The sequence below is a fragment of the Pararge aegeria genome, chromosome 8, assembly GCF_905163445.1.
Source record: "Pararge aegeria chromosome 8, ilParAegt1.1, whole genome shotgun sequence".
In the NCBI taxonomy this organism is placed as follows: Eukaryota; Metazoa; Arthropoda; class Insecta; order Lepidoptera; family Nymphalidae; genus Pararge; species Pararge aegeria.
In genome coordinates this window covers 5,233,438-5,356,981 of record NC_053187.1, presented here as the reverse complement: position 1 = coordinate 5,356,981, position 123,544 = coordinate 5,233,438, and the positions used below count along the sequence as shown (strand labels likewise).

General features: G+C 35.8%; 5 protein-coding genes, 1 long non-coding RNA gene and 1 other non-coding gene across 11 annotated transcripts; 4 read left to right on the top strand and 3 right to left on the bottom strand.

Annotated features, from left to right (window-relative positions):
• Positions 1-4,239: 4,239 nt before the first annotated feature.
• On the top strand, positions 4,240-16,498 carry LOC120625925 (27 kDa hemolymph protein-like). Its single transcript, XM_039893195.1, has 7 exons — positions 4,240-4,357; positions 12,083-12,192; positions 12,965-13,077; positions 13,648-13,811; positions 14,221-14,339; positions 15,580-15,711; positions 16,394-16,498. Exons 1-7 carry the CDS (start codon positions 4,318-4,320, stop codon positions 16,400-16,402), a joined length of 687 nt encoding a protein of 228 aa, XP_039749129.1. The 5' UTR covers positions 4,240-4,317; the 3' UTR covers positions 16,403-16,498.
• A 1,047-nt stretch (positions 16,499-17,545) lies between these two features.
• LOC120625696 (27 kDa glycoprotein-like) lies at positions 17,546-43,242 on the bottom strand. Its single transcript, XM_039892832.1, has 7 exons — positions 43,052-43,242; positions 42,600-42,775; positions 26,592-26,704; positions 26,233-26,396; positions 24,207-24,349; positions 23,209-23,349; positions 17,546-20,111 (listed from the first exon to the last, which is right to left on the bottom strand). The coding sequence occupies exons 1-7, from the start codon at positions 43,086-43,088 to the stop codon at positions 20,010-20,012; spliced, it is 876 nt and encodes a 291-aa protein (XP_039748766.1). The 5' UTR covers positions 43,089-43,242; the 3' UTR covers positions 17,546-20,009.
• Positions 43,243-52,333: 9,091 nt separating this feature from the next.
• Positions 52,334-53,178, bottom strand: LOC120625865. The gene has a single exon (XM_039893115.1). The coding sequence runs from the start codon at positions 53,124-53,126 to the stop codon at positions 52,473-52,475; it is 654 nt and encodes a 217-aa protein (XP_039749049.1). The 5' UTR covers positions 53,127-53,178; the 3' UTR covers positions 52,334-52,472.
• A 2,778-nt stretch (positions 53,179-55,956) lies between these two features.
• LOC120625819 lies at positions 55,957-57,046 on the top strand. The gene is made up of 2 exons (XR_005658827.1): positions 55,957-56,163; positions 56,780-57,046. It is a non-coding gene; the product is annotated as an uncharacterized LOC120625819 (long non-coding RNA).
• A 1,396-nt stretch (positions 57,047-58,442) lies between these two features.
• On the bottom strand, positions 58,443-119,343 carry LOC120625746 (calcyphosin-like protein). Of its 5 annotated transcripts, none has more exons than XM_039892927.1 (8): positions 119,281-119,343; positions 68,652-68,747; positions 64,002-64,155; positions 63,427-63,523; positions 63,043-63,123; positions 61,280-61,404; positions 60,407-60,491; positions 58,443-59,540 (listed from the first exon to the last, which is right to left on the bottom strand). In XM_039892927.1, exons 1-8 carry the CDS (start codon positions 119,321-119,323, stop codon positions 59,439-59,441), a joined length of 783 nt encoding a protein of 260 aa, XP_039748861.1. In that variant the 5' UTR covers positions 119,324-119,343; the 3' UTR covers positions 58,443-59,438. The 5 variants fall into 5 exon arrangements, with proteins under 5 accessions (XP_039748861.1, XP_039748862.1, XP_039748864.1 ...); XM_039892928.1 differs by lacking the exon at positions 119,281-119,343 and adding an exon at positions 77,072-77,224; XM_039892930.1 differs by lacking the exon at positions 119,281-119,343 and adding an exon at positions 75,067-75,172.
• Positions 77,593-78,520, top strand: LOC120625747 (18S rRNA aminocarboxypropyltransferase). Its single transcript, XM_039892932.1, has one exon. It carries the CDS (start codon positions 77,749-77,751, stop codon positions 78,469-78,471), a length of 723 nt encoding a protein of 240 aa, XP_039748866.1. The 5' UTR covers positions 77,593-77,748; the 3' UTR covers positions 78,472-78,520.
• Positions 104,046-104,159, top strand: LOC120626118. Its single transcript, XR_005658836.1, has one exon. It is a non-coding gene; the product is annotated as a U5 spliceosomal RNA (small nuclear RNA).
• Positions 119,344-123,544: the final 4,201 nt, after the last annotated feature.

Genomic DNA, 123,544 nt, shown 5'->3' with positions numbered 1-123,544 from the left:
TACTTGTTCGATATTGCTAGTTAAGCGACGATTTGACAAACTAAATCGGCAAACGTGATATTTACAATATAGGTACGGTGTGAATGCGCCTTTAAGAGGAAAAATTACATGGAAATTATTGTAAACATTCGCAAATGACTTCCACGGATAATGATTAAAACCGATCCCCGTAATCGTCCATATTATTATTACTCACTGTATAAACATTTAGAATAACATTTCGAGAGTGACTTCACTTATGTACCTACTACTATGCTTTGAATATTTAAAAAGGTCCAAAATATTGCGAGTACTTGAAAGAAAATTGCTATATGCCTGTTATGTACTTTAGACGCTTTTAACTAACTGTCATTTAGTTACGCAATTTACTTATATGATGAAACGCAAACTTGCTGAAACTAGTTTGTTAAATAAGTACTTGGAAATTTCTAAATGTTTAGAGTTTAGAGCCATTTTAGTTATCGCTCTAGGCAGATTACTCTGTTATATTATTATATTTACAATATTTTTTATTATACCTATAGTATAGGACTTGATGTACCTACTTCGTTGAAATAACTTGGAAATTAAATGACGAATTATCCTCAATTGGGTTCACCAAATGTGTAAAATAAAAATAATACCTAACTATTAAAAAGTACAGTTTTACTTATTAAAGTTCCAAAAATGTGTTAATAGGAATAGATAGTTTAATATTTAAATCATATTATAGGTAAAACTAACGATCTATACAATAAATATCAAAGGATGTTTTATCCTGCTTGTTTAAAATAATTCAGTTACCTACTCGAGTGGCTAGAATTTCACGAACCGCGTCTCCATAATACTAGATGTGTTAAATTCCACCAAGAAAACTCTTTGGAAAATATCGGACTCGCTTAGTGTATGTGGAGAAAATGGAGTAATTATCTATTCATGATTTATGAATTAAACTATCTCTACCTAATTACTGCAGGACATCGAAAAATGACTATAAGGGTACTTTTTGGGTACTTTTTATAATGGGAGCTGTTCTATATATATACAGCAATTGATATTTCAAGTTACGTCAAATCGTCATGTGGAAATTAGCACTTATCTCTGAACCAGATGTATACGTCGGAACCTGTTTTTCCCACATCCCTTTATATTGCTTTGAAACATCGTTTATCAGAGAGAGAAATATTCCGGAATATTCGCCGAATTCTAAGAGTGATAGCACTTGCAAGCGGTGTCTAGCAGGTGGGTAGGTCTGGTTCAATCGTTTTGTAAGAAAGCATTGAACTAACGACGCCACGCAGCGCAGGTATAACCTCTTATAGCTCTTTCATAGTATAGAAGTAAAAGTTTAATCTTTGCTCTTCTCGGATAAATAATTGTAGATCGCGATAATATTTAACAAGAGCTACGCGTTAGCTGCCGTCGAGGACAATCGATGTCAACAAAGCCTTATTGACTTCGTGTGAATTCGGTGAGGGGCGCTAAGTTGCGCTGGAAGTTCACTTTATAACACTAAATATATGTCCTTCGCATACTATATCGACCCGACTTAAATTAAGGCACGGAAAAGTGAGCATGACTTCATACGGCATTCAGTAGTCGTAAGAAAAACTGGTGTAATCAGTATAGTCGTCGACGAGTGGACCACGATTTGCTCACTCGTCGTGCACTTCTAACCATTTTGCTTTGACTTTGACTTTATTTTTACGTGTTAGACGATCGTTAGCTGTCGCGACTAATCATAATAACCATAATACAACCGAATTTAACGACCGGTCATTAATTGTTTGTTTGTATTTAGACAGCACTTCGGGAATAAATTGGTCGCATTATAGAGGTTGTCCACTCGTTGACGACTCGTGGTCGGTTTGGTGACTGTTTGACGGTAAATCGTAGGTAAGATTTGAATCATATCGGTGTTGATTCGATACATGAGCGAAGGCCTTATTGACTGGCTAAGTTGTTACCGAGGATAATGTAAAATACTATGTACCTATCATATTTATTGCAGTATAGTTAGTTATACAAAAACAACATGTAGCATTTCATCAATTTTATTATTGGATGTTCAAAATAAAAACATTACACTCATTTTGTTTGTGTTATTTCTTTTTCTCTTCTGAATAAGTGGTTACGTGGAAATCTGCGTAAAAAAGTTAATCAATAAAAAAACGGAACAATTTAAAGTTTTTATTTACCACATACCTAGCAAGTCTGTGAAAATTAGATATAAACTCAACATGGAATAAATAAGATAAAATACCAACTTTCTTCTTATTCACACATTTTTATATATATATTTGTGCAATGAGGGGACGCCTGTCCTTGCCAGACGGGTGGTCAGTCCTGTGAAAGGACCATTCCACCCTATTCCTAATGTTTGTGACACAAGTTTACCTGGTGTCCCGACAGCATCCCCCCCTGACACCTACCAGTCCCTATAGGTGAACCTAAAAATCAAATCTTTGGAGAGGTTTTCTAGGGCTTCTTCAAATATTGGATAGAAGCATCCTGAGGATGCTCCGGTTTCGGGGTGTAACGTGCGTAGCAATGCGTCGGCAATGTACCCTACATTGCCGAAGATCTGTTTGGTGTGGAGTATAAATATTGAAATTATAAATTACACCATAAAGAGGACTTCTTCACTTCTATCTATTCTATCCTTAACTTGTAGTTACATTACATCTTACCAGCGCGTACATGGTACTCAGCTATGAAGTAAAAGCTCACCACACTCTGGACAGGATGGATCTACTACAATTATCATTATTGTTAGGGATTTAGGATATATGCATCGGCTCAAAACATTTTTTTATAGGAATTGTTGATGGATGCATGGTTAAGAACACTAAATCGCTAGGTCCAAAGCAAAGCAACCTGTGTTGCCTTACCTCACAGCGATGTACCTACATGAGGTCGGGAATCATTAATCCCCCCGGGACGAGCTACAAGCGTTGTATAAGGGAGGTGCGTTCCTATGAGATTCCGGAGCCTCCCAAAATGTACTGAGGCTGGCTACCGAGGGGGTTTTAGTGGGAAGAAATCCCCACATAACCCGAATTCTCCAGCAGAGCATCGGGTATCTTTTAAGATACGGCGATCGGCGATACGTCGGTAGGGCGGTAAGTTACTATCCACGGACGAAGCTAAAAAGGATATTAAAATCAAAGTCAAAGTCAAATATTTCTTTATTCAAATAGGCACATAGATGGCACTTTCGATGCTTACATTACATGTAAAATATGACATAGGAGTGAGTTGATGGCGATAAATAAATTCGTCAACTTAAAACTAAAGCTACGGGTTCCGGACGCGCCCTGGTGTAAGAAGAAGCCCACAACAAACTTAGCCGGTTGTTATTTTTTTTTTGTTATTACCATCTCACATTGTCATTTAAAAACTATTAAAGAAGTAACCTGGTTAGAGCAATAATTTACACCCAAGACTTTTCTATAAGCTTACGTTTATTAGAGAATTTAATTTCTAATCTTAACCAAAGGAAGTGGGATGGGGGGTTTTAAGGTTAGACATTAAACCCTCCATTCCCGCTTTCTTCGAGAGAGTAGACATACGTGCTCAACAGTGTGACGCTAATAAGCTGAAGATGATGAACATTTGAGTAAGTATAACAAAAATGATAAAGTTATTTTGTTCGCTTACTATCAGCGAGAACAGCCGGTATTTATCGGATTATAAAAACAACTGGATGTATACTGGGTTTTTACATACATTTCCGAGCGACACGTTTGTTTGTCAATTAATTCAATCTTGAATCAATTATTCCTGTTGATGTCGAGCAAGATGATACGAGGCATAAATAAAGCTTAATAATTTTAAAATTAATAATCATTAAAATTATCAAAAATAATTATCACGTATTCTCTTAATTTCACTATAAGACTAATAATTCGAGCATCGGTGTTAAGTGAACCGTCGCGTTGCTTCGTTGGCAAAGCACAAGACCCCAATTGCCAGAGATCTCTCCGGTTCAAAGTCCGAATATAGAATTTAAAAGTCGAAAATAAGAGTTTTACGTATCTCGACAGAATATTTGAAAGATAATAACTCGTTTTATCGATATTGCAATTTTAGTGTGCATTGTATGAGTAAAAAATACCGTCGAATTAAGAGTAGCAGAGCTTAAAGCTACCTTAACAAAGATCGATCGTTTGAAAACGCCTTCTACGATTACCGAATATGTGTGGAGGCTCCCTTGGGTACTTACGAGTGTATTGTGCACTTTAAATAGTCTTGGGACACATGTAGAGCTTCAGTTTGCGGTGGTTATCACAGCAGGAAGACGTGGTTTCGGTCTTTAGGATAGCAAAAAAAAAGAAAATGTTCTGGAAAGCAATTCTTATCACAACCCTCGCAATTGGTAAGTTCTTATTAATTTTACTTGATTATTATTTAATTACCTATATGTTTAATGATGAAAAAAAATCTTGTATGTTTGTATGTAATGGATAAACTGAAAAACTACTTGATCGATATTAAACGTATTTTGCCCATAGGTAGCTACATTCTCAGCGAGTAACATAGACTATACTTATTGCTTAAAAGTAATAATAAGATTACAGCTTGAACTAATTGTATTTGTAAATTTGGCCAAAACAAAAATGCATTTGGAAGCTAATCATTGACTGAAAAAATTGTAAAACATACGAAAATACTATTAGCACCATATGTAGTACAAAATTAAATAAGTACTGTCGACTATTATAAAAGACAAAAACACATAAATTTTATGTCGAGTATAATTCAAAAATTAAAAGGTGCTTTACTGCAATCGCTTTTATTAAGCATACAATTTTATTCTTTACAATTAAGTTATTGCATTATCAAAGCCTTGCCTATATTTTAGGTAAACCTTGTTCTTAAAGCATGTTATTTGTATTTGTATGCATACTTTCGGAGATATTGAAAAGAAATAAAATAAGTTTGTGTTATTTTATCAGTTCGTTTTGACTTTCGAACTCGTGATTTGTCCTAGGGGTCACTGGGGTCAAGTGGCAAGTTTACGTCTATGAGTAAACGGTTCTTAAACTATGCTTTTATAATTTAATAACATTACGTTCACCCCTAAGGGTCGTTAACTAAGGTTATCGCTGGTGAAACTGTCGGGAGTCGCTACTTTTACATTACTTAGTAGGTACATGTTGTTTAACTACTGCATTTGATTGAAATAACACAAAAAAATCTCACTCTTTAATTAAACAAAGCTGTTTCTTTATTTTATTGTTCAACATAGAGAACACACAAAATTAATATTAATAACTTAAAAAAAGTCTCAAACCATACGTGACATCATCATATCAACCTATTACCGGCACACTACAGTGGCCTCCCAGCCAAAATCCTTGGCCACGCTGGCCAAGTCTCTCGTTTCTTTTCGATTGCCTTTGAAATATCATAGAGGACTCCGAGGCATCCAGTTTCCTCTCGATGTTTTTTCTTCCGTTAAAGCAATCGATATTTAATTGCTTAAATCGCACTAACATTACTTAGAATAGTTTTAGCTGCGTGCCAGGGTTCGAAATCGGACGACGCAATGACCACTTCCCAGGGTTTATTAACCGAGCCATAATGAATAATATATAATATTTGTCTTTAGTTACAAATATTGTTTTATATATACCTATTATATATATTTAATTAAGTATTGATATATTTATTTTATGGGTATATGTGCACCACCAAACTTTTTTCTGTATTTGTTTTCTTCGCCATTGGTTGCCTGGAAGAAATCGCTAAGAAGCGATAAGGCCGCCGAATTGTATACGTTGTTTTGTTATACTTTTCTTTTTTTATGTACTTTTTGTGGTGTGCATTCATTCATTCATTCTTTCAAAAATTAGTTTTCACATTGCAATCACAAACCTAGAACACATATCATGGCAAGATTTATTCTATTCTACATCTATTACAACTTTACATGGATGACATACAAGATCCTTACCCCACGTAACATTCTCACTGACATACTTATTACAGAATAGAATTCTTTAAGGTTGCTCTTACGTATTTACATTTTTTTCTCTATTCTTTCCCATAGGGAAAAGGCAAAGGTATTTCACCTCAAAGCCAGCTCATATTTAATATTATAAGTGTTTTTGATCTTGTCAGAAAAATTCGCTGTGAGTTTATTGATATCACCGTCACTGCCATATTTGATATTAGGTCAGAGATAGTAACATTATTATATGAAGGTAGATTAAAAGTTGGCAAGTAGGTAATAAAAATGTCTTAGGTTCTCTGTTGTCTTATGTACTTTATGAGTTAATTTGCAACAATTCCTCATAAAATAATATGTCAGACATTTAAATTTTTGATACACACTTAAGACATACGTAGTTAGGGAAAAATGTTCTTTTGATTAAGAATTGAATTATATCGGTTTCATAGGTTCATATAATATGTCACTGTGAGACAATCGAACATACAGACAAACAGACGGACGGACAGCGTATAACTATATGAAATAGATATATCATGTATAGTGGTGGTATCCACTAAGCCATAAGAGCTACAGCATCCGTTTTGGGGTGATTTGTGCGTTTTAAATTTATTGAAATTTAAAATATTATCTCTGGCTTTTACGTTGAAGGTAAACTACACGACTCCATGACCTCCTCATTCTGAGAGGTGACCCGTGGCCTGTAGTAAATTTAGTGTTCCGGTGCGATGTCGCGTAGAAGCCGATTAAGGGTTTAATCCCCAAACAGGTTAGACCGTTTCCATCTTAGACTGCATCATCACTTACCCCGAGGTGGTATTGCAGTCAAGAGCTAACTTAAAGTGGAACAAAGAAAAATGTGTATCAAAGCGTGCACTGGTACTAGCACTGAGAGCTTTCTTTCTAACAATTGTTGACCCTAAATGGTAGGACCTCGTGATCAACAGTTGAGGCAGTTACTTGCAATAGGGCCAATAAAATTGGTCTTAGTAACACCCAATAAAATTATTCTTGGTAACCGTTTGTTAAAAAACGTAACATCATCGTGCTGAGTCCTGCTAGAGCAGCGTGTTGGTTTGGTGCTCAATATCCCATTTTTCCACCAATCCGCACTGGGCCAGGATGGTGGAATAGGGCATTAACCCCTTCTCATTGTAGGAGGAGACCCGTGCTCTGTAGTGGGCCGGTAATGGGTTGATGTGATGATCACATTATTCCGAACAGTGCGTGTGATGTACTTTGGGCTTCATAAGAAGATTCAGTGTCAATGAGCGGCCGAGAGCTATACTAGCAGAATCTCTATAGCTCTATGATCAAATCAAAAATGAGGAGATCCGTAGAAGATTAAGGGTTACCGAAATAGCACAACGAGTCACGAAGCTGAAGTGGCACACACAGCTCGGGGTCCTAAGGTGCTTCAGCACCAATAAACGCAGTATTGGTCGTCCCCTAACTACGTGGAGAACCGACATCAAACGCTGGAGCAAGCTGCCCAGGTCTGAGGATTATGGATCTCCTTACAAAAGAACTATGTCTAGCAGTGAAGGCCCATCGGTTGAAGTAATGATGATGATCATATGACAGAAGGTCTGCACCCGCCTGTGTCCATAATAGGAATATGATTGAGATAATGATCAGATGTTTTATGCGAAATGCGATGTTAGTTCAAAATTCAAAAAAATCAAAATTCATTTATTTTAAGTAGGCCTAATATAAGCACTTTTGAAACGTCAAGCATGCCGATTTGTAGTGCCTATACCACCGCTCCGGAAGGCAGATTCTACCGAGAAGAAGCCGGCAAGAAACTGAGCAGTTGCTCTTTTCCAACATCGTTTTACAACTTAACAATCTTTTTAATAAATCACTCACACAAGATAGAACTTGTGTGAGTGATTTATTTTAATACACCTATACTATATTTAACACAGCATATTATGTGCCTACTCTTTAAATTAATTTTCCTAAAGGAAACGAATACATAACACTAGTCATTATACATTGCTTATTAGTCACTAAATATATTCCTTCTCATTATTAATTCTTATCAGCGAACTTGTTTACTGAATTTATTTTTTATCAGTCACTAGCGGTCCCCCACGACTCTGGCCGCGAATGCGTCCATCTTAAATAGTCAAACTAAATACACACTTTCTAAATCGTTAACTCATTTTTTGCTTCATCCGAGCTATTTCTTTACTATGAGATTATTGTAAGACTTTTTAATGTAATTCGTACTCGTACGTAGGACTTACTCGTATGTTCCCGCAACACAGGCAGCAGGACATGACAACAGATCTCAAAACTTAAAAATATAATATTATTTTCACTTACTTATATTCCCAAAACTTTCATTTGAAATTTTTAAATTTAGAGAATACTTAGTTGTAGTAGTAGTAGGAGATTTACTATTTTTTTTTAGTAATGTAATTGTAAAACATTGTAAGACCTTTTTTTTAATTATTTCAACTTTGGTTTTTGTAGCTTTTACGTAAACTTTTATATCTGCTTGAAGCTTTTTTTATATCTGCTTGAGTCAAACATTTAAAAGCATTTCACGAGAAAGAGGAGGCTTGTGACCAAAAGTAAGGCTGAATTAGACAGAAGGTTTGATGATAATAGTTACTTTAAAATAATTAATTATCGGTACCTGTCAAAGAATATCCAATTGCTTTAAATAATTAAAAGGTCACTTAGGAGTCGAATTTTAATAATGTTTCTCACTTCCATGACTTTAAATAAAACGGTGATAGTAAGAAATTCTTAACAAGGTACAGTGTTATTTGTTATGCATATCCATACTAATGTTATAAATGCAAAAGTGTATCTGTTTGTTTATTTGTGGGTTGGACCGATTTAAACCGTTTATTTTCCTGGGATAAGAGGTAGCCTATGTTACTCCCCGACCTTTCAACTAACTCTGTGCCACTAATCAAGTTGATAGGTTAGTTAGGGAGCTAAGTAAGGACAAACATTTAGCATTTACAATATTACTTAGTAAGATTTCTCTTAAGTACTCATCTTCGAGTTATCCGTCAAAGCTGTGAGTTTAGATCTCGTGACTAACGAGTTATGAGATATGCATCAGTATATTGAAGAGGTCCCCTCTTCCTGTGCAACGGATCGGGCGATTTACCAATTCACCTCGTCAAAACGACAGCATAATGCTCTCGGAATTACTAAACAGGACTACTTTACGACTATTTCCTTGACCCTTTGTCCGTTCACACATTTATTTAGGGTTCGTACCCAAAGGATCGCAAACTGGCGAACCGTCCTCTGTAACCTCTGCTTTCTTTAAGGTTTTTAAAATGTAGACCCCTGTCTACAGTTTAAAAACCTTAAAGAAAGCCAGTTGAAAGGATAAGGGTCTACAGTTTAAACATAAAGAGAACCATTTGGTATGAACATTTTACTATGAACTCTATTACGGAATTCCTATACAACATACTTACATAAAAAATAGCATTTTTTAATTACTATTTTTATCAAACGCGCTTTTCTTCTTTTTTATTTATTCGTCTGCAATCAGACCTGGTGTTTGGTGATGATGCAGTCTAAGAAGTTAGCGGGCCAAACTGCCAAGGAGTATGCTATTTGCTAAAATACTACTAATTTGCTATTCTTTTGCAAAAACTTTTCGCGGAAATTAAGCTTAATTGTCATAATATATCATGGAATTCCGCAAAGTGACGCCTGCCTCTATCCAATAGCATGGCAGTTGGATTAAACCCATATCCCAGTTTCTACACGACGTCGTACCGGACTACTTTACGCTAAATCGCTTACAGACACGTCTTTGTCGGTAGGGTGGTGGCCGACAGTAATAATCTCTGGCATAATTTCGCAAGAATCAAAGAGCCAGCTGTCATTGATCACTAAAAAATATTTATATAAGCCATCATTAGTAGCTTAATATCTCACGACTTGTCACTGAACTCACCAGTCATAGAAGAGAGGAGTATAGGACTTGAACTCACAACGCCAATGCGGTTTTATGTTCAGGGAATATTAACTAATATTAATCGTATTAAGTATTAAATTCTAACTAACTTTTTTCTGTCACATTGGCTATAAGGACTTATCATTCTCAAGGAGATATCATTGAATGGAGTTTAAATACAATCCATGAAAACAAAGGTTATCTTTAAGTTCATTGAACTTATGGCACCCGTCTACGGTTGAGAGTTCTAATAATAGTAGAGCTTTGTGTGACAGAGTGACAGAGCTCATTAGCTGAATAAGTGGTGCCACCGTACCTAGCTACCGCCACAGCATTGCTGTTATCCTCTCTTAATGGCAGGGTTACCGGTGTAATTTTACTCGATGTTTAATACCTACTTATTAGGTTGATTTACACAGGGCGGCAATCTGTAGGACGTGTTCCTCGAATGCCCTGCGAAGTGGAGCTGTTTAAATGCAATTGGTTACCATCACAAGGGTCCGTCATCTATAAGGTTCTATGAAACACAAAAGATTACCGAAACTCGCCTACCAAACGCCCTTATATACCCGCCCTTATATATTAATTTATTTATTTAATGGACAATCAACAGGTTATATTTAACTCTTATAAAACGAAACATGAAAAAACATATAAATGTAATATTGTAGACCCACTTAGAGACTGCCACAACTTGCGAATAGAAAACTAGATTGTCAGATGTTATATAATTCGCTATACACGTTAAACTTTCGACGCAGTTTAACAAGAGAAACAAGCAAACTGTTAAAGTGATAGTCGATCCGTAATCAATAAACGTGGATGTTGGTATTTGATAAGTATTAATTACTGAGGTTATGAGGTTAAAATATTCTTTTGTTTATATTTAATGTGATAAGGCATTGTTGCCACAATGAATTACTGATAAAATTGACTAGGTATTTAGTACCTAACTCTGAGTTAGGTATATCATAACTTTGTTAACCAAGTAACTATTTTAATTATTTAATATTTATTATCTGGTGGAAGTTTACGGCCGTGACTTGTTACCATCCTAATGACAAGCATGTGACGCAAAGCGATTTAGCGTTCCGGTACGATACCGCGTAGTGATATTAAACCGATTAGTGATATTATATTAGTGCTGTATTCCTAAAAGGTTTGCCCGTTACCATATTAGACTGCATCATTACAGATTGAACTCAAGGGCTAAATTGTAGGGGTAGAGGAATATTATTAAATAAGAAGGCATATGAATAGCGCAGGTAGTACAGTTATTAATAACTTAAACAAGTAAATAACATCGTTGTCATCATCGTCAACACATAACCGGCCTACTATACGGCACAGATGAGATCGTAGCATGAGAAAGAAGGGTTGAGGCCGTAGCCCACCTGGCTAGCCAAGTACGGATTGGTAGAATTCGCTTTTGAGAGAATTCTGGCGAACTCTTAGGCATGCATCTTTCTCTTGCTGTTTTTCCTTCACCGTTAAAGAGGCTGATATTTAATTGTTCCAGAGCGGGAGGACGGAAAAAAAACTTAACCACTTGTCAGTTGTGTAGTACAAAAATTAAGTATACATATACAACACGTGACATTGCCTGAACTGTATTTCATAGCAACCGTGTTCTTGAAAATGGAAAAAATAGAATCAATTTTTTTTTTTTTTAAATCATGACTTCCCGGTAGAGGGCTGCGAATTGAGTAGGCAAGATAATATCATAGCTTTTCGTCTTCGCTCCGGACACATTCCACTGAACAGATTTGTGTTTATGCTCAGAAAGACTCCTTCAGTGACTGAAGACTTTTATCGGGATAAAAAGTAGCCTATATATTGACCCGGAATATCAGCTACCACTATACCAAATTTTATTTGAATCCGTTCAGTAGTTTTCACGTGATGCCCGAACAGACAGACAGACAGACAAAAATTAAATAAAAATCTGTTTTGGACTCAGTATCGATTATAAAGCATCCCCCGGTCAAAATTTACAAAATATATTAAATGTACAGAAATCTTCCAGTTTTATTATAAGCATAGATATTCAAAATTCCTAACTCTTATTAGACTGCCCATGATTTTTTCGCTTGCGGGAGAAATCCTTTGAAGCAAAATCTATTAGCTTTATTCCGACGTTATACCACGTTTTTTGATAAGGCCCTCAGGTTATTTTTTCATCGTTGTCATTCAATTATTTCTTTCAGGTGCACTCGCTGAGTTCCAAATCAATGAAACCCAGAGAAATCAAATGAAAGAATATATCACAGCATACTGCAAGAAGAATGGAGCCGAAGACAAAGTAGACGAAGTAATGGTGTGTATAAATCTTTAATAATTATTAAAATTATTTATATATTTTTAAATTAAATCTGATACATTTATTTATTATTTTAAATAATTGTGCCTTTTGGAGTAGAGACTTTGGGACCGTGGGGTCCGGAGGCACGAGTCTACCGGTGATCCTAGAGCGGGTAGTTACCTTGGCCAACGAATTAGTTTGGCCATCCAAAGGGGCAATGCTGCCAGCATCTTAGGAACTGTACCTCGCTGCGGTGGTTTCGCAGACGTTTTAGATTTTATTTAGTTTTAAATAGTTTATTTTAGGTTATATTATAAAACAATTATTTTAAATTAATTAATATATTTAATTTTCATTCAATTATATTTATTTTTAATTCAATTAAATTGATTTCAATTTAATTTTGCATTAACTAGCATAGTTTCCAATGAAAACATTGTACAGCATTAAATGGGCCAGTGCCATAATTTTTTTAATTCCCATGTACATACTATATAATTAGATACTTCCTATGTAGATCTATGACTTTAATAAATAATAGGAACCAGTTACTCCATCAGTTATCTTCATCTTTTAAGAGGCAATATAAATTTATTTTGGCAATATTGGCTTCTGAATATAAAGTCATTTATATTGCAATATTCATAATTATTCTTTGATATATGAAATAAATTACTTATTTTTCTCATAAAACGAATACAACCGTGAACTAGATCACATGAAAACACACACACAGAATTGAAGTCTGTTCGTTTTTCTAAATCCTAATTGTATCCTTATTTTCCAGACCTCAATTACGAACTTCTCGGAATGCGTGATGGGTATCTTCAATGTTGAAACTTTGAAGACAGAGATTGAGAATGCTAAGCCCAATGGTGCTCTTGATGAAGTGTTCAAGAAGTAAGTTTATTTTAAACTTAAAAGTAACATAATGGGATTAGTTTTAGGTGCGTTTGAAACTAGAAACACAATCTAGATTTTTTTTAAATAAAGATGCATTTTATATAAATAGTAGATCGAAACTGCCATGTTTTCCACTAGATGGCGCTACAATCGCTACGTGACTAATGAAAAATGCATATACTAATTTCGGCATCGACGGTAGGAGAGCCGTATCTTAATTGGTTAAAGTGCTCAGGCCGCGATTGCCAGAGTTAAAATCCAGTGGGTTCCGAAAAATAATATTTTTTTTAATCCCGTGGAAGCGTTTACTCTATGTTTTACCGGGACGAGAAGTCTCCTAGGCCCATCTCCAGGACGAACCTTACGTTTAAAAAAAATGCAAATTTAATCAAAATCGGCGAAGGAGTCATAACGAACGATGTTGCATTTATAATTTTACAATGGAAAGTAATATGGATTAGATATGTCTTAACATAAAATAAATATTTGCTTATGCTTTCGAAAGGCGAAATCGGCCCTTAGTTACATTACTTATTAATTCTACTCATGCTGAATATTTGTTTGAAGGTACTGCGCTAAATCTCCGCAGCTGAAGACTTGTATCCACTCCATGACGAGTGGAGTAGCCCCCTGTCTGGACAGCAACATCCGCGACGAAATAGGATTCGCCGACAATGCTACTGATCGCCTGATCGATTTCGTATGCAACAGAGACGGTGAAATGATCGCTTGTGAGTATAAAGTTAAGGAGATTAAGAGCATGACCGGATTTGAATACAGACTCATCATTATGTCAACCAATGGACGTCCACTGATGGGCATAGGTCTTGGAAGTTCCAAATATCACGATTTTGTGCCGCTTAAGTCCAGCGGCTCTCTGCGACACGCTTGATGAAATCCGTCTTCCTCATGCGGGGCTTACCAACACTGCGTTTACCTGTGCCATCGTTCAAATTTCCATTGGTTCTCTGAGCTATGTGCCTGCCCTCTGTGTACTGTGTATGTGTTACATACTAAAAAACCTTGATAGTACATGAAAAATTCCAACAGTTTCTACAATTGTCGTGTTTTATAATAAGCAGTTTTCAAGAAAGTCGTAATAAATTACACCTATTTGTAAACTGTTGCCCTTTATTCCAGTGTTCATCGCCAAAGGTGGACCTGAGTGCTTCCAAGAGAAATTCAACGACATTCGTGAGTGCGCGTCAAAAATAAAGGACATTAAGAACGTCGATGAAGCCAAGAAACTCACTCTTAACGTATGTACATAGTCATTCTATTCTATAGGTATAACTATAAAGCAAAAATGCAAATATACAATTAGCTTTGTGGTGACAGCAATATCATAATACAGTTTTTACCACCCTGTACGCTTGCTATAGTTTTGCTCCTCAGTGGCAAGATGTAAATAATTTATAAAAATATGCAATGAATTTGCAACGGCAGCTGCCAAACTTTGCTTTTTGTTAAGAGAATCAGTTATGACTCTGGTTTCTGGAAGAAAGGGTCTAGCAACCTCTCTTCCTCACGTCTCACGTTGCGGATAGTATTAAAACTTAAAAATTCTTTAATTAAGGCTTCTGCGTCCGCGGAGTACCTTAATGTCAAAGATCATTCGTCGATCGTTTTGACGGCCGAGTGGCGCAGTGGGCAGCAACCCTGCTTTCTGAGCCCAAGGTCGTGGGTTCGATTCCCACAACTGGAAAGTATTTGTGTGATGAACATGAATGTTTTTCAGTGTCTGGGTGTTTATCTGTATATTATAAGTATTTATGTGTATTATATTCATAAAAAAATATTCATCAGCTGTCTCAGTACCCATAACACAAGCTACGCTTACTTTGGGGCTAGATGGCGATGTGTGTCGTAGTATATTTATTCATTTATTTATTTATTTATTATTCGATGCGGTATAATGTCAAAGTCAATAGCAAAGCAATAAAGGTAAACGTTAGCACGCACCCTTCTTCATGAAGGGCGCGTGACAAAGCAAGTCTTCAAGAGCCTCTGGGTGTCATCCGAGGCGACTAAGGGGATAAATATAACGAACGGCCAGCACAGTCCTCCGTTCTACTACTACGAGTACAATCTACTGCGATCATCAACCCGTCTGCCTATACCCTGCCAGGGTGGTGATTATGGGCAAACGTTGCTGTTGGGAGCGAACTTTAGCTCAGCAGTAGACCGTTTTAGGCTGTTATTGATGGATACATAAAAAATCTTCGTATGATTGACTGGTGCTTTAATAAAATCACGTAGATTTGGGGCTTGCTATCTTAAAAGCTTTAAACTTTTAAATATACCCGGAAATCAAATCCGGTTATTTCACGCCCTTGTGGTTCATTATGATTTATTTGCTCACCAACCCGCATGGGCCACAGGCCTCGTATCTTCTTTAAGAGACGAGGCCTGTGTCCAGCAGGTTGGCGTTAAAAAGCTGCTGATGATGATGATGATAATTTATGTAGGGTAGGTTTAACCAGAAAAACCGTATTTCAGGAGCAATGCGCCAAGTACGATGAGTTTTCAACGTGTGTTGTGAACGTGCTAGAAACATGCTCCACACCAACGCCCGGCAACATGGCAGAGTCACTATTCCGATTCTTACGCCGCAGCACTCCTTGTCCTAAGGTATTACCTTTTGATGTTACATGTTCCACTTTTATAAAGCCCCTGTTGGGTTAATAATTTGAGTGTCGTTGGCTTCCTATTAGTGTAATAAATTATTGTAGAGCTATATTTTTTTTGACGCATTTATCTCAGAAACGATATTTTCTTGCAATATAGGTAATTAAAGAACGTTGCAATTAATTTAATGATTAATGTGACCTATAGAATGCCCAATGTCTTATTCACTGTGGTGTAATGAAGTCCCCACCACGCCTACAATAGGCCAGCTCCGCTTTGCTTGCGCACCATTACTCTCAATGAGTATACAAAGAGTTGTATCATTATTCTGCTCTTCAGGTTTAATGATATTTATTTTCAAAATTCACAATTCCACTTAACATAAATAAATGGTTAATTTTATATAGTTTGTGTGACACAGAACTAGCAGATTAAACTAATAACAGCTAAAAGTAGGTGAATAACGGTGACTCGTTTGTAAAAAAAATAAACAATGCTTCTAATCTTATTTTAAATGAATTAAAAATAACATTTTGGCTCCACGGATCACGATGTTCTTAATTTGATTAACGGATTAGAACTCATGATAAGGAACTCTTGATCCAAGACAACTACGCGTCCAGTAAGTCAATAACCTGCATAACAATACAGCAACTTATTAATGTTAATTTTCCTTCTTTTCCAGACCGACTGATACACGCAACATGATCATAGGTACTTGAAGATGATTTGGTTTTAGTGTCATTTATTAACTTTATATATCGCAAATAAAAGTTAATTATATATTAAATTTTTTTTTTTTGCTTTACCTTTGCCTAATTTTTTAACAAAGAAACTACAGGTTTTCAGTGTGCAAATTTATATGTCGTATATGGAAAATTAAAAGCGATCAGCTGTGTGGGTCCTATCGTCAATACTCGTGCAGCGGTGCGACTATGCGTTACTTTCGTAAAAAAGTATTATAAACAATTGAGATTTATATTTATTATTTTAATCCATTACTTATATTTAGGGTCGCAGCAGGGTGCAGAATAAAAAGATGTTAAGACTAATATACATTTATTAGTCTAGAATTACATTAAAAATTATTTTTAAGGATTTTATTCTAACCTCAAAATGCGAGTTCATTTGCCCATAATTGCTCGTTTTTCAAGCACAGGCTTTCGGTGCACCATAAGGCGAATAGAAAATAAACTGGTGAGTTTGCGAAGGTTAGGTGAGATAACCCATAAAATAGGACGATTTTTTTTTTTTTATTGTTACTTATTTTTTTTTTATTTAAATTTATCTCTTTATATTTTAATAACTGGATAACCTTTCAATAAAGATTATTATTATTATTATTATAAAAGGCAGCTATCATTCTTGTTTGGCGTTGGTTCAACGTGGCGTTGCACCACCATCTTGTAGTTATTTCATAAATTATTTGTTAGGACCTATTCAATTTGGTTCCATGTTCACCTTTCTACCATCAAACTGCAAGGCATTGAATCCGTACCGTTGCGTAGTAGATATGCCATAGGCTCGTACAGAGCGTTTTGCTTCCTCGTTCCTATTTCACACCGCAAAGATCTGGAATTCCTTCCAGGTTGCGTCTTCGCCGTTACCTTTAGTAAGAGTTCCTTAAAACCAAGAGTAAGCAGGCATCTCCTAGGAAAGCGCGCTCCATCACTTATCACCGAGTGTGATTGCGGCCAAGAGATAGTCTATAAATTAAAAAAAAAGTTGGTCTGGTACTACTGAATATTGATATTTTCGTGATCGATATATTCGGACAAGAGTCCACTCCAGATACGATTAAAGACTATAAAGGTTAAATTAAATAAAAGACCACATATAATTTTTACCCATTTTATAAAGCAACATACAACATTAAGATAACAAACTAAACACTACACCGACTATGCAGTACACTCACTACGTTTACGGGCATTCACCAAAGTCATATAAAAATTAACACATTACCAAACCGATATGAAAGGTCCGAAATATAAAAATAAACTAGCTGTTTTTCTTTTGGGAATGTATACGGTGGAATCATGTTATACCGTGAACGGCCTGTGTCTACCGTTTTGTATGAACCAATTGATTTAATAAACTACACTGGATCAGGCCCGTGTCACGTCCCATCTGAGCATATAACTACAGTTTACCGTCCGCGACAGCAATTTCCTTGAGTTCTCTATACGCGACACGCTACTGACCCGAGTAAAAAAATTAGACCATTCACCTAGCCCATGCACAGTGTAACGTGAATCATGCCAAAGGCATTTAAAAAATGTTGTATTAATTTTTATAATCACTTTTGTGTTATATTAATTTTTATAATCACAATTTTTGCTTATAATCCCTGCCACGCAAAAAAACTGTCATGAGATTAAATTTTTGACTGCTTGTGGCAAGTTTGGTAAAAGTACATCATAAAAACTCGCTGTGTATTTTTCCTCACGTAAACTGCTCGGAAAATGCTCTGAGCATGGCGACCCATTAAACTCAGATCTATCAATCAATCGGTAGTGGATGCGAGTGTTATTTTAAAAAAAAACTTTGAAAAATAATATTGTTACGGACATCACTACTGTAATATTTATTATACGTATAATGTAGAAATTCAATTTAAAAAATACAGATTTAAAGAATTATAAATTCATCTCGTGACATGGCAGCGCAAACATAAATATTACATAATTTAACTTATAATCAATAATATCAACAGGCCGACTCTTCATTTATTTCGTAATATTACAGCCATTATTACTTAGGGCGCACGCACACAAGTAAACTTTAGTCTCCGCGATAGTTCCATCGATTATCTACGCTCAGAAATATAATTAGAAATCAATAATGTAATTATAGAAATGTCAATAACTCATAGTGACAATTCGGAGGTAATCAAAATTTTTGAAACTGTTTCAGCTAATGACATATAAAAAATGACATAATATCACAGTTATAACAAAAGAAATTGCAATAAAAGCAATGCAATAACCACAAGTTTGATGCTAGGGGGGTACGCGCCTAGTTTATATTTCACAACCCATTATGGTTAGGCCGACCGCTCTACAACTACACTCTTATTTCTCGTAAGAAGCACTTAATTGTTACTGCAGACATTTGCTCGGACTACCTTCTCGTCGCTTAGTCTGTAGACTCTGTAGGTAATATGAAAATCGAGTGCTAAAACAACTAGATCGATCACACACGCGTCTTTATGTTACGATGAAACTACAGCAACTCGGCGATCGTGAGCGGAACCAATACAAAATCGGGGACAACAATTAGTAACTAAGGCGCCTACTGTCGCCTTAGTACTACTACTATCAATATGCGGCCAGCCTTAGATTTACGAAAATAGGAGCCAGCCTCAACTAAAATTAAGCTTACAATTAAATCTGTACAAAGTAATATAAAAACTTGATCCAAGAAGCGCCTATGATCTAACACTTTTATGAAAAAATATAGCTTTAAAATGCAATACTTATTCTAATTCGGATGGAAGCGAAGATTTGGCTAGACATTGGCAATATTATAATATAATAGTTCAAGAGATGACCGAAAAATTTATGAATAATATACAGGCTGTGTATCATTTAAAAATTCAAAACCTACATAAAAACAGACATACTTTTTATAATATAAGTAAGGAAGTATGGGTTTCAGGTGAAAAGAAGTTTACTACCCGTGATTTCTGCAACATCTCAAGTTACAACATTATTTAAAAATAGCTGCATTATTTTAAAATTATTAACATTTTGCCAGGCAATATTTGCTGTGTTAAAAATCAAAATTTTAAACAAATATTTAAAAATCAGCATTTGTATACTGTAAGTTAATTACTTTAGCTGCAAAATTTATTGAAAAAACGTCACAAAATGCATTTAATGCGTAGCAACGATTTAAATGTCATAGCGCATCATGGCGCAGGTTCTTTCGGTCATCTCTTGGTTACATATTTTATATGATACAACTATCACGGATATGTAATCATCACACTCTATGAACTACTAATATAATATCATATTGTACGCAAACGCTATATTTGGTTTTGAATGTAATATAGCTAAAATATTAGATATATATTCGTATTAATGCTGCTGCACGGAAATCTATAAGTTAAACCGAACTTTTTTAAACCTGTCAATTTTTCGTTCAGTTTTAGTTTAAAGTTAACACAGATTTGTGTACACCAAAAGCAGCACCATTATAGATAATTCTTCGTTTACGAAGTGGCAACCTCAGAACAATTAATACAATCGAGACTAAAATACCAGGGAATCATAGCTTAGTAGGCATCTCGAGGCTTACATAAGTAAAGCGAGAGCGATTGCTGTCATCGCAAGCGATTTCGCAACCAGGCCGCTAGCAGAGTTTGGTTCTTTTGTGGCGTTGGTCTCTTCGGCAGTCTGAAATAAAAAATAATACTTATTTAAAAAAGGAACTAAACACCAGGTTGATGTTATGGGGTCCGATTTTAGCGTTTGTGTAATTGTTTTGTGAAAAGTCTTATATACCAGTTGAGCAAACGTCAAAATCGGCGCAAGTTATTTTACATGGACGGCCAAACTAAAACTATTTTAACTCTCCAGACAAATCTGGGAGATAGCGCCGCTCTTTCTATTTATATATCTGTATTCAGTTCAAGGCATTTATTTTAGTTTTAAATTTGGAAACTTATGTTTTACACTAAAAAGTAACGAAAAATTTGGAAATAAACGAAATTGTAATCCTTTTCTCATGTAACTTTCTTTTTAACTTCAAAACTACTGTTTTGTTTTTCAAAATTCTTACTGAGGTATTTCTGTATCAGTGGGACACCTACGCAACAATCAATTATAGTTCCTACACTTCGCCGGTTTGGAACAAATAGGTTTACAATTGATGCTTGATGGATTGCATTTACAACATTGCATATGTATTGTAAAGATACTATATTCAATTTCATGCGTGGAAAATTTATTAAATTTGCTGCTTATTCTAGCCATCAAATTCGCTTACGCAATAACGCTTCAGTAAATTGTGAGGAGTTGGTAAATAATTAAACTTCTGATAAATATAACTTGACATATGCCAAGTATTTTTACTAAATTTGACGGCCGATTGGCGCAGTGGGCAGCGACCATGCTTTCTGAGTCCAAGGCCGTGGGTTCGATTCCCACAACTTATCCGTGCCGTTATCTTAGTAACCATAACACAAGCTACGCTTACTTTGGGACTAGATGGCGGTGTGTGTATTGTCGTAGTATATTTATATTTATTATATTGTTTTATTAAATTGATTATCATTTTTATAAATGTTCTAATAATTATTATTTAATTCATTCAATCGTTTTCAAATGTAATTTAAAATTATGTTTATGACTTTTGTCTTCGTGAGTATTTTGATATGGGTGCATTAGCGAAACGTTAAAAAATATAATTTAATAAGCTTTTCTATATTGCATGCTCATTAAGATTGTTATGCACTTATTGTTATTTTTATGCACCAAATATTCGCATGCTTTACAGTAGAATGCATACAATATTGTATTGCATTAAGCTCGTATACAGAGAATAAATTTCAATTAATTTTAAAGAATTCCTTACAAATAAATTTTCCTAGTTCTGATACATTTAATATTTGAGCTTTCAGCTTATCCGAATCACAGATCGTAAAAAAGCAGGTGACATGATATAAATACTAGAAACGTGTAATGCATTGCCAGTGCTGCAAAATGCATTTTTTACAAATAATTATATAATGTGCGATCAGCTTAATAACTTTACAGCATTCACAGTACAGTTCCGATGTCTACACTCATCATAAACACTTTTATATGAAAAAGCGTAACTAAAAGCTCTACATCGATTAAAACTTACGCTATTCTCGTTTCGCATATTCGCTTCTTCCTCTTCCTAACAGAAATTACAAAATTAGATTACATAACTGAACTTTATGATCCAGTCGTTAATTATCATTCGACGACCTCTTTGAGTGGGAGGTCCAGGGTTCGATTCCCGGTCGGGGCAATATAAACTTTATAATTTCTGAATTTTCTCTTGTCTGGTCCGGTGGGAGGCTTCGGCCGTGGCTAGTTACTACCCTAACGACAAAGACGTGCCGCTAAGAGATTTAGCGTTCCTAATCCGTAATTCTGTTACGTTGTATACTATAACACACTGTTAATATGAGTAAGTATAAATCACTGTAGTCTTTATTTCTCAAGATAATGGACTTAAAAAGCAGGTTTGAATATATCTAGTGACCTTGACTTACGTATTCTTATTGGAAGTGCATTGGACAGTTCAGTAGCTTGAACAGTGCACGAATATATGCAAAACTTTGTTTTATTGGACGGCATGCACAAGGTCAACGTACGACCAGAACATAAATCACACTGCACTCAAAGAAATCTAAAGTTCTCTTTTGGGTAAACAGGTGTTTTGGGTACACACAGTACAGAAGCAAAAGTACATGCAGGTTTTGGGGACGGCGAATTGTTTTGTTCTTCAAGGGAGTGGCGAGGGGATCAGAGGACAAATTTGTCACACAACTAACGACAGGCTGAGAAGAGTGAGAAAAACAAAAACCCAGAGAAGGCGGCATGCCGGTTAGCGTGCGCCTACCTGAAGGATTCGGTAGGGACCAGGCCACCGACGATGGGACCCGCTATGCAGTCCCAACCATGGCGAGAGTGCGGTGAAGTGAATCCCGCACTCTCACTTATGGTTCTATCGCGGGAGACACAGAGTTTTTAGTGGTTGCAAGTCTCACATAACTACTCCGTTTCCCCTAACGTAGCGGTATGCAAAAAAAAAGGGGACCAGAGCACGGAAGAGATGGACAGGCCAAACTGCGATCAAATGACGAAGATTTACGAGAAAGGTAATCCGTCAGGGAGAAGTAAATCTATTTTTCAAATAAAATGAAAATGAAAATACACTTTATTGTACACAGAACCTAACAGAATGAAATTATAAACAAAAAAAACACTAAATATAACACCCAATGGGCTATCAGGCGACCTAGCAAAGGAAAGGGAGAAATATAAAAACTTACGACTATAGGGTTAGGTTAAACACAACAAGAAATAGTATAATATAAACAAAAAACAAATGTAACCAAATCAAAAAATACCAATCATTATATGATGCAAAGTTTAAAAGCCTAAAAAAAAAAAATTACTCAGAGGTAAAAACAAAAACGAAAAACAAATTAGGGTGGCATAAAATGCTTTTAAAGAAGTCAGTAGAAATAGGGTTAGGTTGTAGACAAGAAAAAAATATTATAATAAACACAAATAACAAACGTAACCAAATTAAATATACCAATCATTATATGTTGCAATGTATAAGCCTACAACATAAAGGAAAATTACTCAGAGGTATAAAAAAAACAAAATCGAAATCGAAAAACAAATTAGGGTGGCATAAAATGCTTTTTAAGAAGTCTTTAGAAAATGGGTAATGACGAGGAGAGTTCCATAGCTGAAAAGGATTTAGAAAAGAAAGAAGCCAACTCACGGGTATATCCTTGCAGGGCGTGGCCTTGCGCGCAAACTTGAACAGTGACTCCACGATGTTCGCCGAGGTCGGCGCCGAACACTTCTCGAGGGCTGCCACTACACACACTTGCAAGTCCTCCAGTTGATTGCACTCCTTCTCCTGAAAAGAGAATTACTCGAGTGAAAAACCGATATGCTTAGCGATGCATGCTTAGAGAAACTGACTTATAATTTTTATTTAGTAAATAAAAACATGTATTTTATTAATTTATAAAATGCATAAAAACATTTTTAGACCCGCCAGGACCGCTTTGACAATTTAGCTATGGCTCTCCAACTACAGTTGCCAGATCTCCAGCTATGATTGCCAGAGAGTCGCAGGTTCAAATTCAGTCGGTTCCGAAAATATTTAAATATACATTTTAAATTTATAAAATTGATATTTCCTCCAAGTGTAAGTAAAAACACTATAAAAACTGTAAAAAAGCAATTTGTCATCTCTTGTTTCAAAGTGTGTCTTTATGGCCTCTGCCAATCGCGTGATAAATATACAAAAAAAAAAAACATCATACCTAACCTAAGTTCAAATTGATAACCTGCTCCTATTTTTTAAGTCTGTTAAAAACATCGCTTATTTTCTGTTTAGTTAGAGATGTAACGAACAAAAATTTAATCACATAATGTCTCAACTTACAGTCTTCAGGTTGCAGGACGTGTTCCTTACACGCCATGCGAATATCATAAAGAAAAAAAAGACGACCGAATGGCGCAGTAGGCAGCGACCCTGCTTTCTGAGTCCGAGGCCGTGAGTTCGATTCCCATAGCTGGAAAATGTTTGTATGATGAATACGAATGTTTTTTAGTGTCTGGATGTTTCTATGTATTTATGTATTGTATTCATGAAAATATTCAAGTCATCTTAGTACCCATAACACAAGCTACGCTTATGATGGGGCTAGATGGCGATGTGTGTATTGTCATAGTATATTTATTTATTTATAAAAAAAAAAAACTTACTTCGAACTTGATGGTGGGTATATTGTCTAAGCTCATGTTATTGGTGTTGAAGCTCATCTCTGTACCCAGAGTGCTGTTGAGGCATTTTTCAATCTCCGGTTGCTTCTCCTTAATGCACTCTGGTCCGTGCTCAGAGATGAACACTGAAACAAGTAAATTTAAAAAAAACGACTGTCGGGATTCAGAGCACGGGCAAGAGACAATTATATCCCCGGGGAAAGGATACAAATTTATCTTCTCCCACAGCTTTATCAACTCTCAGAGCACTGGCGCACAAGTGGAAATGATCCATATAACATATGTGTAGATATATAGACGGGGGTAAACTTCTCCTATTCCATGTTCCAGTGATTTAGCAGGTAAATCACTGGAACATCGAATAGGAGAAGTTAAAGGGATAAATAAACGTGTCCACCTGCAAGTTCGGCAAAATGAGAAGTTTACTTATTATTTACCCCCTTAATTATACACGTCACCGAACCGGAGCATCCTCGGGAGATGTTGGCTTTTGGTGTGGAGTAGAAAGTGTTAAGCTTAAATTTCATAATAAATCATGCAATTCTGCAAAGTAACGCCTACTTCTATCCAATATGTAATTTTAGTATTTTGTCCAAAAATATTATGCTGTTCTTCAAGAGTTCCAACCCTACATAAGCCAACATTGATTATTTCTAAATATAATATATATATATATGTGTTAATTCTTCTCTTTATTTCTAAATATAATTAGTTAACTCAATAAAGTTAGAGATAATATTTTTATTGCTTAAAACGCACATAACTTAGAAAAGCTAGTTACCGCACTTACTGACCACTACACCACTGTAACTAGCCTTGGACGAAGCTTTCCACCAGACCAGACCAGGTCTCTAATAGATTGACGCCAATGTGGTGTTGGTGTGACGCAGTAATAGTGAACAGTACAACCGTACTGTCCCAAATAAAACAGCCCTACAAGCAAATGAGGTTTTGCTGACTGCTCTATTTTCATGGCGTCCTAGTACATCCAACCCAAAAACAGATCAGTCCAAGCAAGTTTTGTCTTATATCTATCACAAGTCATTGATTTCATAATATGTATCGGTTATATGGCATTAAACGCTACGTTTCGTACGTTCGAATCGAGTCGAATACGTTATACTAGGAATTCAGAGCAAGTAATCTGTCAGTTAAAAAACCCTATATCTTTGTTACTTTAGTCGTAAAAATGTAATAGGCCCGTTTTGACATTTGTGCAAGATCATAGAATGTAACTTGGAAAGAGACTGAAAGAAACAATAAAATAAAAATCAAACATACGGTGTTTTAAAAAATACGTGAATTTTTTTTGGGACGCTAAATAATATGAAAGAATATATCGCGAGTATTCTTTTTGCGCTTACTTTATAGTAGCATGCAATTTATAATTGTTGCGAAACGTTCCGAAAACAGTTACGTTCTCAGTCCTTTTTTTTTATACTAGAGCTGTAACCATTTTTTTACTGAATATCGAAAATAAATTTTGTGAAGTAATCTTTACTGCAAAGAATGAGCTTGGTTCTCAAAATGGGTTCTAAATAAAGAGTCTGAGTTGATGTATCTGACCAAACGGCACATGACTGAAGCGTCCCCGCGCGCACTGCGCAGTTTTTCGTTCCTCATCTTGTAAAGTTGTCTGTGCGCTCGTTTAAGTTTGATATATATTGTTTACTATTACGTTAACTAAAGCTCTTCTATTTTGGACATTAATTTAAACATAGTGATTTGACTCGATTTTTGTGTTTGTTGTTATATAGCACTAACTCTGTTTCAACATGTTGAAAAGTGGATGTATAATCAACAGCCAGTCACGCGTATTGGTTGTGAAGTTAAAGGATACTTTGAACGAACGAACACTTACATAATAATATCAATCAAGTACTGATACAAACTTGAATTGATTTATCGTGAGTATCGAGTCCCAAGTCTTATGGTTCCATAACTAGTTACGACGCGATGACACATGTCAAAACGGGCCTGTTACTTTTTTACGACTATAATAACTTACGCGCAATTCTGTCTCCCTCCTTGAAGCACACAAACTCAGCCAGCTGTTCGGAAATATTGTAGATAGTCTTCAGGTGTTTCTGCTCGTCGACAGAGAAGCACGGCTTGACAGTATCGGTTATGTTCTTGAAGCAGTTCTTGAATTGTGGCGTTTTCTGGCAGTACCTGAAATTAAAAATAATTGACTCTATTAAAAAAAAACTGCCGTTGGTCTAGTGGTTAGCATCCTCATCCTCGGTTTGATTCTTGATTCGGGGTTGGTCTATTCTGTTCAAATTAACATATTATACGGAATATTGATGCAAAAGCATCATCAAGCCCGGACAAGTAATATTGTGCGAACTTTACGTTTTTACTTACTTCTTAAATACTTCGTCAACTTGGCCAGTGGGTTTTGCGTCCTCAATCTCCTGTTGAAGTTTCTCAGTATCTACCAGGGACTCAAGACAGTCATTGAACTGCGTTAAAGCTTTCTGAAATTCAAACATAAACGACGGTGAGAAACTTAATTAAAAGACCAGACATTTATTCAGATCCAATAATAATGTTTCATTCCAGCACTGAACTGGTATCAAAATATCTTTAAAAAAAACCCGAAGAATTCCAGCAAATGATTGTAGGTACTGCTAGAACGGAATGCGAACGCTGTTCAGAACAATATTCCAGAAGCATTCAAGCGCTCATAGTAGTATTGCTTTTTATGACACAGCTCGTCTGGGGTAGTCATTCAAATGACAATTCGCCCCATCGTCCTTCGTACAAGAGTGCAAAACAACATATCTAGTCCATACCTACTAATGTTACACTTAATTTTTTTTATTTTACTACAAATTAGCCCTTGACTGTAATTTCACCTGATAGTAAGTGATGCAGTCTAAGATGGTAGCGAGCTAACCTGTTATAGAGTATGGTAGTCATACCCCTAATCGGTTTTTACGTGACATCGCACCGGAACACTAAATCACTTAGCGGACTCCCACCAGACGAGATCAGAGAAAATTCTAAAATTATAAATTCCCAAATTTCCCCCGCCGAAATCGAAGCTGGGACCTCCTACTTAAATTCACAGCGCTCACAGTTGCGCTAGGGAGGTCGACCAAAATAAATTTAATGTATATTAAATGCGATCTTCTTGTTACGGTGATTGCAAAGTGTGAGATTTTCTATCTACGCTGATCTTGTCATTCTGTTTGTTACCATGTTCGAACTGCTTCACCACTACACCGATCTTGGCGAAATTTTGCATAAAGATAGCTTGCTTCCTGGATAACGTAGGATAGTATATAATAATAATAGTTTTATAGTTCCTTACAACCGTTTACATATATTTAAATTCGAAATACAGTAAGCTGTTTAGATTAGTAATGTTACTTAAAACTGCTGGTTCAATATTTGTCGTAAGGACCGCCTCCATGAGTAACCCCCCACTTCTTCCAAGTAATATCGATTTTGCATGTCGTGGGTTAAATGCAAGGCGTAAACCTCCCTTTGCGTGGGCTAGATGGAAGACAAGGTATTTGGCAAATAACTTTTTATCTCGTGCGTGCAATGCTTTCAACAGCAACTATTGTGAGACGGACATTTTTCATGTCAAAATTGGCACCTTTTAGGAAATTTATTATGGCAAAATAAGTATTATAAGCTTCTAAGTTTTTGTTTTTGTGTGACAACCGCTCGTCTGTGACTCTTTGTATATGTCCTCAGTGGCGTGCACTTCATACGTGCACCAAAGCACTGCCTATCCTAAAATTGATATCAAGGAGAATTTTGGCACTTTTCATGTAATTGACCTGTTGAAAGCATACCCTGGTAAGTAATCCGGTGCAAACCAATGTATGTCCTGCCCATTTTCATTTCGAAACGAGTACACGTTTAATGGCATCAGTGCCTTTGTTTTCTTCCTAATAAAGACATTTCTCACACTATACCTCATTTTTATATTCAATAATAAAATAAGACAGGACATCTTTATCCTAAAACTATACATTTTTTAAACCGAGAAAAAACGCGGGCCAATTCGCTGTCTGTAACAGCTTGTTGTTTATAATTAAACCGCGGAAAGAACTTGAACTCGCAAAATGACTCGTATTCACAACGACGCAAAAATAATTAACATAAAACTGGTATTTTTTTTAGCAAACATGGCCTCTCAACCGCAACGATGTTTTCCGACTGCTATGGCCTTATAATTGAAGGTTAGGTACTTGTTCGATTCCAGCGCTGACAATTTTACAATTATTAACTTCCAAACTAACGCTTGTATGGTTGCATATTTCGGTCGCGACTTGTTACCACAACGTTGACAGAACCATATCGCCAAGTTTCTAAAGATAGGTTTTGTAAAATACTTATGGCTTACTATCCCATAAGAGTCCACTGCTGAAATAAAGGACTCTCCAACCCGGGAGGGTTTGTCAGTAATTACCACTCTGGGCGAGTAGTTGATCGCAGCAGAGAGTAGTAGTAGTACAGAGGCCGCTGCTACCCGTTCTCCGTATATATTCCCTTAGATTTTTTTTTTTATTTTTTTTTATTAACTATTGGCCAATTGACGACAGTCATGCCCGTTGCAAAGCAATGATGAGATCTAGGTTGGAGCACGCTTGCCCACTCTCGCCATGAAGGTACCACCGCGGTCAAATTATATGTGGCAGGAAACACTGGTGCCGGGAGGGCGTTCCACATCCTAGCGGTACGGGTCAGAAACGTGGATATAAAACGTTTCGTGCGTGTTGATGGAATATCAACCACATCAGGATGCCACCGCTCACAGTGTCTCGCTGTTTTTCGGTGGAACGGGGAACGAGGAACAAGATTGTGAAGTTCCTGAGCACACTCACCGAAGTATATCCGGTAAAAAACCGATAAACAGGCAACATTGCGTCGGAGCTGAAGACTATACAGTTTCGCCTGCGTTATCGATTTGTCGCCTATAATAATTCTCCTGGCGAGACGATCCATCGAATCTAAAGCTTCGAGCTGGTACCTACTTCGCAACACACAGGCGCGCGCCTGGCAAGACACCCGCCGGTGTTGGAAACTGGTTTCTGATCTGCCGTATCCACGCGGCATAATTTACCATACCATCGCTTAATATAGTGTAAGTATTTGTATAATGACAGTTTAATTAAAAAAGAAACTGATTAATAACGCTTTTAGCAATTGTGGCAAGCTCTCTGCAGTTTGAAAGGCTCTATAATTCCTCTACCTAACACGCATAACTCTATATTAAATAGTGTTGCCCAAATTCAGTCTTGGTCTTGCAGTCTTGGTCTTGTTCTTGCGTTTTTGCAAGACCAAGACCAAGAACAAGACCGCGTATTTTTAGCAAGACCAAGACCAAGACTGACCGTGCAAGACTTGAGCAAGAACAAGACATAGCCTGCAAGACTCTTGCGTCTTGCAGCTAGGACTTAGCGCTATTTCACGGAGTAGTTAGGTGTAATAGGTAGGTAGGTACGCTTAGGAATTCTATGAGACGCAAAAAACTATATCAAAGAATATGAAAAACTGGACCTATGCGCATTACGACTAATACCATAAACATAGCGAATAAAAAAATATCTATTAAAATCAAACTGAGTGCATGCATAGCTATGTTTTAACCATCGGCACTTTGATAATGCGGCATCAAAGGTTTTGTACTTACTTCTCAAAAAAATTTGCCGCTTTTCGGAAGTACATGGTTATGATACACGCGCCGGCGGCTTCTTTTGAAATCTAAAACAATCGTTGCCGCCGCGCCGAAATCATAACATTTGACACTATTCATGCAAAATAATTTCGAATTTTAAGAGTACCTACAGGTGTTCCAAAGAATAAATAAGTTTCAGAGTGCTTAGAATGAAAATGAATACATTATACTGATCACGCAAGTAGTATTATGATTAGGATAAAATGGTGAGGATAGGTAGTAGATGTCATAATAATTCATTCTAGTAAGTAATTATAATATTGATTACTTATATGGTTTTAAACTAATTACTTAGGTACTATTATTGTACATTTATTCATTATATTTCTTAAGTTTTTACAAGTTGTTTTAGCAAATGTAAGCTTATAAATCATAAATGTTTATTAAGAAACAGTTACTTCCATGGAAAACGACATATAGGTCAGTTGATTTTTCGAATTTCTTATCAAATCTTCAGTTATTTATTAATCTGCTTGATCTTTACTATGGCTATGTTAATTCAAGCTCACAATGTTCCAATTCTAGTACGTTTTTCTAAGATTTAAAGTAAACTTTAATAAATAGTAATAGACTAATAGGTAATTGCAAGACTTGCAAGACTCTTGCTGCAAGACCAAGACCAAGACCAAGACTGGGAGCGCAAGACCAGGTGTATTGGCGCAAGACCAAGACCAAGACTGGCTAAGTCTCGTCTTGTTCTTGCATTTCGGCAACACTAATATTAAAGGGGCATCAAAAATAAATTTTCGTGAGAATTTTGATAATCCGAACAGTACATTTCGAGATATAACGTAAAATGGAAAAACTGTTTTGAGCATCCAGGTGATCGCAGACAATTGACGGATTTATGAGAACCTTATTCAATAACTTATCTCGTGGCAACCTGCTATCTTCTATTCGTTTTCTCTATAACCGTTTAAATAAAATAAAACTTATTACCTACTGTTTAAATGAAATAAACTTATTACATTCTATTTTCAATCTAGGCAAAAAAGTTGCGGACAACGCAAATTACGCTGTAAGATTATGCATTTTGTACGAATTCAAAAGTATACAATATATTTAATACATATCGATGCTTTTGTATGAAGACTACCGGTTGTCGGCGTTTGGAACTCTCGTATAGCTAGCATGATGTTAACGCAACGGAAAATCACCGCCACCACCTTACTACAATGGAAATATACTAATTACACTAGTGTTCCTATATTTATGTTGGTAGTAGGTACCGCCTTAAACGCGTCTAGCATATTAATATAAAAGAGGTCCGTTTTATACTTATAAAGTAATAAGATCGATAATTGCCTTAATAAATTACGTAAGATAGTCGGTTTATTGGGGAAGTGTATAAGTAACGGCACGCTAAGGTGAAATCGCTAATAGATATCTTAACCATCGGAATACTGTTTAAATATAAATGTTTAGCGTGCGTATTGTATTTGTGTCCACGAAATCGTAAAGTATCGGCCTAATTTATTATATTATTATTACATCTTTGCGTATAAGATTATTTTACGCATTCTTATTTTGATAAGTTACCACGGGAACGGGAATTAATATCAGACGAGACAAAAGCGAAGTGTTGTAAAACCATCTTGTTTATGTATTCTTCTTAACAAACTACTACATTTTGAGCGAATAACACACGGTTATGCAAAACCAAGTTAAGCAAATTTTACATTCAAATGTGCTTCAGTATAGTACTAAGTAGTAATGCGCTACGCATACGAACAAGTAATAATTTACGTACATTATAATCGATAACAACGATAATAAAAGGTAATTAGTTGGTGATTGGTGATTTGATTATTATTTATGTATTGACTCGTACTGCTATCACAATGTATATTGAAGATCCGCAATTGTTAATTTTGTCGCACACTTCCGCTAGACCCGCACGCAAGATCTACGACGCGCAGGAGCCGCGAGACATGGAAGAGCCGCAGGGAACTTAAGTGCAGCAAGAACCGCTAGACCCTTACACAAGTCTTCAATAGGCACACAAGTCTTCAATAGGCACACAAGTCCTACGATAGGCGCAGGAGCCGTATAGAAAATGCGAAGAATCGCAGCAGGGAACCGCTAGTCTCATTCAAGTCTTTAAGAGTCACAAAAGTGCTACGAGTGTTGGAGGAGCCGTATAGGAAATGCAAGAGCAGTGGCGTGCACGTCATACATGCACAAAAGCACTGCATACCCTAACATTGATATATAACTCGTAAAGGAGGAGCAGTTGTGCCGTTTTGTGCAATTTTCCTTGTGTATGCATACCCTGGTAAGAAACCCAGTGCACGCCACTGTGCAAGAGCCATAGTATGGAACGGCTAGACCCTCACACAAGTCTCCAAGAGGCACGGAGCTCTGAGGAAGCTGCCCGAGAGCCGCAAGCGGCGCAGTTCCAGCCAGAACCGATAGCCGCAAAAGGCGATTCGCAAAGGCGTTCATACGCTGAAGGAAACAGAAATTCACTTAAGGCGCATGATCCGCAAAAAATGCAAGAGACGCAGAATAATTTATATATATAAATACCGCCTTAATTTAATTCAGTTAATATAAATAATATCTTTCCATACATGACCGCTTTTGATATGCGGAAGGGCTTATTATATACAGCGTGTTCATATGTTAAGTAAAGCGCAAACGAAACGAAAGAATCCTTGTCAACGAAACCTTGAGAATGAGATTGCGTATCTTATTAGTACTGGTTAGACCATACGAATATGACTAGAAATTGGTAGACATATTTATCCCACGATAACACACGCATCGCCATCTAGCCCCAAAGCAAGCGTAGCATTGTGGATACTAAAATGACTGATGAATATTTGTTATGAACAATATCCATAAATACTTATAATATACAGATAAACACCCATACATTGAGAAACACTCACTTGGACTCAGAAAGCAGGGTTGCTGCCCAAAATTCGTTGTTTTACAATTTGTACATTGCCTACTCTAAAAATCAGCCTGTATGTAGGCTACCGACACAAATAGTTATACTCTCGACTCTGTTCCCTCTTCCGTATCAGTGCCATATCATTGAGAGCGTCAATTAATTTTGAACTTTGACTCGTTACATACATACCTATTCGTATAAATATAGATGTATAAAACACTATTCCAATTTCCTGTCTTTTCGACCGAGTGAAACATGGAAATGAATTTTACTTGAAACTGTCGGGATTCATCTCAGCTCTAACAAAATACCTACTTTTGATCAAACGATGAGGCTCAATGTTTTTTTTATTATACAGATAAATTGAAATTTATCATATATGTTAAGTTATTCTTAAGCCTTACGAGTTCTTGTTTACTGTAAAATAAGTAAAAAGTTTCCGTGACCGGATTCTTCTTTTCCTGGACTTGTCTCGGTTGACCTGAACGACGGTGTGCGTGTGTGTATGCGTGTGTCAAGCCACGTTCAACGGATGTAGAACGTGGCTTGACACACACACACTCACACACGCACTCACACACGCACTTATACACGCACTCATGCACGCGTACACACACGCACACATACACGCGCACACACACTCACACACACGCACACACACACAAGCACGAACGCGCGCGCGCGCGCTCACACGCCATTTCAAGTAATTGGGCAAAAACAGTGTTACACTGACACTTAACAGTCTTTTACTGAATACTTTTGCGTAACCTTTCCGAGGGTTATGTTATATTGTGTGATTTCGTAAACAATGCATATTTACGCGATAGCAGCGCGAATCGCGGTTGATTTGCTGTAATTTTCTGAAGAGTTCCGTTATCTGTCTCCGAAACTCTTCATCAAGCATATACGAAACTTAAATGGGCCGCCGTTTCGGAATAAACCTCTTTCGAATAAAAATTTTGCAAATCCGTCTATAAATGACGAAGTTATGCCCGAAAATACATATAAAAAACATCCGAATTGATAACCTTGTCCTTTTTGAAAGAAATTACTGTACTGTATTAAAATATTACTGCTATTATTATATATTATAAATGGCCCAAGATCGCTAAAAAATTACCATTCAATTGTTGTTTAAAGTTGGATTAAAATAAACCTTTGAAACGGTAAAACGTTTTTCCTTTCGATGCAAAGGTCAAAGTTCGGGGCAAATCACTGGTACGAGTAAATATGTGGGTATAATATATTCATTCTAACAGAGTCACATACTCAATGTTATTCTTTAATCATTAATATCAATTGAGTATCCGTAGTACCGGAAGCAGTGATAGCCTAGTAGTTAAACCTTCGGTCTCCGTTCGGGGGGACGGAGTTCGATACCCAGCGCGCACTTCTAACTTTTCGGGGCCATGACCGACTTTTAATTTAAGCAGTTCAAATATAACTAGCTTAACAGTGAGGGAGAATCATCGTAAGGAAACCTGCATGCCTGAGTTCTCCATAATGATTTTAAAGGTGCGAACAGTGGCGTGCACTTCGTACATTCACAAAAGCACTGCCTACCCTAAAATTGATATATTACTCATATAGTAAGAGGATTTTTATCAATTTTGGCATTTTCGGCATACCCTGGTAAGAAGCCCAGTGATAGCCATTGTGCGTGAAGTCAACCAAACCGCACCTCTCCAGCGAGGTGGATTATGGCTCAAACCCTTCTCATTCTGAGAGAAGACCCGTGCCCTGCATAGACCCTGCCCGTTACCGTATGGTTTGATAATGATAACGATCAGCTTCAATGTTAAACTATTTACCTTATTACAGACATTGGTGCCAATTCTGTTAGTTAAAAAATCTAAACTAACCGAAACTAATTTGACAGATCTAAAAAAAGTAGGTACTACTAATGCCCGTTTTCACTAACGACGATCAAGGGGGATTCCTAGACATACATCAACCGTCCACCAATAGTTATCACCGTTTCGTAATCATTAGGTATTCGATTTAGGCGTTACCTAGGTTTAGTGAAAAAGGGCATAAATCATGATTCCATTCGACGCTCCAAGTCCCTTGCGATTTTTAAAAGTCGTGTAAGGAGGCACTATTTGTCAATATAAATATGTTAATACTATATGTGTATGTATGTGTATTTATGTATATATATAAGTATGTCTATTATTACATTTATTAATTTCCAGTAATACCTCTCACTTAATTGTTTGACACACGTTCAAGACTCAAGACACCATAAAGAAGTTGATGACTACATTATGTTTATAGGTACGTACTCTTTCGCGTTATGCGAGGCATTTTAGCGCGAAATTTGAAATTCGCGTTACAGTGTAACCGCGCATAACGGGGTCGCGGAAAGCGGGGTATTACTTTAATTATTTATGTATTTTTTTAGTGTGTAAATCTTTCTATATGTATAAAATTGCGATTTACCGTCTCTCATTGCCTTATTCCATTAGTTAAGGTAGCCTGGAAGAGATCACTTTAGTGATAAAACCGCCTTTTGCACATAATTTATGTTAAAGTTAGTGTTCCTGTGTGCGTTTCCTTTGTTATGCAATAAAGCTGTTAAAAAAAATGATTTATAGGTATAAAGAACTGAAAGGCTTCTCGGTAGGAGGTCGCTTTAGCTATTGCACCGTCTTTGCATGACACTATTTTCCTGTGACCTGGGCCGTGCAGTGACGTCAGATTAGATTACAGTTATCGCCACACCTTTACCCGAGGGTCAAAGGGAAAGCAACCAGCACCGACCAGCAGCGCCAACCATCCCGTTGGGAGAGGCATTGGCTGTAATAATAGCCTACTATCGCCGATATGTGCAATAAAGTATTTTAAATACAGAACATTTTAAAGCATACAGGCCTATACAAAGATATTTTACGTAACTAGACAAGGGACGCTTTGGCAAGCTTCCAAATGCCTTTTCACCGGAAATCTCAAAGCCTCTGTCTGTATTACCTACCTATGCAGTGGCACACAAAAACCACTCTTAAGTTAGGCATAACTTTTAAAAACAAGATAAAAGTTCTAAAACTAAAACTGCTTCTGATAGTGTGCGATCCATTTTGTTTTTATATGCGTTTGTAATACTCTCTAAGTAATTGCGAAAGAACGAAAGAAATATAGTAGTTTCTCGAAAAGGCGGTTAGCCGCTTCAGACCATTTAGCAGTTGACAGTAATTATTACTTCTAATGTTCTAAACGTTTATCATAAAAAGGGAAAAAGATTGTGAGCCAGCAACATTCCGCGGGTGTGGAGTGAGGCTGTTTTTGGACACAATGCAATACATGCAATAATGGCTGAATGAGGGTTCTGTATGTACTTAATTCTGTGGTCGGCAACTAGGAATTCTAAGAGCAACTTTGAAGTCCCAATAATTGTCCCAGGACTTCCCGTTGTATTATTTCTTGCATTTACTAATAGTCTCTAACTCCAGCCTACAGGCATGATAGAGTAGCTTACAAGCACGTCGTAGGAATAGCCCCAAACAATCTAAAAACGCGTAAGTTTAATTTATTTCCAGAACAATGCTAATTCAAATAAAAGAATCAATGATAGTTTATTCGTAATAACTCTGCAAGTAAATCTTCATGAAACGTCAGAAAAATTATAATTATTCCATCTCTTACTACGTATAAATGAGTTTGATAGATGGATATTTGATGCTCAATTACGCCGAAACGACTCAACGCATTTGGATCAAATTTGAAACAGAGATAGATTATAATGTGGAATAGCACATTGGCTACTTTTTGTCACCTAAACTTATATTTTGGGATAAATTTGTGTTTGCGTTTCACAAAGAATCGACATGATTTTTTACTAGCTTAGTAGTAGCATTAGGGGCTGAAATAAAGGTGGACGAAGTCGCGGGCAACATCTAGCTGAAGATGCAATATCTCCGACTATTAAATCGCGTTTCCATTACGCAAGTACTTCCGGCAGGTAACAATGTCGTCACATTTGCGTGCTAGTAACTTGCATTAGAAAAAAGGTTGCCTGAGCTTCCAACTCGCAAGGTTATTTACAACAACTGTTTTCGTCAGATAATCTTGGTCGACCTCCCTGCCGCAGTGATCAATGCTGTTGTCTTATAAATGGGAGGTCGAAGATTCGATTTCCCGCGGGGCAATTTGAAATTTTATATAATTTCTGAATTTTGTCTTGTCTGGTGGCAGCCTTCGTCCGTGACTAATTATCACTCTACCGACAAAGACATATTGTGAAGCTATTTAGCATATTTACTATTTTACGTACAGAATGGGTATGCTTTTAATAAACCTCTAAATGGTTAGCCCGCTACCATTGTAGACTGCATTAACAAATTTTTATTTAAGTAATGAAATATTTTTGTACATGTATACAATATGCACCACCTACCTTTTTTCTGTATTTGTTTTCTTCGCCATTGGTTACCTGGAAGAAATCGCTATGAAGCGATAAGGCCGCCTAATTGTATACACTGTTATGCTTTTCTTTTTTTATGTAGTTTTTGTGGTGTGCAATAAAAGATTCATTCATTCATTCATTCATATAAAACCACGCGAAATTGGATCAAGGGCTAACTTCCAGGAAAAAAATAAAGGTATCTTGCGTTCCATTGTTCACTTTTCTCGCACAAGCTGATTTTCAGTTTGCCAGTGTTATATGAATCAAGTCTCAGATAATTTGTTTTAAGGTTATATGTATCGAACCATAAATTTCTATAAAATGCCACCAAAAACGACGCCAAAAAAGATTTTCGTTATTTTAATTGTATTACTTCTCTTTTTTTACATGTCTCACAACAATGGATTTTTTTCTAACATTTATGTTATTACTTATCCAAACAAATTAGGAAATTATATCCAAGCGATTAATTGACTAGGTTATCTTTTCCCAGTTGCGATATAATAATCTTATCAAATCCCTGATGTTAAAGAAATACCGGTTATCGGTGACTTACTTCGTAAATGAATTAATAAAAGTCCTTCGAAATGGAAAAAAAAGTCAATGATTGGTTAATATTTTTTTAATTTTATTTATTTATTTATTGCTTTCATATATACATAATATATAAAACACAATACTGTAAGGAGGTAGATAGTTTAATATTTATTGATAGTTATTCGTTTTAATTATCTTTTGTCTTTGTAAACGAGTGTTAATCTAAAATATTTTCTAATGACAATGTGAGATGGTGATAACAAAAAGAACACCCGGCTAAGTTTGTTGTGGGCTTCTTCTTAGACCAGGGCGCGATTGGAACCTCGTAGCTTTAGTTTTAAGTTTACGATTGTAGTTATCGCCATCACTACTCAATGCTATGTACACATCTTGTATATAGTAACGCATCAAAAGCGCCATCTATGTGCCTATTTGAATAAAGAAATATTTGACTTTGACTTTGGCATAAGATCAAGTTAGGTAGGTTGTCTTATAGAGAAAAAGATAAACCGCCGAATCCAACTCGGATAGGTAACTTTCGGGAAACTTCATTACATCTTTTCGTCTAAAATACCTCAGTGATAATTATTTTATAATAGTTGCTTATGTTTAACCATTACAAAAGGTATATTATGTATAGAAATAAACATGAAATAACGACTATATTTGGGATAACTATATTTGGGAACCACCTACCTACTTTAGGAACAGCAACATCATGTTATGAAGTATTATTACACCTAATGATGGTATCAAGTTCATATCTATCTTATGAGATGGTATGACACATTGCAATGCATACGGAATTTCCTGTGACGTCGAGACGTTAAGCGAGATGCTTAACGTCTCAATCAGATGAACAAGATGGACAAGACGCTAATAAACAGCTACATAATTCAGAAATAAATTAAAAAAAAAAAAACAAAATAATTCAATTTATACCTTATCAAAAAGCAATTTTTACTATAAACTTCACGTTTAATGATATCGGCCTGGAATGTGTCGACTCGGTCACCCTACTCTGAACCGACATAGATTGTAACTTAAATTGGAAACCTCACATTCAAAAAATTAAAACGAAACTGTCTCGATTCACATACGCACTGAGAGAGCTAAGAAGTTCAATATACTAAGAAATGACACCATCAGCCTACTTCGCATACGCAAATGCCTGACTATGCTATGGTATCTTATTGTATGGATATAGAACCGAAAAATGCGTTCGTATTATAAAAAATATTCAAAACACGTAAAACGGTGCGAATTATTTTAGATCATTGAAATTAGCGACCCTGCCCAGCAAACGTGCAAATTTGTAACATAACATACCTACTGAGTATTAAAAAAAAACTCACGGCAGAGTACATTGAGGTGCAAGCGTAAACCCAACTTGGTACTAGTACCCAATCTAAAGAAAAATTCCGCGACATATAAAAAAAAAGTAAATATGTATTATAATTTTTACAATATCGTTAAAACATTACCTACTGAAAGCTAATTAAAAAAATTAACTACTTTCCAAACCAACAGAAAAAAGATTACCTATATTTAACACTGCGATCCTTCGGATATAATTTCCTTAGGATCTTTAGGATTAAGTGTTTTAGTCAGAGTCATTGAAGTCCCTTACTTTGTTTTGTCTTTTATAAGTTTTAAAATGAGGAGATATAAATATATTGGTGTAAAAATAAATATATGGGTTTTGGAGCTAAACGGTTAGATTCGTTGATTCGTTTAATAGGTACAATGTGCGAAAGTGTCTTTTTATTTGTTTGTTATATTAAACTCAATCATTGCAACGTTCTTGATAAAATTTAGCACATACATCTTAGGTATAATGCTTGTATCCTGGAGATGGACATGCGATACTTTTTGTCCTGGTAAAAATAGCATTATATCCGGGGAACAGCTAATTCTGATTTAACGATTTAGAAAGTGTAATTAAAACGGCTTTAATACCGTGCTTTATATACACTGCACTTCGTACGCGGATCGCATATGTTGGTAGGTACCTACTTATGCACACACAGAAAACTTAATGGTGCAAACAAAAGAATAATGATGTCAGCAAAAACAAAGGACGTTTCATTTTACGTCTATACCTATAATTTTGTTTTTGTAACATGTTAGGGGTCGACTGCTTCATTTTGACCTGCTATTTGTGGCATTTAAGACTTTAGTGCACAATCGCAGTGGAACACCAGTGGCGCTCTAACAAAATGATTTACAGCTCTTAATAAGTATCTATCCTCCCTCACCGTGCAGGTGCATAAAATATTTTCTCCACGGGAAAAGGACAAAATGATTATAACTGGAATGGATTAAACGGTGGCCCCCCTGCACGGTTCTTCATCATCATCATCATCATCATCATCATGTCAACCAATCGACGTCCACGGCTGGACATAGGTCTTTTGTAGGGAGTTCTACAATACACGGTCCTGGGCCGCTTGCCTCCAGCGGCTCCCAGCGACACGCCTGATGTCATCTGTCAACCTCGTTGGGGGCCGACCTACGCGTCGTTTACCGGTGCGGTGGTGCATGGTTGCACGGGTAGAAAGAAAATCTAAATAATAAAATTATTTGGATTTTCTTTCTACCCGTGTATTCCTTCCGCCGGTTACCGTCCTTTTGCAGGTGGACAAGTAGAATTGTGGTGAAATTTGAAATTTAAAAATAGAGACCAGAAAATAATAGGTAATTCAATGTCCCAAATATAAAATCACAACTTCAACAATATTAAAGTAATTCTTTAAGCAATGGCAGTAAATTCCTAGATCTGATTATATGGTCACCTAGAAAAGAGCCAAGGCAGTGGAAGTTCAATACTATCATCAATGGATATTGCAACTGGGAATACTTGCTTATCATATGAGGAAAAAACTATTTGCCAATATGAGGTTTTGATAACATTTGTATATTACCAGAGTGCCTAGGTATATAGTTTAGTATATATATGGATAAAGTTTTATCATTCAATTTATTAACCAATTACTTGCATTTTAATATGATTTTCCTCAAATAAAACTCAATAATTTTCCTCAGACAAAACCTCAGATTGATTACATTAATTTAATTGTGTTTATTTAATTGTAACACAGAGTGTGCTATAACTTCATTATAAGTCATGAGAATTATCATCTGTGGTCCTTATTTAAGAACATGTATGTGTGATGTGGAATGAAGCCAACATTTACAACTATTTTAAGTGTGTAATTGTAAGAAATAGTTTTTTTTTGAATCCGAGTATAGGTATTATATTAGAGATCAGGTCTTCATTCAGATAGATGAGCAACATAAGATGAAGCGGGCTTGTCTAGTTGCTATAATATTATAGTTGGTATTTGAAACAAAACCAGAATGTCTTACGAGTGTGTATTAAACACAATTAAGCAAACTCTTCTCATAAAGCATAGCAACAAACTGATATGAATTTTGAATTTATACTTTCCAAAGCATATGTTAAATTCATATTCATTATCACCACTGAAACAGAATGCTGGTATGAAAACTTATCACATCAATTGCACATACCTATTACCTACCAAGATAAGGTTGAATATAGCACAGAAATTGTGGTTAACAATATACAAACATTAACAGTAACATCCACAACTAATTAATCACTTAATGGGATCCTAATTATTTAAATAACTAATTTTGACAAAAATAAATTATAATTAATATGGTTGTTTCCTTAACAAAATTAGAATAGTTCAGGATGTACTGTATAAAACAAGTTTTTCTTCAATCAAGATAGTATTGAGTTTGTTGTGTTGACAATATTTCAATCATTTTTAACCTTCACATGATGGCCTTGTAATAAACACAAAAAATAAACCTGATTTTAAATATTATTACATAGTTTATCTAGACACACTACCCCTAACAATTACAGGTATATTTTTCAGTATTTATGAACTAAGGTCTGTGACTTGTCCAGCAAAAGAAAAAACATAGGAGTAGTCCTTTCTGAGAAATTGACATTTGAAAAGACACTATCAATCTTTGTTCATGAATTGAATCACAAATTCACAAATTCTTTATGCAGGATGGAACCAGCCATGATTGGCTGTTAGTTAATATGTCAGCATTATGGGTAGCAAACTAAATGCAGGCACACTTCATAACCCACTCCCACAGAGGCTATGTTTTCATTTTTGAGCAGTAGAGTTATGCTTCTCTGTTTGTGTCATTCGCTGCTTGTGCCCCTTTTAAAGGTTTTTTTAGTAGATAGAAGCTACTAGGATTGTATGAGTTATGTGGATAAATACTCCCGCAGGAGCAACAGCCCAGAATATGATGGTGAAAAATAGAATAAGAAAAGAACTACTATTCATTGTTTAAATTAGTTACTATGTACAAGCATCCAACTCATGTTATACCAAACATTTTCTATGCTTATACAGTGCAATTATGCTGCTCATTCCAAGGGATAATGATAAGATAAACATTAACTTTTAATATTATAGATAGATGAATGTGTTTACTTCATTTGCTTGCGTGATTATTAGTCTCTTCCAGGAAGTTATTAAGAGATTAATTTATTTTAATTGGAAAAACCACATTCTACAGAGCAGTCAAGCATAGCAACCCTAAGTTTAACCACAAACATTACCTTAACTCTACATAGTCATTATGGCATTCAAGAAAGTCATGTAAAATAAACATACAGTAATAATTATTGTACAATCACTTGTTACTCTGAACCAAACATGTGAAACTATAGTAACCTTTGAACATGTTTGAGTAATATGGCACTTTTTTGAATAAGATGCAAAGGTATTTCTATTTCACTGTAATAATCCAGACTTCAAAAAGTACAATTTCACTCACCTCAGCTTTATTATAAGCTTCAGGTCCAGCATTTTCCTCACATTTCTTCTTGAACACTGATATAGTTTTGTTCTTTATTTCTGTGATCTGTGTCTCGTCAACCTTCCCTTGTAGTTCAGGAGGCAATTTGTTTAATGCATCTGATAATGAGTTTTCTGTTTGGGCCGACACCATACCTATAAAATTTAATTATCGTCACTTAATAAGAGGGCAGACTCCTAGCTTATGCTGTTTATCTACCTAACTATTAACAACGTAAATCCAAAACCTACTCGTGCAAACTATACTTATTTTCAAAGTTAATTTTTAAACGTAAGTTTAAAATTACTAAGAATCTTAACAATTAAATAAGCAACAACTATTATTTAATGCAATATATTATCTATTAATTAAATTAACATATCTCAACCATATATGATTATAAACATAAGTAAAAATACATCAAGCCTTACCAATGAACATAAAGAATATTATATTCTTGGAATCCATTTTAATAGTAAAAAATTCAACAATTATTATAAAAAGGTAGGTAGGTTCCGAGCGTTCAAAGTTCTAGCGGATCTTGTACTAAAAATCAGTGAAGAAATAATAGTAGGTATTACAAAACAAAACCGGTTTTGTCATTTGTAGCACAGACCACCGACCATTAACTGACGTCTGACACGGACCTTCAGCACCATAGATAATACATATACATATTGGACACTTTTTAGAATTTATCTATCAAAATCAAACCTCTAATTTTACTATGAATAGAGGTCAGAGATCCATGTATTACCAAAACCCTACCGGAGTTTCTCCAACTTAACTTGACGCACGAGTGATTGGTATAGGTTCTTTTCTCTTCCTAAAGTTGCCAACTTATAAAAAAATTCATCCGTTGCTATTTCTACGATTCTCGCATTTTAGTTAGAGAATTTGAATAGTTTCATCTAAGAGTTAGAAAGGGCTAACAAACTATTCTACAAATTGACATATTTTGTAGAAAAGAAAAGGCCAAGTATAACAAATTTATTTTTACTTATTCAAAAGTTCGTTTTCGAAATGCCACCATAACCACAATGTATAAACATAGAGCGATACGTTACGTTCAAAAAAATCTCGTCTAGTCTCGTCATACTTACTTTTACATATAAACATACTTTTATATATAATGCAACATTAATAAATAATTATGGATGGAACTGTATGATATGGGTTTAAACACATATGTTGGTTTTAATACCTAATTATCAACAGTTGCATATGATACTTTAATACACCCATAATATGAATACTCTATAAAAAATTGTGAAACAATCAGCTTACTGCTAACATTTGAACCGTCAGTCCTAGTAACCTAATATCATCTATTACTGGATTATGTACAAATAAACAAAGTATTTATTGTAGTAGTAATTAACATTTTGTAAAGTGCAATTAAGTTATAAAATTCACTTCAATATGTTCTTTAAAAATTAAAAAAAATAAAATTTCTTTCATTATTGTTTATTTGTATTCAGTAATACTCTTATCTTGTATTTTTAAATATTGTCAATAACAAACTAAAATACTTAGTTTTTTTTTAGATAAAATTCCACAAAACAGTATAAATAAAGACAACGATAAAGGAAATCGTTTAACAAACTCTAAGCATGTTTGCCAATGTCGAATATGTGATAAGAAGAGTGAGGCAATGAAGTTTCTGAAACTCGTTAGTGGTATCATACATTCAGAAAGAGGAAAAAAGCCAATAAAGGTGAAAATATCATGTAACTGCAAAATCTAGGATAAACAAGATCAAAGCACGAACACTGAAAGTAAAATAGGAAAGATAATGGCAAACAATTAAATATAGTAACTAAGCATGGACAAATTTTTTGCAATGTAGCAAAAAATTATATGCAAGTGTGATAATGAGGATAATATTAATAGACGTTATCCCCAAAAATATTCCCAAAAAAATACAACAACAACAGAAAATAGTGAACAAGGAAGCAAAAGGTGTAAAAATGTGTATTGGTGATTATGTTTTTCAAAATACACCTGAAATTGAAATTTTAAATTGTAATTGTAAATGTAAATATGATATTACTGTTCTAAGAACTGTAAATAATGTAAATCAAAGAGGAGATCCCATATTAGTTCTTAACGTTGATAAACAGAATATGTTTATTCTAAATGCAGAAGAACCGAAAAAAAAAATTGAATCTTTTGGAAGATTAAATTCAAGGCGTTACTGTATCTGCCCGTCTAATCGAGTTGTATGTGAAAATGGACCTTGTGAAGAAGCGCTGACAAAGAAACTGATTAAGTTTGATTGTAACTGTAAAATTAGTAGAACCGGAATAGAACGCATTGATGCAAAAAGAATTTTTAAGCGCATGACAAACAAAAAGGTAGTATTTTAATAATTAATCAATTTAGTAAAGCGGAAAGTGAATAAATATCGGCTAGTAATAGGACAATATGGCAAGCTACATAAGTATTGTCAAAAAAGTTGAGACTTATGTATAATCTTGCACTCCTACTTAGGGAATGGATAATGCCTGATTTCGAAATTTTACCAGCTCTCTTGAATTAATTTTAACAGAGACTATCTTCAGATAATCTTTCACTCACTTCTAAAATTAATTCACGAGATCTTTACACGCGATCACACTGTTTGTTCAGTTAAGTTAACAACTTAGAAATCATTTTTCAGTTGTAAGTGAAGCAGTTATAATCTACTACTGAAACGGCAAATGTAAAATCTGATAGTATAAAATCAGCATAAAGTGACACTTGACTTTCAGACCTTGTAACGAAATTATATTTACAGATATTGTTAGCAAGTCTTTAAAAAACAAATCTTAAAGTTTATTTGCCAAGATGGGACGAGCAACGACGCTCGTTTTCATGCATACTTTGCATGATATTAGAATGAATAATCACAATTTGATTATAGAAGTTGCCTTTAATTTCACCTTGCCTTTTTAACTTAGGTAAATCTAAAAAAATATCGTTCCGATACCATGCACTTAAAATGCACACTGCGATACAAACATGATAATCAACACATTGAATACGGAAACACTATATTAGATTCTAATTGTTTTATTCATATTTTAACATTAGCACTTTCGACAAATTTCTGTTATTAAAATAAAAGGACAACATAAACCAAATATACACATCATTTGAACGCACTGACTTAAAATACAACAACTTTTCAAAATGTTTTTATGGGTTTCACGGAATAGTGGTTTTTTTGTAGGTGTATTTAGAAACAAAAGATCGTTGCAATTAAAATCGTTATGTTCAGTATGCTTTTTATTGTTTCCACTTTTATATGTACATTTAGATTCACTGCAGCAATACTTTTTAATTTTTTTACAAAGGCATTGGAACGCACAATACATGTATTCTCTCCAGGTTCCTTTCCACGCCGATTTGCATTTAGGAGGGAGTCTCGAACAATGAGGTTCTGTGCAACCGTGCAAAGATTTCTTACGTGTACATAATAGTTCGATATGTTTATTTTCATTCAGTTTGCAAGACGGTAAAGTTTTACTCGTGTAACATTGTTTACGAAAGTTTGTAGAGCATGCCCCACAACAAACTAATTTTTTCATGGTTGTTTGTGCATCGTAATTTTTATATTTAATTGGACCGGTTGGAGAGCATATTATATTTCTTGTATTGTTTAAATCTTTAGCACTGTTATTTTCACACTTTTCTTTAGTGGAAATGATTTTAGGACTTAAACATGTGGAATACTGCTTATACCTGGGTTTAGAACTTCTCACGCATTTATTAATATTTTTATTTTTACATTCATCGGAATATTTTTCTTTCTTTACAACAGCAATTCTTATTGCGTCTTTACGAATATTGCAATTCTTGAATTTAAATACCTGTAAAAATGTATCCGAATGTAATCTCATTCTGACATGTTTTTTTGTTTTCTTTCTATATTTCTTTTTATGGGTCGAACTTTCAAGAGTTCCAGCATCTCTTTTGCTACCACTGTCGGTATATTTGCCTTTACAGTGTATTACATTACTTTTTCGTTTAGGACGATGCCGCAGTGTAAAGTTACAATGAAGCCAACGCTTTCTCTTACCCTCTACATTTTTCTGAACATTTTTATCAACATCATCTATTTGTTTAATGTCTTTACAGATTGTAGGTAAGTTACTGGATTCAATTTTCCCAGAATGTATACATTTACAGTTATTATCTGATTTTAAATACTTTCTAGAATTTTTTTGGAAATGATTGACACCCACCTGGCGTAGATTTACATCTCCGCAGGCTTCAGATACGTCGGTATTTATGCATCTACACTCATTTTGTAGTTTTGAACATTCATTTGTTGTTTCATTATGTCTTCGATTTTTTTTAACATTATTAACAAAAACTTTTTTTCCAATACTTTTTCGGGTTCTACATAATTTACAAGTTTCGATCATTCCGTCATTTAAACATTTACAATCATTAAGATATTTGAAATATTCATTTGTATTTTTTTTTACATTCTTGCTTTTAAGCCCGCTTCTTATCGGATTAAGATTCGAACCTCTATAGCCGTTAGCTACTTTCTTAAATTGCAAGCCCACCACCTTTTGGCATATAGAATCACAATGCGTTTTTAATCTTTCATTACATCCTAAAAATTGTTTCTTTGTTAAGTTTTTAGAGGTTGAAGATATTTCATTAGATTCAATTATTTTGGCATTTTTGCATTTACAATCATTACGTAGTTTTAAACATTTTATATTTGCTTTAGTATCAGTACAATTTTTCAGTTCGGGTTTGCTAAAATCTTGTTTTTGTTCGGATACTTTACTTGATTCATTTATTGCATTATTTGTGTATTCACAGTCGATATGCGATTTAAACCAGTGATTTGCATTTATTTTTAAAAAGTTGTCGAGAGCTTTTTGGTGATTTAAATTTTCACAGTCGTTGAATATTTTAGTGGATTGGAACGGTTTGACATTTATGCATCTACAATCGTCTTGTAGTTTTGAACATTCTTTGGTATATGCTTTATTATCTTTCCGATTTTTCTTAATATGATTTCCAAAAACTTTTAGTTTAATATTTTTACAAATTCTAGATCTTTTGCTAGATTTAATTACTTCATCATTTATTCGATTACAATCATCAAGTGATTTAAAGCATTTATAACTATTATTTTTTAGAGTATTGGCAACCTTCTGTTGATTAAAATCGTTGCAGGTATCGGTAATTTTAGTATGTTTAATGAATGCCTCATCGTTTGTACATCTACAAACATCATGTAATTTTAAACATTTGTTAGAATTAGCTAAATTTTTCTTTACATTTTTTCCAGAAAATAGTGTTTGTTTAAAATCTTTACTGAGTGTAGGTATTAAATTTGATTTTATTATCTTGGCATTCATACATTCACAATCAAAATGTGATGTCAAGCAGTCATAAGAATTTATTCTTACATTGTTGCTTTGAACTTTGGGTTCATTTATATCTCCACAGGCTTTGCACGCATTTGCACTACATTCAAATGAATCAGCTTTTCTACATTTATAATCGTCATGTTGCCATTCCTCGGTATTTGCTTTATTATGTTTTAAATTTTTCTCAACAAGATTGCCAATAAATTGTTTTTCTTTGATTGTCTCGGCAGCATTAGGTGGTAAAGCACGTCGCCTTTTATCATAAATATTAATAAGAGTTTTTGATACTTGCTCACACTGATGAACTTGTTTTTTATTACTCTTTGCTCTCTCAATATTCCATTCCATTGTCTGGCAATTTGTCTCATTATAAGAAACATCATTCTCCATTTTTAAAAATGTTTCATTTATCATTCTCAAATAATCGCTTTGTTGAGTACATTTGTCTTTAACTTTAGTAAGAGCATCAATGTATTTTGATTTTACAACATGAATTTTATCGCAAATCAAAGATTTCTTGTTACAATCACTAATTGGTCTATTATCACCAGATCTGCATAATTTGGAAGCTAGATATTCTATAAGTTGTAAACAGGAGTTTAGTAAGTTTTTTTGCATTTCGTCTTCAATTTCAGGAAAAATAATAACAGGACAATTAATGCATTTATGTATTTCATTTCTTTTACTGTTTTGTTGAATATCTTGATTTTCCCTGATAGATGGTTTACAATACACGACGTCTTTTCTTAAGGATATGCTTGAATAATTCTGATTTGTATTGATACTTTCGCAATTTGAATGAAGAACTAAATAGTCTTTTAAAATCGGTATTTCTGATTTTAACTCAGTAAGAATGCCACCCTTTGCAATTAATGTATTTTTTTTTGACAAACTTAGATTTTTAGTAAAAATATCGGCTTTTCTTTTCGATTTTACTGATTTTAATGACATTCGCCGAAAATTAATCCTCTTCCAAAGTCTTTCTCTCCAAATCTTTTTTCCGGTTAGGCACATATTTTTATCTTTTTCAGTACTCTCATTGTCACCACTACCATAATGTTTTACATTGACGATATTTTTACGCTCGCCAAGTGTACACACGCTTTGTTCGTTTATCGCTGATTTTGGCAAAATTGAGTCATTTGCTTTTGTTAGGTCTAGTACGTAATTAGATTTTTTTTATTTTAGTATTAACATAGCTCGAATCGTTAAAAATGTTATTACCTTGCGCTTCATGTCTTTCACTTGAACTTCGCTCATCCTTCTGGAGGCTATGTTGGTCTATTCTATTGGATTTTTTATGATTTTCCTTTCGGTTATGTTCGGATTTATTTCTTATTTCAGCGCCATTCAGCAGCTGTTTAAAATAATAAACAGGCATAATAACATGCCTTTTCATTTTCTTTGAATTTCCCTTTTTCATCATAACAAATTGATCAATTGTTAATAAAAAAATATGTCTTATTTATTTTTTATTTAATAATAGCTGTACAATAGCATTATATTGTACGATTGCATGCTTTTCAGTGTTTTTCTTATGCTGATTCCGAAGGCTTAAGATAATAATTAAAATCTTCAGAAGTAGTCTTCATTTCATAAATTTTACCCGAAGGCTGAGTTATGATTTTTTACTTGACCTTATTAATAGATCTTTTCACAATGTTCAATTGTGTAAAAACGAAAAATAAATTCATCACAATATTCCTTAAAATGTTTGTTTCATTAATAAATTATATATGTCGTTTTACGGAAGTCTGAAGTGGAAATAATTTGCATTACAGCATTTGATATATAGTTAACTATTTTGCAAATGAGTAAATAATTAAAAAAAACCTTAGGTATTCAAAACAATAATACAGATGCAGGACCTACTACATAATAATACTTAATGACAACTGACAATAAATAATGTCAATAAATTATGTAAACAGAAAAGTGCAATAATGACCAAAAAGATTTAATAGGCTTGACGGCGCGTCAAAGTTTAGAGTGAATCCGGCCGTGACGGCGCGTCAAAGTTTAGAGTGAATACGGCCTGTCAAAGTCACTCTAGCGGAGCGTCGCGTTTATGGTAGCGGGGAAAAGGATCGCCATCTTGTTTTTCTCGAGAGGCGGGAATAACCAGCGCGCCGTTTTTGCGACGAACCGCTGTTTGTTGACTTAAACAAATTATTTTATGATAGTCTTTATTGAAATACTGATAATTAGTAATATAGATTGAAATAATTATTATTGTGATATAATACATACTAGAGGAATATAATAATTTTGTGTTTGTACTGACTTGTGTTGTTATTTTAAAAGAAGAGTTGTTAATTTACAATAAGTTAAGAAATGAGTTGAGAAGAAGGCCCTTCTGCGCTTTTAGGCTATTCTATAAATGTTATCCCTAACGGCGTGAGATTACAAATACTGCCTTTTAGTTTTTTTTATACAAGTGAAAATGGGTTATTCCGATAGTAACATATTAAATTAATGGGTTATGCACTCATATTAGTAGATCCATTGCACCCTAGCACTAAGTAGTATTACACTTTTCTTCGTGTTTTTCCTATTGTGTTGTGTTGAAATAAAGTTTTTCTATTCTATTCTGTTCTATCCTTCATCTGAGGTTATGCAAATCCAATGAGCTGTCTTATTACTATGAGAAATCAGGTCAGGTAGATATGTAGTTATTTTAATAAAACGTTTTCCTTGTCTTTTATTTTTGTTTTATTTCAAACTAATACATAGCTCGATCCCATAAAAATACTCATGATTTTTACCATTTATCTTTGGTATATAAATTCTTTAACAAAATTTTATTACACTTTCTTAAAGTACCCATACTTTTTGCTATACGTTCACATAATTTTTACTAATATATTATGCCACGCTCATAACAAAAATAAATGCCAAAATTGTATCAAGAAATAGCCATAGTCACATGTGACTCCTGATTATTAATAATATGTACCTTATTTAGTGCCTTAGTTTTCTGTAGTCATGGAAAAAAGCGGAACAAACATATTGACCATTCATCTTAACTTGAAGTGTGAAGTTGTTGGCAGAATAAAAATTAGAGGCTAAATATTTTTTTGGATTTATTTTAAACTGAAATGGCAACCAATCCTAATCTAGCTTATAAACAAGTTGGCAATTAGAAGATAAGAAAGCAATAATGCACTGAATAGTCAGTTCAACGGACTATATTTATAAGATGCCTTCTAAAAATATGTAGAACATATCAATTTCTGTGACATTCAATAATCTGTGACATTGTGATTCCTTAGATGTATGGAGGGTAGAGGTAAGGAGAGTCATCTTATATGGGAGAAAAGTTGAAAAAGTGTCCAGTTGTTGCGCTAAATAACAGTTCAAAAATCCTCCACAATGGCGCTGGTGGATGCACAGGGTATGGTATGAATGTAGCAATCGTAGATGAATTGAAGTATGCCGAGTTAAAAAATTTAATGTTATTATCGACTAAAGTAGTTAATTATTGAGAATTTCAACAACTTACGTTGCACAAAATATTGTGGTAAATATAACCTTACTTCCTCGTATCTCCATACTTCCTTGTTTATTTTTCAAGCCTACTCTAACAATATTTATATTTGGCGCTTCTTTTAAGAGTTACCCTGATGCAAATGTGGCGCCATCCTAATTTAATACATTTTGACGACACTTTTTCATATACACAGATGACTCTCCTTACCTCTACCCTCCATACTTAGATGATTTCAGACAGGGAGCCTAGTAATATCAGCATGTGGTCTTGATTTTTGGTATCCCTGGCCTCGTAACTGGCATTAACAAATGATGTTTTTCTTGGACTGAGAAATTGAGGGACCAAGCAGATGGTCCACCTGATGGTCAATGGAAACCCATCAATACGGGGAAAAATAAGTACTTCCCTGGATAAGCTCGGTCACTAATATTCTGATACTGCTATTGTGGTTTAAAGCTCTTCTAATAATAATGAAAATAAACATGTAGTGGGCATAAGAATACCAGTCTCGAGTTTCAATTTTTTAATAATTGCTTTTCTGCATGATCCCTCCAATAAATCTTCACCGGGTGAAAATGGAATTACTTGGACTATATAATTTGTATGAAAAAAAAGTATATTCCAAATCGTTTAAGATATGACTAAGTTACATTAAAAACAACCGAATAGTATATAATATCCTCCTCCATTGTTTATGAATAAGTTATACCCTGGCTAAGGCACCATTTTTTCTCGTAAAAATACGTAAGCCGCTTTTTGCATATCGCTTAAAAATGTTCTTTATTTAAAAAAAATGTAAAAAATGTAAACCTTTTAAAAATTTACCTATAGCCAAGTTAAAGGCAAGCTAAAATACTCAACTAAACAGTAAGTAAACAATCATACCAAAAAAAAATACAACCGATTTGAGAACCTCCTCGTTATTTGAAGTCGATAAAAAATGTATCGCGTGCGGTTCCAGCTCTTCTATAATATATGTGGTTAGCCTGCTGAAGGCACTCCTGTACTAATAACTGTTTCTGAGGAATTGTCTATTACAGACAACTTTGCATACGTTTTATTGGTATAGCCCAAGGTAATACTATCTGCTGAATCTCCAGTACTTCCGCTGGTCTGCTCAGTTACATCCAGATACGTCGAGATGTAGAGCTCAGTCCATTCGTCATCTTGAAGAAACCGTAGATTGGGTTTGGACACATCGGTATAATCGGTATCGTTTCTCGAACATTCGGTGATATCGCCTGGCGTTGGAACGAATGTGTAAACTATCGGTCTCGCTTTATCATAGCCGAGGCTGAAGAAAATTTTGTCGAGGATTCCAGTAGCTCGGAATATGAAGAACATTATAATGATAGCGACAGCGGACAACAGGCAGTCGCAAGCTCCACCTCTGTTCACAGGACAAGCGCCACCACCGCCACACATAAAGCATTTCAGCCTAGCTGTCACAAGGAAGATTAGGCATATCGGTATAAGCGACAGCAGTTGCAGCATAAACGATATGAAATTGTACAGCGTCTGCAGTATCATGCGAATGAGGTTCTCCAACATTAGTATGGTGGTCATGAACACGCGTACTAACATCTGTACACTGCATATCACAGTTTGGAGCAACGAGTGCACCGTGCGACACATGTTGGACTTCAGTTTTTTCAGTTCTGGTCTAAGACGTCGTGTGATGGGTTTCCTTCTGGCGGATTAACCTAAAAAATACCTTTCTTTATAATCACACTTAGTAAAGGTTTGTCACATTTGACTGCGCAGTATTGCTATTGTCAACTTTAATAGTTTAGATAATTACAAACTAGATTTAGAAATTAAAGTCGTAAGTAATTAACCTCCTCAGTATTCGTGCAAAACCGCATTACTTATTTCCCATTCCTTATTAGTTTAGCCGGTGGAGATTTATTTATCTTATTACAATATATGTCATGTTAATCATTAAAATACATGTACAAAAAAGTGGTTTGCGCTGTGGTCTTATAAGGGAGCTTCCGGTTTCGATCCCGGGCAATTCGGGAATTCATTATTTTCGATTTTTTTCTGGTCTGAGCTGGTGGGAGGCTCTTAGGCTGTGGCTAGTTACCACCCTACCGACAAAGACATGCCGCGAAGTGATAAGTGTTCCGGTACAATGTCGCGTAGAAACCGATTAGGGGAAGAGCTTATAACTGCCACGACCCTAACAAGTTAGCCCGCTAGCATCTTTAGGCTGCATCGTCAGTTGAGAGAGATTGCAGTCGAGAGATAACTTGCAGTGGAATAAAAAAAAAATTAGGGTAAGACCAGAAGAGATGAATGGATATTATGAAGAGGTAAAGGAGTGGATACTGAGTTGAATTTAGATAAGGGTTTGTTGGTGTTATGTTAATGATATACTTACTTACTGGTATTTTTTAATTGATAGGTAAAATCTCACGGGGATTAAATCATGTAATAGAAATTAGAACTAAGTTTATACAATTAAAATAGGTACAATAATAAGTTTAAAACATATTAAAATTTAAAAAAAACATTAAGATCTAAATAAAGATAAACTAAAAATGACAAATTATTTTTGATGTTGACAGAATAAGGTTAAGCCAAAAGCCGAAAATTCTAAAAGAGGTTCTGATATCTCAAGAGAGATTATGTTAGAAATCTTTTTTCGTGGTCAAGAGTTTCTGAATAAGTGTAGATGTAGATATTGTTTTGCAGGCGCGATATATTTCACTTCCTTAACACTTAAGTACTTTAGGTTTAATGGCATAAACTCTTACCGCGCCATGTTTATAATATGTAAAACAATATCTTCTGTCCATTCATTGTTGCGCACATACAAAACGGGCATTGTAAGAGCGAGTAGAGGTAACTTAAGTCCGTTGTAAAGGCAACGTCTGTATTTCGTTCTAAGGTACGTTTTAGTTTATTACAAGCAATAAGATATTTAAGGCACAGAATTAACCTTTAACTGTGGACAATGGAGTCACAGTTTATTTCTGATTTCTTAGAATAACTTATATCCTACCATCCCCCGTGGACGTGTCTCAGTACCAAAGACCAGACCAAACGTTTAGTAAAGGCTGAGGTGGCCATGTCCAATGTCATAAACAAACATCGGTCAGGCCGTGCTTGTATTACAAAAAATAAGCGTCCTTGATTAAAGGTTAAGAACCTACAGAACCCACATTCAGCCAATATATTGCATGCAGTGCATTGTGTCCAAACCCAGTGAAAACGCACCGCGCACGTTTCACTTCACACCCGCGGAATTTTGCTAGCTCACCAATTTTCCCATTTTACCCATTTTATGGTAAACCTTTAGAACATTAAAGGTAAAATAATTACTGTCAACTGCGAAATGAAGTGACCAACCGCCGCGCCTGCTCGAAAAATGTTACTAAAGAGGAGTGGTTTATGATGCTTCAATATTAGTCGTGTACACGGTTTCTGTATGTTCTTAAGTCTGTGGTTTAAGGAATCCATTTCGCAGAACCTATATTTGTGCATGTAAGAGTTGCTTCACAGAAACTTGCCTGTAATTGCAGTGAAACTGACGTTGACTAAACGCTGTGTTCGAGATCTGAACAATGCTTTTACGACGACGGTTTCTTAGAACGGTATTCCATTGTGGGATTTTGTTTATTAAGTAAGTAGGTACTACTCACATTCAATATACTATTGAAGTTTATTTACTAAATCTTTTCATAGTGGGCGGTTTCATTATAAAAAACATGCTTACAAAATAAAATAGTTTTTCTAGTTATGTGCGTTTTAAGGAACTAAAATATCACTTGCTTCAACGGTGAAAGAAAACATCCTAAGGAAACCTGCATGCCTGAGAGTTCTACATAATGTTCTCAAAGGTAAGTGGAGTCCACCAATCCACACTGGGCCAGCGTGGTTGACTACGGACTTAGCCCCTTCTTATTGAGTGAGGAGACCCGTGCCCTGTAGTGGGCCGGTAATGGTTTGATATGATGATGATGACTGCCTTTGGTAGGGCAGTTATCCAACTATTATTTTAACGAACTAAAATAGTAGGTAGGTACTCGGAAAACTATTGTTCCATTACTGGACTAAAAGTGTTGTCCAACTTTTTTTGTTGGACCACAGACATTGCTGATTGAAAGAAATTTTTTTAAGTGTTCGACTTCGAGAACACCGTAAGTAGTGATCATTAAAATATTTACACAGCAAACCAATTATCTAAACCTTTATTAATGGTCTCCTAAACATTGGCTTATAACAAAAGACAGAAAATTTTATATTATAAAAAGAAATACTTAACAATGTTGGGAAATATTTTAATAGTTTTTGGTGGTCATTTTATTTTGAAGTTGTTTCATTTATACTTTAGTAACTAAGGTAATCATGAAATCATAAACCTATTTCTTTTTTATGTTAATGTTTGACGAATAATAACAGAAGCAAAATGCTTAGGTTTGTGTAAAGCTTCTCCAATCATTCTTTTCTTGAGCTTGTAACACTCCGGCTACGACCCTTCCCCCGCGCAACTCGCGCACTCCCGCGCAGAGGGGAGTACGAGTGTGCATAAGTAATCGCGATTCACGGCTGAGGTGGACGCGTTAATTATAATCTTCCTACCAAATACATACAAATTGAACTTGATAATAATTAGTTCGTGTGAAGTCTTGTGCCCTTAGTATAGTGCTAAATAACCCCGGATTGGGTAAGTGTTGTAAGATCTAAGATTAAGTTAAGTTAATATCTAGAATTTTCCATGCTACAAACGAACATAACAATATAATGCTTACCTTCACTTGCCTACTGTTCGCCTTTAGTCTTTTGTTATTTGTCAACATTATAATATTAAACTCTTGTTTAATAAGTAATTCAGTTAATAGTAATTAGATTATAGTTATTGAGTCATTATACGTAACCAAAAGGGTGTACTGTGTTCTCCGCTAAATTGCTAATTGAAATTACGCTGCCTTATGCTAAAGTAACCCTTCTGATTACCACAGCCTAGTATAATAAAATGTAAGCACTGATTATCTAAAATATATAATAATTAATAAATGCCTAATTGAGTAGTTCGGTATTTGTTAATAGAACAACATTCCTACAACTGTGTAATTTATAATCAATGTACCTACATATCAATCATTGTATTAACCTAAAACGAATTGTTCGATATTCCTGTTTATTTTGCCTGGACTGCCTCATCTAGATCTTTGCTTGACACTTGCTATGCTTGAGATTGTCACATCAATAGTCAGTAGCGATGTTGCAGTCGAGTTGCAAAATCAGACAATTAGTGAAATGTCTGGTTCTGTGGATTTCAGGGTTTTTCCCACCTACTGCTGCGGAATAATACTTCGGCTGTCTTGTTGGTCCTCTACGTTCCATCTACTCTCCGCAACAGTGCAAGTTAAGTGATGTTAAGTGCCGGATACGGGAATCCTCTACTCTCCGCAACAGTGCAAGTTAAGTGGTGTTAAGTGCCGGATACGGGAATCCTATGAGTGTGCGAGAACCCACCTAAATTCTTATATATTAAGTAAATGGTAGAAATCCTGTTGTGCCAATAAATAATCTGTAATACTATCTAGCTTACGTGTTTCATTAAATAAACTAAAGTGTAACAAGCTGTTAATTAATATTCCTTCGTAGGCTAACTCTGTGTGTAAGTTTCAGAAAACACAACACTCAGTGATGAGACGAATCTATTCACGCCTTAGTGTAGCCGAGGTACGCAAACATTTGGTCAAGAACACCCGTCGATTTAAACACGAAGAAAATTAAGATTAAGCTTCCAGTAGACATCATACATTCACATAATCCACATCTATTAACCGGGCAATAGCCGCAACCGCTCCCACTGCAAAGCAGACATCTCAACTTCGCGGTAATTATAAACACCATGCAAATAGGTATAATCGAACATATCTGGAATATGAACGATATGAAATTATATATGATCTGCAGTATCATTTTTATGAGGTTTTCAGCCATCAGTAAAATGGTCATAACGACTCTTACAAACATTTGGGCAACGCATATTATTGATTGTAAAAGCATGTCCACGACTTGACAAATTGCGTCATTAAAGATTCCTTTTACAAAATTACTAAGAAAGTATTAGTTGCGATTTTGTTGCAAAATATAATTATTAGGTTCCAGTACGATGTCAAACTGAGTTACTTGGTAAAATATCAAGTTATATAATCAGTACACTTGGAGACATTTACATCAGCATGACATGACGTGGAATATCACAGATTAATGATTTGATTACAGAGGTGTGCATAGACACCAAACATCTATCAGAAAGTTATTGATTTAATATTGTTACTATCGTTAAACCAAAGCAGAAAGCATAGATGAATGGCTATCCCATTTTTAACTTCCAAGCTTAAAAAAAGCAAGAGGTGAAGAAGACTTTTGAGCTCAGGTATCTGAGAGTAAATAAACCAAAGCAACCATTTCACTGGCCTCTATTAAAGTACTATTTATATATAAAAGAAAATTTATTTATATATAAATTTCATTGTTTTTTATTGACCCCAGGGTTATCTGACGGGCTGATTTGTGAATCTATACCCTCCAGGGTGCCACCCAAACGCATACCGAAAAATTAATTCAAATCTGTCTAGACAGAGAAGTAACTGTCTACGTGTCCAGCCGTCTAGGAGTTCAGTGACATACACACGCACACAAGAAATATATATATATATAAAAAAAAAAAAATCTATTATCAATGAAAAAATGAAATTTATATTAATTTTTATATGTATTTTTTAAATTATAATTTCTATAATCCTTACTCTTAATTTGATAAAACATCTTTAGACATATTCAACTTATTAGGACTAACTGAGAAGAGTAGGGTAAAGATCCCCTCCTAGGCAATCGGAAGATTCGTTTTATTTTAACTTCAAGTCTCCAAAAGGTAGTTCAAAAATAGGAAAATATAGGGTACTAATAAAAAATATACAGAGACGTTAACATATTTATTTAAATGCAAATATCATCTAGAATTTAGTAAATAAAATAATTATTAATTCTAATAACAACATTAAACAAGAAAGCAGTGCGCTTTTAAACAACACAACATTGTTTTGTCTCTACCACTCGTTCAGTGCATATTATGTGTGAAAGCAAGACAAATAAGAAATGGCCATAACTCTTACACAGCACTTTAAAACATTATTTATTCTTCTCGTAAGCTTGAAACGATTTTAGTGTTTTTTTTTTGTTTTCTTCACTTGAACGTAGTTGGAGCGTAGCCGCTAAAATCGTATATTGTGAAAGAAAAAGTAAATAAGTAATAATCAGCAAGTGAGATAATGGGCCACAAGTCTTTGATTTTTATTGAGTTTCTTCCGTTTTTCCTCCGAAAGACTGTTCTAGGTCGGTACTTACGTACTGTTTTGTGTATTCTCATATACATTGATGCTGTTACAATTGCGGGTCAGTGGTTTATTAATCTAAAAAAGTAGTAATGAAAGAAAAAATAAATTGAAAAAAACGCTTATTATAAATTTGAAACTAAATAAAAATTCCCCTGGTGTACTCCCACCAGGTAAGCATGTATTTTGTGTGCCGATTTAATAAAAAATATATTAAAAGAAAAAAAATACTCTGCAATTATTTAAAAAAATGCATTGCCGATCAGAACATGCTGCTGCAAACCAACTTCTTTGACTATTTGTTGCACATATTTTAATGATAGCTTTTTAATTAGTACTTTTTGCAATTCATAAACCACCGAGTTTTCAACCTATTCGATTGCCTGAGAGTTTACACGATTTGTATGAAATCATAACAGTGCCATCTAGTTGCAATACTGGAAAACCATGTCGTCAATAGATGCCGTTTTAGTCGGTAATAAAAATTGAGACAAAATTTCTTAGACTTTGGGCCCTTAGCTTATAAGACCATAATGTCTGAAAGAGCTGTGCTGGAGTACGGACGCATTGGAGAGTGTTGACTTTTATAAAGTTACAGCTTGTAGGCCTGACGCATCATCAGGTCGAAATAGCAGTCGTTGTCGATAGACACGCTTATACCACTGTAGTAGTTCATGAATTCTTCCAATGTTATCTGTAAAGAAAAAATTGAGGCATTTAAAATATATTATTTGAAAAACTATATAATAAAGACTATGACAAGACACCAGAAAATATCTTTGCGCCAGCTGAGTCTCAATAAGAGACTTAAGTATATCGCAAATTCACAAGCAAAAAACACATCCACCGACACAATGTCAATGAATTAAAAACTATTCATATATTTATTAAATAAGAATTATAATTAATAGCGCATTTGTAAAGGTGCTTATGATTTAATAAAATATCTGGCACATATCAAGTTATATTTAAAGTTCAGTTGTTCACATACTTTATAATATTACTGTAACATAAATGTATCACGTCATCATATAAAAAATTATGTTGTCATATCAAGTGATGGACGTTCACAGCTTCGATGAAAGCACTACCGATCCAGCTTGGAGAAGCGTGATGGGTCGACGACCTAATCTCTCCCCCATGGAAGGGGAGGTCTTTATCCAGAAGGGCATTCATTGTCTGATTATAGTTGCTGCGTAAATGAGGGTTGAATGTAATATTGTATGTAATAATGTAATAAAACACATCTTTCTACCATCTGCCTTCTGCGCATCCTTAGTTATTTTGAACATATCACAAGACGCGGAAACGAGAGTATTGAAAAGTTGATAGTGGTTATAAATGTAGAAGGCAAACATCCCCGTGGCAGGTTTCCAACGCGGTGGTCAGATCAACTAAGAGAAACTGGTGCCCGGACCTTCTATAAGACAATACAAATGACCAAAGGCAGGCCGCGATGGAGAGAGATCAAATATGACAAGATTACTCGCCATACCAGTGATCACGATCCTCAGTCATGAGGGACAGACCAAAGAGAGAGAATGTAATAAAATTCCTTACTTTTCCATCTACTACGCCCTCAGTTTCAAAGTTGGCAAGGAATCTCTTCAAGATCACGTCTGCCGTTTCCTCGCCACTCATGTATCTGAAAGAGAAAACTCGAAACTTAAGCAGGGTTTTTATTTTGCTTTGTGATGATACAGTCTACGATGGTAGCTGGCTTACCTGTTAGGGGTATGGCATATACCACGTGTAACAGATTTAACAAATAATATTAAAGGATGCCTAAGTATGTTTAATAAGGAATCACCCTGTAAATATATTAAATCAATAGAAGCATACTTATTTTTCCATACAAACTAATTCAACACATTCCAAATATTTACTTATGGCAACCCTATTGAATATAAAAGACCGACACGAGCATAGTACCTACGCTACGCGACGCGTACCTAATAAAGTGACAAGAGTCACATGATGTTAATTTTGCATGTGATGTCAGGGCTGTATCTGATTTCATTCGGTAAAAACTATGGCAGTGGCTTACTCAAAACTATTAGGTTTTCGGTCTCACAGATAAGTGCGATGCAGGATTTATGTGGCGCCATCTAGTTCGGTAATGTGGAGACCGCTACAACCGTATTCGAGTGCCAAGTGTGAGATTATCTTCCTACGTTTACTTAATCGATTGCGTGAAAGTTTACTACGATTTTTATGGTATCGAAAGAGCGCTATCTAGTGACAGTACGGTTTCCCAATATTGGCACCAGATGGCGTTTATTCGATGCAATAAAAATTTAGTAAACTTTCACGAAAACGAATAAGTAAACGTATTTAGAAAATCTGACACTGGGCACTCTAATCTGCCGTCGCCACCCGCTTGAAAAGTTATATTTTGTCAAGTCTGTCTGTCTGTCTGGCTACAGAACTCACCTAGGGTACGCCGTGGCTGCGTAAACTTTTCGGACATCTTCAATACTGATAGCGCCATCCCCAGTTTTGTCCAGCTTCTTGAAGGCCTGTTCCACTATAGCTCGACGGGAGTCAGACATCGGTGGCTGTAAGGACCGCAGTTAGTTTAGGTAAAGTCCGATTTAAACGTAACGTCGTCACTGAAGCTGCGAGTGTAGCTTTGCGCAGGCTAGACAGATGACTATCTGTCTAGCCTGCGCCATCATCATTATGACAAATTTTTCAAAAAAATATCTTTTTTTTTGCAGAAATTAAAGGTTCGGTAGACATAATTGCATATATTTTTTTTATATTTCTTGCGAATCAGTCTATCTTAGTACCCATAACACAAGCTACGCTTACTTTGGGGCTAGATGGCGATGTGTGTATAATCGTATTATATATTAATACTTTCTATCCGGAAAATTAATGCTTCCCAAGCGATTTGCGAAAAACTGAATTTCAAGTCGATGAGCTATAACTGACGAAATGATGACCTATGGCTCTGAAACATGGTCGTTAACTATGGGCCTCATAAGAAGGCTTAGAGTCACTCAGCGGGCGATGGAGAGAGCTATGCTCGGAGTATCTCTACGCGATCGAATCAGAAATGTGGAGATTCGTAGAAGAACCAAAGTTACCGACATAGCTCAACGAGTCGCGAAGCTTAAGTGGCAATGGGCCGGGCACATAGTTCGGAGAAAGGATGGACGTTGGGGTCCCAAGGTGCTGGAATGGCAGCCCCGTACTGGTAAGCGCAGCGTTGGTCGACCCCCAACGAGGTGGACAGACGACATTAAGCGCGTCGCAGGTAGCCGTTGGATCCAAGCGGCTCAGAATCGTGGAACTTGGAACTCCCTACAAAAGACCTATGTCCAGCAGTGGACGTCTATCGGTTGATGTGATGATGATGATGATGATGAGCTATAACTAAAGCTATAGTTTGCCGTAGCTCGAGCTCGAAATTAGATTGAAAAAATAAAATGCAATTAACAAAAATAGATTTTCAGACTTATGCTATGATTTATTTTCAGCGCAGGTAACACCGCGAGGCGTTTATAATACTAATTTTAAATAAAACCCAGTACACAACTTTTCGAAATCTACAATAAGATGTTTTATTTTATAACAGTTTTATTTCAACTACTTTCACTACGTGTTTTTGTCATATACGCCATAATGGATTTATACTGACGTCAGGCCACAATTGTATGTCACGCAAATCCTACGGATGCAATAGCCATGCGTAGATGGGTAAAACAGATTAAAAGACGACCTTCGCGGTATTACCGCGCTGCATTCCGACTAAATGGATCGAAGCTCCTATGTTGGTGTCATATTGGATTTGTCTTTGTCATATAGCCTAAGACAAGCGGAACGCTTTGTTACAACAAACCGTATTTTGGTGTCATAATCGTCATATTGGATTCGTAGTGACGTCACAACCTATCACGGAACGCTTATCCGCAACAATAACATAGTTTAGTAAAGGAAAAATAGTCGACCTAATTCCGCTTGGCACTCGGACGGTTCGTAACCCTTACTTAAGCCTTAAACCGCGTCCACACGTTACGTTTTCGTGAAACATGCCTATTATTATTAATACTAAAAACTGTTTGTTTATCAATACTTAACATGAAATGCCCAGATATTAAACGGTTCCCGCAGGATTAAAAAAATAACACCAAAGCAGACACAAGCAAAGTCGCGGTCAACAGCTAGCTTTTTTTTAATGTTTCACTTACTCGAATCTGCCTTAAGAATTCATCGAGACTAATCGATCCACTTTTGTCGGTGTCGAATTTGTCAAACAATTCGTCTGCATCCTGAAAAAGACAAAGTTAAGGCACCAATAAATTTTTATGTGTATGTTTGGTTGTTTTATCCGCGAATACCACGCTTACCATATTAAAACATGAGATAGACTCGTTACGATGCCGCGTAGGAACCGATTAGTGGCATATATTATAACTCCAATACCCCTCTATCATGTTAGCTCGCTACTATCTTCATGGGCCTTTTTATCCCCAATAAATAAATTGTAAATAATGTAAAATGAAAATAGAAATTAATAAAAACATTGATAAATAAAATTTCATAATGTCTCAAAGTTAATAAACATTTCTTACCTCTTGGGGAAGCTCTAAGCCAGTCTCTTTGATGCCATTTAGGAACTCTTCTTTGTTCAGCTGTTTGCTGCCATCATCATCCATCCTTCGGAACACCCTGTGTGAAAACACATTACGTAATAAGTATATAATCATATCAAATCAGGAATTAGGAGATCCGTACAATGAAAAGAGTTCCAAACCTAACAGCACCTGCAGCTGAAGTGGCAATGGGTGGGGCACTTAGCTCCGATGGACGTTAGAGTCCCAATGTGCTGGAATTGCGACCTTGCACCGGTAAATGCAGCGTTGGTAGACGCCTAAGGAGTTGGACGGACGACATTAAGCTAGTCGCAGGGAACCGCTGGACCCAAGCGGCACAAGATCGCGGTATTTAGAACTCCCTAAAAAAGACCTATGTCCCGCCGTGGCTGTCCGTTGGTTGATATAATGTTGTTGATGAAACATAACCAGTATATATTTGGTGGTGTAAAGTTGACAGCTGTGAAGTTTTCCTGCATGACTTTCCACTTACGCGGGACGAGATAGATGGTAGACGGTGGAAGTAAAAATAATTTTACAACTGATAAACTGACCTTCCAAGTCCGACGATGCCTGACGCACCGCGCGACAAGCATAGGAGACGCAGTTTCTCGAGCGGATCGGTGGTAGAGTTGACAGCTCTTGAGCTTTTCTGCATAAGCTCTTCATCTACACGGGAGGACGGAGACTGCGGACGGTGAAAGGCTACTGTAGAGGAAAGAAAACAAACTTCAGAATTGTTAACAGTTTTTACCGCGCCTTTGTTACTAACTATCTAGATCCTAGATTACAATAATACATTAAAAAAAGGATCCATCTTCAATGTGTTGTTATCATTATTAACCCATTAAAGTTTGGGACTTATGTCACTGGAATTCTCAAGACTCAAAAGCAATACATAGACGCGCCGAAAACCGCGCGTCGTTGGGCATCTCGACGCCGCGCGCCGCGCCGCATCGCCGCCTTTGGCACGCGACGTGTAGTCATGACCTTATTCTAACCAATCAATAGGTATACGCTACACATTCTGTGCCATCGTTTCATTATTCATTAACAAAACGATACGGTAGTCAAGGTTTTAACAAATACTAACCAAGACATCAAAACTCCTAGGTTTGCTTATATTTTATGAGCTTTACACAAATCAAAACTTCTTTGTACAAAAGGCCTTAAACTGCTGTTGGTCTAGTGGTTAGCATGTTCCACAACGGATCACTAGGTCTTGGGTTGGATTCCCAAGAATTCCATTCCAAAATGGGCCTATAATTGTATCATCATCATCAGGCCATCATTATAAACCTCTTAAAAGCCGACTACAGCGCATGTTTCGTTTTCGGCGCCTCTATGTATTGCTTTTGAGGTGCATAAAAGTCAACAACACATATTAATAAGGGTTTAAGCCAATTGCATAAAAGTTCACAAATCATTCATTAATGATTTTTTGAAATATGAAAGATGATTAAATTGATAAACTCTTATATATTTTTATGATTCTGAGATGATCCCACCACTAACTTCGCTAGGAAATTACTTAGTTTTGCACATTATGACATTAGAATTGTGGGTTTCAAACTTTAGAGTAAAGTTTTTACATTGTAAATGTGATTACATTTATTCTGCATAAGGGTTGTTTGTAATATAGAGTAGGTAATCGGTAAAATAACATATTTCTAGCAAGGTGGAAAAGCAGCGTTCATTTGCAAATAATTTAGACATACGATAACAGGGCAGAAAATTGGTGATTTCTGATTTGTTCAAGCTTTAAGCTTTTACAATTATTTTTATTACATTTGCAAATAACTGAGAGAGATGGCTTAAACTCACTACCATTTACACAATTTTATGTAACATATATATTTATATATATAAATACATATGCATCGAAAGTGTCTTCTATGGGCCCTGTTTGGCTAAAGTTATATTTGACTTTGACTTAAAGAGGCACAGGGCAAAAAATCTAGGGAGTTTAGAATTTAATGAAATTAGATGTGTGCATTGTCCTAGTATATTTATTTTATTTATTTATTTTATTCTTAGAAAAATGAAATTTAGGAATGAAACCAAAGACCATATTATCCACAGATGATGATACAAATCAGACAATCAATAGCATGATCTAAAACTATTTTACATACTATTATTTTACTACCCATTACTCTTACTACAAGTTAATTGTCAGATTGAAGCACAGCTTTAGTGTTACTTTGTAGAAAAATAATAATAAACAATAATAATAATAATAATTATATATATATGGACTCATTGGTTTATTATTTTAGTGGAACTTTGTGGAACTTTGTATATATATATATATATATAATGGCCCACTACAGGGTACAGGTCTTCCTCTCAGAATGAGAAGGGTTGGGGATGTAGTTGAGAAGATTATGGAGAACTCTCAGACAAGGAGGCATCCTCACGTTTTCCTTCACCGTTCAAAGCAAGTGATATTAAAATTTCTTAAATTAAATACACAAACGCCTACATGACTAAAACAAATTTGAATTTATAGTTAATTCATAGATTTGTTTAATTATAAAATAAACAATTAGTTATACAATAAAAAAAACTGTAGTTATGAATGGCTATATATAACCAGGTTATCTCATAGCCTTGCTTATTTTTGAATTAGGGGGCTGTTGGAACCCCTATTGCTTTAGTTGTAAGATAAGTTACATAATAATTATCAACAGCATCTAACAGCAGTGGTGGGTTTTCTTTAAACTAAAATTGGTTATGCTAGCAATATCTGTGCACACTCCAGACAAGCTAAGGTGTCGCTGTCGGAGGACACATCATGGAGTACATAGTTTCTAAAGACTCTAAGATTGGCCTATTTAATTGAAAAAGTTTTTGGTTCAGTGATTGAACCCACACCTGGCAATATTGAATGACCTAAGATACTTCTTAGTACCTTTTTACTAATATTTAATGACTTAACATACTGAAATCCGATTGATTACTCTTTTAACAGAGAAGGTCTAAAAGTTAAACAAGAGAAAAAATCCTTCTGTGCATTTCAAAACTGGTTTTTGTTTATTGCAATAAATAACCCCGCAAATCGATTGCAAACCTACATTTATTATTTACCTCATAGAACATTTTTCACGAAAAAATCCAGCAAAGGACATGAAAAGCCGAAAATAATAATCTTCCCAAACTTCGAAGTAATATTTTCTAGGAGCCGGTAACAAAATAATGTTCAATAGATTAGATTTATTTCAATACTTACTATTGGAATTGGTTGTAGACTTAAACATTTTTTTCACTTATCAAAGTACTAACTAATAGTTTGCAATTTCGTTAAAACATTCACAATAAGTCCGGACACCGACTATTCTAATTTACAAATTTTTATGGTAAAAATTTTAAAACGTACGTCCCGTCACCTTTTACTGTCGCAGCAAACGCCACAGACGAATAACCTAGTCCAAAACTGTCAAACGAGTAACCGCCAATTGAATTGATTCCGGGCCGGCGCACTGCGCAAAACGTGTCCAAAATATTAACACTTTTTAAAAATATGAAACTACTTCTAAAGTACCTGGTACTCTGTATATTTTCATCATAATAAGTACATTTGGATAATTAATTATCTAGTTGGTATCATAGTTGGGTATCGAAGAGCAAACAAATTATTATTCCACAATTTCACCACATATTTTCTATGAACTTAACATAGGTACCTATTAACAGGCCTGGTATGACTATACTAAGATAGTAGTATAAAAGTATACTCTAGGTAGGTATTTACTTGGATATACAAAAGGTTACACTTGCATGTTGCGAAATGAAATTCAGGCAAAGACAGGCAGGTATCTATATTACCTGACTATTTTTCCGATACGAAAAAAAGGAAAGTATCTTTATTGATTTAACAAGTTGCGCACCAATGCGGGTTAAGAATATCCTTCTTTTAATTTTTCACAAAAGTTAACCAAGGGCATGACGCGAATATTTTTCAAAGGATAACCTTTATTACAAAAGAAAGTACACATCGTCAGTCTGTGTACCGCTATATTACTCTTTACAGCTTACAGTATTTAATTACTTTTTATAAGGTAACGGCTGAAGGAAGAGAATGAAAGAAGACACGTTGTACCGACCCCACACAGCTTGGGATAAGGAATTGAAGGTTGTATTGAATCAAAAATAATTAGGGTACGGTAATCCTAAACCGATTTAAATAGAAATTTTCAGCTAGATAAGAATATAACTTTTACACTCTTTGCCACAATATAAAAATATAAATTTTGCGCAGACGCATGCCTAGTTTGAAATAATAATTCATGCAGGCTGCACAAAACAAAGCCCGCATTTTAGGTAAATTTGTGTCACGTCACACTTATTTTTATACTATTCTCGTGAACGAAAGGTACCGTTAATTTATGTATCATTTTGAGTATGTAAAGCTGCAAGTGATGGCAAAAACATTTGGGAATAATAAAAATTCACGAATCTGGTGGCCTAACCCTGATGGTACCCAAATTTAGAGCGATATGAAGCATACTGAAACTAAGATTTACCCCCTACTAAATCTATTTCGGGTTAGATTATTTATAAATTCTTAAATATTTATTTTACTTTCTCATCTGTCGACCCAAATACAAATTTTCATCGATATAACATAAAATATGATGGACTTTCACTTATTTCCGATAGCAGTTTCCCAATAGCCATAGCATTGGCCAATTTCAACCACATTGGCCGATTTTCAAATATTTTAATGCACAAGTGTGGGTGGAAAAACAAGTACACTCTCTTTTCCGATGGGACGGCAGCTCGGAAACGAAATAGAATAAATAAATCCGACAAAAAAGGATCAGGCGCAGGTTCTTGTCATGCTCTCCAAGGCAGAGGGATGAATCAGCACTAATTTTCAAACTCCAGGGTGCTCGTACTAAGAACTTTTTGAAAGAAAAATATAATAAGTAACTTTTTGGTGGCCCGACATGTGGATCGAGCAGTGGCGTGCACTGAGTTATTTACCAGGGTATGCCTACAGCAGGAAGATTGCATCAAATGGCAAAAATCTTACTCCTATACGAATTATACATAAATTTTAGGGTAGGCAGTGCTTTTGTGTATGTACGAAATGCACGCCACTGGGATCGATCCCAGGACCTGGTAAATTGCAGTTTGTAGTGACAACCATTAGTCCAACGAAGAAGTTATCTATAGGAGGAAGTCAATAAGGTACTTACCAGCAGAGTTCATGATATTGAGAGTGTTGTCTTTATCCTTCGACTTGTCAGCCTTGTTGTTGGTTGGAGCGTTGTTGTTGTCGTAGTTGAAGCAGGCTGCAGACAGAATAAACTATTAATATTTTTAATTATAATCGCTATAATGTTCCTAAATAGCTTGGACTAAAAATAAGCTTTGGAAAAATCATTACAACTTTATTATTCGATCACCCTTTGGAAAAATCATTACAACTTTATTATTCGATGTGTGCCTAATAACGAACCATAGATGTCTTATTTGCAAAAAAAAATATGAAAAATTGTTTAAAAAAACTTTCCGAAAATTCTTAAAAAGTATGTAGTTTTTTCATATTTAGAAACCATTTATTTTTTATTTATGTGGTCGGGGGTTTCCTGCGGGTGTCGTATTAGACGATTAAGGAGATAGGGTAGCAGCATCCTCTGTGCTACGAGTACCATCTACTGCTATCACCAACTCGACCGTCCACTATGGTGATGGAAACCGTATCCCGTTGAGAGAGGCCTCTAGTCCAGCGTAGTGGACTATTATATGCTATAGATGAGATTACAGTTAATGGGTTGGTGAAGTGAAATAAAACAAAGTTATGGCCTTTACAGTCGTTTTTTTATAAAAACAAAGGGGCTTAATAATTTTTTTTATATCACGAAATGAGAGCTGGGAACAATATCGCATATTCCTATTTACTTAAACCTTATTACGTAATAAAACCCGTTATTGCGGGTATGTCTTTTAACAATTAACCTAATTAGTTTTAAACGCTCGTCAAGGGAAATTATAGCAATTTCCTGCCTACTGTAGAATTTGGCTCTCTTATGAGCTTTTCATTTAGTGTACTGTACAATTCAGCTGAAACTTATCTACTTTGGTTGTAAATAGGTCATTTAGGTCACGCAACGCGAGTTAAGGGTCACCACTGATACTACTAAAGTACCTACCTAAATATATTTTTTTGGTATGCAGGATGTTTCAAAATCATCAGTTTTTTTATTGGTGCCAATTCTATGTATACATTGGCACACGTAATACACGTTTGGTATTACGTGTGCCAATGTTGCTTTGGTAATACACGTCTTAGCTTAACTTAATATTGGTGTATAAAAATAGTTGTAGGCTTTTCCAGAGACTACAGTGTGAAAAGTACAGCACTACTTAGGGGCCTGTATATTTAGTTTAGTTCAAAGATCTATGTAGAATAAAATCAGCAACATTATCTGCTTGTATACTATATCTAGCTATCTATCTTTCATGTATTGTCGTATGCTGGGGTGCTATGTCGGCTGTCAGTTATGGAATTCTTTTAACCGTAAAACTTATTATGCAACTTTTAAAGCGTAATCAAGTACAAGAGAAAAACTCAGATGAAGAGGATGATGAAATTCTTAGGTAAATAATATTATCACATAGGTACTGAAAATCGTAATCATAAAGTGGTGTCTAGCCTGAACATAAATTCTATTGAAGGAAATCGATATGGCCTCATAAAGTTCAGGTCATTATAGCTTCGTGACGAGCGTCATAACATATCGTATCAATCTATCTATTTTATAATGGCTCAGGGCGAATTGTAATGTAAAATGGCAATCACTAAAAGCAACAATTATATATCGTGTTTGTACTGACACTGCGCTCTATAAAATATTGAAAAACATTGATTATAAAAACAAGAATGGATTTTTTGGGACAAATAAAACAAAATTAGGTAAGGACAGGGCAGGTTGCAAAGGGCTCCACCGACAAGTCCAGAACATCAGTGCGAGAAACCCAGAACGCTCAAGTCAAGCAATAAAACTACAACTATCACGCAGCGTAGGTAGTGCTTTATAGTCTACCTACAAATTCTTCAATAGCACAACACAACAAATGCAGGTTTTTTTAATCGTACTGAAAGTTCCAGTCGTCCAAACTAACTGGTAAGCTGTAGTGTAGATCTCTGCTATAGTGGTTACAATTGCAAGCGCCACAAGACCGAGGAATGTGAAAATTCCTACAAAAGATTTAAGACCAGCCGTGGACTTCCATCGTTCTATTTGGTAATGATGAGCTATCTCAACGTGATCAAATCAGAAATGGGGAGATCCATAGAAGAACTAGAGTTAGCGACATAGCTCAGCGAGTCGCGAAGTGGCAATGGGGGGTCACATAGCTCGGAGAACGGATGGACGTTGGGGACCCAAGGTGCGGAAATGGCAACTCCACACCGTTAAACGCAGCGTTGGACGACATCAAACGAGTCGTGGGGAACCGCTGGGAACAAGCGGCCCAGTATCGTGAAGTTCAATCGGTTGAAGTGGTGATGATGATGAGCATAATAGCCTCATAAATTGTAAAAATTGATCCATTATGCTTAAAACCCATCTCCATCAGCAGCAGCAGCAGCAGCATTATTTTTGAGACAGTAGATCTCTACTGTCTCTAGAATAATGACCCAATCCAGACGTCCTTACTAACTGCTTTAGCTATGAGTCACTGCGTTTATTTACTTTATTATATGAAGTTAAAAACGTAGGTAATCAACTACGACGGTAACTCTATTATTAGCTACATCTACTTTAAAACAATCTAGATCCCAGATAACGAGTGTAGTTTTTAAATCACCTAGACTAGAACATGTTAGCGTGAGCTATATAGGGCTAGGGTTATCAACTCGCCGAATCGCCAACATGGAATTTTCAAAATAAATGACAATGTGTCTTTAAGTGTCCCGCAAGAAGATTTTCTAGAGTACTTAATTGTCTTTTTCTTGACGATATAGTTACAATTGAGTGACCAGGCAGATGCCCCACTTTATGGTAAGTGGAAAACCATCGCCTATAAACTGGACAACACTCTGCAGGGCATGTAAGGATCACGTCTTGCTATGCGCCGCCCTGTGTCCATCAACTTGAAGCCTAGGTGTTAAGCCTCATAGTGTTGTAATTACAACGGCAATCACGCCCTTCAAACTGAAACACAACATTGCAACCTAGCTGCTTAGCGGTAGAAAAAAGCATGTTAATTTGTTTTAGCTTTTGCAACAATATAGTGTAGGTACTAGCGTACCCAGCCCACTTCGCCGGGCTAGATTTTGCTTTATTTTATTTAAACAATAAACTTACATCATTAAATTTTTAATTTAGATCTCATAATATATTAAATCATTTATTTTAGTTTGACCAAACTTCACAGGATTACTCGCCAGGTCAATCCGGAGATTCCTCGAAAGTTTCATTGAAATCGGTTCAGCCGTTTCGGAGCCTATACGGAACATACCCACACACTTTCTCTTTTATATATATAGATGTAAATAGGTTTGTTATACCAAGTGTCCATTACAATATCAAAAATGTTAATATTTTTTATTAATGTAAAATGATAAGTTTTTCTTTTAAGTCCGAGAATTATTGTAAGTATGGGTAGGAATTAGATATTATAGATAATGTTTAAGGATGTACCTATTGTTTGACAATTGGAGACGGTCGATTCACAGTCACGGTCTAGCAAATCGCACTAGGTAGTTATATGAGTAAACCAAGCCCACGCAATTAATTCCAAATAGGCCAATCCATATCAATTCGTATAAGGTAAGCATACACTACTGTATTTTAAAAAACAAATAAATATATTATGTGCAATTCGGCATAAAATATGGAACAGCAACTTTTGTTTATTATATAGGTAGGTAGGTAATCCGCCGCTATTAAGAAGTCGAGATAAAAAGGTTGTCCCCGCAAACAAGACTACCCTTCACTAACTGTGAAGTCTAATGTGGGCCAGTCACCTTTTAATAATTGGATAAAATGGAACCTACACTATATATTCGGCAACACTTTATGTTTGGATAACAAAATGTTAAGTATATATATATATATATATTTAATTATAATAGTCATAGAGGAATATTGCAATTTTATTAACATAAAAAAAGGATATTAATAATCGCCTAACTAGAATCGCATATTGATATAGCTGTAGATCGCATGTGAAAGGTGCAGAGGTCTTTTGTGGGGATGTGTATATATACGCTTATATATAATTTATAACGTGATTCTGAAGGTAATTTTGGACCTATCAATGCATAAGTTTAAATAATGTGTTTATTTTCTACAGACATAAAAAAAAAATCTACTTTATGTTTTTTTGGTTAAAAAAATTAAAAGTAGATTAAAAAATTATAATTTAGGTACCATAAACGTATCTAATATTTGCAGTGTTCTAAAAGCACCTATGAAATTTCACGTCTGTTTGTTTTTTATTACTTTACCACCCGCCACGCCGGGTTGTAAAGTAATTCGTCGCCAAGAAACGCGCAAGAATCTCAACAGTTACTCATAAGACGTATGTTCGTAGTACCACAATAGATATAGTTAAGTAACTACTTACGGTCTACTGAGTTATTGTAGCAAATGAGCCAGTTGCCACAACCACCACCCTCGTTATAATGATAGTGAGCCATGGGAGTTGGGGCTTAAGTACTGTCACATGGTGTATGTCATCGATCGCCTCTAAATAATGGATGCTCGTTTATGGTAATGTATGAGGTGAATTATGGTTTGTTGTGGTTGTTAAGTTTTCCATCGAACGTAGTAACAGAACATTTAGTGACAGAGCTTGTCCGGGGAAGTACCTAATACAACCATTTTTATTTCTGCCGCCAAGCAGAGTTACTGTGTTCCGGACGTACCAGTAATCTGTGGCTGTAATAACATGGCTAAGTAATATGTGGCTGTAAAAAAGCCACAGATTAAGTACTTGACACTTACGATCTGCTGAGCTAGCTACTTGATCCGTCAATTACTACAATAAAAAATCCCAAACAGTAAAATAGTATTGTCAAAAGTGGTCCAAGCTACCTTAAGATAACCTCACTTAAAATCAAGGTTAAGGTACAAACATTATCTTGGTTTTAGTGGGAACGGTAGTGTCACCTCAGGTCTGGTTGACTCAGAAAAGCTATAATAATTAATCTAACGGCTCGCTTACGGGTTTTACAAAAATATAGAAACTTACGTTAAAAGAAAGCAAACCTACTTAATACACATACAACGAACGATATAATTTCGTTTTATTTCATTCATATAATTTAATTTATTATTAATAGTTTATCTATCTTGTCGAGTGTATGTATGTACATGTAGCCACAATTGTTTAGGCCCCAGCCTAAGCGGATTGAATGGCGTCGTTAGATTTGTCTCAATTGTAGGAGTGGCATCGGTTTAGCGACGTCACAAAAAGTCTATGGAAATTACTTCAATGCTTAAAGTTAATTAATTAAATTCCTAGCTATTGCCCGCGTCCGCGTTTATTACGGTTTTTTACAAATTTCGCAGAATCCGTTTGTTTTCCTGCGATAAAAAGTAGCCAATGATACTCATCTGCCTTTCAAGAAACAAGTAGATTGGTTGCTTATTTAGGGCGTAAACGAAGGACAAGCAAACAAACAAACATAAACAGTTTCGCATTTATAATATTAGTAAGGATAATAAAAATGTTTTTCCTTAGTAGAGTGACTCACTGATCCGAAAGGCAGATTCAACCGGAAGAAACTATTCTTTTGCTCTATTTTTTTATACTTAATACTAAAAAATAGAGCAACCAAGAAATAAATATTTTCTACATTTTTAACTTGGTGCCAAGTATAATGTAGAAAGTTACTATGTATAGATCCCATACTTCCTAACCCTTTTTATATAGACCAAGGCAAGGGCGAGTAGTATCTACATTTTACTTGGAAACTTAAAAATGTTAATAAATTATTAACATTTCTGGCTTATTAGTTGTATAAGTATAATAAGTCTATTCTTTGTTTTCACGCTTTTTAGTGGGTAGGTTTGCAATTATCACTTTTTCTTTACCAAATGGTTCTTTTCGATAGCAAATGCTCAAGTAACTTTAAAATATACTCAAATCGCTACAGGTGTATATAATATTGCACGCCTCATAAGCGAAGCGATAAATCTCTTTTTATTATTTAAAATAATAAAAAAATTGTTTAAATAAGTTCTGTCTTGGACGTCCGTGAGTCTGTATGTGCGGATCTCGTATCTTGTGGTCACGATAACGAGCGAAATACTTCACTTATCGCGTTGGTTTTTTTTATAGGCTTCAGTATTTTGAGGAATAGTAGCCTATTAATTTTCACGATATAATTAGATGTAGTTTAATTATTATTTATGAGGCGTGCAATTTTGGATTTTCCAACTATTTAAAGAGAACTCTCAATTTCTCCAGGGTCCTTTTAACAGATCTTGCCCTAATGAAAATGAGATCACATGGGAAGTATACCGTCTCAAACAGAAAGAAAAAATTTCAAATAGGTTTGTAAATGATAGTGTTCCGAGCTAACAATTATAAAAAAAATACAACCGAACTTCTCTTTTTTTGTGAGTCGGATGAAAAGAAATGCATTGCACTTACCTTCACAAAAGTACCTTGAAAATTAATTCACCTAAGTAAGTTTACTAGCACAAGTTTAATGTTAATCGTGTATTATACAGGTCTCTCATCTATGTCAGACTGTGGGACGAGAGTTGGAACGCTACCTTTGTATGGCGTTGTATGTTTGTTGTGTTCGTATGACGCATAAATACTAGTGAGAGGCGGGGATAAACTCTTAAGGTAACCTTGCACTCTATTTTGTGTACCTAGTCTAGATTTCTGAATATATATCAAATGTGGTGATAGAAAATGTTCTTAAAATTAAGCTTAATCGCTGGAAAGTCTCAATGTATGGATAGGTATATTCATTGGTATACGATTGGTATATTGGTATTGGTTCATTGGTATATTCATTGGTATTCAATGTATGGATAGGTATATTCAAAGAAGACTGCTTTCTGAGTCCAAGGCCGTGGGTTCGATTCCCACAACTGGAAAATGTTTGTGTGAAGAACATGAATGTCGTTCAGTGTCTGGGTGCTTATATGTACATTATAAGTATTTATGTATACTATTCATAAAAATATTCATCAGTTATCTTAGTACCCATAACACAAGCTACGCTTACTTGATGGCAATGTGTATTGTCGTAGTATATTTATTTATTTATTTAAATAAAATAATAAAACCTCTTTCTCACGTCGGCATACAAATCGTACTAGCAGTTTTTGAGGAAATGTGTCATCACAAATAAGTATTTACAATCAAACAAATTCGAATGTAACCTCTTTACATTTCGATATATTAAAGCAATTTCAAGTATTAGTAGTACTAGAGCTTTTTGTGACCATGCTTATATCTGCCGCTAAGCAGCATTGTCGCAATGCTGCGTTTCGGTCTAAAAGGCGAAGTTATAGGCACATGAGGCCACATTCGGTCGGGGTGATGGACACAGGCCATCACTTTGCAGAATGTGTTCCATGCGTGATCAGGGAAATGAGCCATGCCAGTACTTCAAGCGAGCCTTCACATCGCTTTGCCCCAAGGAGTGGGTCGAGATATGGGACACGCAACGTAGCGAGGGAACCTTCGCTGGACGCATCTAAGCGACCGCGCTGTACTTAGAGCTACGTTAATTTCCACTAGATTGCGTGATATAGAAGTAAATGACTTGGAAGTAAATGTTGCTCTGTTCATAGGCAATGGTTTACCACTTTAATCGGCTGTATGCTTTAGCAGTTCCAGCCACGTAAATAAAAAAAGCCTTTAAACGAATATTCATCAGTTTTACCAAACTTTTAATAAAACGATAACATAACTAGCATTACATTAAAAAAAAGTTCTATCCTTTTCGAATATACAAAAAAAAGTTTTTATCTATCATACAGTTTTTGAGATTAGCGCGTTCAAATATACAATCAAACTCTTCGGCTTCATAATTAAAGGAAAGGCACATACAGATTTTTATGAAGTTACTTATTTATCCTATTGCTCACATCAGATACCTGTAAGTTCTGCTATCGATTTTTTTTTAAAATAAACTATGGAGGGTAGACGTAAGGAGAGTCATCTGTGTATATGAAAAAGTGTCGTCAAAATGTATTAAATTAGTATGGCGCCACAGTTGCATCAGGGTAACTCTTAAAAGAAGCGCCAAATATAAATATTGTTAATAAAAATAAACAAGGAAGTATGGAGATACAAGGAAGTAAGGTTATATTTACCACAATATTTTGTACAACGTAAGTTGTTGAAATTCTCAATAATTAACTACTTTAGTCGATAATGACATTAAATTTTTTAACTCGGCATACTTCAATTCATCTACGATTGCTACATTCATACCATACCCTGTGCATCCACCAGCGCCATTGTGGAGGATTTTTGAACTGTTATTTAGCGCATACACTGGACACTTTTTCAACTTTTCTCCCATATAAGATGACTCTCCTTACCTCTACCCTCCATAAAATAAACACCCGTAAACTGATGAATATTGGTTCAAAGCCTGAGGTAGTTTGTAAAATAAAATATTATACATTACCCGCCATCGAGGCGCTGCTCATTCTACCTCGTGTAAAATCAATCTTGATATTCTTTTAAATCTTTTTTTTATCTAAAGTAACCAACGACTTGAATTATTTTCGATGGAAATAACAAATTATTCTGGAAATCAGCTGAATATTCCTAGAATTTTGATAAATTTGTATTACTTTCTGAAAATGTCACTATTTCATTTTCGAAGTTAAAGTTTATGTTCTCTATGTTTCTAAGTGTTTAAAAGTTCTCATACCAATTAAATATTTCTTTGAAAGAGTTTTTATATACAAGTCGAACATTTTATATGAACATAATAATAATTATTAATGTATTTATATTTTTTTGTCATTTTAGGTCATCTTCTCGTTGCTAGAACAAATTCTGTTGCCAATTTTAAATTCTGTTGTGAAATAACCGACGATCATGTTATGCTTCTGTGGGGCCTGATAAATATAAAAGCCGCAAAAAAACTTGTATCCAGACCCGTAAAGCCCAAGTGTCAGTTGCCAAATGTCAATGTCAATGTCAAAGTCAAATTCGCAGCAAATCGGCATCAGAGTTTGTTTATTTGTGAACATTGTTATTAATTCCATAAATCAAAAGAATTAGAAGATTGTTATTAATTTCGTTTAGTTAATATGAAGTTAGCTTTATAGAAACTATAATTTAACATTTCGTATAATGGCGCCAGGAAAAAAAGGTGCCCGCGGAAAACTTAACCAACACGTTGAAAGAAACTATGCAGAACGTCTTGAAGACTTAAGAGTTCAGTCGTCTGAAGAGAGTGGTGAAAGTACAGATTCTGACGATGAAGGCGTGGAAGCCACGTTCGCCGTAAGCATGTGGGACTTGAACCATTGCGACCCCAAAAAATGCTCCGGTAGAAAGCTTTTAAGGCATAACCTCATCAAGAATTTAAAACTTGGCCAAAAATTCCAAGGACTCGTTTTATCACCGGTAGGAACACAGTGCGTTAGTCCAAACGATAAAGACATAATAGAGAAGTATGGTTTGGCTGTAATAGATTGTTCATGGGCTAAAATTGATGAGACACCATTCGGCCGAATGAAATCACCTCACCCAAGATTGTTGCCTTTCTTAGTTGCAGCGAATCCCATTAACTATGGGAAACCTTATCAGCTTAGTTGTGTTGAAGCATTGGCTGCAGCAATGTTCATAACTGATCACAAAAAAGAAGCAAAATTTTATCTATCAAAATTTTCATGGGGACATTCGTTTTTAGAACTCAACTCGGAAGCTTTAGACATGTATGCTGCTTGTACAGATAGTAAAAGTGTTATTGAAGCTCAGGAAAAATATTTGGTATTGGCGGAAAGTGAAAAAGATACAAGAAAGATGTGGCCCTCTAGTGATTCTGAAACTGAAAGTGATACTAGTAAATAATGCATCTGTTATTTATTTTTATATATTAAATGTATATGTATTGTAAAAAGTTTTTTCTTTAAAATTTTGTTATTGGTTCTGAAAGCAAAACAATTGATAGCTAAACAAATGGTGCTGGATAGCAAACCTTGTAGTAGGTATTAAATTGATCACCAACTTTAGAGGTTTAAATATTGGAGTATGGAACATAGCTTAGATAAGCTTGCCGTTATTTTAATTTCTTTACAAGATAGCAGCTACACATGAATACTTCTTGCATAGTATACAAGATAGCCCTTGCCTGCAGTCTCTATGGATGGTCACTATGGTAGCGAGCTAACCTGTTAGGCGGTATGGTAATCATACTTACATATTTCTTGTAAATATTAACTCTTGACTCCACTACACCTGGAGCTACCCTAAGGTGTAATGTAGCCAAGAGTTAATTTGGGTAATGATTCAATAAAGCTGAACCTGTTAAGGGGTAAAAACATTGGCACTGTTCAGCTTTACTTTGCTGAATTCTAAGTATATCTTAGAATGCAAGTCAGGCTGCACTTTCTGCTCTATCTTCTGAGGTTCTAAACTCAAAGCTGGTAGAAAACTGCAGACAATTCCTGAATACTCTGGCGCAAATAAACAGGGTCATTCTACGCTGGGTTCCTGGCCATAAGGGGATCATGGGTAACGAAATGGCAGATGAACTTGCAAAGTCAGGCGCTTTGGAGAAGCAGATTGGCCCTGAGCCGGTCTGCGGAATACCCAAAAGCCTGGCGCAACTCACCCTACAAACCTATTGTGATTACCACACACTCATTCGCTGGAGACAACTCCAAGGAATGAACCATTCTCGAGCGCTAATAAGACCATTCAACAAAAGGGCCGCCTCTGAGGCCTTAGCACTCAACAGAAAAAACCTATGCATACTAGTGCGAGCGCTTACGGGGCACTGTGGGCTTAATAGACACATGTTCAACCTAAAGCTGCAGGACACAGATCTATGTAGACTCTGTAAGGAGGCTGCGGAGACGCCGCTGCATTTGATCTGTTCCTGCCCCGCGCTGATGCATAAACGCAGCACTCTTTTGGGGAAACACATAATGCAACCAGTGGATGCTAAATTTCTTCCAGCAAGGAAAGTGCTGCTTTTCCTGAAGGCGACCAACGCTTGCTGGGAGATCTAGACAGCGGCGTCACAATAGATCGTAGCCGGTCGACGTGACACCAGGGATCAGACGAACCTGAGCCTCAAGCAGAAGAAGAAGAAGAAGAAGTATATCTTATTAAAGTTTCAAGATAAAATTATTATGCCTATTTATATTTTTTATCGAAACCATAATTTGAATAATACTTTTAATATCAATTCCTGTGATAAATAATACATTGTTATAAGAGAGTCATGAATGAAGTACAATATAGAATCACACCATCTCTCGATATCTATTTCATCATTCATAGCTGAAATTAAATAAACCTGCAAAAGAGGAAATAAAATCGTAAATTTTCTTAGTCGAGCACTGTCCACTGACGCCATCTATTGAGGTATTGTAAAATTTCTTAGTTGTGTTACTTGCGCCATCTAGTACAGCACCAGGACAGCTTTATTACAGGCTGTTAACATAGTTAAGCGCTAGATGGCGATGTAATACTGTTTGGATTGGGAGAGCTTTCGAAACCTGCAAGTTGGGAACGTGCTTAGATCCGTCCGTTAGTTTGCCAGTTTGGTTTGTTTCGGCCGCTTGAGTGTTGGTGTGAACTTTCCCGTCCCGAGTTTCGTCAACTCGCGGGCTAACTTATTCGTGACTTACTTTTCAGGTGTATTTGTGATAAGATAATTGGTGTAGTGTTTATTTGTGTGTGTATCGTGTCGGAACACTATACGGAGTACAACTTTCAAAGTTTTTGGTAAGTTATTTGGAGGCTTTACTTTTATGCAACCTGTCACGCAGGTGTCTTAAAAGTCACTAACCTCTACGATGAATAAACTTAAACTTTCTTGATAGGTTTACAATAGCGTTATTTGTATCTTTTTTATTTTCCTAAGTGTCGCTAACGAATGCGTTCTCCGAACTATTACGGTTTCGTGTTGGAAGTTGCAAAGAATCTACTTTTACTTAGTGAGGTACTGTACAGTACCTGTAAAGGTTACTAGGTATTTGGAATAGATATTTGACGGAAAGTTGCTATTGGATTTGATTGAAATTATACGAAAGGTATAGACAGCGTTTTAGACAAAGCCACACTTTTAAAACGCATTTTCCAAAAGGTTCAAATAGGGACAAAATCAGCCACTATCGTAGCTTTGACCACTTTGACGTTTTTTTTAAATATCTAACTCTATGTTTAAAAAAAAACTAATAAGTAAATTTCGGTTTAAATGAAGTAAACCCGTACATACAGGCTAAGAGGTAGCCGAAAATTACCCACCTACTTAAATGTTTATACCTATTGTAAGCGTTCGGCTGCGGATTACGAGGTTCTGATTCGATTCCCATGTTGAGGTAACTTGTTAGTTACTGGGTTTTCTATCAAAAAATCTCAGTACCCAGTCCGGAGTTCATAAATGCGTATCGTCCTTGCCCCAGAGAGTACGTTAGCCCTCGTTTCCTGGACACGAACTTGTGATGCGATGGTGCCCGCCAGGCGTCCAACCGTATTGTAGATAGAACAGCACAGAATCAAGGAAAGGGATTGGATAAGTCCCTAACCTATATGCTCTCCTTTGAGAAACTTTGAACCCATAAACCGCATCTCGCTTACTATGTCGTGAGGGGTAGGCACTCTTTGGATTTAACATTATTGTAAACCCTAATTGAACCAACGTGGAGGCTCTTCCCCCTTTCAGTAGAGAGAACGGAGGCCTATGAGGCCATTCTAGTGGGAGCACGGTTAATACGCAAGTGCAACCCGTACTCTCGCCTATTTTTGGTAGGTACCTACATCCGCTGCACCAAGCTTGACAAGATCCGGTTTCCAAAAGATTTCTTGTATGAAGGAGATTACACTTTTTACGCCGAAAAAGCGCACGGGATTACGGGATTTGAATATTAAACTTTGTTACCTATGCGGCTCAACAGCAAAACTCATCTTTTTTAAATGTTGCTTGCATCCTAGAGAAAGAATGAGGCTGCTTTTTAACCTGGGAACACCCACGGTTTGCGAGGGTTTTTAAAAACAATATAATAATATAAATATTTTTTATTTGATAATTATTGATCGTAAGTAATGCAAATTAGGTAATTTAAAAATTTCAGAGAAATAAATAAGAGCTGGCTAGAGATTGGTTGCGAGAAAGAGATCGTAACGTTTGCTACGTTAAGGTCCCCAAAGTGGATATATATACACTGTGTACAAGAAGAAGAAGATAATACAAAATTATCTTCTTCGCACACGAGATTTAATACAGGACATGTCACAGCTTCAATAAACTTGAAACCCCAAGTATAAAATAATATGATACAGGATGCAATAGTTACATTAGCTGGACATAAGAAATAGCGGAATAGACAAACGCCTGAATACAAAATACATAGAAAGCTCTGTGGTTTAAGCGTCGTTGGCATTCTGGTCGCTACCTAATCATCCAGGGAGGATACTAATACAAGACAGGTAAGAAATGATGCAGTCCAACATGGTAGCGAAATAATTTGCTAGGGATATGGCATTTATATTAAACCTCTCCCTCTAAGCGTTTCACGCGGCATCGTACCAGAACGCGAAATCGCTCGGCAGTTCTTTGTCGGTGCTATACAAAAATCCCGGGAAAATTTGGGAATACGTAATTCTTGAATTTTTCTGTGCGATTCTGTGCGAAAGTGATTTCGCGTTCCGGTCGGATGCCGTATAGATACCGATCAAGTTGTGGAATAAAAAAATCTTTACACAGTATAAAACACGTGTTTGTACGCTTGGATCTTTTAAACGTTTTAAACTTCGCAACAGATTTTAACGCAATTTTCAACAATAGATAGGTATTCATTTAAGAGGAAGGTTTTTTAATATATGTAGTATACATGACATGAACTGCTCGCTGCCATTTTAACTTGCTAATCCTTTGAGCCGAGACAGCGACTTCTCCTACGGATTGCCTTATTGCGAATTTTGTCCCGGAGATGGGCTCCCAACATAGCACCGTAGCGCATAGCGCGACTTTAATTTGTGGATCAGGTAGACTGTCAGTGTCCAAGTTTTTGCGCTCCATATGCCATTACAGGCACACTAGGTCGGCATGAAGTAATGCCCAGCGGTTCCGTGCAGACCTGGCAGATAGGGGGGTTGTTTTAGTCCGTGCAAGTCAGACATGCCATTAGGCAGAAGTACGAAGGGATTTCTTCCTCCTCGATTAAAAAAAAAAAAAGGCAGGACACACTCATAATAATTACTTTCGTCTTTAGGCCTTAGTCTGTAGGCAAAAGGTTACAGGCGAATAGAAGACTTGACTTAGTTTTACAAATGCTGCCCAGCCCAACTGAATTCTTCGGTCAGGTTCCTTGTCGAAGTTTTTTCTACTTATTTTTATATTTTGGTTAAGCCTCATATGCCTGTAATTACACAGGGGCACAGACATCGCAACAATGCTTCGCGGGAGAAATAAGCAAGACGGTGGTACCTCTCGGGACTTGCTCTGTCAAAAAAAGCTCTGCTACCACAAAATCCAAGATATTTGTTAAAACATCATAAATCTCACCGGACAAAAACAAAACACTCTGACGACACGACACGATCTGAAAAAAGAGAAAATTCACCGTCTTTTCTCAAAAAGTGCACGAAAATACATAACAAACCAGTCGCAAATTGGTAATATAAGAATGAATACAAAATACGCACAGTTTAGTAATCGGATCATGAGAACGCAATCCACCATGACCGGTTTGTTACCAGCACACACAATACAAGCTAATGTAAATACTGAAACTAAATTCTTCAAAACACCTTTACCCACAACGGTAAATAAAAGTACTGCAACCATAGAAATACCCATGAATTACACCCACAAAGTAAATCTACCCAGAAAGCAAATTTTATTAAACGATGTTTCTGTACTTTAAACCTCAGGAATCATATTTTTCATACTTTGCTGCTTACTATTAAGTAAGCAGCAAAGTATGAAAAATATGATTCCTTTACCTCATACTATCATAGTACGAAGAGCGACTGTGCTTCACAATCCTAAAATGTCACTTCCTACAAAAAAAAACAAAAACCATTAAAAAAAAATTACGGAATATCCATGTACATGCATTTACTTCTCCCGAAATGGTAAAGCTATACCACCTGAAGACTTAAAAACTCTTCTTCCTTATATACCCGAAAAGTTCAATAAAACCTTCAGTAAAAGTGAACTTTCTTTACAAAATGGAATTAATATCCGAAAGAAACGAAAAGAAGAAACGATAGAAAATCGTGGTAAAAGACTAACTCGAAAACGAGAGAAAAAGTATATACACACGCCTACCGTAATTCCGGAAAAAACTACAGATGATAACCGCTTTCTCGGTATTAAAAAATTTATTAGTTGCTGTGTGCAAATATTGAATCCTAAATCTACTTCTAACTATTTATATATCACTGATAAAATGCGTGATAAATTTTGGCTTGAAGAAATGATAACTTCATAGAGCGATCATCAAGCCAAAGTCAATCAATTCATGTCTAAACTGAAAAAAAGTGAAAAGATATGTCCATACTATGCCAATTATATTATTAATTTACTATATCAAAATATAGATAGCAAATTAGGGAGAAATATTAAACCAAATAAGAAACGAAACCCTAAACCTACACCGATAACTGGGAAATTAAATCGAAAACGGCCCATTATGAGTTACAAGAAAACTGGACATACTCTACCAAAAATAAAAAATGTTAAAATAGGTCATGTAGCGAATGAAAAACAATCGCCGCCTTTAAGAGTAAATTTTTTAAAAACAACACCTACATTCAGTTATCTTAACAATAAAATTAACGTTAAAAAGCTTTCAAATGCTAACAACAATCCATACGGCGCAATGTCTGATCGAGTCCAATCATATAATTATTGTCGCCCTTGTAGAATCAAGATAAACAAAGAGAAATTTCAAAAAGCAGCAGGTGATCAACTTTTTAATCAAAATCGTAAAAGAAGAGAGGTGTGTTCTGGTAGTCAGGCAAAGAGGCCATTATTTGAAATGCAATTAGATTCTGGCAACTATGATATTTTAAATAAAGATCAATTTGTTCATAATTTCTCCAAATTAAATACTAAATGTAAGAAAAAACCAGTAATTTAAGTGCAGCTAGATTCAAAAAAGTTTAATATTTTAAATAAAGAAGCAATTTTTGATAAAGTTATCAAATCGAATATTAAAAAGAGGAATAGTATACTAGGTTCGTTAATGGATATTGTTGGTATAAATCGTGAAAAAGCATGTCCTTGCCGTCCTTGCCTATGTGCGTCCCACAATATAATTGGAGAAGCAACGAAAGAAGTAGGAGCTCAACACTTTTATAAGACTTCAGGAAAACCATGTACTTGTGACAGTTTAATATGTGCAAAAAATGTACCAAAAACTTAAACGCTCAATAAACGTCATAAATTTAAAACTTGTGTTTGCGGAAGTCCGATATGTCATACAGACCCTGCAAGAATAAAAGTTCAAAAGGCGATGGCGAAAAGAATGGCAAAACGCAAAGCAAAGAATTTAAAAAAAACAAGCAGAGCTCGCGCTAATCGTTTAAGCAATATAGTAAAAGCGATAAAATCAGACAAAAACAACGTGAAAACTTTATAAGAAATTGGAAAAGAAAATCAACAGAAATGCTCCGTCTGGAGTTCTTCTCGCGGATAATATATTAGATATTGGAAAATTAGGGATAACAGCCACCACAGGCGTACTTCGTCAATTCGGCAGATTTGCGAGAGATCCAAAGCATACGTATCAGACGCTTCGGACACTCGAACAAAATCCACAGCTTTTAGCAGAAATGCTACGATGCTGCAAATGTTCGGATTTGCGTGCTACAATGAGAAGAGTACGGCTTCGGTGCTTCCCCATGAGAGGCATGCAAAAATTAAAGCTAACTTTAGAAAGTAATCCTATAACGAAATATTTATTGCACATAAATAGCAAAGACCCTAGCAGTAGAATTATAAAAAACAAACCAAACAAGCGAGTCCGTGAACGTTTAGCCTTTACGTGCAATTTTTATATGGCCACCCGGAGGAAGCGGCCTTTCATATCATTTTATAACAAATGCCCACGGTTTTACCCACATTTTCTTTCGCTAGTCCACGCTTCGAAGCAGCTATTCGACATTGGTTTATTCTTACTGGCAGCTGTCGTGTGGAGCCCATGTATATTATGTAAAGAATTATGCCGAGCTTGTATGTGTTGCTTTTTGTGAACGCTGTATTCTTGAGAATAAAATTTTACGTTGTATAATTGGACTTTATTTTAGGCCCAAGACTGGTCATGAATTATGTCACTTGAGAGAGTTACTTTTAACTTCCGTTACTTTTTTTTTTATTGGAAATAATATTTTGCCAGTAGTGGGTATGATCTTTTAAAAGTGATTTTTATTTCGTAAACCTTAATTCCAGAAAATAATGGTTAAATCTTCCATACATTGCCAGAACTGGGCTTAAATATTCAACGAACTATTTTATAAATTAGAAGGAGACGCAGCTACTTCGAAGTGCGAAAACAAAAGAGAGCTATATCGACCAAACCCTCAAAAGTGAGAGGGTGGCACCCTCTTTATGACTCAGAGGGGAGGACCCTTGCACGTACCATTTGTACCCTCAGTACGCGGTACCGCATGCACTCAATATTGATCTGAGCTTTTGGACCCAAATATTACCGTGTTTTTGACCTATCGGCTTGGTCATTTACATCATCAATACAGAATACTTGATACGTATCTATTTATACTAACATTATAAAGAGTAAGGTTTTTTTGTTTGTGCATACCGGATTTTAACTATTTCTTTAATAATCAAAAGTAGATTTATTAAAAAAAAAATTAAAGATCCTTAAGAAAATTGCATTAATGTAACACAAAGTAGCAACATTTTGAAAATAAAATTTATTATTAGGCCTGCACTGAGAAAACTTTTACTTTTACTTTTACTTTTATACCCATTCTAACCTACACAGAATATGGTAGTTTAGTTTCAATAGCAGCTTAAGTCAAAATAAGATCGCCTTCAGAAACGAAAGTTGGATTTATTCGTATCGGGGTATTATTTCTCATTTAAATACGTTTTATTACCAAACCGATTGCGACGATACTAGTACTACTACTACCCCTCGGAGTCGAAACTTACGCGGGTGAAACCGACGGGCACAGCTAGTCTTTTTCTAATTATTGGGTATCGACTAAAAAATTTTGGCTGGTCGTAGTTATAGACTACTACCAGGTACTAGGTCTAGTTTGATTCTCAGGTCAGTTCTAAAATGTATAAATTAGTTAAAAGTTTTAGCTAAATTTCGAAGAACCGGCCGGTAGTATGGAAATAGTCTATAGCTAACTACCTGTTGCCCGCGACTTTGTCCGCGTTTATTTTGGGATTTTAACAATACGTTGGAACCCTTTATTTTCCTGGAATAAAATGTATCCTATGAATCAGGATGGAAACTGCCGATTTGACTGCGGATTGGCGCAGTGGGCAGCATCCCTGCTTTCTGATTCCAAGGCCGTGGATTTGATTCCCACAACTGGAAAATATTTGTGTGATGAACATGAATGTTTTTCAGTGTCTGGGTGTTTATCTTTATATTATCAGTATTTATGTATATTATTCATAAAAATATGCATTACTCATCTTAGTACCCATAACACAAGCTACGCTTACTTTGGGGCTAGATGGCGATGTGTGTAGTCGTAGTATAGTTGTTTATTTAAACTATTTATGTGAACAAATTTTCACCAAAATTACACGTTCATTTATTTTCGAGCTGACCTTTGTTTAAAATAAATATTATAACAAGTAATAACTTTAAAAAAATAAGAATTAATTTTAGTAGGATAAGTTTTATGTAGGTTTTTCAGTAATCATCATATCAACCCATTACCGGCCCACTTCTCGAAACGGGTCTCCAGCTCTCAGAATGAGAATGGCTTAGACCGAAGTACGCTACGCTGGCAAAGTGCGGATTAGTGGACTTCACACGCCTTAGAGAACGTTACGCAGATTTCTCAAGCATGCTGGTTTCCTCACGATTTTTTATTTTTATTATTTATTTTTTCATTTAAGTGGCATTCAAATGGCTTAAGTTATAAAACGCACATTTAGCGGTGCGTGCCGGGGATCGATCGAAGTCGGTCTTCTCGATATGGAAGCTGAAGCCCTAATCAACAGGCTATCACCGCTTTCGCTTTTTTAGTAATAACCAAAGTGGTTATTACTTAAAAAAGCGAAATATCAACAGTGTTTGTTTTATAGACCCTTTAATGTTCTTGGACAAAATAATAAACAAGACAACAACACACAACATATAACCTGGGTTCAAGGCAAGAGTGAATAGGTATTTCTAGGGTTTTTCTAGGCAAGCGTTTAGGCAACCATACTGAGGCTCACCATTAGGTATGATATTCGTCAAAAGCGGAAGTCTATTTATAAAAAAAAATGTTATACATATTGATTAAATTGACACCGCCGCTGCACCGCGCCGCTTACACTCAATATAGGATGCCGACGCCGGTCTTAGATTTGCAGTTCTCACTCTGCGCACAAATGAAATTGTTGTTGTTTTTTCATACAAATTGTTAAAACTTTAATTTCATAGTCTATTTTTCTCCACTCCGGTTGCTGTGTGCCTGGTGTTTAAATTAAGCTTTTTGTTTTCAGGTTTAAACTGCGTTCAATCATTGACCAGTATACACTTTCGATTGGGTTAATTCCAAGGTATGTACACATCTGCTTATTTGATTTAATTGTGAAAAAATGATATTTGTGCTTTGCCTAAAATTGCCGTTGTTATAAATAATAGTAACACCTACAACGGTTAAGTAGAAATAATTCCCCTTCTTGCCACTGAGCATGTCGGTAGTAGTACGGGAAATCGTTATTGCCCGTGTTTGTACTGACTGATAGCAGCACAGACTTAACTTATATAACACTTACAATGCCTATCCTTAACGTTTTGTATATAGCTCGTACTTGATATTTTCTTCATTTTATATCCTCTGCATACCCTCTATGCACGTCACTGGTCGCATGCATCAATCTCACATCAATATTATTTGAAAGACATCGCTTGGCGGGCCGGCGTTGTTGCAACCACGTTCAAATCTTCAAAAGGGAGTTTTGCGCCTGAGGTTTTAGATGATTTTCGAAAATATTCTTCTTTTGGAGCGTTAGAGAAAATTATGAGATTAATTTTTTACGATGCGCGCGCACACCGTCACAAAAAACCGACACCCCGAGGTTAGTTAGTTTTGACAGTGTACACTTTCAATTGCCAAAGTCTGCTGGCGCATTTCATTGTTTAAATTGATTCTATTGTACATAAATCTCAAATTTTAATGTTGGTTGTCCGATAATGAGTCTAATACTTAGTATTCCAAATTTAATTGTGTTTATTATGTCCGTTTCTTTAATTATATAGAAATATTTTTTGTGATATTTAAATAAACTTTCAATGTATTTCTACAAACGTAGAATAAGGCGAAAAATGAAATTTTTGAAGAGATTTTAAGTTTTTGTCTAATGATAATAAGTAGTAATAATGAAATATATGTAACTATGCGTAGTTGACTTGTCGCAATTTCAAAAAAAAAATTTTTTTTAGTTTTTAATAGAAATGTAATAAACAGTCATTTTTTTTGGAACAAATTTTTAATGATTTAACTTTTCAATACGCTTTATCTTATTTTAATGTAAAGTTTATTTTAAAAAATATTAAGAAAATAATAAAAACCTACTAACGTAAAGAAAATCTCTTTTTATTTTGTTTTTTATTTATTTATTTTATTGTTTGCTTTTAGTATTTTAAATCATACATACTATTTTAAGAAGTAATGAAAATAAAGATTACATTAAAAGACAAGTGGGGAAAAATTGAGTTTATGACCGTATTTGTGTGTGGGTAAAAAAATGTAGGTTCCGTAATACAGCATAGAGATTAGAGATCAACTTTTAAAGAGTCTCCCGGGTGATGATACTGAATGCCCCAATTTGGTCCCCTCACACAGTTGACAAGGTGCTGTCGGTTATTCAAACGAATCACGTCAAAAGAACTTTCGCAAACTTCGTCAGAGCCTCAGAGGGGAACTTTAACCGTAACTGATGTTATAAAGGAGGGTGTTAGATTGCACTTGTTGTGGAGCCAAATTTTTCTAACCGCCTTCAATGACGCAATCGAAGAATGCATATTTGTATTTAAAAAAAAACACCCGACTAAGTTTGTTGTGGGCTTCTTCTTAGACCCGGACGCGTTTGGAGCTTTAGTTTTAAGTTTACGAATGTGGTTATCGCCATCATCTCACTACCGTGTAATTCTTATGTACGCATCAAAAGTGCCACCTATAGGCCTATATATAAAAGGCCTACTTGAATAAAGATATTTTGACTTTGACTTTATTTATTGGTATTTCAATGTACCTTCGCTTTTAATGGAATTAGAATTTGGCATATGAGGCTTATCTTTTTAAAAACAATTATGAGGTGCTAATGTGATATTTTGTACCTACTACGTTTACTTATTTGATCGCGTAAAAATGTACTACGATTTATATGTTATCGCCACGCCATCTAGTGACAGTAAGGTCTCCCAGTATTGTCACTTCTTTTTTTTTTAATATAATAATATTTTACGGACCATATGATAAGTGCAAAACCATCGCCTATAATCAGAGCAACACCTCACAGGGCATGTAAGGAGTACGTCCTACAACATGACGCCCTGTGTCTATCAATTTGAGGCGTAGATGTTAAGCCTTATATAATAAACTACGACCTTCAGACCGGAACACAGCATTGCAACAATGCGGGCTAGCGGCAGAAATAAGCTTTAGTACTTCCACGGTCACAAAAAGCGCTAGTGCTATATGACGCTCTTTCGATACAGTATTAATCGTAGTTAATTGTTGACTGTAAAACCCAATTACTGTCACGTCATCTCGCATACACTCATTTACGTAAACATGAACTGTTTTGAATAAAGTCTGCGTCCCGTCAGTCGAGTCTGTTACATGTCCACCCCCTACTATCCTTTATTTCGAAGTCCCATTTGAATAATTTCCGCGGGGAATATTAATGCTGGCTTAATCCTTATTAAAATTGAGTCTGGAATGGTCTGGAACGTTGATTAGTGACACTTCGCCGGTTCGAAGATTAATGAAATGTGCTCGACAAAAATTCATATTCATTATTTTGCCGGAACGGATGGATCGCTAGGGGTTATTTCGCTACAGTTTTTTTAATTTAACGAAGTTATAGTTTTTTGTCTGGCATAACGTTGAGCGATGGAGTTTGCTATAGTTATAACTTTACACATGGTTTTTTTTGGATTGTGTGAAACTGTTTTTCCTTATGGTCTGCGTACTCCAGTCACGATGTGAGGCCCTAGGGCTAGATGAAACTAACGAACGATGGCATTAACCCTCATGTGAGGCAGAACCTTGATGCAGGCGACGATTGAAATGATGGGTTGATTCGGCTAGCATACTTAGGCAGGGGACAAAATTTTTATTTCACTGACAAGGGATAAAATTGATGTGACCACGCACGGGAATGGGTATAAGAAGTTATTTTAGTTGCATTTTAGACGTATCATATTTAAATAAATAAATAAATATACTACGACAATACACACATCGCCATGTAGCCCCAACCGTAGCTTGTTTTATGGGCACTAAGATGACTGATGAATATTTTTATAAATAATATTCATAAATACTTATAATATACAGATAAACACCCAGAAACTGAAAAATATTCATGTTCATCACATAAATATTTTCCAGATGTGGGAATCGAACCCACGGCCTTGGACTTAGAAAGCAGGGTCGCTGCCCACTGCGCCAGTCGGCCGTAAATACTAACTGTAGCCCTCTAAATCTTGTTCTTGCCCAATGGTCTTCTTCACGTTTTATTAGGTCGGCACAGAATATATTATCTTCCCCAAACTTGAGGACCTGTTGTTTTGGTTTAGGCATTACGGTCGACCGCCTGCGTACTTACGTGCGTGCGTGCTTTATGAGCTTACGTGAAATCTCCTTTGGAATGTCTTACAACCGTATAACTGCCGCTAAACAGTATTCTTTACGGAACTACTTCTTTGAGATGTTTGGTACTCTTGGAACGTTAAGACTGCACGTATTGAGTGGCTTTTTGTTAATAGTAATAATTGACGGGCCAACTGGATGTCTTACATGATTGTAAGTTGATAACAATTGCCTATGAACACAGCAACACTTCGCGGGGCATGCAAAAAACACGTCCTACAAATTGACGCCCTCTGTCCGTCAACCGGTGGCGTAGGTATTAAACCTCACGCGCCTGTTATAATACATACGACATTTTTGGAACTCTACCACAATTTTTGTAGGCTACTACTACTACGGTTTTTTTTTTCGGATTGCGTATAGGTGATTAACCCTAATGATTTTAACAGCGTAACGCGGGCTTGTTGGCGAGCCTCGGAGTGGGGGTCTGCCACGAAGAGTTTGAACCCTACTACGGAAATTAAGCTTTATTTCTAATAAGATGTTCACTTAACGTCACTCATCTCTATCATTCACAATCAACCTTTACTGAGGATGCTGGTGTCGGTGAGACACGTGCGTAGTGAGTACATTGCCGAAAATCGGTTTGATGTGGAGTATAAAGATTGAAGAAATTATTAATTACACTGTACAGATTCTCCTACTTTTCCATGAAAATAGCAAGCTTAGCTTAATTTTCATAGTAGGTACGAGTACATCATGGAATTCCGCAAAGTAACGCCTGCGTCTATCCAATATTAGGCTACTATTAATATACTACTTAATACGGTTGACGGACAGAGGGCGTCAATTTGTAGGACGTGTTTTTGGCATGCCCCGCGAAGTGTTGCTGTGTTCATAGGCAATTTTTATCAACTTACAATCATGTAAGACATCCAGTTGGCCCGTCAATTGTTACTATTAACAAAAAGCAACTCAATACGTGCAGTCTTAACGTTCCAAGAGTACCAAACATCTCAAAGAAGTAGTTCCGTAAAGAATACTGTTTAGCGGCAGTTATACTTATTACGAAAAAAAGTCGGCTAATAACACAGCAGTTGCTCTTTAACAACATTAACATTTTACAATTAAACACTCTCTCAACTGCTTTCATCAAGAAATCCATATGGCACTAAAGTCATTAAAATAAGGTGTAAAACTTTTCTTTACGTAAAAGTTCAAAGCGTCGAGTTCTGTCTTCCATTATTATTCATAGTCAATAGCCCATCAAATTACAAACAATTACATACAAATATTAATGGGGTATTATGTTAATAGTAAATTATACCCAAGGCTGCTTTGATATGGAAACTTCGCTATCTAATTGCTGTTGTTCATTTACCAACCGGAATTTCTTACTTTGTAAATATCGCGTAGGGAATCAAAGGTAACATTAGTTACTAAGTTTTAAGTATATTATGAATTAGAGTGGTCTGACCTAGTTATTAAAGCTACTCTGTCCCTAGTTTATAACTGGATGGATGACTCTGAAAGTGCGAACTAGCCTTAACTATGATGTAAATCTTTTCAATCAAGTTCAGAAAAAATAATCGTATATTTAATTTCGTAAATATACAGGCCAAGTTTTCTCGACAAGCGACATATTAGAATGTGTACGAATGATACAAAGCCACCAGACTTTCCCGCCAAAACAGCCAACATGGCGGACCGGGCGCGACTTTTTACGACCCCGTGAAAATTATGGCCTTATACGTACGTAAAACTTTTATACCCCGACGCTGGATCCACATGGGGTGTTAAAATTATATTATTGCTGTCACGAGTATGCACTATGGTAATTTTCCTTTTATATTATATTACGGCAACTGCACAATCTCATCTACTTTTGTACGAAATACTACCCTTTTACACTACGCGAATGTATTTACAAACTATAAATAACTTTTTAAATTAAGTAGCAAAGACATATTAATTGAGATGGAAAAATAGCTTTAAATCTGCTATTATAATAACAGTTATTAGTTATGCTCAGTTATGCTGTTTACACTCAGAATGTGTTTACATTTGCACTGTTGTTTTCAGTTTTGGAGTTTAGCTTTCCAACTTTAACAGATTATTACAAAAATTACATGGGGACTAACCCCGAAGATATAGCCTATACCTTAATTAAATAAAATAATCATGTAAAATGGCTAACGCACTTAAAAGTAATGCGTAAAGATCGATGTAGCATTCACAGCTACCTTAATGCATGCCCTATTAAGTTCATAAAGTTAAAAAGAGTAAGATCTATTACTCGTTGAGATGTGTCAACTCGAATTATAGATACACCGTTCTTTTAATATTGCGATAATTGCGCTTATTTTGATGTTAACACATTTAACAAAACTGACACCAACAAAACTAAGTGGACTTTTACATAGTTAGGTTACATTAATTTAAATCGGTATGTACTTATCCTATAATAATTGGAATCTTTGATCATCATCATCAACATTATCAACCCATCACCGACCCACCAAAAGGAAGGGATTAGGCCGTAGTCCACCACGCGCTGGCCTATTGCGGATAGGTAGACATCACACGCATTCGAGGACATTATGAAGAATATTTTTGTATGGATATCATATATATATATTTATTAGTTGCGTGTGTATGTCACTGAACTCCTCCTAAACAGCTGGACTGATTTGAATGATTTTTTTTGTATGCGTTTGGGTGGCACCCTAGATGGTTTAGATTCCCAAATCAGCCCGACAGATGGCGCTGGGGTCCGCTAGTATAATGTAAATATAATATAAATACGTAGTAAATAAACTTTCAGTTTTTATTTTTTATTTATATATATTTATAATGCACAAACTAGAAAAATTGTTATCTTGGCGTCTCAAAACTCAAACTCGGTGATAAATTAACCGCACATAATGAATCTAAGGAGTGAGAGGAAATTTGATATTCTTTGCACTTTGCGATTTACCGGTATCCAATTGGTTTTTAAAAAAAGTTTAACGGGTACATACCACGATAGTATTATGGGATTTGTCGATATTTGGACCCAGTTGCATGGATCGTAGTCGTTACCGTAACGTGTACTTTAGAATCTTTAGATGCTAAGAAAATTTTTGTTTATTTTATCTAAAGCTCGATCAGCAATTATTATTTATCCTTGGACCTAATATATCACTTACTTTACGTTTCCAATGTTAATCGGGAAGAACGTGAACATTAGACCGGTAAAGTTACGAACAACTTTAGATTTACGCACGGAGTTTATTAACAAGCATTCGGCTCCATCGATTTTTGTGATTCACGAAGCGCTCTTATTTGCCAACTTTCAAGGTTTTTAAACAAATATGGTAGCGGGCTAACCTGTTAGGGAGTATGATAGTCATACCCCTAATCGGTTAACAACGGTCGACAACGCACCGTAACACTAAATCGCTTAGCGGCACGTCTTTGTCGGTAGGGTGGTAACTAGTCATGGCCAAAGCCTCCCACCAGACCAGACCACCTACTAAAATTCACAGCGCTCACCGTTGCGCCAGGGAGGTCGTCAAATAATTGTTATCTGGATGACCGAAATCATTGCCTTTCAATGTAAATGCTAACGGATTTGTATATTCTACTGAAGCGCGATCGTAATAGATCACTAACTTTCCTTTTCAAATGTTAATAGGGTAGAGCTCAAATATTTGACCAAAAAAAGTCAGTTAAACTTTCAGGAGTAAGTACATACCAAAGTCGCCGACCCGCCAACACACCAAACTCGGCTTCGGTCTGTAGAGTCTTTTAGATTTACACGTAAAGTTGTTTACAAGCAGTCGGCTCTATCGATTTTTGTGATTCACTCAACGCTTTTGTGTGCAAACTTTCACGGTTTAAACAAATTGGAGTCTGCCGTCTGGTTTGTTCTTAAATATTATACATACCTTTTCTAGTTCTGCAATAATTTCGGAACACCCTCGTCCTACGAAATCTGATCTCAATAGCTTTGTCTTTAACAATGTCTACTTGGCTTTCAAAATGGACCTGCAGAATTTGAGTCAGGCCACGGGAAAAATCGCGTTGCGCGAATTATTATCCCTGGCTTAGCGTCTAATGTCTTAAACAAATGTGCGGTAATGTATCAAGCGACTCTGCCACCATTTATTCATATCGCGTAAAAATTCGCGCGACGCGATTGGTCCCGCGGCCTGACTCAAATGCATTAATTCATGATAAGTGTTACAAACAAACAGTACATTTTATATTAACATAGAAACAGACTGTCTGGCGATTCAGTTCAGCATTGGCTATGCATTTATATTATTAGTGCACGATGCGCTATCAACTAAAAATAAACCATTCAAAAACAATTTTATAATACTTAAAAATATATTATAAGTTTTAATTAAATTTGGCCCGTCTACATTAGAATTATAACTGTAAAATATCACTATAACTTGGTCTTTTCGATGACAATCGGGAAGTGGCCGTTGTACATTGCACTATGCGTAGACATTGCAAGAATAATTAGGTACGTAGAACTTGGGATCCACGCGCAAAGTTTATCCATGGATTTTTTGTGATTCATTCAGGGCTCTTGTGTGCCAACTTTCACGGTTTAAATAAATTGGATTCCGCTGTCGAGTGCAGTGCTTTTTTGTATATTTTCAATGCCTTTTGTATTTTTCATTCGATATTTGAGTCAGATTTCAGGCTTAAGTATTTTATCGACTGAATTGCTAGTCATTGAGCTCCATTTCCTTACTTTTTTATTAAACTTATTTATTTCATGAACTGGAGTTGTCATATTAGATCCAATTGTCTGCAATTATTTTATCTATGTTGGTAACTTTGATTATTGTACAAATTTCCTTACTTACCTACCTACCTATCGAAGCGGAAGCAGTGAAGCGGTGATAGCCTAGTGGTTAGGACTTCGACTTCAGGGGGGGCCGAGTTCGAATCCCAGCACGCACCACTAACTTTTCCGAGCTATGAGCATTATCACTTGCTTAAACAATGTGGCAAAACATCGAAGAAAATTGAGAATTCTCTGTTCCCGAAGGAGTGTGGAGTCCTCCAATCCGCACTGGACCAGCGTGGTGGACTACGGTCTGAATTCTTCTCATTAATATCGATCTATCGATCTATACTAATTATAAGTTTTTTTCACCGACTTCAAAAAGGAGGAGGTTCTCAATTCGTGGGAATCTTTTTTTTTCATGTATGTTACCCGAATACTCGAAGTCGCCTTAACCGATTTGCAAAATTCTTTGTTTGTTTTAAAGGGCATACTTTTCAAGTAGTCCTATTTAAGTTTCATCGAAATCGGTCGAGCTGTTATTAAAAAATGACACAATATGTAAACCAAAGTAGAATTTTTTTTTTGCATTTACTTACTTAAGTTACTAGCGAACCCCAGCGCCATCTGTCGGGCCGATTTGTGAATATAAACCATCCTGGGTGCCGCCCAAACGCATACCAAAAATTCATTCAAATCGGTCCAGCCGTTTAGGAGGAGTTCAGTGAAATACAAACGCACACAAGAAATATATCTAGCTATGCCTAGAACTGGCTGAGCTGCATCCATCAAATAATTATTTTTATTCTTCGACAACCCTGTTTTGGAATTCGTGCTTCAAAGTCCCTATTGCGAGATATCTTTTTATAATGCTTCTCTACTTCTCGTTAATATTAAAGGCTCACTTTTGTTTCATAGCCGATTGGCCTATTTAAATTCTATGAATATGAAACGAGCTAGAATACAAACAGCCGTATTAATAACGTTAGAATACCTGTCTATTCCGAGTTATACGTTCTTAGTTTACATCTGGGGTTAGGATTACCTCTTCAATAGTTATTGCCCAAGTCAAAGTCAAAGTCAAAAATATCTTTATTCAAGTAGGTTTGGTGGCACTTTTGAAGCGTACATAAGAATTACACGGTAGTGAGATGATGGCGTGAACCACATTCGTAAACTTAAAACTAAAGCTACGAGGGTTCCAAACGCGTCCTGGTCTAAGAAGAAGCCCACAACAAACTCAACCGAGGTTTTTTTTTTGTTATCACCATCTCACAATGTCACTTAAAATTATTAGAAGAGCAACCTGGTTAGAGCAATAATTCACACCCAAGCTTTTTATATAGATTACGTAATTCTTTATACTATAACAGGACTTTTCTATAAGCTTACGTTTAATACAAACTTTGAACTTTTTAAGAGACATTTCCTTTTATCTATTGAGGTGTTTTATCTTAGATTGTTCAAAGAAGTCTCTCCTATAGTGAAGTATATTTCATTTAACGGTCACAAGCCTGCTAATAAACAAAATAAAACGTTGTTTGTTGAATAACTTAAATAGTTTCTTAAACGAGACGACACATAACCGAAATAAATGCAATAAATTTGCTCGTATTTTGCCAAGACATCGAATTTATTGGGCAGCAAAATTTATGACGTACGATATTATGTTTGCAACATTAAACCCAAGTGCCGTAATGGGCAATAGTAAATGGTAGCAGGAAATAATGAATAGTCCGTCAACGTTAAGCTTTCCAGCTTGTGTTGACGTTGAGAGTATGACTAACGATCCCGGTTGAGTACACTCGTGTGACGTAAACTCTTATGGATTTCTAAAGGAATAACTAATAAATAGCCAAGATCATTAGGCATCTGCTTTTTAATATTTCTATTTTCTGTATAATTTCAGTTGATAACTTACCAATATTAGGAAGTTAATCGCAATTGGTATTTTGCCAAAGCATCCAATTTATCGGCCAGAAAATTTATGACATAAGGACGATATTATGTTCGTTACATTACACCCGTGTGTTGCAAAGGCCAATGGTAAATGGTTTTTATAGAAACTCATAAAATTCTATCTACGATACCGTGCTAGCGTATTTTGATTGACTTAAATGGATATTTAAGGTAGATAGACTATTGATGATTTATCAATAGTCTATAAAGGTCCACTCATCAGGCCTCAACGATAGGTTTTGCCCATAAATACCACTGCAAACTGGTTGGTGATCGCATTATTTGGTCGGAATAGTATAGAGGACGCTAAAGAGAGAAAGAACTAAGAACCGAAAAATAATACATTCTTCATGAGTTAATCAAGATTTTTTTTTAATCTTTGGTTATTTGGGATTTTTTTTTGCAACACGGATATGCCAGCTTCATCATACCTTAAGTAACTAAGGTACAAAAGTATTACCTTAATATCAGTGACGTGCACAGGGTTTTTGACTAGGGTAGGCATAAAGCAGTAAATTCCATAAAGTGTAAAAATCCTCCTCGCATACGAGTTCTTTCAAAAATGTTGGGTAAGCATTGCTTTTGTGCATGTATGAAGTGCACGCCACTGCTTAATATAAGGGAAATGTCAACTATCTCAATAACCTGAACCTTAAGACCTGAAACCGTCTGTTGTCGGCTAACAGAGGTGGCTTGTTAGAGCACCTACGTCAAATCTGTTAATGTTTTACTTCCGCATTACATCTAGCCGCTCGAAATTGTATCTGCTACATTCCAACAGTACATGCTGGTACATGCAGTACGTACCACAAGTATCTGTATATTATAAGTATTTATATGTATTATATTCATAAAAATATTCAACAGCTATCTCAGTATCCATAACACAAGCTACGCTTACTTTGGGGGAATTACATTTAATCAAAATGAAACTGAATGAATCAATAAACTATATTTTCATTCTAGCAAGGGAACAGATGGACGTTGGGTTTCATGGTTCAGAAGGACTACCCCAAACTGAAAGACGGACACTTTAACCGAGAAATTATAGCTTTCCGTACTTTATAGTTGTTTTAACGTACACATGGAAGGAATATCACGACCTATTGACATGATATGACAGCCGATTGGCGCAGTGGGCAACGACCTTGCTTTCCGCGTCCAAGGCTGAGGGTTCGATTCCCACAACTAGATAATGTTTGGGTGATGAACATAAATGTTTTTTTTGTGTCTGGGTGTTTATCTGTGTATGATAAGTATTTACCTATATTATTTATACAAACATTAAAGTAATGGTGATAACTACATTTGTTTACCTAAAACTAAAGTACGGAGAATTCCTAAAGAGCCCTGATCAAAGAAGAGCCCGCAATAAACTTACAATTTTATTTTTGTTATCACCATCTCACAGTGAAAGAAGATTAACGAGTTCAAGATTGAATATGAATAGTCCGTAGTTATAGCTCTTCGTATTTAAATCACGAAAAAATCACAAAGAAAATTTTACAAAGGCGTTAAAAGTTAAAACGAATGAGCGCAGGAATTGTAATAACATTTGCAATAAAACAGTAATGGCGGCCATTAAGTACAAAAAATATCGTTATTTCACACGTGACCGAGAGCAGTTACACCGGTGGAAATGTTGCGTAATTAACGCGTGACCCCTGCTCGTGTACGTTATGATTTTTGTTATAAATTTTGTAAAGGGCGTAAAGGTTCAAGGATGTGGGAGATTGGAAGTTGACGTTTTTAATATAAATATTTTTGTTCAATTGTCCACTTTCGTTGTATGTTAGAAAATGATTTAAAAAATCTGCACTATTTTATTATGTTAGTACGGAGCGCAAAAGGTCTTATGCGAATTCACAAAAGCCATATCACAGAACTTATAAAAGTTTCTGTTTCCGTTATTGTAAGTAATGGTGATAGTTGCATCCGTTAACTTAAAGCTTTCAAAAGCTCACAACAAACTTAATCTTTTGTCCACCAACTCACTGTCAATTAATATTTAAAAACATGAAGTTAGATTGTATATATACAATTAAGCTCGGAAATCAAACCGTCCTGATTGTATTTTATATTGTTTTTCTTTTTTTTGGTAAATTGGTAAACATAGTTAAGTATGTTTTGATGACTTTAAAATGGTGCATAAATCATGAATAATAAAATAAAAAAAATTTGATATAGGGCGTAAGGGTTTTAAAAGTGGAAGTGTATTTATTATTGCAATTTTTTTTGGAGTTGGTAGGTGATTTAAAAATCATGGATTTTTCCATATATTTTGTAGAAAACCTTTGTCTATTGTTAGTTGTAGTGTAAATGGTATGGTACGAGTTTTTTTACCATCCTGAGCATAGCTATGTATCCGATTTAGGTAAACTTCCCGAGCAAGTATTTTAATTGTGCCTATACAATTAATGTCGTACCATTATGACCACCCGCTGGGGCCTACCATGTTGTTAAACTTCCACTATCCATGTGTTTTCTTTTAACACCGGTCTGTTTGATATTCTATGATGCAGTTTAATGCTTTCGTACAACAGCGGGGAATAACTTATGTATGAAGAGTGATTTAAACAATTAAAAACTTTACAAAACGGGAATCTATCTTGTTAATAGAGATAATTAGTTCATCATATTCTTGTTTTTCTATCTTGAACGTTGTAGTTTGGATATAGTCATTAAAACTACCTCGTTTTTTGTAGTGGTGAGCATGTTTGTATGCAGATCATGAGAAGAAGAAGAAGAAGAAGAAGAAACACTTTATTGCACGTATAACATACAGGAAAAGAAACAGTAAGGAGTATACAGTACACAATGTAGACATGCAAAGGCGGCCTTATTGCTGCAAGCAATCTGAGAGATATGATTTGTAATGAGATAACTATCTGGACCATATCCATCTGCCTTTGATACGCTCCCCGGGTTTGGCCAATGGTAGTAGGCAGTGGCGTGTACTTCATACATGCACAAAAGCTCTGCCTATCCTAATTTTTATATAACTGGCAACAGAGGAATGTTTTGGCATTCTATGCAATTTTATTGCTTTATGCTTACTCTGGTCCAAATTCCTGTGCTTTTCGACCAATAAATTCGTAGCACCTGCTCGTAGTTTGGATATTGCCCGTGCGTTGGGGGGCGCCTGATCTCTCGTGGGACTATGGGAGTGAGGGAATAGAGAGTGCACTCGTCTTTGCGCACTCCTCTGTGCACTATATTCTCTTTCGTCTAAAGTTTTTAGACGAAAATGTACCCTATGAGTAATAGTAATATATCATTAAAAATAACACAGCGAATATATCCTAATTTTCTGTAACGGACAAATTAGAGGGCAAAGTAAAGGTTGTTCGTAGTTTAATATAATAAATTATATGAAACTACTAACAACACCACAATATAAAACGACTCCCACCATAAAGGAAACAAATAGAAAACCTACGAAAACCTGCTCTGTGCTTTTCATAGACTCCTCTTGCTCAAGGAATAAAGGCTAGAATGCAACGAAATACATCTAGACTTATTCTATGCAAAGATGTACTTATTTTTCTGCCGCGTTTAGCACCTAAATCATCATCTTTACGCTTCAAGATATGCGCTATAAGTACATCCCTGAATATAAACAGTACTTTATGTAATGAAAAAATCATATAAATTTAGTTTGTGTGTAGGGTTGTGGCATAGGGGCGGTAAAGTTAGGTCGGCCGTACATTTGTACTGTTTAACAGAACTATTAAGTACTACATTTTGTTGCTGTTTTTACCGTGGTGTGAAATGCCAATTATATACAAATTAAATACTAACTTAAAAAAAGAAGTAAAAAACTCGCGCGTTACTATCTATTACTGTTCCGGTCATTCAAAAAACAATACACTCGAATATGTAATACGATAATTCGATGAGCTGTTTCGAAACTGAAGTATTTATTAAACGTATTTGGTATAATGGTTAAAGTGATACTTGAGAGCGGACAGATTAAAAGCGCTTCCGATGCAAGACACGAAAGACTTACTTTATATAATCTATGGGATAGGCATGTAGGTTTTCTACGATTTTGTGCCGGAACTTTAAATAGTATCTCTTTTTTTTAAATCATCAAAATTAATCGAATTTTAACTTACGTTCACCATCAAGTTACGGAAACCCATGGCCTGATATGCTCAAAAAGCTACGGAGCAAAGATAAAGGCTAAAGTCAGTCGGGCCTATGTATTGGCACTCCTCACAATAGTGTGAAGGTCCCAACGTGCGATCGGTCTTACGACTGCTTGCAGTTTGTAGTTTGTGAATTTTAAATTTAAAACTGCACGCAAGGGATTAACTAGTATTCAATTACAAGGCATTTCTGTTGGCCGTCATTGAAATCGAATATTGGTTCTACAGATCTGTTCCGGTTCAGTTAGTAGATTTTTAATTACGTTTACGCTATTCGAGTTCCTCTCGTATACAGAATTTTGGGGGCCTTTAGTACGACATTGTTCGACTCGTTAGCGGCTAGAGTATTCGAATTCGAATGGCGTAAAACTAATTTTATATAGCCTATTGCTGTTCGGCCTATTGTATATAGGTCTCGCTCATGAAAGAAAGGTTTTGAGGGCTTCCTTTCAAGCTGCTTTGGCATCCACGTACGCTTTAAAGCAGCGTTAACAATATTTTTTTTATGGATACAGACGAGCGCTTGGCCGCAATCACACCTTACCTAGAAGATGCCTATTCACTCTTGATTTGAAGGTACTCATATTGTAGGTACTGGGGAAAATGGAAGCTGGAAGGGCTTTCCGGGTCTTTGCGGTGCGAATCAGAAACGAAGATGTAAAGCGCTTCGTACGCGTCCACGGTATATGAACCACGTAGGGATGCAGATCCTTACGGATGCCTCGCGGTTCGATGGTAAAAAGGTGAGGGGGGAACTAAATTAAACAGTTCTTAAGCTTAAGGTTTAATACCACGTGTGTAGTGTGGCTGACCGCTGTTACTAGGTATTTCTTGTTGGTAAAACCCAAAGCCTAACAATTTTGTTCGATGCAACCGGTGGAATATTGCATAAAGCATGCAGGTAAAAATACAATTTTATCAGTTTTCGCGGATTATAGTCCTTGTCAAAACAAAAAGTTTCAAGTAGAAAACATCAAAATTTTACTTAATATTGTTTAGATGTTTAATATTTTAAGTTTTTTTTAGAATAATTGTTCCGCCAGTCGCCAGTATTAGTTTGCTATTGATGACCTCAAGCTTTAGAAAACTAAGGAGAATAACTTTAATACTTAGACCTTACAGGGTTTGGGTACTCGAATACTAATTACTTCTCGATTGCAATTTATACTACCTATGGTTAAGTGCCAACACAGTTCAAAATGTAGACGTTCGCACATTCAACTGTGATAAAAATACTGCTTCAACTATGAAATCGTCGTGTTTTTGTGAAAAGCTGTCGTAAAGCTTCGTCGCTTGTTGCGGTATCCAATAGAGTTCTCACGCACAAAGGCTATTAACTTTTATGTTAATGTTTGTTATACTTTGTTAGGCAGCCATTATTTCTGTAATACAGATTGAGTATTTTACGTCGGAGGTTAGTTGGTTCAAGCACAATCTCCGTATTTATGAAATTGCCGAGAGATGGCGCTGTACCAAACCACTTGTATTGTACATTGCGCTAAGGAGATTTTTTCGCAGCACATGACTACTGAAGGGATGAAATTGACGATTAACTCTGGTTTCCCTTCAGACGTATAAATCTTTCGCCTTTTACTAAAGATTTCCGTGTAGGGGAACATTCAAATGAGTCTGTAATATTTTTGGAAGCTTTACCTGGTAAAGTTATACAAATTAACATAACTAATAGTTATAATTGATAACTAATAACAAACATTTTCTGATTCACGTTTTTTTTTAATCCCAAACATTCATCTCTTTCGGTTATCATCATCATCATCATATCAACCCGTTACCAGCCCACTACAGGGCACGGGTCTCTTTCCACAATGAGAAGGGAAAGCCGTAGTCCACCACGCTGGCCCAGTGCGGATTGGTGGACTTCACACGCCTTTAAGAACATTATCACGATGTTTTCTTTTCTTTCACCGTGGAAGCAAGTGATATTTTAATTATATATAGAAAATTTGAGGTGCGTTGCGAGGTGCTGGAATTCGAACTCGGCCTTCCGAAAGTGAAGCCGAATTCTATTCTATTCTCTTATATTCTTTTATATTCTCGTCTCTTCTGTTATATTCTTTTCTCTTCTCCTCTCTTATCTCCTTTTCTATTCTCTTATCGTCTCTTATCTTCTCTTCTATTCTCATTTCGTCTCTTTTTTTCTCTTCTCTATTCTTTTCTTAAATTCTATTCTATTTATTCTATTCTAGTGACGTAATAAAATATTAATTATTTATTATTAATTTGACGTCGCACCACTTCACTGTGCTAAACATAGAATAACTTTAACGAATAAGGAAGTTTTTTTTCTTGAATCCATAAATACAGTCAAATAAGTAAGACCAAGATCTTGATGCTGGATCGTGTGTATTTTTCTTTTCTCGTGTGTAATAATTGAGATAGATTGAAAATATTCGTATTTTAAACACGTATTTAGCAATTTTTCTTTTTCTAGCGTATACATAATTGGGCGATTTAATATTGTTATTTACACAGGCTAAACCACTTTAAGTTAAGCCAAATAAGATCCTTACTATGAATATACTCACCACTCACGATAATTGCAGTCCTCGTTTTTTGTATGTTCTCTCTGTCTCGCCAATTGGCCATGAAATAAGTGCGACAGAGCTAGAATAATAAGTATTTAAACACGTACGTGTGTATAGACATAACAAAGACCAAACGACACATTCGCCGCGGTAATTGCAACCATGACTTCGACCCAATGTGCCCATATATAATCGAATACGCCAATGTAACCTCTATTGGAAGCTGTATAGTGACTGTTATTGTGTGAACGTAAAAAGGTTTGTGTACGTAATTGCATGCACTCATTTGATGCGGCCAGGGTAGCCACTGGTTCTCTCGGATAGGTCCTCATTTTTATTTGTATTTATTTTACAATTGAATAGTTTTTTTTGTTATTAGTACAAGAAAAACTCTCACCACCTAAAACAATACCTGACATAAAGTGGAAAACTATAGCCTATAGTTTAAAGACGTTTATTTTCTTAAAAGAAATTACAATTTCACTCAATGAGAATATTTACAACTTATTTTTATGTAGGTAATATTAAAACTACAAACAACGGCACGTGTAATCAGAAATTATACAAAAAACTTGAGGGTAAATTTATAAATACTTCATACTGTCATACAAAGCGAGGACCGCACTCAGATTTTGGCAATTACAAAGGTTTTAAGTTTTTTCTATTTTAATGTCGTTAGGTAATTTATTTCTCATTTCATTAATGCTCCTTCAAAGCTTATGTTTTTCTTACCGTAATTTGTTCGTGATTTGTTTAACCAAATGTTATTTGCACTTCGGAAAAGGTCCTACAAATTACCCCTCTGTGTCCATCAATCTGAGGCGTAGGTGTTGCCAGCCTCATGTACTTGTTATAAAACAGGCAATCACACTCTTCAGATTGCAACACAACAATACCGCTTCACGGCAGAAATAAGCATGGCGATAGTAATTCCACGGACAAGCTAAGTAAATTCCCTAAAATACTACTAAAATCTATATCAAGTAATTTTACGATTCAAGTATAATAGGAATTTTATTAAGGATTCTAAAACAAGGTAAAATTGAAAGAAAAACGACTTCCAATAACTGAACAAAAACATTCTTTACAAAAATCGTGTTTTTGTTCAGTTCAGACAAATTAATTAAATCTGTTACAAGTAAATCTGTTATAACCACTTTAGTAAAAGGTAGAATAGATTAGGTAAAACTTCCTAGACGCAAATAGATTCTCGCTTAATAGATCTAAAATGGTGATTAAATTTTAATCGCCAACGATGTGAACTAATTTGTATTACAGACTGCAATGTCTATATCATGACATTTAGTCTTTTTTATCAATGAGTTAGTGCTACCAACTCTGGAAAAATTATAAATGGATACCGACCTAATATAATTTGTTTTTATTATGTCCTGGTTTAATGTAACACTAGTAGGGTTACTCCACATACAGCTAATATGTTTGTGAGGTAAAACCACGGGTCAACGCGTGTATTGTCAAAGGGACCGTTTCGTGAAGGCTGATGAAACAAACCAGTTCCTGATGCTATCAGTCTATATAAATGATTTGTGTTTTTATTGGTGATTCCAATACCCGTACTCCGTATCAAGATCTGCAATAGGATTCATTCTAATATCAACGTACAACGTACTAATATAAAGTAACTTAAATTATGGACTTCCTCGATCTAAAAAAATCTCCGTTATCCCCTTGAATTGTTCATAAGAGTCGAATGTAAATTATACCATTGCAACGAATTTTCAACCATCAAAAAAATGTGAAATAACGAATTTTGCAACCTCAATCCTTGTCAACTATTTTTTACCTCTTTTAACAAATTTAAGACCAACCTAATCTCAATGTAACAAAGTTAGATATAACTAAAACATGATTTAACGAATTTTATTTTTCTTTTTCCTTTCCGATTTTTTTTAGTATAACGAAGCTGTTTTGTGTTAACAGATAGACATCCACTGCTGGACATTTTAGAGATTTTAAAATTCCAGAGTCTCTATATTTTTAGAAATGTTGTCGAGATAGAGAATTTAAAACTATTATGGAACTGATTAAAAATCAATATTCACGTTGCATATTTCACTACGGTGGCCACCGACTACTCCTTGTTGTTAAATGTTAGATCTTCAGGTCTATGCATCTATTAGAATAAATTTAAACGAGTTCATTAACCAGGAAGGTTAAGATGCATCCACAAAAAGTATGTCTACCTTTTATTTCGTCTTATTTCATAGAAATATGTGGTGCAGTAGACATTATTATTTCGTGGCGCGTCCGTCAACGAAAGGAGGAAGTTTTCCGTTCGAGTCTTTCGGCTAGATACGTATAATATCGATAATGCACACTTATTTAATGAAACTGCACGAATACTGCATGATATAAGTAGTTATTAAAAATGTGCAGTGGTGAGCGTGTTCTGTAATCTGTAAGTGGAAGGTCCCAGGTTCGATCCCCGGCAGGGATGTTTAATTTTTAAAAGCAAAGCAAACAAAAGCACAGCTTCGGCGTGGTTAGTTACAAACCTACCGATAAAGCCATGCCTCAAAGCGGTTTAGCGTACCAGTACGATTTCGCGTAAAAACCGATAAGGGGTTCTGTAACTGCCATTATTAACCGGTTAGCAAGCTGCCATTACTTATCACCCGGTGAGATTGTAGTCAATGGCTTACTTGAAACTTACTGACTCTATGAAAGCAATTATTTTGAGTTCTCCAACTCAATTTTACAAAAAGTTACCGCGTTTTTCTATATTTATCCTGCGTTATTTAAAATGATTAAAAGTATACAAGACCAGCTGCTTTCAGCCCCCACCCTCGTGAGGTTAAATGAGGGTCCTATGCATAGAGCAGCAGTTTCGCTTGGGCGACCTCCGCCCTCTCAACTATAAACCGATTTTTTTTACTATAAACATAGATTTCTATATAAGGTTTTGTTAGAAAAAGTTGCGTGCATTTTCACCCCAAGTCTGTAATAATACTTATGGTTACACGTTGCTTTTTTTTTATATTTATGAGCTTTCATTTAATTTGTAACGTTGTTTTGTCGTTCCGGTTCTCATTTCGTAATTGATTTTTTGACTAGGTACTTCCAAGTTTCTATCAAGCAAATGATTTCGCTGATTTTTGGTGGTAATAGGACACTGAACTGCATTTTCAATTGTTTAATACTAGACTAAAGGATGGTATTATGTGAAACAGCCTATGTATTCATATGTTTCAGTTTTGGTTACAATTAAGCGTAGTCAGTGGCCACATTTTCCACTAAACTCAACCGACGTTGGTGTTTTTACCCGATCACTATGTCAATGTAATCACCATCACTGCGGTAGCCACCTACTACGCATTTTTGCTAACTTTAAGATCTTTGTTATTTAATCAGTTTTAGATTTTTATAAAAATGTCTGTAATCTGGTTCAACTAGAAAATATATAGAAGTGTTTCTATATCCTTTAAATTCAACTTCCTCAAAAACACTTACGTACTTTTGATTACCATTACCTTTGGAAAGTTTGTTGAAAAGGGACGCTAACGGTTAACGTCACTGCAGAACCGATGCTATGTGGATTTACCGTAACATAACGATCAAAGTCAGGAGATAAAGTTGTATTATGTCCCACCAATTATTAATCCGCTAAGCATACGTGTTTGATATATCCAGCATTATCCCAATTCTAAAACGTTTAAATCTCCATAGAATTAGGCTTAGGATTAATCCGACCCAATTCTTGTTTGGAGCCCAACAAAGGGCAGAAAGGGTCCATACGATAAACGGATTAAAATTTTCTGAATTTATAGCATTGGATATATAGGTAACCGGACACGTGTGGAACTGTATTATACTGGCAATATTCCTTTTATATACATAGAAGGAATATTGCCAGTATTATAAAGTTCCACACGTGTCCATTACTAGCGGTCCCTCGCGACTTCGTCCGGTTATAAGTCAACCTTTAAAGACAGACATATATGCTATTGCGGACTTATTTTTAGAACTTTTAAAGGGGAACTACTTGATACATGATTTTATCGAAACGCAGCGCACGCCGCGGAAGCTATCAAAAGGAAAAAAAACCGTGATTTTGAAACTTTCTTCATTGGTGCTATGCTCCTATTCGTCTTAGCGTGATGAAATATTTATAGCCGAGATATATAGCTCTATAAATGGGCTATCCAACACTGACAGAATTTTTCAAATCTCCCTCGGGGGTTAAAAGTAGTCTTTTATAATTTTTTGACTAATTTCGACCGATAATTGAAACTTGCCTAAGCGTTCATATTAATATTGTAAACGCGATAGTCTTTCTGTTTGTTTGTTTATTGGTTTGATTCTGACTTACAAGTGTATTAGGCTCAACATCTGTACCGAGCATGATGTTTACTTTATACTGTTAAATATGTACTATTTGTGTTAGTTTCATTTGTTCATTTTACAATTTATTTTAATTTTTTATTAAAATTTAACTCTTGTTTTAGTAATAACGCAACGCAAACATTTAGTTAAAAATCTTGTATTAACAATAGTGTATGGCAATAAAGGATTATTATTATTATTATAATTTATTGATTTTCATATTTTTTTTTAATTCTTAACAATGCTGAAGAAAATATAAAACACTATTAAAAATTTAAAAGAAAAAACATCCACACTCCGCTTGCGGGGCTTTTGAATGCCCGAGCAACCGGTGGTCAGGGCTCCAGAGTCAGGAACCTCCTCACAATACGCGCCGTTTCAAGGACTACTGCCTTCTGTATCCGACCCTTGATCCAACAACCAAGCGAAAGCTTCTTAAGATGTTGGTCGAAGCTTTTCGCGAGAAGACCATTGACTGAAACGACGATCGGAACAATAACGGTCGACTCAATATTTCACATGTTCATTTCATACTTTTTCCTTTTAGCTTTCACCAGAGTATCGTCATGTGGAATAGCAATGTCAACAATTGCACGGAGCACTGATCGATCGAATAGCACTATATCAGGTCTATTACCTGTAATTTTATTATATTATTATTATGTAATGTGCTTGGTGGATTCTTGTGGTGATGGCAGATCAGAATGATGTTGTTACAACACCTCTTCCCGGCAGTGGCGTGCACAGGGTTCTTTATCAGGGTATGCATAAAGAAGAAAGGTGCCCTATAATGGAAAAATCCTTCGCATTAATGAGTCATACAAACATTTTAGGGTATGCAGTGCTTTTGTGCATGTAAGAACGCCCCGCACGCCACTGCTTCCCGGGGGTGGCGTACGGGGCGACTCACGCATTATATATAGGAGAACGGGTAGTAGGTCTGTCCTACTACTATGATCTACTGGGATCACCAACCTGTCTGCCCAGCGAGGAGATTATAGGCAATCCCTCCCATTGGGATAGGCCTTTAGTTCACTGGACTGGACTTCACTTGACTGTTATAGGCTAGTAATGAAAATAACGAATAGCTCGCAAATTGCCCATAAAGCCCGTGTGATTTTATTACCGTCGTTTTGCGATTTAAAAAAGTTGGACTGTTAACTATTCACGGCTTAGCAGCTAAACCGATCTTGACGAAATGTTCAACAGAGATAATTAAGTCTGCCTTTATTCTCGTCTCTTATGGTAAATATTTTTTTCATGGCACGTACTTTAGTCCTAGTGCACGGCTAGCATGGGCAGGAGACAATTATATCTCCGGGGAAAGGATATAAATTTATCTTCTCCCACAGCTTTATCAACTCTCAGAGCGCTGGCGCACAAGTGGAAATAATATCCAAATAATATGTGTTTTAAAAAACGGGGGTAAACTTATCCTATTCCATACTTCAGTGATTTAGCAGGTGGGCACGTTAATTAATCGGGGGATATAATTTTTATCCCCTGCCCGTGCTAGCCCTGCTGGAGTTGACTTACGGTAGAGTTAACAAAAAAAAATCGAAATAAACGCGGACTTAGTCGCGGGCAATCATCATCATCATCATCAATCCTTCAGCATGACATGACACGGGTTCTTTCAGAATGAGGAGAAGGGTTAAGGCCGTTGTCCACCATGGCCAATTTCGAATGGGTAGACTCCACACTCCCTTGAGAACATAATGGAGAACTCTCAAGCACATCTCACGATGTTTTCCTTCACCGTTGAAGCAAGTGATAATTAATTGCTTAAATTAAAAATACACATAACTCCAAGGGGATTGAACTCGGTCGGAAACCAAACGGAAAGCTTTTAACCGCAAGTCGCGGGCAATAGCTAGTACTAAACTAATCGAAAAGGCACTCTGGCATTGAGCAGCAAGTCACTGCCCAGTTTGCTTATAAGTTATTTAAGTTCACTCAGCTTGAATATTAATCGAAACATTCTGTTCATCCCTCGAAATTACCCTACCGCGATGGACCCTCCTAATTTCCTTTGTAACCTAGGCTTTCCGTATAATAGGCATTTGGGAAATGGACCCAAACCTAAATTCCGTTAAGTGCCGCACGACTGCCTGCAGCATGTGTACGGAATAGGAATGTGCCAGATTAAATGGGATTATTATTGCGAAGATAAGGTTGGATGTGTAAAGGATTTTGTATAGAAGTAAGCGTTACATTGCGGAAGCCCATGATGTAGTTATCTTCAATGAATATTTGCTATAATCTGCGACAAATCTGTATACGTTGCAATTTATATTTTTAGAATTCGTTTTTATAATATTAGTTAGTATGAGTAGGAATAGTAAGTATTTTGCAAAAGAAGCAAAAAGTATAACAGCACGTCTACGAGTATGGTTGCTCATGCTACGTAACCGTTTACTTACATGTTTTTGCGAAGGGCGGGCGGAATGTCGTGATTCATGCATGCTACATGCGGGCTCTAGTTACATATGGATTTTGTTATGATATTAGGTACTTCAACTCCTTTATTTATTACATTACTAGCCTTTTCCCGATCTTCAACCGCGTACAATATGTGATAAATTCATTTTCATCCAAAAGTTTTCAAGGACGTGTAAACTCTACCTATTCGCAATTGGCCAGCGTGGTGGATTACGGCCTACACCTTCAATCTGAGATGTGACCCGTGCCCTGTATTTTACCTAAAATTGTTACTCTAATTTTATAATTTTGAATAGCGTTTTTACCTACACTTGGCGGAAATATCGATCCCACGATTCCCAGAGAGTCGCAGATTCAAATCCTGTAGGTTCCAAAAATTATTATATGCATTTTAAAACTTATAAAATTGTTAATGTCTGTCTTATAATATACAACGCCCATTTTACACTCATAAGTGTCTTTATAACTTCACAGAAAACTATTTTGCGGGAACTTTCCTCTACAACATTCAACGCTTTCGCTATGGCGCACTGTCGTGTTTTGTTTTGCTGCTCTATTACAATATTTCGCATTCAAATTCAAAATTCATTTATTTCACTCTCTGTTCATCATCATGAATTTCTTAATGAAAAGATTGCTTGGTAGTAGCGGCTTGAGCTTTCATCACTCACAAGATAGAAAAATGAATGTTAAAATGTAAACTGCTGAGTTTCTTGCCGGCTTCATCTTAGTAGAAAAGTTTCAAAAGTGCTTATATTAGGCCTACTTGAAATAAATGAATTTTGAATTTAAAACGTCAAGTCTGTCTGTGTGAAGAAGCCGGCAAGAAACTCAGCAGTTGCTCTTTTCCATTAATTTCAATAGTGCTTATAGTTGAAGTCTAATTGAAATGAATGAATTTTGAATTTTAAATTTTACTGATTTCAATGAAAAAATGATTAAAACTTTTGTTATTCTATACCTAGCCATTTCGATTAAGATTAGATTTGAGTTGTCATGAATCAAAGGTAGGGTCGTCGGAATCCCTTCCCCATGATAATCTCAGACGCGCTTAATCTTGTCAATTTACGCAATTCACCCCTCTCTTTGATTTGGTTAACTGTTTAACTGATTAGTTATCAAGAGCGGAACTGCCTAGCATCTATAATTAGGACTTAATTTCGAGGGAAGTCGCCACCCATACATGAATTCTAATTCAGAATTCTGATAAGATGGAAGATTACATTCTTATAAATCCTCGTAGTTTGATATTGTAGTGACATCAGCAGTATCATTTAATCATCAATGATGATACATCATCATTATCAACTCAGTACCGGCCCACTATAGAACACAGGTTTTCTCTCAGAATAACAAGGATTTCTAATGTAACCCGTTTTATTTTGACCCGTGGCCACTAGCCTGATGAAATACGGTTTGATAGAGTTAGCACGCCTTTTGATAGTATTATTAAGAACTCTCACTTAGGGTTTAGGCCGTAGGCCACCACGCTGGCTCAGTGCGAATTTGTGGGCTACACACGCCTTTGAGAAATGAGTGGAGAACTCTAGAGGCTGCATGCCTCTGGTTGCCTTGTTATATTTTCTTTTGCCGTTAAATAAAGTGATATATTTATTACTTAACATGCACGTAACTTAAAAATGTTGGAAGTGCGTGCTTGGTGTAAACTCACTCCCCCAAAAGTGAGTCAGAAGTTTTTTTTTAATTCCACTACAAGTTAGCCCTTGACTGAAATCTTACCTTGTGGTAAGTGATGATGCAGTCTAAGATGGTAGCGGGCTAACCTGTTAGGGAGTATGTTAGTCATACCCTAATGGCTGTGGCCTATGGTTGTTAAGTGTGTATGTTCGCTTAAAATATTTTTTGTGCAAAAGGTATCGGTGTCACTTCTGGGTAAGTTTTTAAGTTTTGATAATTAACCGCTTTCCTGAAATTTTGATACGTTTTTTTGCAACTATTTCGTTCTTATCGTTCTAAAACCGTATAAAAATTGATTTATTGAAACCTATGAAGTGTTATTAATATGCCCAAACTATTAAATCATTTCCTTTTAAAGTGGAATGGTTATTAATTTGGGTCGGGGGATGGGAAGATGGTCAGTAAGGATGGGCTACCAACAAAAAACTGGCTGCGTTTAAATTAAGTAGGCGTGGTATTACCAGAACCGCGGTTACAAATTTTAATTAACTTTTAGAGTAAGTTTATTCTTTGGAAATATTTTGAGGTAGATAAGTTTTAAGACAACGATGCTTTCTTTTCAAAATTCCCATGTTCTGTCAAATCTGATTCAACAGATTAAATATGAGAGTCATTGGATGTTCGGGATCCGTGCTATATAGAACGTCTTGAATTCTCTACACTCTATTTACGTTATAATAAAGTTATTAAAGTACTTATACCATTCAATTACTAAGCAATTAATAAAGTAATACAGTAAAGCTACTTTAGAGCAATATTGTATTTCTCGTACATATAAATATAACAAGCATATCGAAACGCGATGCATTGCTCTTATCACTAGTTGATACCGTTCAAAATTCAAAAATTCAAAATAAATTCAAATTAAATCAACAGCTTCAAATAATTTAATTTAAGTCTCTGGCAAGTTACGCTTTTCTTAATATCAACGTCACTTTCTATACTTCGTTTCTTTAGACACAAGTTTACCGAACACAAAAAAAACTTAATAGTATTCGATGTAGATTCGAAGCACTTAATTTTAAGTTACAAAATGGATAGAAAGTTGAAAACTATCAAATGTCAAAGGAATCAATTACGTTATCATCAGAAGTATCGAGTAAACTGGTTTCGCTCGATGTCTTCTTATTGACTTCCCCACGTTTACTTTAAGTATTCACTATCCCTTTCTAACTAATGTTAAAGTAAGCAGGACAGAATTCGTTTAAGTTTGTGCGCGTATCAATATTGAGTCGTTCATTTTTGAAATTACCTCCAATGAAATATATATTGACTGTCAACTGTTATAAGTTTTTTTTTAACGTTTCACTGACTCAAACAATACGTAGCTATATTATTTTAATTCAGGTGCAGTGCCGCAAACAAACCATAACAACAATGATCACAGATAAGTTCTGAATAGTTACTATAGTTTTGTAAACTAATTTTTTGGTTATATCTTTATTCTTCTCTCTTCAGAAGTGAGATCCAAAACCAGGCCAACCAGATAACGTATTTTCTTTTTGCTCGAAACCCGCTAAATAAAAATGAGAAAAAAAAAGTAAAAAATGTGGGTCCTTCTTTCGTTCGAGATGGTGTAGGTACATAGTTGCTTTTGTATGTTTCTTTTAATACGAAATTACAAAGGTCGCTTTAAGCATTTTGCATTACAAGTTTTTGCCTCGTAAAACATCGGGTTCCACGGGAGGGCAATTTATATCGCGTTAGACCTCCACTTTTAGCTTTTTTTTCACCCGCACAGTAAGCGACACAATGGCACGGTAATTTGGGTGTTTATTTAGATGGGCATACGGGTTATATTTGGCAAATTTATTCAGTGGGATACGTTGCCGAGGTTACTCTGCCTCCGGGCAAATGTATCCCTTTTCAAGGTATGGGATTGTCGGTGCTACGTTTACGACGTAAATATTGATAGCTTTATCGTGTATTCGGGCATGCAAATGCGTAAAGTATCTACGAACTGAAAATAACCCTTTTCGGGACTCCTTTCTGTTTATAAGTGCTAAAATAAAAAGTTGTGCAATAACATCTTTGAAGTCAGAACATAGGTAGGTACTTTAAGTCTCTTATGTCTTTCGTTTACTAAACTTTATAACTATATTTATCTGTGCCATAAACAGTTTATTTATCATGTATTTATTATTGTAGATCGGAGACAGTCTCATCTGAACGATTTACCAACATTGACCAGCTTTGTAACTGGCTTTCATTCAAATGGATTTCGACTTTTTTTTCCACTAACCCTTGCCCTTGACTGCAATCTCAGCTGGTGGAAAGTAATGATGCAGTCTAAGATGGTAGCGGGCTTATCTGTTCTGGAGTATGAAAGTTATAAGAAACCCATACCTCTAATCGGTTTCTATGCAACATCGTACCGGAACGCTGAATCGATTAGCGGCACGTCTTTATCGTTAGGGTGAGAACTATCCGCGGCCGAAGCCTTCCAACACTAAAACTACTTCTAGTGATATCGCTTCTACATATGGCTTGATGATTCATCGAACTTAACTGTAAGTGAAGTTCTGTCATAGTAATAAAAAGGCTTCCTAAGAAAGGTGTTAGTTTAAATATGCAATGTAAAATTAAGCATTAGAGAAACGGTATTCATTTTAAGCGAAGCGGTGATAGCTTAGTGGTCCGTACCTCAGCTTCACTTTCGGGGAGCCGAGATCGAATCCCAGCATGCACCTCTTTCTTTTCTGAGTTATGTGCGTAAAACGCACATAAAAATTAGAAAAAGCAATTAGAATATCACTTGCTTTAATGGTGAAGGAAATCATCGTGAGGAAACCTGCACGCCTTAGAGTTCCTCATTAAATTCTCAAAGGCGTTCGAAGCCCACCAATCCGCAGCAGGGGATTCAGCGTGAGGAAACCCGAGCCCTGTATTGGGCCGGTAATTCTAAAACGCATAAAAAACCAAGTAAACAATTCAATATTTATCTAAATGACTTAATTGCGATATAACTATCACTAGCAAAAACAATATTAAAGCAATCTGCTTAAAAGCGTCTACAGATGTGCCAACGAGTCGGCCAGTGCCACAATGCTGTTTCAATCCGTACTTAACATACGATATCGTATCTACAGCTGCCGAACTCGATTCTATTCGCATTTATATATCCTAACTTCTCAACTAATATTATAAATGCGAAAGCCTGCTTGTTTATTTCCTTTGGAGCTAGTTAAAAGGACGAAGAGTAAAGTGCTAATTATTTGGTAAAACAACAAATTACCAAGAGTGGTTTACAGGTATACATTCGTATTTATGTATGAAAAAATCCTCCTTCATTTACGTCTTAAGAAAATAACCAATCCACTAGATTTTTGGCATAAAGATAGTTTAAAGGACGCAGTACACTCCGTCCTTTTAACTATCTCTATGTTACTCCACATGCTATACGAGGGACGTTCGCGTGTTTGCAAGTTTAACATGCCTTAACTATTAATGGAAAGACATACAACATTGTTTACACAAGAGTCATTAAAAAGCGTAGTGCTGTGTTCATGGTAGTTGTCTTATTCCTCCTGGGTAAAGTCTTTCAAATTAGTTACCGCGTGAGCGGAGCCGCGGGAAATATCTAGTTAGCACATAAGTGTGGATTCTGTAGCTGCAGGTAATTACAATAATGCCGATACTGGCCGTATACAATCCAACAAAAATATCGGCAACCAATCTAAGTTGGCATGTCTGTAGATGTTTAACATTCAACGGTTCCGTAATTACCTTTTTTTTAATCGAGCGCTCTCAATTTAATTCGGATCAGAACTTACTCAATATCTTTAATCGCATACGTCTCTCAATGAAGCGACAAAACCGGTTGCAATCATATATTTTTATCACAACATCTCAGGAATGGGATCGAAACCTGTTCGGGCATATCAAATATGCAGGAGCATCGACCAGTCGGTGAGTAACTACTGCTCCTGAGCAAATAGTGAGGGTTATACTGGGCCACCTGCCTCAATGACTTACAATGTTGCTTTTATAAATCAGTGAAGCCTGAAGGCAATACGATCTAATAGATCTATGTATCCTATCCTTTCCTATCCTACTAATATTATAAATGTCAATGTAAGTTTGTTTGTTACGCTTTCACGCAAAAACTACTTAACTGATACTCACGAACTCTTTGTACACATATTCTTGGAAGTGTTAGAACTAATTTAGGATACTTTTTGTCCCGGCATTAAGCTCGGTTCCTTTGGGAGGGGGGATGAAAGTGTTTGACGATTTTACACCATAACTCCGACAAATTATAACCGATTTAAATAATTATTTTTGTACTATAGAGGTTATAATATGTGTTTAATTTGTAACTGTGTAGATCTGATGAATGTGGTTGGAGATAGAGGACAGATCTCCTGAGCGGACAACCCCTCATTTAAGGCTTAGCGATACTGAATACTTTATTTTTTTTAGAACTATAATTAAATTGAATGCCACATCAAAAACAAAATCAAACGCAGACGAAGTCGCGGGCAACAGCTACTATCGTATAAATATCATCGTCATTATGCGCTAATATGCGCTAATAATATTATACTGCTAACTCCTTGGCAAAGATATCTCCTGTCATAGCAGTTAGAACTTAGGTAAATTATTGCGAGTCTCAATAGACCATTATAATTAGACTCTTCTTCAATGTCTAAGCCATATTCCGCAAGCTTCTTCGCTTATTGTACGTGAATAATTGTCTCAGCTGGGATTGTTATTTCACCCATCCAAGCTTGTTTCGGTCTATAATTTCTGTAAATCATTTTGGGTATCCCAGATAGACTCTACGTTCCACTGCTAAATTCTTTATCAGGTTGTCATGTTATTATTAGGACCTGATGACAATCCTCTATCTTCTATTAATAGAAAATATAATATTAAATTGCCATGCTGAGTAAAAACAATGTGGTTTAACAAACAATTAAAATCCCAAGGATTAAAAGATTAAAAGATCTAAACAGGTAATTTTATATGGGACAGAAGCGGGCATAGCCCAGTGGGTAGTACTTCCAACTTCCCTTTCGGGGGAACGAGTTAGAATCCCAGTGCGCACCTCTAACTTTTCTAAGTTATGTGCGTTTTAAGAAATTAAAATATCACTTGCTTCAGCAGTGAAGGAAAACATCGAGAGCAAATCTACCTGAGAGTTCTCCATCATGTTCTCAAAGGTGTGTGTGAAGTCCACCAATCCGCACTGGGCCAGCGTGGTGGACTACGGCCTTAGCCCTGTAGTGGGCCGGTAATAATATGAATCGTCATCAGGACTGATGATGATATGGGACTTGCACTACAGATTACTTTAAATAGAAGGCGGTCTGCGGGTGGTACAGATTTCACCGGGTCATCTAGTGACTGATTATAATAACAGAGCTTGGCATTGATATATTATGAACAGATAAGAGTCCTGCAAACTAATATCTTACACTAATTCGACCAAGAAATAAAACAGTGTCTTCTCTAAAATACTCATTAACTACTACGGCCCACGAATAACCTAAGTGATGTTATTGTTATTTAGTATATACAATAATGATTAGAACGCCTATGCGAAAATATCGCTTGTTGTACTCAGTTAAGCCTCTTAAGAGTTAAACCTGTAATTTGGTCAATATAATGTTATACCGTCCGCCTGCCTGGTGCTCTTTTGAGATGTAGCACCAACGAGTTCAATGACCCAGTCCATACGTAGTATAGTTTGAGTCGATATCACTTAGCGTGATTTACAAGAATATTTTTAATTCAGACTAAATTAACTCACGATCATTTGGAGCAGCCGCACACGCAGCGACCATTGAAAGCATCACAATAACTGTTACAGACATCATTGTCACTACTGGACTCGTGCTTACTAAATAAGCCTTATATATCACGGCCGTGACTGCCCACAGTCGTTATTATGGTTATTTTCATCCCATCAAGAGATATGCATAGGAGTAGACATAGCCCTCGTACGATACAATGAAAAATTCTCGTCCAAATCAAGCAAATCAAGCGCTGAACGATAATACTTGTTCGGCTTCATTATGTATGTGTAACATAAATCATCGATTTATTTATACATCGATATTTATTTAACCTTCTAGTTTTGGATATTTTTGTAATACTCATTTTGATTAAATAATGAATTTTGTAAACATATTCATCATCATCCACATCGTATTAACGTCCACTGCTGCGCGCTCACAGGCCACGTATCTTTTAGACCATAGACCAACCACGCTGCGCCAATGCGGGTTGGTGCGATATAATAGCCACATCTTTGTCGCCTTTAAACTGCTTGTATTGGACATCGAATAATCGTATCTTGTTAAAAAAATATCAATTTTTTTTTGCAAATGCAATAAACATTATCTATATGTATCAACAAAAAATATATATCATAATAATTTGTAGGAATAAGTTAATCGTCAGACGTCAATAAAATATAAACAGGTAGATACCTGTTTAGATAAACACAACTTTCAAACAAAAAAAACTACACTACCACAAATAAACGACCACGTCAAAGACCCTCGCTCGTGTTTAACGTCTTACTTTGTAAAACGTGTAAATTCAATGATAGCTTATTGTAATTTAGGACCTACTGGTCCGATACTTTTCCAAAAGGGAACATTGGATATACCTTCTCCCCACCAAAGAGAAGGCCGTGTTGCTGATAGTGCTCATCTGAATCGGCCTTGGCAATTGGATAATCGCATGTCATTGTGTGAACATCGTTTAGCTCTGGTTAGGTGTTCTATATATGACCTTTGATTTAACCATTTGTTTTATGTTTACATTGTACCACAGCATCATTAGTGCGAGAGCTGGTGTTGATACAGATAACTGCATCAATCAATCATAATGACCTTACTCTACCTGCTCTATGGAATTTATTTTCTTATAGAGTTATTTAAATAGAACTTTCTTAACAGCAAAAATATCCCATCACATCTCCTTGTGGCCTATTATTAACACAAAATTGTTAAGGATGTCAGTTTTACCGTTACGGGTCTCCTCCCTGAATGAGAAGGGGTTAAGGCCACCACGCTAGCCCAGTGCGGATAGGTAGACTTCCACACGCTTTTGAGGACATTAAAAGCAAAACTCTCAGGCATGGAGGTTTCCTCACGATGTTCTTCACATATCTGTATCATTATATTTTAATTCTATATATATTTTATGAACTGTAGACTGGGTCTTTTGCTTTTTATTATTATTTAAGCTCTGTGATTGATAATACATGTCAAATGCACAAGCGACGAAAAATTTGATCTGCTTTGAAAACTCTCTGTCTATTTTTCGGCTTCGGCTTTTTTTCGTTTTATTTTAATATTATAGTGATAGGACGCAAGTTTAAATAGTAACATTCTAGTCCACGCAAGCATTTGTTCATTAGCTTGTAAGCGGGGTAGGCAGAATCGATACGTATGCGTTGCCAACATCTTTTGTTGTTGGGGATCATCCCCCAGTCTCCACCCTAACGCGTAAGGGCAGAAATACTACAATGGAGATTGGGGTTTACTTCTGATGCTGAATAATAAATGTGCGTTAATTTTTTAGTCGAAATGTAAGGGCTACTATATGTTATGACCATGCATACGTATGTTTGTTAGCGACGGCGCATATAATATTTGTACAATAAGATAATTATGATTGGAAAACATAGCGAAAATAAAACTTCAGTGCAGATTTGTACGTTTAATTTAAGGTTTACTACTGATAGCGGCTTAGGTTTACCATTGATGGCGTTCTTTTGCGACAGTACTTTGATCGCTTAAATTTATATTTAGAATATTCAGAAAGCATTCATTTTGAATTATCTTAATGAAACGTCAAGTCTGCCTGTTTGCAGTGACTCTACCAAATGTTCGGATGGCAGATTCTAACGAGAAGAAGCCGGTTAGAAATTCAACAAGTGCTCTTTCCAACTTCATTACAAGATAGTTATTCTATCACATGTGAGGTAGAATTGGAGCATCCTTGGTAATCGTAATGCAAATTATAATATCATAAGTGTGTTTGTTTGTCAATCATTCTTGATCTTTTGCATAGCGGTAGTTGAAAGGCCGCAAAGAAGCATATGTTATTCTTGTATATATTGATTGCAGCTATTGATGTTTTAAGCTGGCCTCTTTTCAGAAAGTTAGAAAATGGCGGAAGAATAGGTAAGCCAAAATATTGAGAGCCTTTTATTTGTAAAGCCGAAGACCTCGCATCGCTCTGTCAGTCTTAGCATACTTATTTAGAGTGTAAAACGCGGGAGGTCAGTGCTCTGCGACACACTTACAAGTTTCAATGACTGTAACACTGTCTTATTTCTTTTATACTCAACATAAATTTTTGAGAATATGTCACCTTTAGCCTATTGCTCTGCTTAACCTGTGGGGCACAGGCTCCTCTTACACAGGACAGAGGGTTTCAGAGCTTGACTCACAACGCTGCTGCAATGCGGGTTGGTGGGCTTTAGTAACTATTGTCACAACATATTCGGTCTATTATGACAAGAAAGTGATAGTAACCGCATTAAAGTACTATTATGACAAGAAAGTGGTAGTAACCGTCGGCTTAACTTGCTCTACGAGGCACTGGGGTTGTCATGTCAAGTTTAAATGTGTAACTATCTAAGACTTTTGGAAAGGGATAACTTCTATGTCTGGGTATTGCAGTAGGTATTATAATGAAAAATGTTTGCTAAAATTTTTTCCCGCGTTTCTGATTTTGGAATCAGTACATACAACTACACTTCCAAAATTACATTATCGAGAAATCGAACTCTTACCGAACGAGGAAGGTTTTTGCTTTCTTTCGCAAGAGTAGACATCGTTAAAACTAAAACAGAAATAACTTTTTATCGTAGCTATTTTAGGAGCCAATAGTTTAAGAGCTAAGTGAGTCGACAGACGGGTTTCTTGCTTGAAGCTTTTCAAATTAACTCTACGACTGGTTTTACAATGGCTATCTGATGGTGACGGCGGTTACGCACACTGCAGCACCGTGTATGGCAATTTCCAGAAGCTAATTGACTGAAGTAATGCTACCGATACGTGATACTATAATGAGGACGTTAACATTAAGTAAAATTAGTGTACTTCATTCCACTACAAGTTAGCCATGGTGTAAGATGATGCAGTCTAAGGTGGTAATTGGGTAACCTGTTGGGGTGTATGGCAGTTATATAAACCCTAATCGGTTTCTACGCGACATCGTACCGGACCTCTGCATAACTTTGCGACACGTCTTTGTCGGTAGGGGTAACTAACCAAGGCTAAAGCCTCTTAACAGATCAGACCAGAATAAATTCAATCCGGGACCTCCCACTTAAAACCACGGCGCTCGCCGCTGCACTAGGGAAGTCGTCAAAAAGTGTACGTTCTTTAACTCGCTTCGCTGGCATTGCTTTAGATGTTCTGACGCTATCAGTTTTGAGTCAAAGGAAGTACGGCCTAGTTTTTACAACGCAAATCAATCCACTAGTAAAGCAATGTTGACGTTGAGTTGGTGACCGATTTAAAGAAGAAAAAATACAATTAATTTAAAAAAAATAACTGTAATGGTTTTCATAATAGCCGTAACGTATTCTAGATGTGAGTTTATCGCCTTTCTCCAGGGAAATGACTCACAAACGCGTAAGTACTGTTTTACGAGCACCCCGTGGCTACGAATTACTGGCGCAACATTTTATCTCGATTTGCTCGCATTTTAAAAATATATTTCGCTATGAAAATTCATTTTCACTTATGTGGTTTTCGATGTCTAAGTAGTGTCCTCGCTTGTGCATTTTAGAATACTCAAGAAATTGTAATTATAATTTTTTTATTTGGAGCCAAAATATTTTAGTATTATCAATATAATGGAAAGAATTATTTAATTTTTAATTCGTGATGCTCTACTCTCTGGATACTATGTTTTTAAATCTCACTATTCAAAACTTCCCGATCGGGAAGCATCTTATTTTACGGCGGCTATAAATATTTTGTTTTTCCCTATTCAAAGTTCGCGAGGTAACTTGTCTCATAATTTTGTCGTACGACAGAAAAAGT

Coding starts and splice junctions, on each gene's coding strand:
- LOC120625746 (XM_039892927.1), bottom strand. CDS start 119,323: ATGCTTTCAATGGTCGCTGCGTGTGCGGCTGCTCCAAATGATC. Junction 64,156..68,651: donor CAATATCATGAACTCTGCTG/GTAAGTACCTTA, acceptor TTTCCTCTACAG/TAGCCTTTCACCGTCCGCAG. Junction 59,541..60,406: donor AGGGCGTAGTAGATGGAAAA/GTAAGGAATTTT, acceptor TTTTCTTTACAG/ATAACATTGGAAGAATTCAT.
- LOC120625696 (XM_039892832.1), bottom strand. CDS start 43,088: ATGGATTCCAAGAATATAATATTCTTTATGTTCATTG. Junction 42,776..43,051: donor AATATTCTTTATGTTCATTG/GTAAGGCTTGAT, acceptor TAAATTTTATAG/GTATGGTGTCGGCCCAAACA. Junction 24,350..26,232: donor GGAGGGAGACAGAATTGCGC/GTAAGTTATTAT, acceptor TACTTGTTTCAG/TGTTCATCTCTGAGCACGGA.
- LOC120625925 (XM_039893195.1), top strand. CDS start 4,318: ATGTTCTGGAAAGCAATTCTTATCACAACCCTCGCAATTG. Junction 12,193..12,964: donor ACAAAGTAGACGAAGTAATG/GTGTGTATAAAT, acceptor CTTATTTTCCAG/ACCTCAATTACGAACTTCTC. Junction 13,812..14,220: donor AGACGGTGAAATGATCGCTT/GTGAGTATAAAG, acceptor CCTTTATTCCAG/TGTTCATCGCCAAAGGTGGA.
- LOC120625865 (XM_039893115.1), bottom strand. CDS start 53,126: ATGTGTCGCACGGTGCACTCGTTGCTCCAAACTGTGATATGCAGTGTA.
- LOC120625747 (XM_039892932.1), top strand. CDS start 77,749: ATGGCGCCAGGAAAAAAAGGTGCCCGCGGAAAACTTAACCAACACGTT.